Source organism: Wolffia australiana, chromosome 8 (assembly GCF_029677425.1).
Source record: "Wolffia australiana isolate 7733 chromosome 8, ASM2967742v1".
Lineage (NCBI taxonomy): Eukaryota > Viridiplantae > Streptophyta > Magnoliopsida > Alismatales > Araceae > Wolffia > Wolffia australiana.
Window position 1 is genome coordinate 1911969 of NC_135842.1, and position 144179 is coordinate 2056147.

The 144179-nt window shown below is 40.9% G+C and overlaps 6 protein-coding genes, 2 long non-coding RNA genes and 2 pseudogenes across 11 annotated transcripts in view; 7 read left to right on the forward strand and 3 right to left on the reverse strand.

Moving 5' to 3' along the window:
* LOC144706649 (uncharacterized) overlaps nt 1-289 on the reverse strand; it is a 2976-nt gene extending 2687 nt beyond the window's left edge. Inside the window, exon 1 of the long non-coding RNA XR_013582292.1 lies at nt 1-289. This exon is cut by the window's left edge and continues 989 nt beyond it. This is a non-coding gene — a long non-coding RNA (uncharacterized LOC144706649).
* A 49122-nt stretch (nt 290-49411) lies between these two features.
* Nucleotides 49412-51932, forward strand: LOC144706703 (putative protein phosphatase 2C 2). 3 transcript variants are annotated; one of them, XM_078579701.1, is made up of 5 exons: nt 49413-49592; nt 49679-49813; nt 49878-50228; nt 50880-51059; nt 51632-51932. In XM_078579701.1, the coding sequence occupies exons 2-5, from the start codon at nt 49763-49765 to the stop codon at nt 51812-51814; spliced, it is 765 nt and encodes a 254-aa protein (XP_078435827.1). In that variant the 5' UTR covers nt 49413-49592; nt 49679-49762; the 3' UTR covers nt 51815-51932. The 3 variants fall into 3 exon arrangements, with proteins under 3 accessions (XP_078435826.1, XP_078435827.1, XP_078435825.1); XM_078579700.1 differs by having other exon boundaries at nt 49412-49813; nt 50922-51059; XM_078579699.1 differs by having other exon boundaries at nt 49413-49813.
* Nucleotides 51933-62859: 10927 nt separating this feature from the next.
* On the forward strand, nt 62860-63631 carry LOC144707049 (uncharacterized). The gene is made up of 2 exons (XR_013582392.1): nt 62860-62972; nt 63405-63631. It is a non-coding gene; the product is annotated as an uncharacterized LOC144707049 (long non-coding RNA).
* Nucleotides 63632-67333: 3702 nt separating this feature from the next.
* Nucleotides 67334-71110, forward strand: APTX (APRATAXIN-like protein). 2 transcript variants are annotated; one of them, XM_078580309.1, is made up of 5 exons: nt 67346-67489; nt 67638-67765; nt 68650-69345; nt 70468-70638; nt 70711-71110. In XM_078580309.1, exons 1-5 carry the CDS (start codon nt 67459-67461, stop codon nt 71062-71064), a joined length of 1380 nt encoding a protein of 459 aa, XP_078436435.1. In that variant the 5' UTR covers nt 67346-67458; the 3' UTR covers nt 71065-71110. The 2 variants fall into 2 exon arrangements, with proteins under 2 accessions (XP_078436434.1, XP_078436435.1); XM_078580308.1 differs by having other exon boundaries at nt 67334-67489; nt 70468-71110.
* Nucleotides 71060-74356, reverse strand: LOC144707186 (pyruvate decarboxylase 1-like). The gene is made up of 5 exons (XM_078580307.1): nt 73558-74356; nt 73321-73484; nt 72577-73227; nt 71687-71993; nt 71060-71331 (listed from the first exon to the last, which is right to left on the reverse strand). The coding sequence occupies exons 1-5, from the start codon at nt 74077-74079 to the stop codon at nt 71161-71163; spliced, it is 1815 nt and encodes a 604-aa protein (XP_078436433.1). The 5' UTR covers nt 74080-74356; the 3' UTR covers nt 71060-71160.
* A 22318-nt stretch (nt 74357-96674) lies between these two features.
* Nucleotides 96675-97862, forward strand: HS1 (heat stable protein 1). Its single transcript, XM_078579897.1, has 2 exons — nt 96675-96921; nt 97412-97862. Exons 1-2 carry the CDS (start codon nt 96782-96784, stop codon nt 97596-97598), a joined length of 327 nt encoding a protein of 108 aa, XP_078436023.1. The 5' UTR covers nt 96675-96781; the 3' UTR covers nt 97599-97862.
* A 287-nt stretch (nt 97863-98149) lies between these two features.
* On the reverse strand, nt 98150-99272 carry LOC144706830 (transcription factor bHLH140-like protein). Its single transcript, XM_078579896.1, has one exon. It carries the CDS (start codon nt 98816-98818, stop codon nt 98276-98278), a length of 543 nt encoding a protein of 180 aa, XP_078436022.1. The 5' UTR covers nt 98819-99272; the 3' UTR covers nt 98150-98275.
* A 3969-nt stretch (nt 99273-103241) lies between these two features.
* LOC144706751 (PEBP (phosphatidylethanolamine-binding protein) family protein) lies at nt 103242-106483 on the forward strand. The gene is made up of 3 exons (XM_078579765.1): nt 103242-103439; nt 105116-105727; nt 106207-106483. The coding sequence occupies exons 2-3, from the start codon at nt 105284-105286 to the stop codon at nt 106279-106281; spliced, it is 519 nt and encodes a 172-aa protein (XP_078435891.1). The 5' UTR covers nt 103242-103439; nt 105116-105283; the 3' UTR covers nt 106282-106483.
* A 20044-nt stretch (nt 106484-126527) lies between these two features.
* On the forward strand, nt 126528-128089 carry LOC144706529 (expansin-A10-like; annotated as a pseudogene).
* An 8411-nt stretch (nt 128090-136500) lies between these two features.
* Nucleotides 136501-137909, forward strand: LOC144706549 (expansin-A10 pseudogene; annotated as a pseudogene).
* Nucleotides 137910-144179: the final 6270 nt, after the last annotated feature.

Below are 144179 nucleotides of genomic sequence, written 5' to 3' on the forward strand. Positions count from 1 at the left end.
GATTCTGGTACACGAGCCACTTCTCCACAGATGTCTAGGGATTTGATAATGTGAAGATGGACCGATCTACAAGATAGAAGTTGCTCTTCCTTGCAAATAGAAAAATGGGACCCACCGTTGTAGAAACAAACAACGACAATCTTTCTATTCTCCAAAATGCAGTTATCATCTTCCATTAGGGCATACCCCTCTTTATATAAGGGTGGGTGGATTAATGCATCATTAGGGGAATGGTCCAATTGAGAGACCTTCCCCTAATGGGCCAACTTAAAACAAATTACACCATAAAACAAAGACTAGGCCCAAACAGGTGGCCCATTAAATATCCTTACACATAAAGAAATGCATAAATAAAATAAACTGCATAAGTTACCCGATCAATCGTCAAGCGGTGTACTTGAAGGTCGGGTTCTTCGCGTCAGCTCGGGCATCACGTCGCGGTTGCTGGCGAGCTTGAATAGGAGCTTCTAGATGGTCTTCCATTACTTTTGTATGATTTTTACAGGTTGAGAACATGACGAGGTGTAACTTGGTAACCCATGAGCTAACAACTTAACCAAATCAATTGAGATAGATGGATCCGTGATTAATTAATTTAACTATTATACAGTCAAATTATAAGATCAGCCCCAAAAATGATTATTGGGCCATTGAATTCATTAACAAGATGGATACATAGGCTTAGAGGGTAACACACGCGAGGTTTCTGGACGTTGGTGGATATGCCTTAAGTTCAAGAATTTTATTAAATATTCCTAAGCTAGGGAATTTATAAAAATTTCTCCATACAATATAACTGACAAGGGCACCCTTATTTGAGGGGATATAAATAATAATGATAAAGTTTTGTTTTTATTTCCACTGGTTGTTTACCTGTAAATTATCTTGCTTTGTGTAAATATTTTGAGATAAATTTACAACTAGGTGAAGGCCCTAAGTTGTCTATGAAATTAATCATGAAACCTTTTTAAGGGTCTACATAACCTTGTTATGATACATGTCTTATATGTTTTCATTACCAATTCATTTGCCTTACAAAGCTTGCTTTAGTAACCACCATTAGTTTTTTTGTCATATTTTAATACATACGAAACTCTCTTACAATGTGAATGAGTTTGTTCATTCATCAACAAATTCTTTAAATTTATGCAGGATTTAATGGGACCTATGTTATGCATGATATTACAGCATTCAATATCGACAAAATGAACAAAATAAATATGTGTGATTTGCATTGTCTCCATCAAATCTGTGGACAAAAAATCAGGAAATACTTTGCAATAGATGTGACAAGAGACTGTGTCAAGATAGGAAACCCTGATAGTGGTGGTGGCAGAATTATTACAAGCGGTGGTAGAAGCTGGTGGCAACACAATGTTGTAGGCAGTGACGGTGTACAACGTCATGTATGGATCTCCCTTAGAAACTATAAAAAGTGAGAAAACATTTTCCTCTCAGATCTGTATTTTAGTAAAATTTACTATTTACATGTTAATATTTTCTAGTATTATTCATATTTCTAAAAAGGCTATTGGCACAGTTGGTTGAAGGGGTGACCCATGATAAGAGAGGAAACCCAGGTTCCGAATGTTACGAAGCGAGTATTGAAGTTTGGTTCAGTTTTTGTTCTGGTTTGATGTTTAGACCAAAACTTGCACCAACTTTTCGGTAAACTAGTTTTGGTCCATTTTATTTGGTCCATTTTTCAGTAAATAGATCATTGACATCTATTTGGTCCATTTTTACTAAATTTTGGTTAAAAGGGCAAACTGTACCTATTTGTTTGAATGAATGTGGGAAATAAATTTTTTTTAATATAAAGTATATAAATATCATCAGAAATATCCAAATGATGATCTTTAGACTACGGGAGCTGATGAGGTAAACTGTAGGGCATAGTCTTGTCTCTTTGTAACTTCACAAAATCATTAAAAATATTTCAAATCTATGGATGTGTGATGATGTTAGAAATAAAATAGGAGTTTCAAAATGTACCCAAATAACTTGTAAATTTAATCAGAAGGCCAGACCTTGTACGAGGATTTTTCATCAAGAGAGGGGGAGAAGAGATTATTTGAAATCAGGGCTAAATCTGTTTCTATAGGATACAAAAGTGATGGGGCAAGTTTGAGATCTATGAGAGAGTAAAATAAGACAGAATAGCAGCTTCAATTTTGATTTGGCATAGTTAGAACCTTTTCATTCACCTCATATGTCATAAAAGGTAAAATCTATAATTGGATTCCCCCATGAATGCAACTTGAAAAAAATCATAAAAATTATGCTAGATATCTAAAATAAAATTTGAATTTTATTCTTCAGTATTTAAGCTTTATACATTAATTCGGATAGAATATATAAATTAGGTAGACAAGACAATGTTGACCATCACATTTCACTGGCCACATGATGTCTGATCAATTTAAACATTTTAAAAATGACATAGCACATGATTATCAACATGTTATAAAAACTGTGCTACCTAACTCTCTGGTTTTTCCCTGTTGACCAGCGATTTCAACATCACAATTCTTTATATAGATGAAGGTATTCATCAATGCATCTGTGAGGTGTATAAATTGGACCATATGAAGTCGGTTGACTTCATATACATAATTTCTGACATGAATAAACATGTCTTATCTAATGTATAACATTGACTGATATTTGAATAAGTACAATCTACTTTAACATTCATCAAAACATAAACTTTAGCATCTTATTGAAAATTTGAGTTAGCCTTCACGTTTCATTATAAAAAAAGTTTTTTGAAGATCAATTGCAATAAAGTAGGAAATATGCTTGATGTTTGTGGAATTGATTTCATATTTCCGTTCACAAATGCTGAAGTTCATGTTTGCACTTTGATACATGTGTACCTGGCTTCCTACTTAGAAGAAATCCACCAAGAAAAATTAACCACTTGGAGCTTGTGACATTTATTTTGAAAAAAAATGTATATTTTGATGCCTTGGGGATATTACAAGACACTGGGGAATTAATTTTTTAAAAATCTCATTTTTCAAATTTATTTTGAAAAATTATGTCTTCATTGAGGTTTGTAATATATAGATTCAAAGATCTATAAAAAGATATTTATTCTTTATAGGAAGAATTTTCTACAACAATTTATGATGATTTATACTCATAAATCACAGGGATGTCATCTTTTTCAATGGCTTGAGAGCTTCCCATCAAAATCGAAAATGTCACATATGATGGTACAAAGAAACTCAATGTGCATTATACATTCATTATAGCATACATGGCCATTGGGGAAGATCTTGTTATACCATACAAAAGGCACAACCTTGTCATCCCACAAAATTCTTGAGGGTATTAAAGTTTCTATAAATTTTTATCATACTCCATATCATGGTAAGATGTAATGACGAACTGCATTGGGTCAGTAAACTAGAGGACCCAGTGGTCATCTTTAAAAACAATGTTAAAAGGTCTCACCAAAAAGAATTGGGAGTTTTAGAAACTGCAAAAGCATGACTGAACATTTTACTACACACATCAAGGATGATGCTAAAGATAATGTGGAAACTTTAGATGAAATTTTAAAAAAACATTTGATATTGAATAATTTATTGTCATTTCAAAAGAACCCTGTTATACAAATTTCTGGAAATATCTTTTCTTGTGCTCTCATATATTGTATATTACTTTGAGATACTGAATGACAAATTTAAAGAGACGAAGATATTGCAAATGGATAGCTTGGAGAGAGATAATCAAACGCTAAGTAATAAAGTTATTGTAGTGGAAAGTATTTCAAACATTATTAAAAAGACAGAATCGCACAAGCGGGGTACTACAAGAATGAAAGATTAAGAAACAATATGCATTTCAGGTAGATCCAGAGTTTTTGAAACACAAAATAAGGAGATACCTTGTCGCACAACATTAAAATAAGACATTAAAATGGTAACAATAAATTTATTTGAATTAGCAAAATAATTCATATTATCATTTTTATACAAATTCTCACTATGGATAAACATTATGATTCTTAGGCTTTATTATTTTATGTAGATCAAACTATAATTACACATGAAACTGAATCAAAAAGTTATGATAGAATCTGTCTAGAGATATTTTTAATTTTCTATATTTTTTGGTTATTCAAAAAATTCTACATTATTAAATTAAAAACTAAAAAAAATATCTATTCAAAGTGGGTGGCAATGAAAAACTTTTAAAAATTCTATCTCAACTTTTAGTCCCAGTGGTTTTATGTATATTTAATTATGTATATTTTAAAGTTGTATTCTCATTGCCACCCACTTGAACAACAATTTGAAAATATAGCTAAATTAACCAAACCCCGAACTGTTTTTTTCTCACTTGGACTAAAAAGACTTCGGGTTCAGTTCACAAGATATGGTATGTACCCTTAAAAACTGAAATTATATTATTTAGGGTAAGAAAATACAGCAAAATGTATGTAGATCATTTAAATATCATTCAACTTGTTTTTAAAAGATCAAGGTAATAAAACATTGATTTGGATCTTAAGGGCTGGTATCCCCATGAACAAGTCGTGGCTTGGATGAAAAACTCAAAAAGATTCGCAGCGAAAGACTTTAACAGAATCACAACAACATAAAAAAAAACCATGAAATGAATCAGCTCGACATAGATTGCATCCATGATTCATTTGATCCTTGCACGAGTAGTGTGAAACTGCTCATGTATATTAGCCTCAAAAAGTATCCACATGATCCTTAGCACGTTGAATCTCCTCTGCTCCTTGATGAGCTATGTTCACCCTCCATCACTGTCATTACACCATCCTGATCGCATCTAGAATGGAATGGAGCTGTGGGGATAAGGGAGAATAAGGGGAATGGCCCTTAACAATTTTAGGTGTGGGTAAATTTCATTTAGGGTATTCCCCTATTTACTAAGTCGGTATTTCTCATAAAACCCCTCAAACTTAAGTATATCTTCTAACACCAAAACAACGATTTCCTTGTGACTCTCTAGACCCATGTATCATTCTAATTTACAACTCTAGAAGCCCAATAACCTTTATTGTCCTTGTAAATTAATTAAATATATCATCTTATAGATTAATTAATGTTGGATCAATTTAACCTAACCGATAGGTTAAGTCTCCAACCCATGGGGTACCAAGCTACACCTCATGCTGTAGAAGAAACAAAGTAAGTATCATCTCACCCATGGAGCATGTCCATCATCGGTTACCATGTACATAAAGTCCCTCACCAACTTGAGCCTCCAAGGAATATGGTCAATTGTCAAACCCTAGTCGATCATCTGAGTAAGTACTGATGCATTTGGAAATCATTGGAGAACTCTTCTTTGATAGTTCATTGCTTTGGCCAAGGACTTCATCGGATCATCTTCTTTTAGATGTCTCTTCTCATACCAAGAGTTGAAAATATTTTCTTGACCACACAATCATCTTCGCGAAGTTCTAGCTGAACCCTAACTAAAAATGTTTAGAATCCCATGATTAGAGACTCGTCGGTCACAGTAAAAGCACAATCGTCCATCCATAAGACATGCTTAATGTGTAAGGTCTGATGACCACTTACAACCATGACGGGAATCAACATGATTGACAGTTTGCTATGATACCTACTATATATCCGCCATTTCTCCACACTAATGGCTATAAGATTGACCATTCTCATCATATGAATAAGGTTAGATAGTGCTATTGTATCCCGATAGTTTGATGTCCTTCTCAAGTACCATTCAAATAGGAACATTTAGAACACATGCTTAAAGAATAATGATATCCATATTACGATCTCATCGTTATTCACTAATTCTGATAATGTATTCATGGGCTTCATTATAAGCATCACACTTGCACGTTAATGAAGATGTTCTATTAATGAACATAGAATGAGATGCGGAATGTGTGATTGGCTTTACTGTCCACATATATTTCCATCATGTACTTAGATATTGAAATCTGATTAAACCATTATTTTCTTCATGATTTTCGTATCACTGTCATGTCATTTTAGCATTCGTAGTCTGTCTTTATCTTTCAGTAATTTATTTTGTTTAAAAGGGGGGGTCCTTTCCTTATGTAAATGGACCCCCATGTTGGACCCTTTTGTAATGGCCCATCATGCCCCCTATATAAGGGCATGATGGGTGCCCTAGTTTCTCAGCCACATTTTTTTTTCTTGTGAAAGAAGTTTTAGGTTAAGATGTGGTTCATCGAGAAGAAGGAGAAGGAGAGAAAGAAGAAGAAGGAAGAGGGAAAGGAAGACTAAGGGAAGGGAGGTGAAGGAGAGGCTCCACCAGCCTACGTCGATGAACGATGTCATCCCTCTCAATGCCTTACACATGCGCCGCGCGAGTTTCTACCACTTCACTGACACCTACGAGAGCCATCATGTTTGGCATTGCACCATGCCCAATCGTAGGTGCCATTCTCCGGACGCCATGTGGGGTCTTCTGGTACGTGAACCGTGTCACCCCGCCATCCGAGTTCAACAAACCATCATCTGAGATCTGCCTAGTCGGCCCTACGTCGCGGCCCCACAATGATGTGCGACTAGGTATCTCGCCACAGATGCACAAGCCCTAGGCGCCATTGCACCCCGAAGTGACTACAGGATAATTACCCAGCCCTATGCTAGTTGGTTTCTGCCGGGGATCTGTGCTGCGGGTAGAGTTCGCCACCTGAGTAGCCGATCCTGCTGATCCTCCATATCCCGCATCATTGTAACCACGCCACACCCTTGAGGTGCGCCTCGCACCTGCGTGATCCACCTGTCAAGCTAGGCATATGTAGTGGCATTGACGTCTTTGTACCATTTTCCTGGCCATCGTCAGACGTGAACCAAGCCACCGGTCGTGCCCTCCCATCGGTGCAACTGCATCGTGCAACCCCTTTGGAGGCTCACCTCACGGTACCGCTTGTTGTGTGTGCACCAACGCGACAATCATGGTGATTATGTGCCCTGATGCCGAGCACTGCCCTACATCACTGATAACATGAATTTCTAGTGCCTTATATTATTATATTTATATGTCTTTATGCATTAAATTACTCATATTTGCATGTTATCAAGTTTAAAATGATTAAATCTATTTTGAGGACAAAATTCTAAATTTTTTGTATTTTTTGGATTTTTCTAACAGTATATTCTAAAAGAATATAACTTTTGAGATAGAATATGATTTTTCTGGAATTTTTGGATATTAAATTTGGAAAGATATGATTTTTCTGAGTCAAAATATATATTTATACGTATTTTTTGGGCTTCTATTTTATTTAAAATGAAGTTTCAAGTATTTTGGTTTTTTTATGGCATAAGGTGACTTGGCGCGCCGATGTGCCACCAGGTTAGCATCGAGAAAGATATTTTTTTCTTTGTTTTTTGTCCTTTTTTCATGTACATGTGGCATGGAATGCGAAAAGCCATGGAATACGAAAAGCCATGGAATACGAAAAGCCACGGAATACAAAAAGCCACGGAATATGAAAAGCCACGGAATACGAACAGCCACAGAATACAAAAAGCCACATAATACCAAGTGCTTTGACTTCTTAACAGGCACGAAACTGATGACATTAATGAGGAGAGAGAAGGAATTAAAGGCTAGGATTGCTTCAACTTCCAACAGCCATAACTTTTGATCTTCCCCTCCTCTTTCTATCCATACCCTCTTATCTATAAATAGAGGCATGGATCATTGTAAAAATCATCTTGAACTTGCTTCCCACTTTTGTGGGCTGATTGAAAGAGAGTGAGTTTTGAGATCCATCAAGAGTGTTCTTGGTGTCTTGGGTGTGTGGGAAGAGACAAAAGAGAAGACGGGGAGCTTACCGGCACTCGCAAATCGCCGTGATCCTGGCGGAACGTAAGGAGCTAAGGTAAGTGTCTTCGCCTTGCGTTGTTTCTCTCCCAACGTCATCGTTATCATAGTCATAGGTTTTCATCAATGTTTCATTATCACTTCACTTACTTACGTCCCCATTCTCTCATCTCTCCATCCTTGCCATCGTACCACTCCATATCCACTATCCTCGTTCATACTGTCATTCATCATCATATCCATCACAATCACTTACTCTTTTCTTTAAGTTAAGTTAGCTTATAATTACGTATCTTTTATCGATATCACTAGCTCACATCCTCAAATCTTGCTTTCGTCGATCCTCTCGTCCATCATCATTAGTATAAGAAAGTAATTCCTTAATCATCGTTCCCTATGGAGACGATCCGTACTCATCACTAACCAAGTATTTAAAGTACGGTAAAATATATTTTATTGAATAATCTCAATCACCAACGACAAATTTTAACCCTAAAATTGAGATTATCAGTCACTTGGTGTCTTCGCCTTCACTACAGTCACTACTTGTCCAAGTTTTGTGCGACGACCGCAACCTCAATGACGAACGCCATCTGAACTGCCCCAAATGCACCGAGCCTCAATACGGACGTGCACAAAAAGTTTGGCCATTTGCTCGTGCCACTTTGTTGATACAGCCCTCTCATTCTTATCTTCCTTTGCACTGTGCCCCAGCACTGCATCTACACCAGCTGTCGAGTGACGTCGTACTATCTCTGCCCATCTTCACCACACCTGCCTGCACTGGTCACGGCATCAACAAGCTCATTGCACTGACAACAAGCGACACCACTGATGAGGTACATTACTCCCCATGCTCGTCAGTTATATTACCGTCTTTAGTATATTGTTGATTGCACTCCACTGGGCTCGAGTTAGACTAGGTGAGAGTTTAAACATTGAAACTATGAGTCAAGTGAATTCCTAGGTATGGGTCAAGCTCTTCTATTACGTGTGAGAGCCAACGGACTTAGTCTGCTTGACGCAAGAGTCACATTCGTCATTCCGACGATGGTCAAAAGGTCACTATCATTGTCACCGGTCGTCTGCCCCGGAGCTAGGAACTCGGCAAATCCCTACGAGTCAGAGCTGCACGTACACTCTGCCTAGGGCATCGCACTCATGTAGTTACATTTACTTGGGGAATTACCTGTTGGACGACATCACCGACGATGACTGGCATCACCGCTAGCATTGGCCATTGCACCGACGAGTATATTGACAATGGGCGACATCACCGACGATTTACGTCGTTCCCCTTGCTCGTTTGTTATATTACATTTTTCAGTATATTTTTTGCTGTACTCCACCGCGCGCAAGTTAGATTAGGTGAGAGCTTTAACACGGAGAACTAAGCTTTGAGTGAATTCCCATGTACAGTTCTAGCCCGTCTGTTATGTGCATCAATAGAATTGTTTCATTTGATGTCGTAGTTGCCGTGGTCACTCCAAGGAGGGTGAGAAGGTGATAAATCCAAAATGATAGTAATATATATGTGCGATTTCAGCTAATTTATGTACTTCTTTATCTTTATCTGGATATATTATCAACATTTATGTTAAGTTGTGAAACATCATGAAACAAAATCACCTTTTTCTAATTTGGAGTTAATTATTATCATTTGTGGATTAACCCACTTAACTCAATGAGTTAAGTGGAATGAATCTCACTCTCTTCTTAGTTTATGTGGAAGATGCAGGAATTAGGTGAAACTTTCATGAATAAAGGGGATAATTAAATGAAGAGGAAGCTATTTGGACCAGAGGAGCAGGCTCAGCCACAACCCTGGGCCAAGAAAGAAGGCCCAAAGCAAGACAATTGGCTCTAGTCTAAAGGCCCACTAAGGAAGCTCCACTAAGCCCACTATGAGAGGCATGTTGGGCCAAAGAAAGGAGGGCAAGGGGAAGGTCCAGTCATGATTATTTATGAATATTTCAGGGGCTTAAATGATGATTGGAGGACAACCTTGGACGTGGATCCAAGCCAGAGAAGAAGATCCAGCCATTCAATCCACAGAACATCCAAGGGTGGAGACTTAAAGATAGCACCTTTAATGCTAATTAAGGAAAGAAGCCTTGAACGTCCAGGGGGTATTTCAAAGGTCTCAATGCTGATTGGAGGACCATAATGGACGTGGATCATGACCCTGAAAAGAAGATCTGGCCATCCATTGTATTAAAAATCCAATGGCTCTCCTTTGCTCTCTCTCCCTATATAAACCCCTTCACCCTATTGTAAAATTCATCTTGTGATTCAATCCAAAGTAATGTTTGGTGGCCTAAGTGCAATTGAGTCATAGATCCATTCACCTCAGTGAGTGCCAGGCTGAGCAGGAAGCATCCAGGGCTGGAGAAGCTGGTGGAAAGGAGAAGAAGAAGTCCCTTGGACCTTAGCGGGTGTGACAAAGAGGTTACCTTCTTATTTCTCCTTTTTCATTCTTTTCTGTTCGTCTTTTGTTGTTTGATGAGTCTTGGATCACCTAGCCAATATCCAGACGGTTCCAGTGCATCCAACCACGCTCTAAAATTTGTTCTAGAACTCATTCTAGAGTGATTTTAGTACAATCCATTTTTTTCTCTCTCCTCCACCATGGAACCTTCCCCATTTGGCATCCGGACTTAGCCAAATTTTGACTAAGTCCAGAGCGCCAAACTGTTTCATTTCCTATTTTGTTTTAGCTTTCAAATACTCCTAAAAAATACCCAAAAATTATTTTCTGCCTATTAATATTATTATAATATTATAATAATATTTTATTTTTCTTTGTTATATATTTTTATTTAATTAGTTATTTATCTTCATATGTAGTAAACCTACCTCTAAAATTATTAAAAAGTATAAAACTAAAGCACAAAACCCTTGCTCCCTGTGGATCGACCCTTACTCTCCCTACGCTAGTAAGGTTTTTATAAATTTTTGTTGTTTTAATTTGGATAAACCAACGACACTAATTAGTGAAGTTAGCTCATCACTAATTATTTCAGAAGGTTATCGTCAGGGTCACCAACGCCAATTTGACGGAGGCAAATTACATAATTATTTTTAATTGTCATTGTAATTTTAATTTTCCTACAATCAAATAAATTTAATTAAGTATAGAGTTACTCAAGTGTATAGCGTGAGTAAGGTTGTCTACACAAGGACTGACCTTTAGTTGTATATTCAATAGATGAGTTGTTAGTTAATAAAATATAGTACTAATACTAAAGATAATAAGAATAAGAAGAGAGAAGTAATTAATAAGTAGGGGAATATTTGGTGCCGACAACGGAAGCGCCACCACCATCACCCGAAGTCAACACCACTGCTAAGGACACGCCAGCATCAGTCAGGTTTCCACCCATGCACGCCCCTTCACGCGTCCTGACACGTCACCAAAGACAGATCCAGAACTGCCCTCTGGCATGACACGACACCACATCGCTCGTCACGTCGCTCGTCTTTATTTTTATTTTTATTTACTATATTTTCTCTTTCCTCCAAGGCCTATATGTATAGGCCAATGTTCCAAGAAACAGTTAGGCAAGTCATAATTCAGGAACTGAGTTTTTGGTAACTCTTCTTGGAGGACTTTCCCTAGCCTCCCCTTCTCCTCAGATCACCGCCGCCATCGCCGCCCTCGTCACCGCCGCCGGTTACCACCCACCCTCCTTTTGTCTTCCTTTTTTTCTCACTTCCTTCCTTTCTCTCTCCTTTCCCTTTCTCTTTCTTTCCTTCTCTCTCTCCCACCAACACCAGGACACCTAGCGTCGGCCGTCCCTCTCAGGCCACCCCGCTCAGAGTCGCCCGCGCCTAGTGCCCAGCATCGGCCGCCCCACTCAGGGCTGCTAACGCCAGTCGCCCTGCGCCGGCCGCCCCCCTCAGGGCTGCCTGCGCCCAACACCCAACGCCGGCCCCCCGCTCAGGGCCACCCGCGCTTAGCACATGTGCACGCCAACGCTCACCGGTGCCAGCGCACGCCAGCGCCCACCGGCGCCCACGCACGCAAGGGCCCACGCATGTCGCACGCCAGGCCGCCCGCACCTCCGGACACCCTCGAAGCAACTTGTCGTGCTTCTGGACGCCCTCGAAGCTACTTGCCGCGGCGCATACCGTTTAGGTTTTGGGGCGCTGCCCCGAAACTTGCAAGGGGGCTACTCCCCCCTTGACCCCCGCAACCTGACCGCGCAGTTGAATCCGTGACACTCTGTCAAAGCGCACATCAATCGTCCCGCCAACGACGCCCCACGCCCAAGCACTACGGCCACTAAGCAACTAGGCTTAGTCCGGCCATCTCATTGCCGGGGCCGCTCAACGCCCAGAACGTCCAGATATTTTGTCCAGTGGGCCTTACAACGCCCGGATATCCCAGTCTCGTCACGACCTGAATTTCCCGCAACCTCATCATGCATTCCGGTGCCGAGGTATGCCTTAACTCTTTGGTGTTGAGTGTTCTTCGTCCAGTGTATCCGGTGCCGCCGTCAGATTTGATATGAATATCTCTCTTTCCTTAAAATTCTTCCTTTCATGAGATTTCCCACGAACGTGAATTTGTGTATTGGATTTGGTGCTTTGGCATCATCGCGGTAGTTGAAGACAGTACTCCCGCCCTCGACGAGGAACGGGGCTGGACCACCACCATTTCATCGGTTTTAGGTTTTCGAATTCGAACGTGTCAATTTTGCGGTCTGTTTTATCCCTCTACCCAAACCCGTCCTGCATTCTCCACCATCATTGTCATACCCGTCTCCTTAGTCATCTCTCCCCTAGTCGTCCTGCATCTTCCACCCATCGTCGCCATTCCTGCATCAATATTATTTTAATAAGATAACTATATAAGAGAGGATATCAGATATCATATATTATATATTTATTTATTTATTTTATAGGTACTAAGAATAATAACAGTGAAGAGGTTAAATATTATATTTAAGAAGGATAATAATATTGTTAGTGAAAATATAGATAAGAATTTAATAAGACTAAGTAGTTACTAAGAGTAAAGAATAAGAATAAGTAGCTAGCTCTATGTATTCAAATAGAATAGAAGGGTAAAGTAGTATTTTTATGTACTAAGAAGAAAGGTCAAGAGAGAGAATTAAGTAATTATTAACTAAAATATACTACGTAAATAAAAGTAAAGATAAATCTTAAGAAGTACTTATAGTCATATAACAAGTATTCTATGTATAGAATACTCCATAGAATAATTATATTTTATATGTTTTTATATGATTTATATATATTTATATTTTTTAAAGTCAATTTCTATGAGATATAGGGTGATTTAGTTGAACACCTGAAAGGTGTTTGACCAAATTCCCAATAGATGGTCGAAATATGAGATTTATATATTTATTTACTATTATATGTTTTTTATATATATATTTATAGTTAATTCTGAGGACTAATGGGCCGATTTAGTCGAACACCCGAAAGGTGTTTGACCAAATGCCGGTAGAGAGTCAAAGAAGAGAGATATAACTATAGTATTTAATTAATACCAAGTTTTTTGAATGTTTTTATATAGATTTTATAAGAGGAATGGAAGATAAGGGGTATTTTTGTCGAATGACCATGAGGTGTTCAACAGAATGCCTGACAGAAATCGGGTAATAGGATGTATTTATCTTTTTAATTTTAATATTCTAGATAGTGGAACTTAGGTAAATTGAGAAAATAATCATCGAACACGTAAAGTGTTTGTTGAAATGTCACAATGAGATCTCGATACCAAATTCAACAAAAACACGATCGCGGTATTCATTGAATGAGAAATTATGCATCTAGGTTAATATGAAAACATGAAAATTAGCTGAGCAAACACATAAATTAACCTGAATCGCCCTGATTTGAAGATGAGAGTGGTGGTGCCGATTGTCATCGCCGAGCTTTGGTTTAAGGTATCCCTCTTTCTTCTCGTCCGTCCGGGTGCGAATCTAGGCTTCTTCAGAGCTTCTTCGGCTCCTCCCTCGCTGTCCACAATTTCATGTGTTGTCACGATGCTGCAGCTTGCTTCCAAATGTGGAAGGGATCTCCGCTGTTGTAATGGCCTAAGGTTGAAAGATCCACAAATTGGGGGCTCTCAGCCAACTTTTAATGGCTTGAGAGGTACCTCCCAGGCCGTCTGACGGAGGGAGAGAGCCTTGGGGGTCCGCCCAATCCATTGGATGGCCTGACGGTCTCCCCTGATGGCCATCAACCACCATCCGGACGGCCTCATTGACGGCCAGGGATGGCCTTTGACCAAACTGCCCTTGGCTGTTCGATGCGCCTCATTTGGGACTGATGGATGCAATTTAATCGCAGCCATGGACCCCAATTTAGATGGTGTACCCCGTCTATGGCCCGTCAGTGCCCCGTCTGCGAGCTCTATCAGCGTTCTATCCATGTTGCCCTCTCTGATTTGCCCTTGAAGGGTCCCGCAATCTGCATCAGCAATCGCGGCCAATCAGAACCCTGAGAAATATTAAACAAAATATTTAGATAACAAGAGGCTGATCTCGTCATCTGATCTTCCTTGAGAATATCGGACAGCTAAGATCTTGTCCTCTTACTTAAAAAGGCCCAAAATGATACGGGCTTCGGACCGGACAGCTTGAAGCCCGATCATTTTTTCTTTTATCATTTGATCAGATCGTGGCCTGTTGGGCTGCGATCCCTTTTGTTATGCGTCGACCCACCCCACTACGGTTCTAAAAGACTATGGGATCTAAATCCCATATGGAAAATTTGTAAAATCAGATGCACTATATAAATGCCAGTGGAGTATGGATCATGAATTTGAATAACATACCTCTCTACGACGTTGACATTTCTATGGGCTTGTCTGGCCTTGTGCACTCCATGCGGCTGGCTTTGGCTGGCCAGTTGGGCGCGCCGCCCTTGCCAGCCATGGGCACCTCGAGTACCCTACGCGCTCACCTATAGTGGCTAGCTTGGGTGCTAACGCTACTGGACGACTCCTTAGCTGACTCAATACAAACCCTTTTTTTAAGAATTATATATGTTTTATTTTTTTTCTTCATTTCCTTTTTTCTATTTCTTACTTTAATTTATTTCGCAACTCCGTTTTCTTTCCTGCAAAAGCATATATACATACTAAATAGAGCATTAGTAAATTATAAATATTTTCAGTAAGAAATATTTAGATTTGTAGAACATGCATGAAAATGACACAAAAATGTGTTCTTTTACAACTTGCTCTATTTAATGCATGTGATGCAAAATCTTACAAAATTGGATAAAATACACATGAAATCATCCCAAAATGACCTTTAAATATGTATAATTATATGACACATTTTGGGTTTATCAAACATTGTCTCGGTACCCATTGGATGACATCCTAGATGATGTCCGACATCATCTTGGTATCATAGCAGGTTGTGGTCGCCCATAGTTTGTCTCCGTAGCCTAGCATCATATCATCTAAATTTCATCCGTTTTTGAAAACTCCATTTAGGTACCCTCAAGGATATTGGCTATGGTCGTCGAGACGCTATCTAGCAGAAGGATATAATAGGGGGTTCGACCTCCCCACAATGAGTAGACTCATCGACGAATGAGAGAGGCAGCCCTACGCGCCTCTTGGAGCACCATCCTCCGACGCCCGAAGGTGGCACATCACCAACTCCTTTGGAGTCTAGACGGACTGCACCCTTCAATAGGGGTGCCACCAGATTGTCTGCTTCACGTGGACACACTCGCGCCCGCCGTGGATGTGCATGATCCCACCATAGCTCCTCGCGATCACTAGATGCCTCGTCTCCCAGTGACAACAAGGAGAAGGTGAAGACCAGTCATCGCCAACATGGGAAGGATCCCGTGGATGACTCCGCACCCCAGGCTCCCTTTGCACGTGGCCAAGAAGCAGGACGCGGATGAGGGAGATCACACCAGCAGCATCGACCCTAGGAGGACTCGTTCGAAGAGAGAGTAGCTTATCCTTGCACCCTAACTGTCGTTGTTGAACGCATGGAGCAGTTACTCACACGTCCCACGGTACCTCCGGTACTCGTTGCCACATCCATGCGCGTTGCACCAGACCGAGCCCGCGACCCACCTTGGGTCGCCCGGCCCTTAGAGTGCCCACAGAGTCCCTATGACTACGATGACTAAATAAGAGACGATAGGTGACATGACGAGGAGCATCTAGATCGATACTCCAACTGATACCCCGCATGCAATTTGTAGGATGTCTGTGTCTTGGATAGATAGGACCCATGAGACGACTACAATCGTGCGTTTGATTCTGACCTACCATCATGCCAAGAGGACTACGTTCGACCCTATGATCGGTGGTATGATGAACCTGACAAGGTACCTCGATACATGCCGCGCATGATACCCAATCACTACACACAGTATGACAGTCAACCCCCGATGTGGGGATGACCACGATCACTACCGGATCCCACTGCGATGACACGCGAGCACCCATTATGGATGATACCCGGTGCCCGAGCGGCACCCGGATGACTATGAGCATTGACGAGATGAGCATCTCATGAGGATCCAAAAGAGTGTAGGAGCTGACATCGCCATCTTCGAACGGTCAAGGAAGCTAAAGGAGTTCATCGACTATGAGTCGAGCATGAACTCATATTTTCAATGGTATCGCATGCATGACGACGTGTGCGTCGAATATGCAAAGATGAGACTTGGCGGACAGGCCAAGATTTTCTGGGAGAACGAGCAAGTCATGGTAGAGCGACGAGGGTGATCCATCACATCATGGATTGAGATGGCACATAAGCTAAGGAGCAAGTACGTGCCACGACAGTACCAAATGACGTTATTTCTCTCATTGCTCGACCTACGAAAAGGTCAACAGTTTGTGATAGAATATATCAAGGCCTTCAAGGAGTGTCGGATGCGATGCCGGTTTGTGGAGGACCCACGGATCATCATCAGCATGTTTGCCCCCTTCCTTTGGCTGACCCCGCACAACAAGGTGCTTAAGTGCAACCCTACCGAGGTCGTCGAAGCCTATTACATAGTGTAGCACATGGAGCATCCGAGCAAGAAGACATCAATCCACCATCGCTCGACCCACCCCGTCTATGACTGCATAGACCTTGCAGATTGCTAGAGGGCAAGTGAACACCCCAGCCACTTCAGTGGGCTCCGCCCCACCAGCTCGGGCCGTCACTGCCAATACCATGGCACGTAGTACGACCGTGAACCAAGCACAAATCACATGCTACAAGAGCCAAGGGAATGGGCATCGAGCGAGTCACTATCTGTCATCAGTTCTCTTGATCGATGTCGGAGACGCCGACCAGGACCAGTTGGGAGAGATGGAGCAGCTACATGACGATGACTATTATGTGGATGAAGAGTTCTTGAACAAGTACGAAGAACCTTACACCCAAGTTGGGTACATTCAGATCATGGACACTTGTGCGATCTTGGCACCCACTCCACTCCCTATTGGCGGATGAATGGCTAGCATAGCGGTTGACTGCCCCTGCACCATTGGGATGTTACTCCCACACCAAGAGACCCTACAGGTTAACCTTGCGCCTGTCCACTAGAGGACAGATCTGATGGCAGATACGGCTCTCCAGATCTCAATCTTCTACACATGTCAAGATCAACGACAAAGTGTGTAAGTTGATCGTGGATAGTGGAAGATGCATCACTGCCATCTCTAACACGATTGTTGCCCTATTAGGATTGGTGGCCATACCCCATCCGACACCCTATGACATATCGTGGATTGACGCTTCGTCGTTGTTGGTGAAGTGTCAATGCCACGACTCTTTAAAGGTGATCACTAACGACGAGAACGTCCTTTGTGACATCCTTCATATGAACGTAGGAAGCATCATTTTAGACAGTCCTTGGAATTATGACCATGATGTCACCATAGCCGGCAGGATGAACACATGTTTGTTCATGTATCGAGGGCGGAGGATTATATGGTACCCATATACATGGAAGTCGACAAACAAGAGGGCCGCAACCAACCCAGTTGGGTTAGTGGTCATCAGTCGCCCCTTGATCACCCAAGAGTTGGGACACGATATCGATGACACGCCATTATGCCTGGCCGACCGTGCTGCCCGCCCGGCCGCCCGCACAATCCGCTAGGCCACCTGCGCCGCCCGCTCAGCAATCGGCGTCGCTCGCGCCACCTACTCAGCAACTGGCATTGCCCACGCCAGCCGCCCGGCCACTCACGCCGCCTGCCTGGCCGCATGCACCGTTCGCCCAGAGCAAGAACATGTCATTGTGGCAGGCCTCATCCATGAGAGCCTTAGTCCCTGTTCAAATCCCGTACTCTTCATCCCAGAGAACGATGGCATGCGGCGCATGTGTTGCGACCGCAGTACCACCCACGAGATAATGGCCAAGCGCCATTGTTCCATTCTTCGCGTCGATATCACACGTCATGATAATCTCAAATCTAGGGATTTAATTTGTCATTGGTAATTGAGATTATTCAATAAAAATATATTTAATCGTACTTAAGAATACGTAGTTTGTGATGAGTATGGATCGTTCCACACGGAACGATGATTAAGGAATTAATTTCTTATGATAGTGATGATCCACGAGAGGATAGATGAAGATAAATTTTGGGGATATGAGCTAGTGATATCGATTAAAAATATGTAAACAAAAATTACCTCAATGGATGTGTAGAAACCCCAATTTTGATGACCACCTTCTTTTGTAACACAAACACTCAAGAAAAAGATTAGTACACGCTAGTTCAAAAAATAAAAAAACAAATCTCCAATAGATTATTTTAGAATTTCAATCTCTGATAGTTTGTTTCGAGGACAAGTCAGATTATCTCAAAAAGAAAATCACAACAAAAGAAAGATAATTGATAATTTTGGGATTTCCACTATGTGTTTTGATAACTCAAAATTCTGAATTTGAAACAATATTTAACTACAAAATCCAAATTTATCAAGACAATTATGAACAAAAAATTTGTATCTCCAAATATAATTTCAGATACTCACCGTGCCTCCCCGGCAACGGCGCCGTACAATAAAATGTCGTTGATTTGGCGTTTAGACTCATACAATAAAATTTATAAATACCCTTAATCATTAAATATAGAATATAGAGCAAGCAAGGGGTCGAACCACAGGGAGGCAGCAAGCAAGAATTTTAATCCAATTTTTAATGAATTAATTCAAAATTGAATTAATTTTGCAATTAATAAACTTTAATTATACTTAATAATGTTTTTAATTAATCAAAATCAAGTAAAAAAAACTTAATTTTGATTTTAAATATTTCGGTCAAAAAGCTCAAGATAGAATTATTTCAATTATAAGATCAGATGAATTTGGATTATTAATTTCCCAATTATTATAAAATTTTAAGACAAATTTTATGAATTAAAATTGGGAATTTAATAATCAAGAAAAAGATTTTTAAATTGGACATCAAAGATGAATGAATTTTTTAATCAAATTTTTTTTTAGGTTTATCATATATTAAATTAAATTTCCAAACAATAAAAATTGAAATCTAGAGAGAGAAACTGGACAAATTAACCTAGAGAGAAAGTGAAGAAATTGGGGAAAAGGTGAAATCCGACCCTAAATTAAAAATCTAATAATGCAGACATGTTCAAAATTGATGTAGAATTAAAGATTAGAAACCAGATCTCGAATCAGACTCAAAATGCAATGCTAATTTCATTCAAAACAACTTCTAGGGCATGTACATTTCGCCCATGCCAAGGCGTTTTAGAATCTCTCAAGAAGAAGTCTAAAATACAAATCAGAAACTTACAAATTTGAATGCAGAATCAAGAGCTGTCGACTTCCAAAGCAACTCCTGTGTCCTTCCTGGCCAAATCCTTGGGGAGAGCTTCAAAAAGTGATGTTCGCCCTTTTCCATACCTCTATTTAAAGATCCAACGGTAGGGATTGTAGAGGGGGAAAAGACAAAGAGGCCCTCAAAATTTCAGCCCAATCGGACATCTAGATCTCTAGATATCGTCATTTTGCTGCAGATTAATCTAGGTTGTTGGATCGTTTTATATTTTAGAAAAAAATCCATTTTTCTGATTGGTTGCAGTATTCTTTCTCATTTTCTGCCCGCTCGGATCGCGCACTGACGCTTCGTTGTCCGCGTCCAAGGTGTGCAATCATTGGAAATGATTGTTGCGTTTAAATGGCCAGAAATGCTCCACGTCACATTCATCAGCTCCTTTTAAAATAAAAAAAGAGGTGGGTGGTGAGCTTACCAAAAGGTTTAATGCACGCAGCGCTGATTTCCGCGTGCATTTAATGCATGCGGCGAATCGACAGCTGCATGCGTTAAATAACACGGTTGCATTTTCGGTTGCCACGTGCATTTAATGCATGTAGCTTACCAACTCAGATACGAGGTAAATAATCATTTAATAAATGCACGCGGAGATCGATTCTCTGAGTGCATTTATTGCACGAAAAGTAACCAAAAAAACATTAATTCTTACCTTTACCTCGCCGCCCGTGCCACACTGTCTTTAGAGCAATCATTCGCTCATTATGGTATCGCGATTCGCGATGCCATAATGAGCCAATAATGCTCTTTTTTTTCTATCTCTTAATCTTATTTAAATAATATGCATCACTTATTCGCCCGAATTTCAGGCGAATGACGTGGATGCACTTAATATATATATATATATATATATATATATATATATATATATATATATATATATATATATATATATATATATATATATATATATATTAAAAACACTTTCTAAAATGCCACATAAATAATATATGTATTATTTAAATTTGTAAATATCATTTCTTAACTAAATATTGGTCAGAAAATTATATGAAAATATGGAAAAATTCCAGAAAAATTAGGAAAGCCCTTACCAACCTTTAGCCAAGTATTTAAGGCCCCGTAAAAAAATATTTCTTCAATGAAATCAGGTTAAATACCATGTAAAAAATGATAAAAATTAGAAACAATAGTAAAATCAAAGTGTAAATAATTTATCTTCATTTTTAGATGATAACATGCAAATATGGTCATTAAAACACATAAATATAATGTAAAATTCATCAATTAATGCAGTTAATTTGTAAGTTATCAACCACCCACAACTGCTTGCGGTTCTAGCAACATTGGCTGCGGTGTTGGTGGTTGTTGTTGTTCGAGGTGCAGCTGGAGTGTGTGGAGTAATGTCTTCTATGGTATACTCATTACTCTCGACCAAACTGTAGGCTTGGTCCACTGTCGTTGGATTCTGCTCTAGCACTCAAACTCTAATGTCACTCCGTAGACCGTATAAAAAGGTGATTTGGACCTGCTGGCTTTCCACAAATTTACACCTCATACGGAATTCCTCGAACTCCTCTATATAATCACTAACGTTCCGTTTTCCTTGCTTAAGGTCCATCCATTTAAGTAGGAGTCTTATTATATAAAGTTTTGGGACATATTTGTCCTTACGCTTCCATGACATTTCAATCCAAGTGGGAGGGAGTTCTCCATGGCGTCGGGCCACTTCCCTTTCATTTTTCCAAAAAAAATTGGCTTGTCCTCCAAGCCGAGCCTTAGCGTATGACATGCATAGATCAGCGTCCATGCTATACCATTGGAAATAGCTTTCCAACTCGGATTCCCAATCTGTGTAATCTTTAGGGTTTTGTGACCCTTCGTATATGGGAACCTCCATTCGGACTCTTTTTTGTATCATCGCCCTATGTGCCTCTCTTCAGCGATCTCTCTCGTCATCCTCGTAGTGACGACGTGCCAGAATTTGTCACTGTATATCTTGTGTCCCATAATAATCTCTTTGCTCGGGAGCTGAAGCAACAATTTGGACTAGTTGTTGAACATATTCTCTGTATCCTTGGTGTGCTTGGTGCAGGTATAGGAATGGTGGTACTACTTGGGTTGCCGTATGGGCAGTTGGTCTGTAAGTCAGTGGTGGCCCACAAGTGTGTTAATGCATAGATCTAGTAGGTGGATCTGCGTGATATGCCGCGGGTGGCACCGGTTGAGGTTCAGGAGCATAGTATGCTGTTGTGGCCCATATGTTGGCACCAGTACGTACGGTGGTGGAGGTGTCTGGTTTAATGGAGATGCCCCTTATGGGTGAGGCATGGTAGTAACATAAGGTCCTTGGTTAGGGGCGTGACTCATAGCCGGGCCATACGGTCCGAGTACGGTGTTCGGTCCGGTGGCATACAAGGGTCCGTTCAAACCAGTCGGATAACCTTGCGCATAGGGCGCAGTTTGTGTGTTTGATCGTACATAGGGTGGAGGTGCTGCTCCGTATGCATATCCTTGGGTAGCATACCAAGGACTTACCATGTGAGGTTCCATCGGAATGGATCCATCTCCTCGGTGAGAATAATGACCTTCCGGTTGATGGAAGTTCCTATCCGATGGATAGGGGCGTTCCTCTTGGTATCGCAAGGGGCGATACCGATCTGGTGGTGGTGATTTTTGTCGGTGATTCTCCCATTGTTGATGGCATTGATAGCGTTGTTGGCATGCTGGTTGCCTATTCGGTTGATAGGTTGGTGGCTTCTCAGACTGAAGGTGGAGTGGGGCTACTCCTCATTGGAGCCTTACCCGATCGTTGGGGAGCTTCCTCCACCGATGGTGCTTCTAGATGTCCGTTTGATGGCAACCTACGTAGAGGCACTGACACGGAAGAAATATGCTCCTATGACCGAGTGGGTGCAACGGGTCTAGAAAACCCACTAACAGGAGTAGAGACCCGTGGTATGGTGTCCATGGCTACTCGAGGAGGCAATTCTGCCTCAACTTCATGGAAATGATCAGTTTTTGGATCTTCAGGTAGAAGATCCACAACGTCGGGATCGAATATAGGATCCTCCTTGACATATCCATGCTCTACGGTAGACCGTAGCTGGGCCCTTGTTTGAACCATGTTATGGTCAACTATCTCAATTTAGATTCTACGGGTTCTATAAATGCAATGAAATGACATGCTATGAATGGTATGAATTTCAAAATATGATGTGCGTAATGAAAAGAAACTTTATGTCATATATGCGACCGACCGTGCTAATCAAATTAACACGACTGGCTCTGATACCAATATGATGTAACACGGTATGGCCAGGATCGAGCAGCATGTGTTACAACACAAGAGGATGGGCTCGTGCAATGATGTGTGATATCAATGAGATTTAATTGTAAATTCAATGAAAGAATACGCAGCAGTACGGATTAATTCAGAAGATCAATTAAGTTGACGGAGTTTGATTGATCACAATGAGACTCCTCAACGTCCCTTTGGACCAATTAGACGTCTACAAAATGAGGGGTAATACTATTACCCGAAGTCATCCAATCCTTCTTTGACAAGGACTAGTCGTACCGCAAAGAATTTCCCTATCTCTCACAAAATACGGTGGCTAATTCCTATCACATTTGGAGGCAAGGTAACACAAAATCAACAGTACTGGAAGAAATAACCGTAACTGCAAACCAACAGGTAGTGATCAAACCTGATGGGCTAAGGCCCGTCATACTAGGCAGCTTTGGACTGGACTTCACGTGGGATCACGTTGTGGTCAGCGGAAAGTATAACTTCTCGGAATAGGAGCGATTGGCTGCCACAGATGATGTGCATGAGTGTTGGCATGTAATCAGCAGCAATATGATGGGGATCGATGTACGTGAGGCTCAGCGCGAATGTGGTCAGGCGGGTGTGTATCGAGTTGTGGGCGAGCATTTGGGAGGGGCGCACACGCATACCCAATTGGCACAAGCACATGCCGATGCATGTGGGCACGCATGGCAATGGTGAGCGTCAGCGCACGCTTGGGTACGTGAACGGACCGACGAAAATGCACGCGTAGCTCTTGCAAGCGCACGGATAAGCAGGCATGCACAGAGGTGGCCGCGCGCACAGGTGGAGGAGATGAGCAAGGGCGCGCGCTTGGGCACGAGAATGGCTGGTGGAAATGCACGCGCATTTCTTGCAGCTGCACGTGGACAAGTGGGCGCACGCAGAGGCAGTCGCGCGCACAGATGTGGCGAACGGAGGCACACGCCGGTGCACGTGGGTGCGGATGAGTGCGGCCAACAGGCATGCTTGGGTACATGAACAAAACCAGGTAGAGGCATCAGTGGCGGCATTGACGAAGATGCTGATGACCAAGGCAACAGCAACGGTGGCAACAGCTTCAAGAACAACACCCAAAAGGAACTTCTTGGCGATTCTTGAACAATAACAAAATCAAGAAACTGAGATCTTGATGAAGACCTCCGATGAACAATGCGAGAGTGAGGAGACGATGGTTCCTCCACGAGTAGTCTCGATAAGGCAGGAAAACGTGGCTGACGGGCTCCCACGACCTACTCTACTCTAGAAGGAAAATGGTAACTCCAAGGAGTGGCGGGAGCCAAATTGAAGAAATCACATTTCAAATCAACTCCAAATGCCTTCTTGGGCATGCCTTCCTTTATATAGGTTAGGGGTATGCCCAATTGGGCCAAAATGGGAAGGAACCATCTCGTGACGAGCAGCTTTCCCTTAACAACAAGTTTAATGAAATACAACATGGATGGACGAGGCCCAACCACGAAAAGGCCCATCCACAATTTGAAAAGAAATAAACAATCCGATGACCTGTTATTAGGTTGTGTACCGGAATGGCGGGTTGCGGACGTCGACTCGGGCTGCTTGAGGTGGCTGATGGCATCCTTCGGCCTCGGTGACGAGATGGTCCTCCATCAACTTTTCTGATGCAGGAAAACTAGAAGAAGGATGCAAACAACTAATGAGATGGAAAGGATGGCGACAAGTGCTGGGAAGGGATTGCTTTAGGAAGGGTAGGGATAAATAAGACCACAAATCCACACGATCGGTTTTGTAAACTTAAATCCGATGAAATAATGGTGGTGCAGCCCCTTTCCTCATCGAGGGTGGGAGTACTGTCTTTGACCACCGCGACGATGCCTAAGCATCAAATAAAATACTTTCAAATTCACGTTTGCGGGAAAACTCACAAAAGGCCTAATCCACTAGTCGTTGAAATTTCAAGAAATTCAAAGCAAATCCGATGGCGGCGGAAGAATTCTCGTGGAATATTGGACGAAGAACACACGACACCAATGAGTTCAGGGGTACCTCTACACCGGAGTGCGTGTCGAGGCTGCGGGGAATTCTTGGTGTATCGCTGATTAACGAGGGCGCTTGGCGTTCCGGGTGTTGAGCGGTCCTGGCAATGACTTGGTTGGGTTTGGCCGGGTTGCTCGACGATTTGAAGCGCTTGGGCGAGGCAAGTGTGTGGCATGCACAGACGGACAAGCGCATAGCGTGCGCAAACGGACGAGCACGTGGCATGTGACCGTGCGCGTGCGTGAGACTGGCGGGTGCTAGCATGTGCGGGCGCTGGTGGGCGCTAGCGTGCGCAGGCACCGGCGGGTGCTGGTGTGCGCAGAAACAGGCGGGCGCTAGCGTGCGCAGGCACCGGCGGGTGCTGGTGTGCGCAGAAACAGGCGGGCGCTGGTGTGCTCGGGCACCGGCGTGCGCTGGCAGTGTGGGCGCCGACGTGCGTCGTCGTGCACAGGCGCCGCGAGGCGCTGGCGTGCGCTGGCGGTGCGGGTGGCGGGGAGAGAGGTCTCCTCGTCGATGGCGGTGGCGGCTGAGACGAAGATTCAGGAGGGTTAGGGTTGGGGCAAGTCTTCCAAGAAGATAACTCTATTCTTGAAAATAACTTGCCTAAAAGTTTCTTACAGCTTTGGCCTTCATATAGGCCTTGAAGGGAAGACAAAATATGGGAAATGACATAAAAATAAAATGTGGGTGATGTGTAATCATGTCACGTCAAAGGGCAGTTCTGGATCTGTCGTTGACGACGTGTCATGATGCAAGATGTCTCAGGAGGCGTTGGTGGTACGTTTGAGGTCTGGCAGCTATTTGGTTGATGTCGATGACGAGTCTGCATGCTCGGCGTGTCGGATGACGTTGGTGGCACATCAGGTGTCGATGCGTTGTCGTCCGGAGTCGATGCGTTGACATTCGGTGTCGATGCATTGACGTCGTCGCCACCATTCTCTCCCTCTTCACCTTGCCTATCTCCTGCATAACGCTCCAACACCGTGACTCCGTCGCCTGTTGAGCTACGTCGTGCTCACCTCTAGCACGCCTCCACCATCCCGCTAGTACTGGCCATTGGACCGATGAGTATATTGACAATGGGTGATATCACCAACGAGGTACGTTGTTCCCCTTGCTTGTCCATTACATAACCTTTTTCAGTATATTTTTGGCTGCACTCCACCGTGCTCGGGTTAAATTAGGTGAGAGCTTAAACATGGAGACTACGCTTCGAGTGAATTCCCAGGTATGGGTTGAGCCCGTCTGTTACGTGTGAGCATCAATGGAACTGTTCTGTTCAATGTCATAGTCATCATTGTCACTCTGAAGAGGCTCAGAAGGTCACCGTCATCATCATCGATCGTCCATGGTGGAGCTCGGCTTTCGACGAAACCCCATGAGTCAGGGCCTGCATGTACATCTGCCTAGGTTCACTAGATCACTTAGTTTCACTTCCTTAAGGAATTTAGCCATCGGACGACGTCAGTAACGATATCTGGCATCATCTTGGTATCAGAGCATCATCTCGGTACCCATCGGATGATGTCACCGACGACATCCGACATCATCTTGGTATCAGAGCATTGTCTCGGTACCCATCAGACGACGTCCTAGATGAAGTCCAACATCATAAATAGAATTAAGCTAGCTTGAATGGCAGCTTGGTAGTGCAGGGCGATGGGAATATGGGCAAGTGAATTGAGTGGAATGGTGTTTTACCTTCACAGATTGTAGCAAAAATGGGTGTGGATATGTGTTGGCAAGTGGTGGAGTGGGGGTGAGTGATGCAATTTTTATCATCATAGGTGTCAACAAAGATGAAGAGAGATATGTGCCAACAAGCAGCGGCATGAGTGTCAGCATGAGTGATAATGAAAACCTAGGCTATCGATGATGAGAGCGTAGGAAAAAAGATGAAGATTTGAGCTTGAAAAAAAGGAATATGACATTAACCTTGTCTTTGTGTGATCAAAAGGCTGAGTGGTGCTTTCTCTTCATGATTTTTTATCAATACATCAGTCATTTGCTCCTTCAATCTCGTGTAATGCAATAACAACCCAAAGAAGATTTTATTTTGAGAATTTGTATTGTTTGCAATACTTATTGATGTAACACGATGGATGCTAAGATCAAACTGCTCGTGTTACACATAGGGAGGGCGGAGGCAGTCATGTCATGTAGTGGAGATGACTAGTGCAGACGTAATGCAAGTGATGATGCAATGATGAAATCACTGAGAAGTATAAATCTGGTGTCGACGGACACCAATGACCGCTAGATTACGGTAAGTGCAACCTAGGAATGTCACTAGGCTCCCGATGACCCAGACAATGGGTTGAGGGTGGATGGTGCGAGTACAACTATTGCCGCTCATGCGTGCACCATTCAAAGCACCAACCAAGATCGTACCCATAGAAACCTATTCCGACTGACGTATTCCTATCTATCACTAACCTAACTCTGGCAGTGGAGGAAACATTCGGAGATATGGAAGGAAATAATATATTGTTGAGAAGGGATCAATGAGCATACCAGTAGCAGTAGGTGCGGGCGTCGTCTGATTCAGCAGTAGTGGAAGGCAAGCAACATGTAGGCACGATGACCACACAGATGGGAGCGATGGCACATGTAGGCACGACGGCAGGTCGAACGATAGACCCAGCGTTGAGCGCGGCAATGGGCATATCGGCTAGCACAGAATGGTGTGACAACTGCAAGGCACTACAGTAGTAGGGTGCGACAGCGCGATGACGCGGCGATAAGGCGGCAACAGGGCATGGCAGGGTCAAGGCATGGAGGTGTGACGGGCACCACAGTGATGTCAGACGTCGTCTCAGGATGTTGTCCGGTCGACATTGAGTATGATGGCTCAGTGCCGATAAACGTCGCCGGTGTCGTCATATGATGAATCAAAACCCTAAGGGGTCGATGTAGCTACGATGCAATGAATGCCCTACGTGTCGTACGTGCAGGCTCCAACTCGAGGGAGGCGCCAAGCTCCAAGCTTGGACGGGGTCGCTAAGTGACGGCGATGGTAGCCTATCGAGCCTCGTCAAAGCGACGAAGGCGTTTACGGCCGAACGGATTCTATCTGTAGGGCTTGCACGTAACGGACAGTCTCGTCCATACAGATAAGACACTCAGTTTGTCGTAGTTCTCTCAATTAGTCCTCTCTCATCTACCTAGCCTGAGCGCAGTGGAGTCAAGACAAAAATATACTACAAGGGGTAAATAATTGAGCGACAGGAGAGGATGGTGTACCTCGCCGGTGGTGGCTCGTCATGTAGTGTCGTCGACAGTCAGTGGCGAGTAAGAGTGGGTGGAGCGGAGAGTCGTCGGAGAGTTCACGTGTGGAGAGTCTCGATTGGCGTGCGGCACAAGAGTAGTATCGCTAAGTGACGGAGGTCTGGAGACAAGGGATGAAGGCGCGAGAGAAGGCCGGAGTTAGCCCGGTTCAAGTGCCCACCAGACCAGTCGATGCATCCGAACCGAGAAGCGATACGAATGGGCGCAGGCTGGAGGGGCGAGCAAATGACTGACCAGTGTTGCGGCGTCTCACGGCGGCCGTTAAATTGATCGGCGTGGCAATCGTCCTACCGTCGTGGGCAAACATGGCGGATCCCACCCGCAGCATTGTGTCAAGCTTGTAGCATCTAGGGCATCGTAGCAAGAACAGGCAGCGACCTTCCAATTGTTCAGCCGATGAGTGGCACACATTCACTACCGGTGGTCTGGCACGGTAGATCACGTTGCAATACTGCTTCCTCCATGGACAGTTAGGCGAGAGCGGCCGGACTGCCCAGGACAGCGGTCCCTGGGTCCACGAAAAGGCTCAACCGTCTCTCGTGGATGAGAGGATTCATTTTCCCGGTGGGAATCGGCTGGCAACGACCATGTGTTTTGGCGTCAGCGCAAGCGAAAGGATTTCTAGGTGGTGCAGACCAAATGAGCGTAGTTGGTCATGCAGGGCGAAGGTCGGATGGGCGCAGCAAAATGCTGAGGCGTCGCCGCTCAATCGACGTGTAGATCATCATGGAAAGGGTCTGTGATCCTTTCCTGCATGGAGGTCGTTGCACAACAACAAAGTTATCAGCAAGGGTGGGGGTTTAATGTTGCCCGCTGATGGAATAAGGCAGTCGACCCAGGATCCTACAGATCGGTTAGATCTCAGTCTCCAAGGGCGAACCTCCAACGAAGGTGAAGCTGGAAGGTCGGTGACCTCAAGAAGGGGAGGGAGAGAATAGGGTGTTGCTGGCCCCTGCTTCCCTTTCACCGATGCTTCCTTGGTTCAGAGCCCTTCACGTCTTCTCTTCTCATCCTCCTCCCACGACCCCTTCTCCTTTCTTCTGTCGAAGGGGTGAGACCTGCTTCCTTAATGAATATTCAACACGATTCAAGAAAACAAGTCTGAATACCTTTAGGGCGCCCCCTCTTCCCTTATAAAGGAGAGGAAAGGGGCCCCAAATTAGGTCAACCAAAAAGGGAAATGGGCCCATTAGGGGGGGGGGCCTTTTAGAAATGGGCTCCCCATTACAAAATAGAAGGGAAATGAAACATAAAAAGAAACAAGTGAGGAGGTGAAGGCAAAGCCTAGGGGCCCCTCCCTGTGCCGACGACTGTGGACGTACTGAACACAACGCCGACGCGATGAAAACACAATGACGAAAATGGGAAAGACACAAAACATGAGAAATAACAATGAAAAACAAAACAAGATAATCAAGCAGTTTCACCCGACCTTCGACAACAGTGTCAGGTGGCGCAGACGAGATCGTCGCTGACCCTTGATGGTGTACGCTATCACACAGTCAATGAGACTGGATGTTGGGGATGGCCAAGGAGTGGTCGTAGAGGCGGGCGAGGGGCAACCGTGGGTAGGCCTAAGAGGCGGCTGCGGGGGCGGTCGCAGGGCTGTCGAGGAAGGCAACCGAAGGAGCGACCGCATGGGCGGTCTAGGCACGGCTGTGGGGATGGCCACGATGGCATACAAATGGAGGCTGAGGGGCGGCCACAGGGTTGGCTGGGGGCGACCGAGGGAATGGCTGCAAGACGGCTGAGGGGCGACCGAGGGGCTGACCAGGGGTGGTAGAGGGGAACGGTTGTTAGGGTGGCAGCCTCCGAGCAGCGGCCTTAGAGGGACAGCCGCTAAGCGACGACTGAGGGGATGCGGCCTCAGGGCAGCAGCTGTGAGGCGGCGTTCTTAGGACGACCGTGGGAGACGACGGCTGGAACTCCGGCGAAGATGGCGGTAGTGGCGGTTTTCCAATGAAGATGGCAACAATTTTTGACAAACTCTAGGGTTTTTTCTCTCTCCTAACTTTGCAGTGGCCTTTTAATAAATATGAAGAAAACTAAAAAACTAAAAATAGGAAAAAAATCATTAAAAAATCACATTTTTTAATCTTTTCTTCTCCTCTCTTCCGATGGGCAGGCCCCACCTTTTATAGGGGCAAATATGGGCCTCCCCTTAGAAATAAAGGGGAGAAGGCCCAATTAAGAGTAATTAGGGCCTCCTAATAGGAGAGAGAAACTCATTAACATGCCCACTCATGGGCTCACACACACGCAAAACATGTAGGTCCATAAAGCAGTCTAAACATGTGCAATAAAACAAAAAATAGACACATACGCGGCCGACGTACAAGGCCTACTAAACAAAAAAAATAAGGAAAAATAACGTCAAACCTTTGTGGCCCGTTGACTAGGCCGGGTACTTCGACGGCTGGGTCTCGCACGTGAGCCCTTGCTCAACGAAGTGGTTCACCGAGGTCTTTGAAGGTTGATGGTCCCCCATCGTTTATTTTTATGAGCAAGATTCAGAGCCAAACTTTCTCAGGAAAATCTAGAAGACAAAAGGAGAGTAAAAATTTTGCATTATTAAATCAATTGAATTGATAATTCAAATGGTAATTTAATTAGAGAGAATGCATTCATAATTTTAAATCCAAATTACCCAATAAGAATAATGTATCCATTAAGCTGATATTTTTATTTAGAATTATTTGATCGGTTAAATTTGCATCAGTAATTGAGATTATTCAATAACTATATAAACTAGTAGTTAGTAATTTATTAACTAATGATGAGTACAGATCGTCTCCTCAAGGAACAACGATTAAGGATTAAATATTCTTAATATAGTCATTATCGAGATGAGAAGAGATAATTCTTAATCCAAAGTCAAATGATCAGGAAATACTAAACAGGGTAGTGCTATCAAGTCAAGGAGAGTAGATAGTGATAATTCAACATTGAAACGAACGATTGAAAGCGAGAATGAAATAATGATAACACGAGGTGTTACGGGACTAGTGTGGAGAACGAGTGGGATATGATAAATAGTAAGTGAACAGTATGATGATGGGAAGTTGTGGTTTTAAGGACGTAAGGAGGTGGTGTGATACTGAGATGTGATCTTGAAATCGAATTATGCTACTGATGATGTCAAGAAAGAGCAATGTAAGGCAAAGATGCTTACCATATATCCTTACATTCTGCAAGGATCACGGCAATTTACGAGTGTCATTAAGTTCCCCCTCTTCTCGAATGCTTCTTCCCACACATCCAAGTCACCAAGAACACACTTCATGGATCTCAAAAACTCAATATCTTTCAATCAGCCTACATGAGTAGGAATCAAGTTGAAGGATGATTTTCATAGTGATCTAGGTTCTATTTATATATCAAAGGACAAATAGAAGATGAAGCAACCTTGAAAATTTCAGCTCAATTAGACCTGTGGATCGTTAGATATCATGTTTTGAATTTGGAGAAACCTAGCCCTTATCATCATGAGGGCTGAAGATTCCTCTTTTATGTTTTCAGTTGAGCTGTCAAATCATCAAATATTCCCACTGATTTTATTGCCTTGTCTTCTGCATTGATATGTTTCAAAAAATCACCACATGTACATGCAGGAGTAAAAGAAAAAAAACATTATTTGATTAATCGCATTATTGCATGACGTTGCACCGTGTCATGTAATATTCTCTTTTTCTCTTGTAAGGGTCTGACGCAGCATGTGTTTCCATGTGCCACTGCAGCACCTTTTTTGGTTTTTAATCAATTTTAGGGGTACACCTGTGCCAGGTGTACCACCACAATTGTTGACTTTTTTAATCATTTTCTTGTTCAATTCTCGATCGCATATATTGCAATTTAGATTGCTTCTTTTTTTCATTGGTCCACGTCCCCTCCTTTGAAAAAGTGTGTCTACGTGTTAGCTAATGATTGGCACATTATGGCATCGGGATCCATGATGTCATAATTGTGTCTTTTCACAATGATTAGTGCAATCTTTTACGAGACCATTTTGTTGAATGGCGGCATGTGGTGGGCGCAGTTTAAATCCAAAAATGGAGTAATAAATTATTCTAAAATAAATTCTAAGTCATAAAAAATATAATAAGTATATATTGACTAATAAAATTCATATCTCTCTGAATATAATTTCAAAAAATTAGTAAAAATATATTCAGAATCATTAAATTAAGCTCTTTATAGGTAAGATGTTGAAAAATCCTAAATTTTTAATTAAAGCCACAAAATTTTGAATATTAATCTGAAAGTAGATTTAATCCTCTTATGCTTTGTAATACACATTTTTTATTATTTTAATGCATAAAATATGTAACTTTCATATAATTAAACCAATAATTTGTGTGTTCTCACAGTATCAATATGCCCAAGCCAATAGGGTCATAGCTAAGTTTGATTTACATAATTTTCCTCTTCTTTAGAGCGACATCAACATAGATATTATGAAAAATTGAAATGCATGGATATTTTTGGTAATTTAACCTTAAGGAAGTACTCAAATATTTGATATGATATAAAACTAAACTTAACATAGTTTTGAATCCTATATATCAAAATTTGAGTTTTCTGATGTCATTATGCCAGTACCTAAAGTGGCATAGGTATTTTTTCTTCACAGTCACTTCTCTTCTAAGCACAACATCTGCATGGAAATTATAATAAGAAACATCAAATTAATCAACATCTAATTGATACAATGCATCACCTAAACATGATCAATGAATCAATTTATTATAAAAAATAAGAACAAATATAGTTCACAATAGTAAACAACTACCCTTTTTTTCAAAGTCAAACATAAATAATGTTCTTTATTATGATGGAAATATAATGACTATATTAAAATGGTAATAAGAACCATGATGGAAGCTTGAAGCTCATTATCTTCATTATGAGTCCCAACGTCATCTCAATCATACTTTCTCAAACTTCATATACTTCTCAATACCAAAAAATCATTGCACCTTATGCAAAGAAATTCAGTATCCAATAAGCATTTTGAATATTTTATGATTGAAATGTAAGTAAAAGGAAGAATTTACAATGAAAAATAAAGTAATTCTTAGCACATTTTATTCATTTGCCTTAGTATGTGTTTTGATTGATATTCATAGTAGGTTATGCCAATTCAACCCTCTATCAACATGGTTTAATTTTATCAGGCATGTTTATTCAAATCAAAAATTATAGATATGAAGATAACTAACTTCATATGGTTCAGACTATGTAACTTACAAACACATTCCATGCCTACATGTATTTGAATACTTGTGATGTTTGATCATCCACACAATGGACCAAAGCATCAAGTTAGGAAAATATTTGTGTGACATGTAAAATATCTATATTGATCAAACACCATATGGATAGTGAAACATGATGACCAGTATAGACTTAACTATCTATCATACATATTTATATCCAAATTAATGGATTATTTTATAATTATAGATGAATCAAATTAACTATTAATAATATTTTTAAAATGATTTCACATATCCTCCATAATTTTTATGAATATATCATATTTGAACTGATGGAGGAATTGCAATGATTGGTTTTATCTTATATTCTTTACGAAAGTGAGGGGAAATTTTGTAATTATTCCAGTTCAAATTTAGTTATTATGTATTATTTCACTCTTATCATATACACTTAGATGTTTGAAAATTAAAATATCTACCCTTTCAAATCCCATACATGTAGATTTATACCTAATAACAAATCACCTCTTCCTTGTGAAAAAATCACACTCTACAAAGCAAGCGCCAGATCTCGCCTTATAGGTTTGAAGAATTTACAAGGAGGGCAAGGTTCTGACCTACAATTAATGCTGTTAGTAACCTTCTTCAAAAGATCATCATTTGGGAGATTTTTGGCAATAATTTAATTTTTTATTGAAATTCAAGGTTATTGATAACATAAATGAATATCTATATCATCTATATCATACCATTTTATGTAGGCTAGCATAAGTTAAAAGAGGAGAACACGGTGACTAAGGATTCATGCCATCAGCAACCTTGGTCTAAGGATAACATGTTGGAGAGTTTCACTAAATTTTTCTGAATTTTTATTTTTAAAAATATTTCTAAAATTCATATCAATCTATAGCATCAAGAATCATGTTATTTAACACAAGATTGTAAGTTTGCTGGGGAACAATGGAAAACATTATGAAATAATGCAGAAAAGAAAAGAGGCACTATGTTATTTAACACCAAAGGTTCATCAAACAATCCTCTTGTGATAATTTTTTAGGTTCCCTTTAGTCCATGGATAGTTTATTTCTAATTTTTTATGCAGAATTTTGAAACTTATAGGCAAGAGGAGGAAATATTCAGAAGCAACCCGGCCAGATTTTAAAAAACAATCGTGATTTTCACGTCATTAAATAGTGCTGAATTTGATCCTAAGGAGTAAATATGAATCTAGATAGAAAATAAGATATAGATATCAAGAAAAGAAGAAGAGAATCAGGAGATTTGTAAAACCAAGGTACATTGAACCACACTTTTATACTTGCTTGCATGTTCAAAAGTATTTCCTTTACAATTGACTCTTTTATTATTGTATATCCTTTAATATCTATATGTATGAATTTATCTGGATATCTGTGTATTTTTTATTAACAATATATATATATATATATATATATATATATATATATATATTAACCATATATATTTATTTATTTAAAGTATATTTTGGTAGATGAAGTATTTAGGCCTAAATTGTTATAAAACTTTTTGGGAATAGTAAAGGTCCAAGCATCATCATTTTCTGGAAGAGTTGGGGAATTTTGGGGTGAAAGAACTTTATTTTCATATTATTATCTTGGTATCATTGCTACACCTTCTTTCCAAGTGTTATTCGTGGGGGATGTTCACTCAACCTCTGTAAGGGCTTATGATGTAACACGACGATCAGAATTGACACTTCGAGTGATGTCCAGAGGGTAAACTCTAAATGCGATGTTAATGACATGGAATAATGTATATGATTTGAGAAAATAATATCAAGAAGTACGTCAGTCGTCGGATAACCCGAGACGCAGCTCAATTGGACTACACGTGACGGGTTTTTGTCACAGTCAAGCTCCCAATGATCCACATAATCGGCTCGAAGGGATAGACGTGGTGGGGGACATTCTTCGTCCAATAATATCCACACTATCGACGCAAACGACCTAATCCAATACCATTAAGGAAAATATTCTAATATGATGATGGTGGCTAAGTCCTATGTCAAATATTGAAGTTGATTAAGGGAGATAATAATACTGAGAAAAGGGGAGAGGGTAGAACCTGGGTTCGAGGGAAGTCGAAGGCCAAGGAACCTGTGAGTCAAGGTGACCAGAGGCTCGGACTGTCATGTTCACGTCGATGATATTGGTGACATTGTAGTGTTTGTTTGATCTGGCTCCATCCGCTTCATCTCTAGAGGATATTGGTGGCATTGTAGTGTTTGTTTGATCTGGCTCCATCAATGTAATAATTACATTTGATCATTTGGCACTTGGTACAGGTCTATCTTCGATAACTGAATGTGGATTTGAAGTCAACAAAGTAGTTCCAAGAAACCTAGTTAGATTTTTGGGTCGAGCATTTTTGGGTGGAGCATTCTACTCACTTATTGGAATAAATGCAAACTTCATTTTTGGGTCGAGCATTGTAGCAATATACAACATAGGCTTAGTCTTTGAGAGAACCTTATACTATAATAATTTACCCTACATGGAAACATATGTACTTAGGTGACCTTCATTGTTCAAAGCTTAGGGGTACCCTTATTTCACTTTGAAGAGGGTTTTCTAGACCTTCAATTGATGCTTGAAATTTTCTTGATAGAAATCTACAAGCTCTTAAAAGTGTTGATGATGTAACAGACTTGGACTTTGAAATTACCTCAGTTATGTCATGAAAAGCTTGAATTTCAACTTAAAAAGGCTTTAGGATATCCCACTCTTCATCAGTGATGGAAAATTTCATTTTGATGGTGTTGAGATAGTCACTCGGCATCTTCTCTAATAGTCTTGTTTTCTCCCAAGCTGCTTTAATCATATCATATGTTGAGCTCCACCTTGTAGGGACATCTTCAATGAGTAAATTACAGTTTTCCATGCCCAATTTCTCACATATATTTTAGTAGTAGTGAAGTCGTTGCAGTGAAGCTCCAACAGCAATGACTAGTTTTCGAAGTCTATAGAGAATATCTTTGAATGATCTTTGAATGTTTTCTTCAATTTTACTTTCATGTTGCTCAATACCCTCTTCAATTATATTTTTGCCCCTACGTATCAATAAAAAAATTACTGTTATATATTTTAAAAGCATAACTTGCAAAAAATTAATGATATAAAAGTTTTATTACAATTAAATACCTAGTTCTTTCAAGTCTCACGGAACAGAAAAGTTTAAAACATGGGCCATATATGGTGCATGGTATTGCTTGTTGAACTTGGAGCCAATATCCTTCAATAGCCTTTCCAAGGTTGCAACCATTGTAGTATTATTACTAGCATTATCAGTTCTGATGTCAAATACCTATAAAAGGAGGAAAATATTGTTAATTATTTAGTGATTAAGAGGAAAAAACTAATAAAACATCAACTACTCGTGAGTCAAATTGTAATCTTTCAAAACTAAGTGCAATATCTCTGCCAAGTATGATCCCTCATGTGATCCAATTAATTACTATACATTGAGAACTCGTTCACAGAGCTTCCATTCTGCATCAATCCAATGAACTGTCATCCCAAAATAGCTACGTGGTTGGTGGTAATCCAAGTGTCCAGTGTAATTGAGACTTTTTCAACCCGGCTAAGCTCCTTTTTAAATAGTGATTTCTCTTCTTCAAATATTTCATCCGTTGCATGTTGTATTGTCTTGGCACTTGGAAGCTTTGAATAACATTGTGCAAAGTACTCACACATTTTTTGAATTTTTGATGTTCAATTATCGAGAATGGCATATCAGTACTGATTATGAGATCTAATAGTTCTGATTTTGTTTGCTCCAGTGTTCTACCTGTAAATCATGTTGTCATCTGAAAATATTCTGATACAAGTTTCTGACTTGATGAAGGCTTAAGTTGCCTATGAACTATGAGTGAATCTTTTTCGAGTGTGTCCATTGCCTTATTTTGCTGCCTGTCTTATCTTTTTCCACAATCAACTCCTTCGCCTTACAAAGTTTGCATTGATAATCGCCATTACAATTTTTATGTAGTATTTCAAGACAGGTGGAACTTTCTTACGGTGAGAATTCTCATCTTCAGTCATTGGCAAATTAATTTCAATTTTTGCATGATTTGATGGGCCTATGTAATGAAAAATACCACCAACATTCAATATCAATAAAACTAGATAAATAAAAAATATGGGATATACCTTTTCTCCACTCAAATCCATGGACAAAATTTGGTGATACTTTGAAGGATGGACAGCAAGAGGCTGTGACAAGAGATTTAATGATAAGGATGTTGATGGCGACACTATTGTGAGTGCAGAAACTAGTGGAGGCAACACAAAATGCATGCGGGGATGGTAATCGACGACCCATGTAAGATCGTCCCTTAGAAGCCAGAAAGGTGGTAAACTGTTTCCTCTCGGATCTGCAATTTTAAAAAATTTATATTTCTATGATTATATATTTAGTGGCTTACCTTCTTCATAAAAGTGCAATGGTGGAGTTGGTTGGAGGGTATGGTTGCTGAGGTACAGGAGACCAGGGTTCAAATATTGGTTCCAAAAAATATATATATATTTTTGCCTACTTATCTTCGGGTTAGATTTTTTGTCCAGTTTGTGGTCCAAACCAAAACCTGTACCAAACTTTTAGTAAAACCATGAAACCCGAACCGACAGTTTTCCTTTGGTCCAGTTTTAACAAATGTCGGTAAAAAATGGCGAACTTTAGCCATACTTGGTGAAATGTTAAGTGTATTTTTCATTGATATACATTCAAAAAAATTTTGTTATTTTTATTCTTGAAAATATATTTTTTGATATTATGTAAATATATGTGAGTATTTGGAATATTACCTAGATATACAAACTTTGAGCAGATTCTTGTAGACTTTGGGGGTCAACAAAGTGAAGGTTTGGGGGCTGAATAAGAGACTACCCTAACATTTATCTCATCCACTAGATAGATAGAGAATAGTTTGCATGGTTTACTATATTGGAGTGAGTAAAATCTAAAGGACTAAATTCACCCCACCCCCCTCTTAGGTCATACCTTAACCATTTAAACTAACAATCATTATTAGAATTAGAACTCTAACTAGTGTCCAAGAGTAGATCCTATGGCTAGGGAAAGTGACTTTAGGTTTCCTGATTCTAATGTCACAAACTTCTAGTAATCGAAAAAAGGGTAAGAATTTCTCTTTGGGAAAAAGTATCACACTATTTTCTATATTTTGTGATGGATTGGGAGCCAACCTTGATAAGTTTGATAACAAGATGTTATCACACTACTAATCTCCAAGTCCATGAACATTATGTTATGTTGAATGAAACCCTTCAGAGTATAACAATATATCATCTCTCAGTATTTCTAAAGGGATGTGGGATGTTATGTCCCATCCATGAAGGTATATCTAGGGTACATAAAAACAACTTTATCTTATAATCGTTGAGTTCGAGCTTTTCAGGATGAATGAAGGCAAGAATATCAAGAAGATGATGGGTAAATCAGACAAGTTCCTAAACTCGATGAGGGCATTGGGTAATCTTGAATTCTTTTTCATAAGAATGGAACATGAAGGTAAAAGCAATTCAAGTCTCTAAAGATTTGTATGAGAGACCTGCCAATGAGCTTTTGGGTTACTGCTTAGCCATGATATGAAAAAATGGTAACATAGTTGACATCATGAGATCAACCTGGTCCAAGCAAGGTAGCTTTGAAGTTGATGGATATTAAATAGAAGATTGACAAGAATTTTGCCAACAAGGAAGAGAAAATTGCTATACTCTGTCACAATCTATGTTATCTCATCAAGAAGCAAAATACATGGTTGGCTTTTAGAAAAGTGAAGACAATTTTTTATTTTTTATTTGAATGTCCTGAAATCGAGAAGAAATAAGTTCAATGTGACAAAGGGAAGAATGAAGCCCCATATTGGAGAAGGTTTGGAAATCAAAAGAAGTCATTTCAAGTAACATGAACTGAAGGTGATGAAGTGTTGGGTTCTATGGTATTGATTGTGATAAAACTAAATCACTTCATACAGACGAAGTCCATGAATCAATTCATAACAACACTTAGGACCCTACATAATTTGAATTATAATGACACTATCTGGATATTTCAATGCCCTTCTCGAGTATCATTTGAATAGGAATATTCATAACAAGTGCCTAAGGACCCATGCTCTTTGTACTATGCTCTCACCATAATACACCAAGCTGGATCATGCACTCGTGGACTTCATTATAAGCATCATGCATGAAGTATAATGAATGGCTTATAAGGTGATATAAGGAGAAGATATTGAAAGGTAAAGACATAAGTAATAAGTGGGCATAAGTAATCAAATTAAGGTAATTTAATATGATATGCAGTAATAACTAATAATCAGAAGTGTTAGGAAGAACTAAATAAGATAATGGTAATATATCTATGAGAAAGGTATTATTTATGTTATTATTAGGATAAATATTTTGCAGATATAGTAGGTAGAGAATACGCAGGAAAGAAAAATATATGTCATGCTATGATAAAATAAGAGAGTAATATAGATCTTGGAAGATGTAAGAGTATGTGTTTCTTAGATTTTTAATTAAGATGTAAGAGTATTAAGCTTAAGTGTTTAGTAAATATTATATGTTTAGTTGGAGATAAACTTATTGTGGTTATTTAATTTAATTTATATCTATGTTATATGTAGGATAGGACAGATAAATATAGTAATTAGAGAGGCTAATATTTTGGGATTTGGTGAATAGGTGTATTTATTCTCAGTAGAAGATAAGAGAAATTATGGAGAAGAAAGTGAATATGAGTTAGATAAGAGAGATAGATTAATTATGTGAAGTAGATTAAAGATATAGGCTATGAATTTAAGATTAAGAGAGAGGGAGGGAGAGAGCATATTTTGTTTTTTAGAAGATCACAAGAAACTAGGTAGAAAGTGAGAGTAACAAAATATTGTAGGGAATAAAGGACTAGTTGAAAGATAAGTATTTATATTACTATGTGGTTAAGGGGTAGATTATAATCCAATAATTCATTTCTTATGCTTTATATATTTTATAATATTTTAAAATATTTTTTGGAATCAGAAAAAATTTGGTAGAGCTTCAAGATGTTAGAAGAAAGCACTCAAAGAGACCGTTCCCCTCAAGAAGTAGGCCATGTCTACTGCTCTTCTTCTTATTATTATTTATTTCTACCTTTTATTTAAATTTAAATTCATGCCTGCAACATATAAAATAACCAACCCGAAAGAAGAAGTAAAGCCATTAACATTTAACATTGAAACATATTTTTGATTCAGAATTATTTGGCCTGAAAATTATATAAAAATTATAATAAAGAGTGTCATTTTCACAAAATAGCCTAATTAGTTCATTAAATTCCAAATCAAGTCAAAACAATGATAAAATCAATACATAATGTCAGTATACAATAACTGTATGACTTTGCCACTAGACAAAAAACAAATGCAAAATTAGAAATTATTCAACCATTCGCTCATGATGTAACCAATTTAGAAAGTAAAATGCTAGGATAAAGGAAGAACTCAATTTACATTTATCCCTAAGTGTCCCCAAGTGTCCCCCCGTCAAATCTGGAGCTAAGAACAATGCTCGAATAGAAAGAGTGTCTGCCTATGCTTGGGCAAGAATGATGAGCAGCCTTCACTTGTACAGCGGAAGTGTCTTTGGAATGCTTGAGATTTGGGGGGTTTAGGAGAGAGTTACGTCTAGGCCCTTAGTAGAATATCATGACATTTTATTATCATGAGTTGAATTAAGTAGGAGGTCATAGCCATTACATGGTGCACAACACCAATACAAAAATGAGGAGACGAGGTGCAGCTCGTGCCATTGAGTAGTGACGCTCTAGTGCCTTGAGGCCCATAGCCCCAAGTATATAGTTCAAGATTGTCCGAGACAGGGATGATGGACAGGACAGGAATTAGATTGTCCCGTCCTATGTCTCAATTTTTGGAGCTTCATCCTAACCTTCCCATCTAGGGGTTCATCCAATATGAATAAAGTTCATCCGCATCCTGACTCAGCCCAAGTCATCCCGTCTGATTTATACTCATCCTCTCCCTCATTCAAGATGAAAAAAGGGGTCATGAAATAGAGGTTTTCTGGTTTTTCTTCAATCGTATATGATTTGTATGCTCCGTTCTCCATCTCAGACTCTCGGTGTGATGCCCGACAAGCCAATGATTTGAATCGACAATGCCATAAGTTCCCTCTGCAACCTGCGACAAATTGACGATCCCTTTGTAGCGTGAAATGGGCGATTTTCTTTAGCCCATTAACAATTGCATCACATCCATTCTGTAACATAGTAAGTGCGAGAAACCTGATAACATGATAAATGTATGTGTATTTACATATATTGTAGATGTTACATTTTGCGCCATACATTTTACATTTTGGTATTGTTAATGTAGAATTTATCATGTTATCACATGAATTAACTGAATATTTATGCACTTGCCATAAATTCTAATTTTTGCACATTATGGTTATATTTTACTAAACTCATTGACTTCTTTGAAGTCAAGCAATTGTAGTTTCACATGTGCTTAAATTTACAGGAATGAGCAAAGGGTAATTCTTAAAGAGTTGGAGAATTTTTTAGATTTAAGTGTTTCTCAATGAAGTAAAAGGTGTTCTGGACCTTAAAAAATAGAATTCTGAAGGAGATGGGCCACAACCTGGCATGCCCAGTGGGCTCTCAAAATCCTTACAAAGAAAGAAGCTAAATATTACAAGGGGAAGCTCTCAACCGATGGAGAAAAAGAGGCAAAATGGCGAGAAAAGAGAATAGATAATGCCCAAAGGGGTTTTTTAGTAATTTTCCCAATGTATAAACAGACTTTTTCTCCCTCATTTCCCCTCATTCTAGAAGTGCTCTAGCAAGTAGCTGGCCAGCAGGACAAGGCATTTTTCAGAATCCAGGTTGTTCATCCTGCTTAATGTAAGTTTCGAAGTTTTCTCTTAATCCCATCTCTTGCTTGCATTGAAAAATGCCTGATCCTGGAAAAATATAAGGATCCAGACTTTAGAGAAATCATTGAGGGCTCAGTAAACTTGCATTAAGATTTTAGGAACCTAGATTTTCATTTTCCCTATAATTATCCATCCATTTACCCATAAAATCCATAATTTTCTCACTCTAAACCCTCATTTTCCTTACTTTGTCTATACATAATCGATTATTTCTCTCTCTTGACCTTCATCCATATACCTCGTTACTCACATAAAAATTTCATTAAAAAATATTCTTCATTTGCACTTTCAAATTCTACCTTAAACTCCTACACCCTCTCTTCATTTTTTCTCTCTATATACTCATTTTGACATTTTCTCTCTCTAGAATCGGTTATTTCTCTCTCTGAACCTTTATCCATATCCCTAATTCATTAACTTATAATTTCATAAAAAATCATCTTCATTTACACCTTCAAATTCCATCTCAAACTCCCTCTATCCCCTTCTTCACTTTCTCTCTCTATCTCACATTTTCCCACGAATCATCAATCTATTTCTAGTACCTTTGTCATCTGCTTCCACCAATCATCAATCTGTTTTATTTTTTGAAGCTGCTCTTGATTCAGATGTCATCTAATGGACATGTTTACTGACCATATATGCAATGGTTGGTTGTCGCCAATGTTGGAATAAATCGAAATGCCACCAAATTTTTTGTCCTTCCCTTATCGTCTCTTATATGAGGCCTTTGGACCGGACGGTTTTTTTATCCAAGGATGAAAAAACCATCCCATTTTTTCATCGCAGGATGAATTTCTGTCCTGATATTTGTCCAAACTCGCAGACGGGACGATCTTTTCATCCTTGGACAAAAAAATCATCCCGTCCGCATCCCTGCACTATACTCACAGCTGGTGGTGAATGATGGTGAGGACTATCCAATCCTTCTTGGGACTGTCAACCCATATTTTTAGCATCCAAGGCATGTGGTGGACATGAAGTGCCACAACCGATGTGACTACTCAAGAACATGCATGACATGGACCTTCCCATTCTGATGGGATGCATGGATTTTTTATGTATTTAACACCCATCTCTTTTCATTCTTATCCCATGATATACTCTGAAATAGTTATACCTCATGAAACATAGAATAAAGATTAAGAGCATGTCTCAGTATTTATTGGGAAGCTGAGATCTATGTCTTTCTTTTTTATACTGTTTTTACATGATTTGATGCTCTATGTAGCGAGTAAGAACTGCTTGAATTAAGTTCTCTGAAATAGATAGGAATAGGCTGGTGATAGAGGCAAATTATGATGTTAATTTTAGTATCGTGCACACCTACAACCTCAGTGGCCAACTTGTGCAACTCCTACAGCATGTGCGTGCAGCTTGCCTAGATCAATTGCACAAGCATGCAAGTAAGCACGAGCATCATGTGGCCATTGGCTTCAAGGATCAGGTACGGGTGTCACCACCCCTGATGTGTGTGGTGTCCATGTGATGAACTCAGCGTCCTATCCCAAGTCTAAGTATGCGGACACACCCTACACAGTTAGTATTATGGTCTCTGCGTGGGAATGTCGCCTACTTTGGGGCCTTAAACTTAGAATAAGTATTAAACAAGAATCATACCCTAAATTTAATGGAGTAAATTTAAGAGTATACTAGACTACTAAAGGAGAACAAAAGGTTAAAATTAGAATTAGGTTCACTTAGTTATGAGATCACTACGTTGAATGGAGACTTAACACAACATAGGAATTCCTATCAGAATGGAGATGACTGAGGAAAGAAAATATAAAAACATTTGGATAGCTCAAACATCTTCAACATGACGTTGGGATATCATATGTCATGGTTTATTAAGGGTGTAAGGATATGACCCTTAAAGCAAGGGTTAATAGACAGCAACAGCTACACCCTCAAACGAGGTGAAGGAGATGGCACAATCAAATCTGGCTCCAAAGAAGAAGACACCACTATCATTTCTGAGGAGGATAATACATTAAGTGAAGATGAAGGCTTAATCTCAAGAACACTCAATCCCTAGAAAGAAGACCAAGGAGGTTGTATCTCATTCATGAAAAATAATGGACAAGTCATAGATTTTGGTTTGGGAAAATTGAATTAGAGAAAAAAGGGGGACTTTTGGTACTTTTCTGAGGAACCAAAGTCCAAATTTTATCAACATATGTATTTGGAAGGCCTTACATTTGATTTAAATTCCATAAAAAGGAAAGCAATTCATATGAGGAAAATTTATCACTGATTCATTTCCAAACAGATGTGTCTGTATGGACTCCTTGTCAATGTCTTTTTTGTGAGTATTAAATTTTCATGATAAAGACACAAATTTAGACACTCATAATTCATTTTTAAAACACAACCATCCATCCACATTATGTCCTTTGTGTCTCATGTCTGAGGATTACTTACACAATCATGATGTGACTCAGCCTCATTGAAAGATAGGTATAATACAATTTAGGATTTATATATGAAAAAGAAAAGAATTATTTATACATATGCATGTTTAACTGATTTTCTTGGGTACCCTTGGCGTTAAAAGTTTGTGGCCCATACTTATCAAGGAAGTCGAAATGACCATACCTTGTAAGCAGCTTCTTCTTGAGGCCCATGCATGAACTTTCCCTGTCTTGCCTCAGAACAATACATTAAGCTCCTTTGTGCCCAACAGCCTTGAAAATTGATTATTAGTTCTATGATTTTTTGTTTCTAAATCCTCTGAAAAATACTGTCACATTTGATGGGTAATAATACTGTCTTGACTTATAATAAGATAAGTCTGGAAAGCCATAAAATACATGCCAAACATTTATGTTTTTTGTCAAACTAAGAATATGATATAAAAAACATAATTTCCATTAATTATTGATTCATATTTCTCTTTTGTTCATATCACCACGATAAAAGTTTTGATAGTAACCATATTTAAACTCAGGCATATATAAAGATATCACGGTCAGGATCATCATGTTGTGGATGCCACTTATCCTACACCTCTCAAGTCATTTCACAGATTTGGACTAGAGTCAAGCTCAATAGGGACTTCTTTCCCTGCTGACTCTGCCAAGCCCATTTCCTTGGCTGTGGTTTCGCAAAATAGTAGACAGGGACAATGATGTAGAAAACAATATTGATAAATGTTTCATTGTTCTTCATAAAAAAGCAATACATTAATAAAAACACATAATTTTTTAGACTAATTTACATATGCTTTAGATATTCATCATGTTTTAAACCACACAATAATGTAAATTCTAAATAAACAGAAACACTTGTTACATGCCAAATAATGTAAATGACTAACTAGAACTCCATAGTTTTCTGAAGATATGTGAATGATAAAATGTAATTCCTTAATTATTCATAAATCCAAAAAAATAATATATACATATACATATATATATCTGTAAAAAATATGACTAGTAAATAAGTGAATATTCTGATTAAATTAAACAGAATATAAATAAAGATGAGAAGCTTTTTATGATTCTTATCTCAGGTGTAGAATATAAGTTTTCCCTATAGTCTTTTTATAACTAGAAATCCAAACCTTAATTTTGGGTTTCCTATAATTCTAAGAATAATATTGAGAGGTAAGAGTTCAAAAAGGTTCACTTTTTATTTTGTTTCTTTCAAGAGAAAAATTAAGAGACAGAATAACGATGATATATTAAAATGGAAAGTAAATGAGAGGGAAAAATTATATAAACTCGGAAAGAATGAAAAAACTGTGAAGGGGAAGACTATCACGGGGGATAGGCCAGCATAGGTGCAGAATCCTTAAAGATCCAGCCCATTTTGAAGCTTTCCAAGGTGTGTCAAAATAAGGAACCCACGTGCAACCCATGAATGACCAGTTTTAAGAGATTCAAAGACCATGTGCTAGATCCAATATGTTGAAACTTTAAGGTTAATTTGTAATGTTTTAAAATGTATTTTCATTGTTCAGGAAATATGTGCGTGAAATGTGTATAAAGTGAGCTAAAATGCCTATCTTTTAAAAAAACTTGTAAATATCATCAATTTAGCTTGTGTTGCTTATGATCTATTTGAATGCAAGTGGTGGAGAAACTGATTTTCAGAATTCAATCTATAAATGTTTTTTGTTTGACGACCCTCGGAAATTTTACTGTTTTCCAATCATTATTGTGATAACTTACCCTAGATCAGAGGTCAATGAAAGCAAAACATTCTTTTTTTCAAGAGAGAGCGCATATCTGACCCACATATTTGGTGAGGATCTGCAATTGGTTGTAAGTGTTACAATCACCTCCTAATTATCCAGCATCCAGCGTACTATCTATCATTTTACAATTATACTCCACAATGTGAAATACGATTAAGAATGCAAGATATTTGGTTTCTGATTCATTTTTGGGGATTTCTTACATTCATTTGTTCCCAAATCTAGTCTTATTCGTCTTAGAAGTCTAAGCCCAAAATAGTATGATATACCTCCACCTACTAGTTTTTATTTTCATTCAAATGAGCATGAGCTATGATTATCTAAGCATAGCATACTTTATTATAATTGTAAAATGAAATTATGATTTTCCTCAAATTTGGTATTTCAACAGAATTTATGTAATTTTAAACACATAAATAAATAAATTTACAAGTTATAATGTATATTTTTGCATTTATTTAAATATTTCAGTTTTTATTATTTTTGCATGTATTTAAATATTTTAATTTTTATTATTTTTGCATGTATTTAAATATTTTAGTTTTTATTATTTTTGCATTTCTTTAAATAGTTTAGCTTTTATTATTTTGCATTTACTTAAATATTTTAATTTTTATTATTTTTTCTATATATTTAAATATTTTAGTTTTTATTATATTTTTGCATTTTATTTAAATATTTTAGTTTTTCTTTTATTTTTAGAATGATATTATAATTTCCCCCACTTTATGATATTTTTATGGAATATTATGACGTTAAATTTATGGAGAAAATATTTTTAATTTAGAATATATACAAAGTTAAGAATTTCCAACATTTGTTAAGTATCTCCCAGAATAAAATTCAGACTTATTAAATTAGATCTACTCCACAAAGTATCGCGATCCAATTTATGTGGATTCTTACCAATGATTGGTGTCATTTGGCTAATCATTGGCCATTTACAAATGATAACGATGTGTCATTCAACATATTACTTTATACAATTTTTTGCTGTAAGCATTGTGCATCCAATAGAAGAAATGCTTGAATTTTCATAATATACGTACCTACCTCTTTAGATGTGTCCATACATGTGCCGTGATGTAATTTAACAAAGGACAAAAGCACAATCATAGCACCAAAGTATCATTTCTTCTTTATTCTTTTGCCATACACATGGCTGGATGGGATCTGGTACAGTGTTTTAAACATAGAATCTCAACTAATGATTGGTACCTTTTGGGGTTTCCAGGACATGTGTACGTGTCAAATTGAATACATGGACTGTGATGCAGTATCATATGCTTTTCACCAAACAGTTGTGGAATGTGCTAGCATATAAATAGCGCACATTTTAATAAATGGATTTTGATGATTTTTTTTGGGAAAACCAAGGATTCTGTGTCGCATTGGAAAATTCGCAGTTCGGATTGAGGAGGAGAGAATAAACCAATGACCTAGATTGATCTAACTTCAAAACGTGGTATCTAAAAATCTAGAAGGATTTTTGGGCTAAAATTTTAAGGGTAGTACTGTCTTTACCTCTTTACATCCATGCTCTCATATATAGACTCCCCCATCAATGTAAAAAGGCACCCTTCTGGATATGTTCTAATTACAATTACAATTTGCTAAGTGATTTCTCATTCAAAATCTTGTTTTTTTTGGTTCTAGAGTTTGGAGAGGACAGGATTGAAGGAGTGGTGATCTAATCAAGACTCGCGAAGAGAAAGTACCACTAGGCCTGTTGGGAAAATGAAGTCATTTATTTGCCCTTTTTCCTAGGTCATCATTGATGAAGATGATCTAAGTTTTACACCATCAACTCTGCTCTTAACCTTCTTATACATACCTCCATATCCGTTGTCATCAACAACAATAATTTTACATCATTCACCCGCTCATCAACGCATATAAGCCACCCCCACTATTGCATTATATGCTAAAACCACTACATTCCACTCTCTCCATTCTCCATGTTTCCACATCCCTGGTGCTACCAAAGCTTAAGTTAAGGTAATTTTGTTGTAATTTATTATTATTCAACAGAAAATCCAATAAATTTCCTAATTTTTTTTAATAAATTGAATAAATCAGGTTAGTAGGATTAGTATTTTTCTCACCTTACTCAACTCATTTTATATTAATTCTGATAAATCATTTACCGATTTCATTGGCTCGTAAACTCGCGCCTAAAGTTGCTTCTTTGCTATGTTCTCGCTCGTAAACTTTGCGCCTTTGAAACCTTTTTTAATGAACAACTCGTTGTTCAGTACTGCCAACTATTATTGGAGGACGTCGTCTTTTTTAATACTTAGTCCCTGTGGATTCGACCCTTACTCGCTCTATGCTATATAACTCAGAAACCTTAAATGACGAAATCAGTCTTAATTTCTATTTTAATCCTTCTTAGCAAATTGTAAAGAATTTTCCATGATTTTATGAAACTTACAGTAAAATCGGTTTGCGCGTCCGCACATCGGAGCGACCGAAATTGACCCGAAACACGCTGACAATGACGTGGCGGCAGTAGGCCCCACACAAATCTCCCTCCCCAACGCGTCTGTCATCCGCGAGATCTGAACCGTCCATTTCCCTTTCTACGGCCGCGATGCGCAACTTCTCCCCTAAGCAAATAAAAGTCAGACCATGGTTTAACGCGTTATTGATCCTGCGGTGCAACAAGCTTAACCGGAGACGGTCTGAGAGCAGTCTGCCTCGCGGTCGATCTTCGTCGGTTAAGCGGTTCTGCAGGACTAGCATACACCCCCGGTTTCTATATAAAACCGCTTCGGACTGGACGTTGGAATAGAGAATCGCGTTGAGAGAAATGGCATGTACAGTAGCTGCAGGAGGAACTTCCAAAGCGAGCTTCAATTCGATCATGGCGCAAGATCTGTTCATGGCGGAAGCGATCTGCTCTTCCGCTTCGTCTTCTTCTTCGTCTTCTCCATCTTCGCTGAATTTCTGCAAGAACAGAGGTGCAAGTACAGCTAGGGTTTGTCCAAAGCGGAAGAGGCCGCTGCGCATTGCAATTCCTGCCTTACAGCCGCTGGATTTGGAGCAGGAATCAGACGCTGGCGTGGACGCGATCGAATTGGAGTGCCAGAGATTTTCCGCCTTCTGCAAGCGCGGAAGAACTAGGAAGGAGATGGAGGATCGGTGCAAGGCTTCCATTGGTGTCCCTAGAAATCCCCATTTGGTACGTCCTGGCACTCCATTCGGTTCTAGTTTGTCCGTTTAATCTGATTTTTTCCTTGAATTAGGCGTTCTTCGGGGTGTACGACGGGCACGGCGGCGCGGCGGCCGCGGAATTCGCGGCGGAGAACTTGGGCAAACACGTAATGGCGGAGGTGGGGAAGACGACGGAGGAAGAGGAAAGGGGAAGATTTGAGAATGCTGTGGCGACTGGTTATCTGAGGACGGATGACGAGTTCTTGAAGAGTCAAGGAGAAGGCGGAACTTGCTGTGTCACTGCGGTTATCAGCGACGACGATCTCATCGTCTCCAACGCCGGCGATTGTCGCGCTGTAATCTGCAGGAACGGCGAAGCCCAAGCTCTGACCTCCGACCATCGCCCCGCTAGACCAGATGAGCGAGCCAGAATCGAAAGCCTCGTAAGTCCTCCGTTCCGTCCCGTTCCGTTCCTTCCCGTTAATCTTTCCTTGCATGAGAACCCGAGAAAACTTGGTTATTGATTGACTTTTTCTATCTTTTTTTCCGTTCGTTCCCGTCAACCTTGCTTGCATGAGAACCCGAGAAAACTTGGCTTTTGATTTGCTTTTTCTGTCGTTTTTTCCGTTCGTTCCCGTGAACATTACTTGCATGAGAACCCAGAAAACTTGGTTTCTGATTGATTTTTTCTTTCTTTTTTTCCGTTCCTTCCCGTCAACCTTGCTTGCATGAGAACCCAGAGAACGTGGTTTCTGATTGATTTTTCAATCTTTTTTTTCCGTTCCTTCTCGTCATCCTTGCTTGCATGAGAACCCAGAAAACATGGTTTTTGATTGATTTTTCCATCTTTTTTCCGTTCCTTCCCGTCAACCTTGCTTGCATGAGAACCCGAGGAAACTTGGCTTTTGATTGACTTTTTGTATCGTTTTTTCCATTCCTTCCCGTCAACCTTGCTTGCATGAGAACCCAGAAAACTTGGTTTTCGATTGACTTTTTGTATCGTTTTTTCCATTCCTTCCCGTCAACCTTGCTTGCATGAGAACCCAGAGAACTTGGTTTTTGATTGAGTTTTTCTATCTTTTTTCTTGGTTTAGGGAGGTTTTCTCAGTTACTGCGGTGGGACGATGAGGTTGCAGGGATCAGTGGCCGTGTCTAGAGGGATCGGCGACCGCCATGTCAAGCCATGGCTGACCGCAGAGCCCGAGACAACCGTCGTCAAGCTCAGACCCGACTCCGAGTTCTTGATCCTCGCTTCAGACGGCCTCTGGGACAACGTAAGATCCCTTACTCTCGTTCTTCACTCTCGTTTGTTTCTTGTCCGGGATGGATGACGATCCTTACCCATTCCGTTCCCTTCCCTCATCCGCTCTTTCCAGCACTTCTGTCCCGTTCCGTCCGTCATTTGAGGATAAATGTTCCCCACCTGCTCAGATGACGATATTGGGATGGATGCTGTACCAGATATCAGAACTGATATCGTGATATCAGAACTGATATCAGTTTTCGTCTGGGGGTTTGGATGCTGTGCTGGATACCAGAACTGATATCTGGATATCTGCTGTGACCACTATCCTGATAATGGATATTGGTTGCTACAGTGCCGATATCCTTTATCAATATCCATCTCTATATCAGAATTCACCTTAGTCTGGGGGTTCTGTTGATACCAGAACTGATGTCTAGATATCTGCCTTGACTGATATCCGGGTATCAGAAGACGATATAGTATTACTGTTGCTACAGCACTGATATCCGGTACCGGTATCCGTTTTCTTCAGAGTGGTTGAATGCAGATGACGAAAACTAGGGAATATGAGGTTGACTTTGGTGCTTGGTTGGTTTACAGGTCAGCAATCAGGAAGCAGTGGACATGGCTCGGCCTTCCTGCGTTGACTCTGATGGCAAAGTGTCCTTGCTCGGCGCCTGCAAGAACCTTGCTGATCTCGCCGTCTCGCGAGGTTCCAACGATGACGTCAGCGTGATGATTATCAAGCTGAGAGATTTCTACTGCAAAGTCAACAACGCGTAGCAATCTTGTAGATCTCTGGAAATTTTCATTCATTGACCTTTTGTACAGTTTGATTTGACTCTGACTATATAGTTGGAAAATAAGGCCACAAAAGAAGATACTACGAAATTTTCGTCTATATTCTTGTGGATATCTAGCTCTCACAAAGTCCATCTCATCTTGGCCGCAATGACGTTGAAAGAAGTGGAGGCGAAATTGGATGAGAAAGAAGTTGAGTTGGGCGAGATCAAGGCCGAACAAAAGAGGATTGCAGAGAAAGTGAAGTTGATCCGGGAAGAGGCAAAGGAAAACGGCGAATTGTTGAGGCAAGTGTTGCGAACCCTCGCAACACTGAATCAAGGAAGTACGTCTGGTGAACGAGGACCAGAGGAGTTTCCAAGAAGTTAACAGAAAAACAAGAACCGGGGATTGGGGGAATCAGAGGCGAGGCACGAAATACGCCCTGAGAGTCGGAACAAGGAACAAATACGACAAATTCGGAGTAAGATGGAGGCTCCAAAACTCCGAGGTGATGATGTTGAAGGCTGGGTGCGAGGCATGGAGAGGTTCTTTCAGGTCCAAGAAGTACAATCGAAAGATTGGATTGATGTAGCAATGGCTAATCTGGAAGGCGAAGCTCTGTAGTGGTACCTTTGGACCACTGATAGGTATACCTTTACCGGGTGGAATGACTTTAAGATCCAAATTGCGAGACGATTTGATGAAATATTAGCAGATAATATCAAACACCAATTTATGGATATCAAAGAGACAGGGACAGTGAAGGAATACCGTAAAGAATTTGAACGGTTATCTGTTTACCTGCCTCCTATGCCAGAAGATATCATGTACGATATATTCTTGAAGGGACTAAAGACAGAGATACAGACCGAGATGGATATTGAAGAATTCGTGGGGCTGAGAAGGCTTATGGATTTAGCACTAAAGACAGAAAAGCGACTCAACGCCCTTTGGCAAGCATGGGAAAGTCATAGTCAAAAAGGGGGAAGACCACCAAGTATTGGATCATGTTACCAAGGAAACTACATTCATTCTGTTTCGTCACAAGGAGCAAGAGGAGAGTGCCATAACCAGAACAAGGTCAAAGTATGAGAAAGATGTCAAGAGACGCCTGCGTACAGAAGGAAAATTATGTTAACGGGGGAGGAGTTCCAAAAACGTCGAGAGAAAGGCCGCTGTTATAATTGCAATGACAAATTTGGCCCAGGTCATCGATGCAAGAAGACACTACAAATCTTGATTGTAAATGACGAGGAGCGGGATAGAATTGACCCAGACATGGCTGAAATAATGGAGGTAGAAGAAAACGACATTCCACCGGAGGCAATCCCCAGAGATCCACCTTGGGGACAAGGTAGTAGTCGATGAGGGGGGAAATGATACGGTCCCTATAAGGATGTATGAAAGAAGAAAGAGAAGAGGACAGAAAGATAGTGGGCCAGCTGGCGCTGAGCTGGCAAAATAACTGCCGAATTCTTGATTGTTAGTTTAGGAAGACAATAAAAGAAGGTATAAATAAAGGTGACCGGAAGGAGAAGGGGCACAGAGGCTTTGTGTTTTCTAGGAGCTGGCTATTCTTGAGGAGAAAGGGCTGCATTTGGCGTGAGTCTCTTCAGGGGTCGTGGCTGCAGAGAAGAACGAAGACGAAGTTGGGTGTTCATATACAACACAGGCTAGGAGCGTGGTTCCAATCTGTAAGTACCATTTATCAACAATTTATTTATCTTCCGATACGGAAGTGTATCACAATGCTTTCAGACCCAAGTTGATTGTATAATGATTTTGATATTATTTAAGAAGTCTGGGATATTGTGCAGAAATGATTCTCCAAGCTTGAAGATGAATCCAAAATTGCCAACTTGGTGGGTAATCCATGTGTCTTCTCCAAGAGCAGAGGCTGGCATTGGAGTATGCCAATGAGCTTGAAGCACTTTGGAAATATATACGGAGTGATTGGGATTATTGATACTTGAAAGGGCCAAGTTCTGTATTTGTGGCAGTTTTGATATGAGCCTATACCCCCAAGGGTATCTTTGACATTTTAGTCTATAGGGGTACTAAGGTAATTTGATGTTTAGGATAGATTGGTTCCTTTCTATACAAATAAATATGGTCATCCCTTTATGAGGGCTACATTGATTAAGGCAAGATCAGCCTCATGGCTTGCTATCTCAATCTTTTGTGTCTTAGTCCCCTCCCCTTGACTGTCCAGCGATCCCCTATACCTCTGATCATCTCACCTGATCTTCAGCTGGCTCCACTATGAGAAAGGAAATTTTGGGCATTAATCTTAATGTTGTCACAAATTTAATTTTCCATGATCAAATAAGATTTGTAATTATCTAATATCCTTGAAATATGTATTGTGGTGAGTTAGGTCATCTCCGCTCAGACTGGCCTTTAGAGATAGATCTAAAGCTAGAGTTAGGGTTAAGAAGAAGAAAGTGATAGTAAGGTTAATAAGGGGATTAGTTATATAGTAGAATAAAATAATGTATAAGGTGATAATAAAGAAGATAGCGAAAAGGTGGAAGATAGTTAATATGTGGAAATAAGTCATTAGAGTAAAGTAGAAATACAAATGATGTACAATAATAAGTAATAATAGGTAGTGTTCGGGAGAACTAAATAAAGAAGAATTAATATATCTATAAGAAAAGGTGGTATTTATATTTTTATTGGGATTAATATTCTTATCCATATTAGCAATATTAAGTAGGTCAGAGAATGATTTATTTATATTATCATAATGAAGGGAGAGAATAAGATAGCTAGTGGAAATTTTATTTTTAGACTCTTATTAAGATATAAGAGTATTAAGATAAATATATTATTCAGGATACTATGTTTAGTCGAAGATATGCTTAGTATGATAATTTAATTTAAGTGATATTTAGGTTCTATGTAGGATATGATAGATAGATATAGTAATGAGGGATATTAAGATTTAGAAGTTAGTAAATGGGTCTATTTAATTTTAGTGGAAGATAAGAGAAGGCCAACCAAAACATAAACACTATCCCTTCCTTTTAATTCAATCTATCATAACCACTACTTACATTCCATAAAATAGTGGATGACAAATAGGAAGGTGAATAGATGGTAACTGGGGGAGATGGTATTAATAAATGTGGTTTATACGGGTTTATGTATTTAGTACACAGTTGTGGTATTTTTTATATTAAGTGAAAATAAAATAAGGTAAAATTAGAAAAAAATTTAAGTACCCTGTAGATGTTTGATGACATGCCTCAAAGAGGTTTCCCTAAATTTCACTTGAAATCCAATTCTGGCTTTGAATTGAATTCAATTCAAGAATTTATGAATGGAAACAACTAGAAAACTTATCGAGATTAAGCCCATGGAATATTGAACTCACCTTGAATTGGACGACCGAGGTTAGAGGTGCCAATCGACGGCTGGGATTAAGTCAAAGTCATGGACCCTTTCTTTCCCTTTCAGTGTAACCTCCCCCCCTCGTGAGCATATGGCGTTCTAGTTGATCCATCGTCCAGCCCCATTTCTCCTATGAGCAGCTGCCAATCAATTAGAACCCTACAAGAGAGAAAATAAAAATAAAATTTAGATATAAATCAGACTGTCTGATTTTCCTTAAGAAGATCTGATGACCGAGATCAAAATATCACTTTTAGGTCGGCCCATTATGATTCCTGGTCAATTGCTACGTAAATGTCAAGTAGGATTGTATATCATTTCCCTCCATTATGTGTGCTAGCCACACTACCTCCATATTGTGCCTCTTAAGTGGGCCTCAATGGGCTCGCTTCATTGTGCCTTGTGCTGATTGTCCTGCCTTGCATTGCTGCTTCTCTCATTCTGGTGCTCATCGACGACTAGGTGGCTTGAGCGCTACTACATCTAGCTGGCTTGGCTATCGGTGTTTTAGCTTAAAACCCTATTTATCGTCTTCTCTCCTTTTTTATTTATGTAAATTTAAATTATGCTCTGAAAATTATTGAACTCCAAACTGGAAAGAAGAATTAAACTAAAAAAAAATCATGTTCCACCCAATTAAAATTCAGAATGTTAAACCATATTTTGAATTATAAATTATTGGGCTTCCAAATTATGTATAAATCATAATAAAAGGTGTAGTTTTAATGATATGGTCCAATTAATGAATGAGATGCAAATTCATCTTAAAATGAGGATAATACCAACATAATTATGCAAAAATAGCCTTAAAATATGTAGGATTACATGCATCAATTTGGATTTGTCACACTCCAATCCAACCCTTACCCCTGTATATCAGTTTTCTTCTAGTCTATATGATCCCTGCCCCATAATCATCAACCCCTCACTACATGATCAAGTGGCTCGTTCCTGGTTGATCCCTAGATCCTCTGATTAACCGCTCTGATCTTTCCCTTTCTACTCTTTGACTTGGGAACATCCACCTATATCTCCTCTATTCCCCATCCCAATACAAACCTACATTGATGTTTCATATCAAGTTCATGTTCAATTGTTCAACCATGTGTATAAATTAACCTTTGAAAGCATATTTCAAACTCTGAAATTAAGAAGGTCATTTGGGCCTCACCTCTGATGGATAGCCTAAGTTTTGTGAAGTCTCAATGTGGGATTCCAACCCATTCCAAGTCATCCCATGTTCTTGGTCAACAAAAGTAGAATTCTCATGGATAGAAGAAAAGCTACTTAGGCAAATGTAAGGATTATCAAGATTTTTGTGTTCATTGCAAAAAGCCAAGTCACACCATAGAAACTTATTGGATGCTACATGAAAAACCCCCCATCACTTATCAAGGGGAATAGTGTAACTCAAGTTCATGTTTAGGAACCTGAGGATGAACAATCCTTAGAAGCAAAATGGAAACCAAGTGATATCATACATAATGAAAGAGGATCTTCAATAATTTTAGAGCCTCATAAAAAATCAATCAGACATTATGGAGTGATAAACCCTAATTAAGGCATGTGATTTTTAAAGTCATTTTGGGACCATTTTATGTGCATCACCTTCCTCTTTAAATGAATTTTAATCTCATGCATTAAACAAAGCATTTGATAAAACAATGCATTTTAATGTAACTACTTACATATTTTACAAGTCCAAGTGGTCCTTAGACCTGAGACGCCAAAGATGTCTTGTAGACAGACGGTTGTATTTTGACTATGGCCAACGAGTCTCAAGTCATGGGATTCTAAACGGTCTTAATTCAGGTGCATCAAGAAGTTCACGAAGATGATTGAGTGGTCCAGATGGGATCGTCCACCCTCGGTATAAGAGGTGACAACTCAAGGAAGATGATGTGATGAAGTCTTTGGCCAAGGCAGTGAAATATCAGAGAAGAGTTCTCCAATGACTTTCAAATGCATCAATACTAACTCGGATGACTTATTAGGGTTTGACAGTTGACCATACCCTAAGTCGTCCAAGGAGCGTTGATAACCAATAAAAGGGGTAAAATTTATACAATTTTAACCCTTGTCATTGTCAATTTTAGCTTATACAATAAAATTTATAAAACCTCACTTAAGATGCACAATGATGAGTGGAGGTATCGTCCAAGGGAGGCTAGTAAGCAGTTCAATTCGATGATTTTTTTAATAATTAGGACTAACTTGATCTGCAATGAAGATCAAGTTAGCCTAATTAGAAAGGGAATTTACAGAGGGAGGTAGAAGAGATGAGAAGAGTAGAAGAATTTAGGAAACTCTAAGTTGAATTAATTGATCCAAATGAGGGATAAAGGAATTCACTTTAGAGGGATTTAAGAAGAATTTTTTGGTTTGGTTTGTTTGTGTAGATTTGATAATTCAGAACTGACTACAATATTAGATACTAAATAAAAAAACAAAGTTTTGATACCCTAGAATTCAAAGTTTTTTAGAGTTTTTTTTGGGCATGCAGTTTAATACCTAGTTAAATCTCTCAATTTCTCCTCTCAATCCTAATCAGGGATTGTACATGCCGCTCAAGCCAAGCGATTTAGAATTTCAGACCAGAATCAAGAAGAACAATCAAGAAATTGAACTGATTTCATTCAAAATGCACCAACATTCAAATACAAAGAAGGGAAATGTACCAAACAGGTTAATCCAGGCTGGGGCTCCTCTCTGTCTTGCAGCTGTGAAAGAGAACCATCAAGAATGACCCCCTCCTCTCGAAATTCGGCTTTTATACTTAGGTAAAATGGCAAAAAATACCATTTTACCCCTAATGAGTAATTAAATTTTATCTATCAATGCAGGCTTTATCTGAATAATCCAACCATACAGATAGAAGGAGGCGATCAAGACGAGCAAATCCATAAAAAAATCATCTCACTCGGAGTTCTGGAACGAAAGTTATGAATAAATGAATTTAAACCAATATTGGCCATTGGATTAAATCATTTATTTAATTTTTTCTTCTTCTAACCGCTCGCTGAGGTGTCGTATTTTCATTGGCGACGACGTTTCTACTTCTTCAGGCGGGTGCCTTCTCGTTCCGCCACGTACCCCTTGGCAAAAAATAAAAATAGACAAAAGAAAGGTAAAAGAAATCAGGAGTATAAATATAACACGCACGTGGTGCATGCCTTTCTCGCCGCGCCGGCGAATCAGCAAGCGCCACGCCACCGCCCGTGCGTGTGCGTTGTACGTGCCGCGCGGGCGGTGAACTTACCGCCCGGCGCCGACCCCTCCTCAAGCGCCCTCGGATTCTCATCCGACGGCCATGATGACGCCACGTCGACGCACGAAAAACTCTTTGGGCTTTTTGCGGTGAAACCCCTTTTAAAACACGCAATTACGGATGGACGCCGCCCAAAAAGTATTTGTGTATATGCCCTTGTGCATTCTCTCTCCTCCTGTTTTTTTCCTAGAACATTAAAACAAATAATAAATTATTTGCAATAAAACCCTAGAATATTTTAAATCATATCTTTACGCCTGCAACCACGACCGAGAGCTGTTTTGGGGGTATCTTTACGCCTCCAAAGTTCAAAAATAATCTTAATACTCATTTTTTCCTTGTAAATATACTTTTTTTCTTAGAAAAAATGCATTTCCTCTTCAAATAAATCTCAAAAAAATCCTAAAAAATCGTAAAAATCCTAGAAAATTCACTGATTCATCCCTGTACTGATAAATCTCAAAATCAAATCTTAAACTTGCCATTTTCGTTCAAAAGTAATTATTTCAAGCTCAAATAAATCCCTTAAAATTCATAGAATTAACAAAAAATTAGGGAAAAATTAGAAATCACTTGAAAACAGTTTTTTTCATGTAAATGGATAACAGCCAATTTTTAGCTCTTTAAATGCATGAAATTGTGCTAATAGAATGAAATTAATACCAAATTTAGGGTGTTATCAAGCGTCAAGTGGATGAGGGATTATATGTACACGTTAAGGGATGATGAACAGGTTCCATGAGGGAGTCGATACACACCCCTTTGTATCTTCTAGAATACAAGGCGTAGCTTGGCACCCCACGTGTTGGAGACTCGACCTATCGGTTGTATTAAATCAATCCGACATTAATGAATATGTATGATGATATAGTTAATTAATTTGGAAGGCCAATAAAGGTTATTGGCCCACTGGAGTCGTTTACTAGACTGATACATGGGCCTAGATGGTCACACGCAAATGGTCTTTTGGGCGTCAGAAGAATTACTTGAGTTTTGGGGGGTTTTATGAAAAATACCCACTTAGTATAAATAGGGGAAGGCCCTGAACAAAATTCACCCATGCCAGAATTGTTCAGGGGCCTTCCCCTTCTTTTCCCCTCTCACCTCACACCCTCTCCATGCCCGATGCGATCGGGATGACGTAACGACGATGGTGGAGGTAGAAGGGGGCTTGTCGAGAGGAGGAGGAGATCCGACGTGTCAAAGACTGCATGGATACATCTAGAGGCTGCACATTTGAGCAGCTCAACTCATCTCGCTCTGGGATCCAATATACAACGGATGCGATCAATGCACAGGTTTTTTGTTCAATGGTTTTATCGATGCCGTTTCAATTCCGTTCAAGTCTTCTGCTGCAGAATGTTTTGATTTGTTCATCCATATCAAGGCCTCTAGAACCCAACATCATCTTCACACAATGAGTAGTCCTTCTAAACAGTGTCCCTCATATCTTTGACACTGTCAAAGCCCATACATTGTTGTCTTAAATCAGGTGTCATGGAATCTAACAGACAAGTTATTTATCAAAATCTACCCATTTATTGATATGATTTATCAGAATCTGAGGGCAGAGAATTATTAACGTGATAAACTTTCCCGCAAGGTCAGAAGATGACTCACATGTATTTAGTCCATTGACATAGATTGTGCTATATAAATATGCTATGGGGCACAGTGATGGGTAGATGAGTGTACCATATCTCCCCTAGATGAAGTTGTCCACCACCAGGACCAACATTTATCGCAATTGTTACCTCTTCTTTGGCTATATATGTTAAGGTGAGATGTAAGCTTAAGATGAATATATAATTCTAGATGCTAGAGATGAGTAATCTGGAAGTTCGCACTTGAGATAACTAAGACGAGGAGTAAACTAGAACTTCAAACTTGAGAATTACTCGACAACCATTACCATATAGATGATTGTTGATAAACCAGAATTTTGGTTAAATAAGTCATTTAAAGCTCTGATTTATGCAACAATATTTATAAAATTTTCCTTACTTAGAATAGGGTAAGTAAGGGTCGAATCCTCAAGGAGCAAGTAATGAAAGAGTAAATTGTAATTCAAATATATTTTGAAATAACTTTTTTTTGGTGATTTTTATATTTTTACATTTTTAACTATTTTTTAAAGAGAAAATTTAATACTTTATTATGATTTTTACGAATTTTTCTAGGGCAAGAAAAACTTAAAGATAAATAGAACCTTAGGCCGCATTTCCCGCGGTGAAATTGTGTCAGAAATGAGTAGTGGACGAAAATCACGGTAACTTTTGCTACATGAGGAATTTTTTAGTGTTGTTTGGTTCGTTGGAAAGCTTGAAGACTAGTCTATCCTCTGGAATATTTATCTGGACAAAATGGTGAGAAAATTCAAATCAAACCTTCAGGAGATCACACAAACCTTGTTATCACGTCCCCCAAGCGTCAAGTGGTGCTCTTTCTACAGGAATCTTGATCACCCTTGAACTCTCTCCCATACTCTTGTAGAAAAAGAATGGATCAAAGAAATATGATGCACTGGGCCTCCAACAACAAGTTGGGAGCAGAAATCTAAGATGAGATACAAAGAGAGGGGAAAAGAGAATAAATAGAAGTGGCCTAACTCTCCTAGCCTTTGGATTTCATTCCAAGGGATTGGAGGGCTAGGATTTCTTGATTTCCAGCCTGGACCCACATGCCCTCCTTCTCAGATTTGAAAATAGGCCATTCAAATTCAAATTGTGGGTTAGTTCCACAATTCTTGCCTTTAGTTGACCCGATCTTTAAGGAGGTTTGAATGGACTTCTAGAATGGACTTCTTGTGTATTGGGCCTCCTCTCATTATCCATTTGATTTCTAATTTCCTCCCATTTGTATCTCAATTTCACCATTATATTTACTTAAGTCCTGTTTATCAAATAAAACTCCAAGAAGATGTGAGAAATCCACTTTACTCTAAAGAGTTAAGTGGGGTTAGTCTTAAAAATCAATAAAATATGTAAAAATATAACTTAGGAAAATAAATCATAAATCTATCATTTTATCCTTAATGGCGAGCAATTCTAGTGCAAATCTAAAGATATTTGGTAAAAATTAAGTATAAAAGTATAATTTTACCGATCTAATTTGACATCATCAATTGTGTATAGCTAAGATTATGTCATTGTATAAATGAGTGTCTTCGTACAAATGTCAATGCCAATGCTGCTCATCAGATGTTGATCTGCTAGTTAGTAGCTAAGAGACATGTTTCTTCTCATATAAGAGATTGAAAGAGTTCATGTCTAATAGATGAACGTCATCATTGAGTAGATAAGAGACATTCTTGGTGGTGGTGATTCTGATTCTGGATAGTTGCTTGAGGGGACATTGGTCCAAACGCATGGTGTGTGATAGCTTGTGGAGCAGATTGAGTTAAGCTGTCAAGGACAAGAGAGTCATCAGTTAAGGAGTCATTGATGTTGTTGAGGAGCTTCTTCTCGTCATGCCTCAACTGAATCCCTCAGTCAAGTTATTGGTTAGTTGATATATGTAGCAAAAAATGGTGGTACCTCCATCGAACTATCTATTAGTCGATAGATGCAACATGAGACGTCATGGTAGCTCCATGAATCTATCTGTTAGCTGATAGATGCAAACATGAGAGACTTTTGAAGTTGATAAGAAAAATTCGCTTGTGGTTGCATACAAGAATACCTGGTCGCATATAGTTGGTGCACCTCTCAAGAACCTAGTTGAAGCTTCTTACAAGCTTCGATCCCATGCCAGAATCACATCATCAAATAGATTGTAGAGAGATGTTAAGGAAGACCAAGCCTTATTAGGGCACTGATAATAATAATAAAGGGAAAGTTTCATTCTACTCCATTTGAGTGATGCTTATATACAAAGACGAGAATACAACAGGTTACTTGGCATATCGTGACTGAAAAGCGATACATCATAAGACTTAGTATGTCATTTCTGTCAATCATCCATCGCAAAGTCTGCAGTTTTGTAAATCACCTATGCCCCATGATTGGACAGAATAAAGTGGGACGGGATGGGAGCCATGAAAGCCATTGTTCATTTTGCCATTCCGCGGTCATGACGGATGACTAATAACAGTTAAGTGGGACAGGCGACAGATCATCATCCATCCACAAACCTTACATACACCTCTGGATGTCAGCATTTTTAAAAAGTGGAGACTGCTCATCACCCTCATTTTATCTTTCTCTGGGGAACTTTTATATATCCTCCTAACCACTGATATCTTTTCCCATATTCACTCTTCTAAGAACACCGATTCAAGGTTATATTCTTTACATTTTAATATAAATGTTGAGGAAATGAATTAATACTTTATATTTGCAAGGAAATCTTAACGGGCCGGGTTTTCAGCATTACCCATTTAGAAAAATCTATTTATTGGATCAGATCCGCCACATTGTGCTGTCCAAAGCTGCAGTTTTAGGGTTTGCAATTTTCAAATCACTACGGCGCGTTGTTTTACAAGGCAGATCCATGGTTTGATCTGGTCTCGGAACTCTTGTTTCGTGACAATGTCTTATGATTATCGTTTTGATTACCCTTTCCGAATTTCTTCTTCGTTCTGTCTTTCTTTTCGCAGTCAATTTGGAGTTTATTATCTGTATATTTTGTTCGTTTAGGTGTTCTTACGACTTCTCCAGCAATGTGCTGAAAAAATCCCTATCCTTTCCATGCTCGCTGCTGGCTTTCTGCTTTATTCGCCCTTGATTACAAGAACATTGCTCATAATCTGTCGTAACCCTTATGTGTTGTTTTCGTAGATTCATTGTCATGGGTTTTCCTACAGTTTAGAAAATATACCTAGATGCTCTATTGTTTTGCGTTTATTAACTCTATGTTTTCTGATTTCATTCACTGCAGGTTTGTGTCATTTTCTCTGTTTTCAATTTATTTTTGTCATGATTTCAGAGTTTTCAAAGGTGGAATCTGTCCCGAATGAGGATCAATTTCTAGCTATGGGTCAAGGCCCAAATGAAGCTAATGTCATAGTTACTCTGATGGGGTTTTGCAATCATCTTTTTTCTGATTATCTCTTCGTCTAAGGTATATTTACATCTGGCTCATGAAATGCACGGAAATCCATGAATGACATTTAAAATTTTTCTGTTGCAATTAAGTGGAATTTTAGTATATCATCAGCAGTGGCGTAAACACCGCCTCTCCTTTCAAGTGTTAGTTTTTGCTCTGCGTAGGTTTGCTATGAAAGTAAGAAAAGATATTCAGTTCGCATAAGTTGAGACTTGCTGAGGACTTTTTTTGACCAAGGTATGTTATGTGATTTTTTGAGTTTATTGAGTCTAATAGTGCCAAGAAATCCCTCATTTAATCTTCCCATCCCAAAGTAGCATTAGCCTTCTGAAAATCAAATCAAAACCACTTTAAGAAATATATGGGTCTATTTGTTGAGTACCTCTACAGTATGTTAATTGGTCCAACAGTTACAATCTAGTTCAATGAAATATTTAGTAGTAACTCCGCAATGTCTAAAGAAATATATGGTGAGCATTCTGCAAGTCGTTTGTTTGTCGAGATACTAGGATTCAATACTAAAAATCTCAAAAATGTGCGATCGATGGTATTATTCTACAACCCTATGTTGATGGGAAAGTGACTATAACTGGTAATGAATCAATTTATTTAGAAGTATATCAACCAAAAAGCTCACTAATTAATCTCCCTATTGATCAGCAATTTCTGGTATGATAATCTATACAATGTCGTTTAGTAAGCAATGTAATTGTACCGTTGAAATTTGAAATAACACCGTCCTTAAAATATATACCATGATCGATTATTTGAGAAAAAGCCTATTATTTCGACTGTCTCATCTATATGATCCGTTTATACTAGTAAGAAAACGTCTGTCAAGATTTCCATACTTCTAACAGACGAAAATTGTAGCTATGTTTTCTGATAAATATATTATTTAAATCAAATTGTAGCTATGTTAAAATTCAATTTTAATGCAAAAATGGGCTTCACGCCAACTTTCTAAAGGATTCAATTCAAAACATGCATAATTTGATTTTACTCAGAGCTTCTATTGATTACAAGGTTCTGCAAGAAGTGGATTTAGCACTACAATTCACAGGTTGAGAACTTCCAATATAGATATTCAGAAGGCCACCTCCTCAATGGTGAACAGATCTCCATCTAGACAGAACATCCATTTTTGTACCATCAGCCATTGGACAGCTATGGTATCAGGCTGTGCCTCTTCACCCTAGTGATTAAAGCCATCTCCCCAATGGTGGTTTGCAGTTCATCTCGCATAATATCATGAGACTCTAATAATCATAGTTTCCTCGGGGACAAACCTATTACTCTCACTTGAGAACTGTAGGGGAAAAGCCCTCACTGCTTCACTCGCATCTAATCTATTATTATATTCATATTTATGATCAATGTTCTCATAACAACCTAAAATGTAAAATTTGGATAAAACAATCTATTTTCCCCCCTCAATGGGCAAAAAAGGTAATGGGTCCTCATATGGAGGTGCAACTTTAGGAGTAAAAAGGGTCCCAGTTGTTATTGGGATTCAATAAGCGACCGATGTTCATTATTTTTGCAGAAATAATGATGAAACCAAGAAGCTAGTCAATGAATGTTATTGAGTAAAAGATCCCAAGGAGTAAATGTAGAATACACAGGGAAACCCTAACAGGAGTAAATGTAGAGGAAATATATTATGATATTCTTGTATCATTTGATTCCAACAGATTGACCAATAACCAATGGGAAAACTAAAAAGTCATGGCTTCCCAGCTCATTTTGACTTTGAAAGATGTAATTCTCTATATTGAACATGTCTATCGGATGCAATTCACTCCAGTGTTTATGACTTTATCCTACAGTTTGGTTACATCATGGTGAAGAATTCTTTAAATAGATGACTTTGAAGTGGAAGAGAAAAAGGTAAACAGTAAAGTAAATAAAGTAATAAAATAAATCCCAAATCTAACCAGTCACTGATGCACTACTTTTATAATGAATCCATTGTAGATAAAACCAAGTCAAAACTTTCAAAGAAAATAAATCAATCAAGTGATCAAGATGGTTAATCTCGAATGATATTACCTGCCAAGTACCACATTTGTAAAATGGTGTAATCTCTTTACTTTTTAATTTTGAGCACTGGGATAAAAAGTATACATACTTTTATTTCTTTTCTCTATGTACATAAATCCCAAAGGGAAAGGTTACAAAGTACACTTACTTAATACGTGCCTTTTGCTCATTGTGCTTTTATTTCTTTGACTTTGGAACCTGATTATCCTTAGTTATTTTATTACATGGCTTAATGTTTAATTGAGTCATAGTCATCAGTTTTTATATATTAAAAAAAAATATGAAAAAAGAATGACCAGAAGAATTAAAGCCATGATTACTTATGCTTCTTTTCTATGGCTAAATATATAAACAACAAAATTTTCACCATTTTCAGGGTAGAGAATATATCTTAGATGAATTGTATCTGGCATAAATTATATATATTCAAAGAATATTATACAGTTCAATAATTAAATTTAAATCGAGAGAGAAACTGTATGTAGAATTCAAGAAATGATACTAGTGTAAATTGAGAGAGATATTGTAACTGAAACAAAAAGAGTAACTATAAATATCATAATGTAGGATCTTAAAGTGGTCAGAAATTAATGAAGCATAGGTCGTAAAAAAAATTAAGCTTCAATTTTAAGTAATACTTGTAATTAAAACATTGTTATGTCAGAATATAAACTATATATAATTTTTTGAATTCATGTGTACTGTGACAACTAAGAGTTGATATCCTACCAAAAAATGAGCACACTTATGATACATAGAACCCATCAAAAGTTTTATGTGGTCTCCAGTAAATGCCAAATTCTCAAGTTTATTATTATTGCACAAGGAGGCATTTTAATTTGGCTAACATGAAGTGGGCATTTGAAATTGAGGCCAAGTTTTATCTTTAATTATGATGACGAGGGGGCATGATGTCTCGCATTTGCGCTGTAGCAGACTCCAAGGGGGACAAGAACCAACTTCTGACAACCAAGGACTCCCCACCGACCTGCCGAGGTCTCACTATTATATCTCTTTACCTTGTATCATGGGAGTGGGTTATAGTTCCAGATCGTCCGGGACGTGGACAATAGACAGTACGGGAGACGAAGATCATCCCGTCCGACGTCCGAAATCAGTGCAGGGATGCAGACGGGACGGTTTTTTCGTCCAAGTGGACAAAAACCATCCCACCCGTTCGTCGTGGGACGAATTCCCATCCCGTTTTTCGTCCAACCTCCTGGACGGTACAATTTTTTCAGGGTGGGACGAAAACACCGTCCCGCCCGTGTCCTTGCGCTAGTATAGTTCTGTATCGTCCAGGACGTGGATGATGGACGGGACGGGATGCGACAAAGATCCTCCCGTCCGACGTCCAGAATCAGTGCAGGGACGCGGGTAGGACGGTTTTTTTCATCCGAGACCTCTGTACAGGACCTATTTTTCGTCCAAGTGGACGAAAACTGTCCCGTCCATCCGTCTCGGGATGAATTTCTGTCCTGGTTTTCGTCCAACCTCGCGGACGGGACAATTTTTCAGTCATGGGACGAAAAAACCATCCCGTCCGCGTCCCTGCACTGTAGGCGTGGGTTAAGTGTGAATTTGGGATATCTATGCTCATTCCACGGTTTTGCAAACTATTGCAAACACTACAGCTTCATTTGTAAACCCCCGCGTGGCATCCAGGGACGGCTGGATCGGTCTACAAGCATGACCCTTGGGTTGGTCGTACCTGGCAGTGTATTTTTACCCAAAAAGAAAAAAACCCTTTTTTTTCTTTATTTTGAGCTATTTTGGAGGGAGCGAAATCCAGTTCATGCTGTTTTTGCCCATCAAATGGGCTTAAACCCTCTATAAATTCTCCCCCGTCCCGCGAAAATGGTGTTTGGAATTTGGGTCTTTAATCTCTCGGATGGAAGCCGAGCCGGAACTCAAGGAGAGAGGTTTGCACTTTGCACCGACGACGATTCTCTCGATTTTTCATCTTTGCTACCACGAAATCTGCAAATTAGCTCTTTGGGTTTTTCTGTGTTAATCGATTGTTTGTGATCTTAATCGTTTTCCCGTTTGCTTGATCGTTCATGTATGCAGATGACGGCGATGGAGAGACGGGGAAGGCTTTAGTGGTCGTTCTTGTCGGTGCGCCTGGAAGCGGGAAGAGCACGTTCTGTGAAGACGTCATGGGGGCCAGCGCGCGTTCCTGGACGCGGATCTGCCAGGTTAATGTGTTCTTGCAGATAAACGGAGATTTTGACATATTTATTCATTGATTTTCCAATTCAGCTTGATTTTACCGGGATATACTCGCTCACGCCATGGAAGTCTGTTTAATCCAGGGTTCTTATTTTTTAACAATTTGAAATTGGTTCTAGAATTGAAGTTTGGTTCATCCCTACGTACAATTTGAGTTCATATTCTAACTGCCACCATCCTACTTCGTTGCCACCATCCTTTCCGGTTCGTCTTGGTTGCAGGGTTCGGCATCAATGATGGTGATGACAAATTTCATCCTTATCTTATCTTCATGATCATCCATCGGTTGATGAAAAATCATTATCATCATCGTCATCATCCCTAGTAGTGTCCCTAATATAGATTTGGGTGCGAGGATGATGACGAATTCTGCATCATCCAGCAATCCCAGATTGGCGTGGACAATGATCATGACGAGTTTACAGTGATGATTCAGCGTTTTCATTTGATTTCCAAGAGCCATCATCTGCCTCGTCGTCCATCCTTTGACGATGGGTCATTTGACGATAAATGGAAATCATCATCGTCGTCATCATCGTCATCATCATCGTCGTCATCCATTCCCAAACATGGAGGACGATGATGCTGATGAGATTTGGGGATGATAATATGGTTAACAATCAGTCAGCAATGATATGTGATGTAGCAACATCCCTCGTTATCACCATTACACCGATTAATTTGAGGCCCACTGAAAATTTTGCTAGCATTTTTTCAATGTTGATAATCTGTCACCATTGATCATCCTTTTGGTATCCAAACCATCCAATTATTTTCCAAAACTTTAATATTTCCATCAATTTTCATATATTCGTTAGTCAAAAGTCTCACCTACATAATACCCTTGCAGGATAGCATCGCCAATGGCAAGCCCGGCACAAAATCCCAGTGCATCAAGTCAGCCACCGAGGCGCTGAAGCAGGGGAAGAGCATATTCATAGACCGTTGCAACATCGACAGAAGTCAACGGGCTGACTTTATGGGTCTTGCCGGTCAACGGTCAGAGGTCCACGCTGTAGTTCTGAATCTCCCGGCCCGTGTCTGCATCTCCAGATCTGTCAAGAGAAGCGGGCACGAGGGCAACCTCCAAGGCGGGAGAGCGGCGGCGGTGGTCAACAAGATGCTCCAGAATCTCGAGCCGCCCCAAATTGACGAGGGGTTTTCGAGAATCACTTTTTGCCCAACAGAGCCAGAAGTCAACGCCTTGGTCAACGCCTATAGCTCACTTGGGCCCGCTGACTCGCTCCCCCACGGCTGCTTCGGCAAGAAGAACCCGGATTCGAAGGTCCAGCTGGGCATTGCCAGATTCCTCAAGAAGGCCGAGAAGAACCCCCATGAAAAGAATCTCCAGGAGTCATCATCTTCGATACCCACCGGCAATTCCCCATTTGGGGAATCGGAGAGGAAGAAGCACAAGGGAGACGAGAAACACAGGGCCCCGTGGGCTGAGGCCCTGCACCGCCTTGCCATGGAGCCCGATAAGGACCCGCACGTCTTATTGGAAGTAACCGATGATTTTATCGTCCTGCCTGATCTCTATCCCAAGGTCACTACTCATCCTAACCATCGTCAGCATCATCGCCACACACATTGTTATCATCGTCGCGATCATTATCATAGTCACCATTGTCGGCATCACCATCATCATCAGCACTAGGGTCATCATTATTGTCATCGTCAGCATCACTGTCATCATCGCCATCAATATCATAGCCATTCTCATCATTGTTATCATCATCATCATTGCCATGGTCATCATCATGATTAATATCATAGCCATTCTCAGCATCACTGTCGTTATCACCATCTTCACCATCATCATCATCACCATGGTCATCATCACGATTAATATCATAGGCATTCTCAGCATCACTGTCATCATCACCGTCTTCACCATCATCGTCATCACATCATCACCATGGTCATCATCACGATTAATATCATAGGCATTCTCAGCATCACTGTCATCATCACCGTCTTCACCATCATCATCATCACATCATCGCCCTGGTCATCATCACAATTAATAGCATAGCCATTCTCAGCATCACTGTCGTTATCACCATCTTCATCATTATCATCATTATCATCATCGCGATGGTCATCATCACAATGAATAGCATAGCCATTCTCAGCATCACTGTCGTTATCAGCATCTTCACCATCATCATCATCATCATCATTGCCATGGTCATCATGATCATATCGCCATGGTAATCATCACTATCATCATCATCATAGGGATTGTTAGCATCACTGTCATCATCACCATTTCATCATCATCATCATCATCGTTGTCATTGCCATCATGATCATCATCACCACCATCATCATTTTTAGGGATTGTTAGCGTCACTTTCACCATCACCATCATCATCATCATCATCATCATCATCATCATCGTCATCATCGCCATGGTCATTGTCACATCATCACCATTATCATTATCACCACCACTATCAATCCCAATCATCTTCGCCATATCACTGTCATCATCACCACCACCACCACCACTACCACCACCATCATCATCATCATCATCATCATCATCACTGCCGTCATGATCATCATGATCTCTGGCTACACCGGTCACCACCACCACCACCACCACCATCATCATCATCGTCATATATAATCCTTAATGATCAGGACGATGGGTATGTGGCAGGCAAAGAAGCATGTGCTGGTGGTGTCGAGGGAGGAGAATTTGGACAGCCTGGCCGACGTCGAGAGGAAGCACCAGCCTCTGCTGAGGAAGCTGCATGAAGCTGCCATGAGATGGACCTCCAAGTTTCTAGAAAAGGACCCCTCGTTGACTTTTCGCCTGGGCTACCACTCCGTAGGTTTCCCCCACCCAGTTGACTTTTTTAAATTCCCGCGGTCAACCCTCAATGCAATTCACACTGGGCAGGTGCCCTCCATGCGCCAACTCCACCTCCACGTGATCAGCCAAGACTTGGACTCGGAGCACATGAAGAACAAGAAGCACTGGAACTCCTTCACCACCGCCTTCTTCCGGGACTCCGTGGACGTTATCGCGGAGGTCGAACGCGAGGGTGGTGTCGCCAGCGCGGCCGCGGAGCGTCTCCTGGTGGCGGAGCTGCGGTGCCACCGCTGCCGCAGCGCGCAACCCAGTTTGCCTAAGCTCAAGGCGCACGCGTCGCGCTGCCGTGCCGCCTTCCCCGGCCACCTCCTCCAGGGCGGCCGCCTTGTGACGGCCGCGCCCCCCTCAGATGGAGACGGAACGAAACTGCAGACTCTGTGACGAAGGAGAGTCATTGATTCGTGGGATTTTGAAAGCCAATTCTCCAGACTGAAGAAAACACAAGAGAAGGAAAAGAGGGGGGGGGGGGGGGGTTGTTTATTGAGGGTTGGGGGGGGGGCTGTTGGCGGCGCAGACGCGGGAGCCCCACTCGAGCAGCTCTTTGCTGGTGTCGTCCTTGTGCACGATAATTTCTATGAAGCAGAGGCAATCCTCCTTCGGCCCCGTCGCCGTCTCGATCGCCTCCCTCAGCTCCTCCTCGTAGCGCACCTGCAAACCCAACCAGGCTCCACCTCATTAGAAAGAGAGATAGGATTATGGGAGAGAAATGGGATATATATATAGAGAGAGATAGGATGATGGGGAGAGCTGATATATATATATATAGAGAGAGAGATAGGATGATGGGGAGTATTTTATATATATATATATGTATATATATGTATAGAGAGAGAGAGAGAGAGAGAGAGAGAGAGAGAGAGAGAGAGAGATTGGATGATGGCAGAGATGGTGTAGAGAGGGAGATAGGATGATGGGGGAGAGATGATGTAGAGAGAGAGAGAGATGGGATGACGGGGAGAGATGATGTAGAGAGAAAGATGGATGGATGGAAGGAAATGGTTACCTTGGTGGTCCAGCATTTGCCGTAGCCGTTGTGGATGGCGTCGACGAGGGCGGTGTAGTTCCAGTTCTTGATGACGTTGTAGGGCCCGTCGTGGATCTCGACCTCGATGGTGTACCCGCCGTTGTTGATGAGGAAGATGATCGGGTTCTGCCCCGCCCGCAGCATCGTCGACACGTCCTGCGCCGTCACCTGGAAGCTCCCGTCTCCGATGAACGATATCACGCGCTTGTTCTTCGCCGCCTGCGCGTATCCCAGCGTCGCCCCCACCGACCATCCGATCGACCCGTACTGCATCTGAAACTCGTACCTGTTCCACATACGATTATCATCATGATCATGAATGATGAAGAATCTCTGCTGCTCTTGTTGTTGTTGTTGTTGATGATGAAGAAGAAGAAGAAGAACGTTGTTGTTCTTGATGATCATAATGATAATGATGAAGAACGTTGTTCTTAATGATGATGATGAAGGCTGCTGATAACCGAAAAGAAGAACGCTGTCGTTGTTGATGATGATGATCTCTGTTAAAAGACCTAGAAGGTTTTGATGATGAAGATGAGGATGAAAAGGAGGCGGAGGAGATGACGATGAAGAAGATGAAGACGATGGTATGAAGAATAACGTTGTTTTTCTTGATGATCATGATGATATTGATGAAGAACGTTGTTCTTCGTGATGTTGATGATGATGAAGGCCGCTGATGACCAAGAAGAAGAACGTTGTCGTTGATGATGATGATGACTGTTAAAAGACCCAGAAGAAGAAGGTACTGACGATGATGATGAAAAAGGAGGCGGAAAAGACGACGACGATGATGAAGACGATGGAATGATGATGAATAAAAAGAGGAAGATGATGATGAAACCAAGAAAGGAGCTTTTGTGACTTACCCGCAGCCGGCAGGGAGCTTGAGCTTCTGGCAGTTAAACCAAGAATCTCCCGTCTCAGCAATGACAGCGGTATCTCCGCTGATCATCTCCTGAACATACTTGAACAGGACATTGACCCGGAGAGGCTCCTCCGGCTTGCACCCCGTCGGAACTCCTCCGGGGACAAAAATCCGCTGATAATTCTCAAACGCGGTGGTGTTCTTATGAAGCCTCTTCCCCAAAGCGTGCAAGAAATCCTTCATTAGCACGCACCCAAACGCCGGCCCGTTGGCAATCACCACGCGATCGGGCTGAACAATGATGGCCTTCTCCTTCTTGAGCAAGAGCGAGTATCCCACCGAGCTGTAGTCGTTGAAGATCGGCCCGGCGAAGAGGTAGGCGTCGGCAGATTCGATGATCTCCGCGCAGAAGGCGGTGCTCACGGCGCCCCAGTAAGTGCCGATGAAGCGGGGAAGATGTTCAGGGACGAGGCCCTTCGCCGACGGCATCACCGCCACGGCGTAGCCGCAGGCGTTGGCGAGCTCGGCGAAGGCGTCGCCGGCCTTGGCCACCCTCAGCTTCGGCCCCCCCACCAGCACAGGCTTCACCGCCTTGTTCAAGAGCTCCACCGTCGCCTGCACCGCCGCCTCCAGCCCCGCCGGATTGCTCAACCTGAATTCAAATCCCATCCACGATCAGATCAAACCGCAAACGCAACTCCAAATTCGAATCCAGGACGAAGATTTCGGGACTGGGGGAGCTCACTTGGGGGAGAGGGAGAAGGGGACGGGCTCCCGGGCGAAGGTGGGGTGAGGAACCGCGGCGAGATTGCAGCTGACGCTAATGTACACCGGCTTGCTCTCTTTGAGCGCAGTGGAGATCGCGGTATCGATCTGCTCGTGGGCGTCGTCCAGATTGTTCACCACAGCCTGGATCAGATCACGAGAATCCGATCAAAAACCGCGGCTCAGGGGCGATGATCTCGGAGAAAGTTCGAATTACCTGGTAACAAGTGACGGTCTGGAAGCAGCGGAGCTCCTGGCTGAAGTCCGGGAGGCCGATCGTGTGGTGGAGGATGCGGTTGGTGCCGTAGTCGTTGGTGTTGGGGCCGCCGACGATGCAGATCACGGGGAGGTTCTCGCTGTAGGCGCCGGCGATGGCGTTGAGGATGCTCAATCCGCCGACGGTGAAGGTGACGACGCAGGCTCCGACGCCGCGAGATCGGGCGTAGCCGTCGGCGGCATAGCCGGCGTTGAGCTCGTTGCAGCAGCCGATGTTCTTCAGCGCTGGCTCGGCGATCAGGTGATCGAGCAGCGTGAGATTGAAGTCGCCGGGGACGGTGAAGATGTCGGTCACGCCGATCTGCACCAGCCGGCGCGCGATGTGCCGACCTAGGGTTGCCTCCGCAGGAGACGCCGGCGACGACGACGCAGGGCTAATGGCGTAGCAGTTGCTCGCCGGCAGCGATCCGACCTCCAGCACCGGCGGCTTCGGTCCTTCCAGCACTCCGATGTGCGTATCCATGGCTTCGAGCTCGGCAAAATCAAGAACTCGATCGAAATCAAGAACAAAATCAAGATCGAGAACACGATAGAAATCAAGATCAAGTGCAGAATCAAGATCCGGAACACGATCGAGAAAAAGATCAGTAAGAAGAACAAGAAGGAGGTCGAGATCAAGAACAAGATCGAGAAGAAGGTCAAGATCAAGATCAAGATCAAGAACAAGAATTGGAAGAAGAAGAAGAAGAAAGAAGAAGAAGATCTGAGCTTGCAGTTTGTTGGACGCCTGTCGTCGTCGATATGGTAAGCTAAAGAGTGTGAGGATATCGCTATTTAAAGGGGATACTTTTTACGTAACAGTTGAACCCTGATTTTTTATTTATTTTGTTTCTCTCCCTACTTAGTAGGAGGGCTTTGGGACAGAATAGGAATTACAAATTTTGGGGGGTTAAAAGTGCAAGAAACCGCTGTCAAAACCACGGCGGTTTTCCAGGGTGGCCGCCGTAGGCTCTGGAGACCGTCCGCTGGTTATAGAGGAGGAAGCTTCACAAGAAGCACGGAGAAATCGGACGGCCCGGATTGGCCACGTGACCGAATCTTGATCGTCCAATGCAATCAAAATGTCAAATCCTGTGGGCGAGTCAACTCTGGAAGGCCGCCACGTGTGCGGTTTAAACCGGTTTTGCGGCGGCCCGCCTTGATGACGTCATGGTGTAATCTAGGGTCGCCATTGTATCAATCTGGACCGTTGGATTGTCTGATCTGATATCGGTTGATTATGACTGAGAGAGCCCAGCTCACTACATGTCGTCATTAGTTGTACACATGTTCAGGTGATATGCGACAAGACTTTAAGTGTTTGGCTTTATCATTGGTTGTATCAAAGTTTTAGGAATATTCCAAAGCATCAGATTAAACCACGCATGTATTTTTTGAAGGGGACCTAGTTTATTAAATGTAGACCAATATTGATCTTTTTGGCCCTGGACTGTTAAATTATTGGATCCTTGGTGGGCCCACTTTCGAGAACGAAGCGTCCAGATCATTTGATGTAGGCATTTCACTTTCGAAAACGACATTCTTGTCCAATTTCTACTCCAATTGGGGGTTAGTCTCTAAACAAATCTTAAATTTACTTCAATTCAATGTGCATTCTTGCCCTGCGGGTGAACTCTCCCTCCTCTGCCCCACCCGCAACCCACAACTCAAATTTAAAATTAAGCAAGTATGGAATCCTGCGACCGTAGAATCACTTTACCGGGGCAATGCAAGCCCATAATGACCACATAATCACTTTGTTGGCTTGTTTTTACACCACCGTAAAGCATGTCTGGAATCCCAAGATTAGGGACTCATAAGCCATAGTCAAAATGTAACAGTCTATTCAAACGATATCTTTAGTGTTTCAAGTCTAAAGTATTATTTACACTACCATTACATTAATCTACTTGGTGACAGTTGGGTATAATGCCATCCATGGATTCAGCACAATTAACACACATGGTTATGAGATCAACTATAATCAACAGATGAGTTGGATCACACAGTACAATTTTATTAAGATATTTAAACGTCCTTGAATAACCTATGAATTGAAGTATTGAGATTACATGTTTACAGATAATTGATCACTTTATTTTGTTATCATGATACTTCACTCATCATTGCATATATTGGACTTTATTATAACTAGTGAAAGTGCATAATGATGAATATAAGCATTGGCGTATAGGTCAAATATAATACTAAATGTGAGAGGTCAAGATTGATGGCCCAAAGAGAGCAAGAGTGAATCCATGATGATCCGACCAACTAGTATCTCTGCCATTTTCTAGTAACGGGCACAATAGCCTCGGGAAATCTGTGATTAAGTCCTTAACGCCAATGAAACAATCCAGTACTGATTTATTCTTGAATGCTTCGACTCATATTATTTGGGATTCTTATAATGATCATTCTTGACCTAGCACTGCTGAGTTAAAAGGACTTTAATATATCAAATATATAATGATTATTCTTGGTGCAAAGATTAATCCCTGAACCATGGAAATCTCAAGTATGGTTTGTGATATATTTTATTTCAGATATCTTTGAGATGTGAACTGTGACATCATAAATTCAGATCACATAATGACTAGTGATGACAAACTAACTATTAGATTACTATAATGAATTTCATATGTTAAATGTAATAGAATATTCCCTTTTGTGATATCAAGATAAAAATGATTAAATATATTTTTAGAATGATAGTATGATTTTTTGGTACTTTATGGAATTTTACGACATCATCTTCGTAATGCGAATAGTTTTTAAGACTGAATGTAGGTGTCTTACATTTTATGACATCACATTTTTCAACTTTATTTTTAAAAAAATTCAGAATGTCATTTTACGATTTTTATGAATTTGAATTTTTTGGAATCAGTTTAGGGGCTTTATGAATGTTTATACAATTTTTTGGATACCATCACATGATGCTATCTGATTTATCAACTTATGAACAATCATCAAGAGCCTCCAGTGATAAGATGTGCCACTCATTGTAAAAGTGTAATTATGTCATTACGAATCATGATGTCGTAATGGGCCAATCACAATTCACACTCATTTTTTTCGCATATAGGGACACATAGTGGCACTATAAAAATGTTAATTTATTAGCAGCTAAGGCAATGCCATCTGAGAACAAGTGATGACGTTACGCAACTTAAGGATTTAAATTGTACTAATTACGAAATGAAAGAGAGGTTACAAATCAAATGAAAAATAAATCATAATTTTAATTACTTTAGACATGGTCTCGATGGCCCAAAAAATGCGTACATGTGCAAAATTGGAACATCATCAGTGGAAAATGAGTTATCTTTGGAGAATGCATTATGTCGTCAGTTTAAAATTTAGAAAAAAAAAACTCTAATCTTTGACAAATCTGAGGATTCATTCACGCACCGGCAAACTTACATATGGACCGATGAGGAGCGAAAAATCCAATGGGCTTATAATGATCCAAATTCAAATTCTGATGTATGACAATGCATAATGATTTTCTTGCTAAAATTTTAAGGGTACCTTACTATCCATCCAGATGCTCTGATTTGTAACTAGAACCATTTTTGTCTTGAATCATATTGGAAATTCTTCCGCATTGATAAAAGTTATTGTGAGATCCATCAAGCTTTTTTGTGCATGTCAGCAGTTAAAGTTTTAAGGCGTCTTGACCCACCAGTTATTTGTGTTCTTATGGGCCTCTTACTTTCATTTATTTGTCAAATCCCATCCATTAATTCATCCAAAGGAGCACCATGATGCACTCCTATGTTGACATCACTATGAAAAAACTTAGTTCCCAAAAAAAGCACGAATATACGTACAGTAGACCATTAGGAAAATAAAAAAATGTATTCCTTGAAAACAAATGATATTAGAATTAAATACCCAAATTAAGAAATAAAAACATATGAATTATTTATTTAAACAAAATTATAGAAAACTAAAGATGTAAATACATGGTACTAAAAATATTCAAAATTTTAATAATATGCTTATTCAAAACAGTATTTTTTTTGGAAAATAGTATAATCTCGATAAAAATATCTAGAATCTCATAATTTTACTCATTAGAATCTCATAACTAGAATCATTTAAATAAATAAAACAACGATAAAAATAATGACTAGTTATGACACAATATAAAAATACCCAAGAAATTCAATAATTTTTTCCTGTATTTATCAGTTTAACTTAAATAAAAAGTTTATATTTCAAAAAATTCAATATTTAAAATAGACTATTTTAGTTATTTATTTTTAATGAATATAAATATTAAATAATATCATTAATTTAACATTTTATAAATACTAGCTTCGTACATCATAAATTTAAGGGGTTATATCACGGTGTGGCCCGAACTTTTTCGAAAATTCGAGTTACAGCCCTTACTTTTTTTTTTTACCGCGACACAGCCCGAAGTCCCATTTGGTCCGCAGCCTGTGACGTGGAGTCTACGTGGCTGCCAGGTGGAGTTTCGGCGGAGTCCACCTAGGCGGAATCCACGTGGCAGCCACGTGGATTCCACGTCACAGCGCGATTTGAAGAAAGAAAGATTTTAGCCCGCCCAATGTGAGTCACCCGGGAGAGAGCTGAGAAAGGCGACGAAGGAGAAGGAGACGGTGGAGAAGGAGGAAGAAAGGGCGCGAGGGAGAAGGGGCTTCTTCTTGGCTACAGGAATCGTTGCGAGCTTCTTCCTGGCTATGGGAGTTCCACGAGGTAGGGTTTCTCTATTCCATTCATGTAACTTTCTCTATCTCTCTCTAGATTTCATGGTTTACTGCTTTTTTAGCTACGTGTGGGTTGCTTTCTCTCTCTCTCTAGATGGACATACATTACTGCTTCTCAAAATACTGATGATCTTCTATCTTTATCTTGAAGCCCATATTTTATTGCTCTCTCTTCGATTCATGTAACTTTCTATGTCTCCCACTAGATTTCATGGTTTACCGCATTCTTTAGCTACATGTGGGTTTCTTTCTCTCTCTCTCTCTCCAGATGGACATGCATTACTGCTTCTCAAAATACCGACGATATTCTCTCTTTCTCTTGAAGCCCATATGTAACTTTCTCTGTCAATTTTAAGATCTTGTTCAATGACTTTTTAAAGTTCTTCTCTCTGTCCCTCTCTTAAATAAAGATTACCCAGGGCAGCTATTAATTTTTAGCATTCTGTTTAGTAACATTTGGAAAATTGTGCAGTCTCTCTCCCTTTAATGAAGACTACCTTGGGCTGTTTGGTTGTCTCTATGTAAAACTTTCAAACTCCATTCTTGCAGCTTTCTCTCATATTTCACATCTTGTTTAGTGACAGTTGAAAATTTTACGATCTCTTTCTCTCTTAAAGGAAGATTTCCTTGAGCTGTTCTTTTGATTAACAAGACATTGGGAAATTGCAGTCTCTCTCTTAAATGAAGAATCGTTTGGGCTGTTGTTTTTTGTCTCCGTGTAAAACTTGCATACTACAGTTGTGTAAATTTCTCTATCAGTTTTGACATCTTGTTCAATGACATTTGGATAATTTTAGTCTCTCTCTCTCTTCATCGAAGATTATTTATGACTTTATTTTTGCCTTCATGTAGAACTTTCACACTCCACTCATGTAACTTTCTCTATCAGTTTAAACATCTCATACAATGGCATTTCAAAATTTCAGTTCCTCTCTGCCATAAATGATGTTTACGGAGAGCTGCATTTTTTGACTCGGTGTAAAAGTTAACTTTCTCTCTCTTCTTTTCATCTTACCATGTTTATTTTTTAAATTTGTGTCGTTCTCTCTCTTGCATTCGTATAAGTTATCTCTCCCGCATTTCCTTTCTCTCGCTTGGGATAAATGTTTTGAGTTCACTCGTGCAATTCTCTCTTATTATGTGTATCATTATTCTCTCTCTCTCTCTCTTTATATCTCTTGGATGAATAAGATTATTTTCATGACAAAGATGTTGGTGTTTCTCTATTGATCACGGAGGATATGGTGTTTCTTTCTCATACTTATTGGTGAGAACAAGAAGTGTGATCCCTATTTAATTTATTTTGAATTTGTTTTGCTTTATGTTATGAAAAATATGAAGAGTTGTCCTCTTCTCATCATAGTCATCTATTTTTTGCGCTTTTAGGCGTTCTTCTCTTCTTCGACAGTGGACGCTTGGATTCAAGTAATGTAAGATTTTATTATCTCTATTTTTCCTGCACGTCTTATAATTTTAATTTTTAATTATTTCCAATGTTATTTGAGGTATATTTGTACATCGCGATACTAACCCTCTTTGCGTTGATGATTCAAATTATTTTTAAAATTGGTAATGTACTTTTTTTGGCGTTGAACTCTCTGTAGAGTTATAAATATGTCTGTGGGTTGTATAATCTTTTTATAAAACCTGCATGACGAAAATTTATGGTGTTAACGCATGTTCTATTACTATTTACCATCCGTCACTTAACAGGGCCGATGACGAGTGCAAGGTGTTCGGTTCTGAGTATAATAGCGATGATGACTTAGAATATGATATCTGTAAGGAAGTTGAGGAAAGTGACGTGTATTTAAGTGCACCAGACGAATATTCCAGTGAGGAATGGAATGACGAGTTGGTAGATCATAGCGAGTATGACGATTCAGAGGATGATATGTTAACCCCCGATGGTACCGATGACGATGATGAAAATCGAAGGTACAGATACAGGGGCAATATGTATGATCCGAGATGCCCCACTGAGAGTTTTATATTTCAAGTGGGCATGAAGTTTGACTCGGCGTCGCAATTTAGGGCAGCTGTGAAGGACCACGCTATTTGGAACGGATTCAACATCACTTTTCCGAGGTCTGGTGACCGGAAAGTGGAGGTCGTCTGCAAGGGAAATTGTCCGTGGAGGATATATGCTAGTTTGGATGCTAGGAGAGAGGCGTTTGTTGTGAAAATGCTTAATGATACTCATATGTGCAGCAGGACGCCGAGGAATAGCCAAGATGATTATCACTGGGTTGCGAAACACTTCTTGGAGAAAATTCGACTGAATTTGGATATGAAGGTGACAGATATGATGCGGGAAATAAATGATATGTTAGGAATCACTGTTTCAAAACAAACATGTTATAGAGCCAGAGCCGAGGCACGCACGAAGCTTCTAGGAACATTGGACGACCATTACCACATGCTTCCCGCATTTGTTGCCGAGTTAAAGAGGGTAAATAGGCGTGGTACTTTTGAGCTGGTTCTCGATAGAGCGACCCCAGATTCCTTGGTTAGGTTTAAGAGGCTCTACATATGTTTCGATTCGATAGCAAGAGGGTTCCTTGAAGGCTGTAGATGAGTCATTGGAATGGACGGATGTTTTTTGAAGACCGAATTGAAAGGCCAACTATTGAGTGCTGTCGGCAAGGACGGGAATAATTAAATGTTCCCCATCGCCTGGGCGGTAGTTGAAGGTGAAAATCAATATTCGTGGACGTGGTTTATTCAGCTACTAATGAATGATCTAGGAATGGTGGACGGAAATGGCTGGACGATTATTAGCGATCAGCAGAAGGTACTTAATTTATTTCTTTGGACTCTTATCGCTTACTGTCAAACACGTGTAGTACATTAATAGATGTGTACCGTCTAACATTGTGCAGGGACTAGAGAACGCAGTGTCCTCCTTATTGCCCAATGCGGAGCATAGGAATTGTGCTCGGCATATCTACGCGAATTGGAAGAAGAAAGGACATTCCACGGCATTTTTGAAGAACTTATTCTGGAAAGCTGCGAAGGCCACCACGCACGAAGATTTCCAACGGCTGATGAGGGAGATGAGCAGTGTGAACCCACAAGCCGCGCAAGACTTCCAAGATATAGGTATAAAGAAGTTTTGCAGGGCGTACATTAATGAGGACAGAAGGTGTGAGGTGATCGACAACAACATTTGCGAGTGCTTCAATAACTACATCATGCAGGCCAGGTCTAAGCCAATCATCGACATGCTGGAGGAAGTCAGAGGTGCAGTAATGCAGATGGTAGCAAAAAAAAGGGAGTTGTTTTCAAATAGAACTGATACGTTATGCCCTCGGATATGGGAGGTTGTCGAAGAGAACAAGAAGAAGTCCAGGAGATGCACTCTTAGGCATGCAGGGAAGTATCAATTCGAGGTCACAGACTTGGGCAGCAGGTTTGTGGTCGATGTACTTCACAGAATATGTAGTTGCGGATATTGGGAGTTAAGGGGCATTCCATGCCCCAATGCTATATGTTGCATTCATTGGGTCAAGGAGGACCCCGTCATTTTTGTCAGTGAATGGTTCAAGAGAGACATATACCAACTAGCTTACACTTATGGTATCCCGCCAATGAATGGCAAAAACCTATGGAGTGAAGTTGATGGGAGCTATGTATTCCCTCCTCTTGTGAGGAGACAACCTGGAAGGCCCAAGCTGAAGAGGAGGATTGACGTCGCTGAGAAAGAACCCACGGTACATAGATTGTCGAGGAGAGGCCTGCACATGACGTGCTCCCTCTGCCACCAAGTTGGGCATAATCGGAAGACATGTACCCAACAAAAAATGGAAGCTGGAGGCCAAGTACAGTTTCAATTTTATGTCTAACTTTGTTTACATGTGTCATCATTTTTTTTCGAACGTTAACCAATTAACTTGTTTCACTAATCATGCAGGGATCTCAGGAAGCAACATATCTGCCAATTGTCGAAGACCATTGCCGGTGAAGTTGCAATTCGGCTACGAAACACAACGCGCTCAAGCTTATTAATCGCTCGCCCTAAACAAACATTTGTAGAACATGATTCAGTTCTCGGTTGATGATACGAACTTTGTTATCCAATTCCAAAGAATTCTCGTTCATGTTCGCCGTTCTGAATCGCCGTTGATTAATCCATGCATTTCGGTACTTATTCGTCCTTCCTGTTCGCCCTTCTTCTTCGTCGTGGCCCATGTTTTCACAGTAAAACAAAAGGTTCTTACGAACTAAATCGGCTAGTGTCATGCCTACTTATAGTACGTATTCTCCAATAAACCAAGAAATTGTCTTCCAATAAAACATATTTCATTATGTTCCTCGCGACCTCAAAATTGAGTCACAGAACAGAATATAATTCACAAGTCTGCGAAAATGATATGTCCTCATTCACAATTCGATACAAGTGATCCATCATGCTTGCGAGATGTCGGCAAAATTGATATGGCCTCATTGAACGCCAAGCAGTCCACCTCCGGGCCACCTCCGGTCCGTGCTGGGTCAACCTCCAGGCATGGTCGAGCTGCATGCTCCCCGTCATTAGCTCTCTGATAAGCTGATAAGCTGCATGCTCCCCGTCATTTCAATGCCTCCTTCACCGTCCCCTGCTCTCACCCAGCAAGAACATATTTTAAATTCAAATTGCCAATCAAGAATAATGTTTAACTTTATTGAAATGCTGTTTATTAATAATAAACGCATGGTGCAATATAGTTGTTCGTCTCACCTGCAACAGAATGCAGCCCGGCTGTGGGGAACTCAGTCTCCTACGTTGGAGTTTTTTATCTGTGGGGAACACAGAATCCAACCAACTCACTTGCTTTTCTTGCCTGAAAATTTCGGTATCAACCGAGATAGGAAATTTGAAATATGTTTTTCAATAAATTCTCAAACGACATAGGTGCATATCTAAAAGCGTTAAATGAAAGAGAATAAAATAAAGGCAGGTTCACATCTGTAGGAGGAAAAATAATGTTCAACTGTAATGCGCCTTGGCCAGATCCTGGGGCTGTAAAATTTCAAAAGCAGAACTAAGTTATCGTTCATCGACCAGCTCAGAAATCTGCGACTGGAGAAAATCCTTAGTGACACTGCTCAAATAAAGATGAGATTTCAGATTCTCAATCAGATGTACATCATCAATCGTCTGGGAAAGGCAGGATAAGTTATTCTGAGGTGTTTCTCCTTTTTTGATTGATTCTGCTTTCTTTTGGAGGGCTTGGCGTTCCTCAAGGTAATTTCTAGCAACAACATCTTCAAAGGTGCTCGACAAACCATGGGAGATTTATGATCTTTCTTTTGCCTATATTGCTGCAACTGAATAGAAATGAGGATAAAAAATGAGAAAAATAGCATGAAATATCCGTAAAGAGCAAGAAACTGATGCTTGGAACAATGAAAAAGCAACATGAAAGGGAATTGGGGCAAGAAAAACCTTCTTCCGTCCGGCGGCTAATAGATCCGTCGTGTTCTTCTTTCTTTCCATTAGATCTTGTAGCATAGGCCAAGAGGGAACCGGGGGGTCAACGATTCAATCCTCACAAGAATCTGCTCTGCAAAGAGACCCACCAATTAAAGAAGCAAGAAATTGAATCCTGAAGCAGCCTAAATCCATGACGACCGCAAGAGAAAAGGCACAGATCTACCAAGAGAAAAGGCGACGCGGAAAGAAGGCGTCAAACCTAGGACGAATCAAACTAAGAAGCAAAACAGTCAAAGATGAATCTGTTCATCAACAAATCCATCCGCCGGATAACTGTACTGCTTAAAATAAATCTTGATTCAAATCACGAGAAACCAAATTTCCAACAGAATTTGACAAAAAAAGCATATGAAAACAAATTCGCTGCATCTGGAGAATTGATTTCTTGGCAAATTGAAGACAATGCTCCGATCCGCGGGAATTCTTCTTCCCCCCTTCTCCTTCATGCGAGAGTTCTACAGAGAGAGAGATTGAAATTTGAGATCCAATCAGTCCGCAGTCTACCATCACTCGTGGATCAAAGCAAAAAAGAATCGGCGAGGAAGAAGAATTGAAGATCAAATTTCAATGAACCCTAGAACAGCAAGCGCAAATGAACGAATGGGTATGGAAGAGCATGAATTTAGCTCGCCCATCTCCTCTTTATCCCAAGGCACCTCCGTGGCCCGAGAGCAGGCGTTGATGACGGTGTTGTAGGTGAGGACCGTCGGCGTGACAGAGTAGGGCGGCCGCTTCAGCCGATCGAGGAGGGCGAGGGCGAGGGCGTGCTCGCAACGATTTCGGCGCCGATGGCATTGATCAGCGCGGAAGCCCCTTCTCCCTCGTGCCCTTTCTTCCTCCTTCTCCACCGTCTCCTTCTCCTTCGTCGCCTTTCTCAGCTCTCTCCCGGGTGACTCACATTGGGCGGGCTAAAATATTTCTTTCTTCAAATCACGCTGTGACGTGGAATCCACGTGGCTACCACGTGGATTCCGCCTAGGTGGACTCCGCCGGAACTCCACCTGGCAGCCACGTAGACTCCACGTCACAGGCTGCGGACCCAATGGGACTTCGGGCTGTGTCGCGGTAAAAAAAAAGTAAGGGCTGTAACTCAAATTTTCGAAAAAGTTCGGGCCACACCGTGATATAACCCCTAAATTTAATGTCTTGAATTCAATTAGAAGTAAACATAGAATTAATAAACATTTAATAAAAAGGGTAATTTATGACATATTTAAGAAATTCATCATGAATTAATAAAATCAATTAAAATTTATATTTCACTTTACCAACCTTTTTAAAGTTAGAAGTGCAAAAGGGGAATTATCTTAATATTATGAACATACAAAAAACAACATTGTAAACAACACTACTAACCTAATAAAATAATCATACAAATTAGTTATTCGCATTACAAAGTCAATGCTTCTAACTCACTTTTAAATTGAATTAAATGATATGGAAAAGTGGTGTTCCTCTCAACCATAGTAATATAGCCTTAACATGGTACAATTTATAACTTTATGAGATTTCTAGGTGCTTAAATCTTAATATGGTATTATAGTGAGAATTGATCTTATTATGATTGTGACGCCTTGATGTTCATCTCTATTGCCACATACACACTTAGCCAATCACCTATGTCTTGCATGCTTGCCATTTTGTCCCATTACATTTTACCTTGTACCAATCTATTCTATCCCATTCCATTTTTATCAGTTCAATCTCCAACTCCGCGACTGTACATCTTGTAACCTTACTGTGTGCCAAACCCAACATATCAATCAATGCATGTTTCCATTGACCACATCTCAATAACCTAGTTTTGTGAGATGATATCTCTTTATAACCCTTTCAAGTGTCATCTCCAAAGACCTTCTGTATGAACCTTATCTCCCTGGTTAGTATCATCCATGCAGCACCTCCTCTCCCTTGTTCTAGAGATCTAAATATGGATGAACATGAGGATTCTACGCAGTGGAAGACACATAACGACATCAATAGAACATTGAATCAAAGCACCTCTACACGGATCGCAACCATAGTTTCTTGGATCCCGAAGTGAGACGAGTTGATCTGCTCATGTGTGCAGCCTCTAGAGGTATCTACCCAGTCCTCGACATGTCGAATCTCCTCCTTAACATTGACAAACTCCGTTCACCCTCCATCATCATAGTTACATCATCACAATCACATTGAGAGTGGAGAGGAGGTGTGGAAGAAGGGAGAAGAAGGGGAAGGCCCCTGAAAAATTCTGGCCTTGGTGAATTTTTTTCAAGGCCTTTCCCTTCTCATACTAAGTGGGTATTTTTCATATTAACCTCCAAAACTTAAGTTATATCTTACGATTTCCAAAAGATCATTTGCACATGACTCTCTATGCCCATGTATTAGTCTAGTTAATGACGCGAGTAGCCCAATTACCTTTATTGACATTCCAAATTAATCTACTAAATCATCATATAAATTAATCAATGTCAGATCAATTTGTTGAGTTTCCAACATACGCGGTGCAAAGCTATACCTCGTGCCTTAGAAGATATAAATGAGTGTGTATCGACTCACTCACGGAACATGTTCATCAACAGTTATTGTGTACGTAATAGTCCCTCGTCCACTTGACACCCATTGGATGACTTAGGGTATGGTCAACTGTCAAACCCTAATCGATCATCCATGTTAGTACAGATGCATTCAGAAATCATCAAAGAACTCTTCTCCAATATTTCACTACCTTGGCCAAGGACTTCATCGTATCGTCTTCCTTGAGTTGCCACCTCTTATTCCAAGGGTGAATGATCCCATCTTAACCATTCAATCATCTTTGTAAACCTTTTGATGTACCCAAACTAAGACTATTTATAACCCCATGATAAGAGACGCGTAGGTCATAGTCAAAGTACAACTATCCGTCCACAATACATCTTTGGTGTCTCAGGTCTAAGGACCACTTACACAATCGTTACGCCAATCAGCCTGATTGACAGTTTGATATAATACCATTCAAGGATTTATACAGATTAATTCAAAGAACTCCTTCCACTAAAGAGCACCCACTATCTATCCTTAGTGTCTCCACACTAATGGCTACGTGAACGACCATACTCATCATATGACTAAGGCTAGATAATGTTATTCTATATGGGTACTCTGATGTCCTTCTTGAGTATCCTTCAAGTAGGAATGTTTAGAACACATGCTTAAAGACTATTGATCTCCATATCACGATCACCTCATAATTCACTAAGTCCAATCATGTATTCATGAACTTCATTATAAGCATCACAAATGCACTACAATGACTATGGTCTATTCATAAACATGGAAAAAGATATAGAATGTGTGATTGTCTTGTCGGTCACATATATGTCCATTACTTTCTTGAACCTCTAAGAGTATCCACTTCTCACTTTCACCTCATCCCACAACTTTAAATAATCTCCTCATGCATGCCATCTACACAACAAAGGGTTGCAGTATCTGTCATCATCAATTTGTTGCATGTAGTGCCTGAAGCTTGCCTATTATGATAGTCAACTTATTCATCACAATGCTTTATTGTGTGCACCACTTATGTTTCCTACATATGTGCCTATTGCGGCATGACAACCGCTAGAGAAAATTCATGCTTATGTTTCATCCATGCAATGTACATCCATCAAGCAAAACAAGTGCTTGCTTTCAGCAACTAGCAGCTCCTTTCTTATGGCGAAGTCACATTCCTAAAAAAATTATATTTATGCATTCAATCATACATCATTTAATAATATTTTGACATCATTATGTTGATATTATGATCATTTTAATGTGAATTTATATTTCATGCATTAATTTCCATCAAGATTGAATGTCCATATAGGACAATTGGGCAAGGATTGTAGGCCTATTTAAAGACATGAAATGTATATATTCTAGTTGATCTAATATATCATTTTGTTCTGGCAACTTTTGTGGCTTTCATGATTTTCCATTGATGTGGGGCTATCCTCTTAGATGGCGGGACTACTCTTGTCATCCTACCTTCACATATGTTCTTCCTCATTCTTGATTCCGCTTTTGCCGCATTAAAAAACTATAGCTTATAGCGAGCGTGTTATTTTTTAGATTAAATTTTTTTTGGCACTCACCCAAAACACTAGCAATTCTACTTATGGCCTAAGCTAGCATTGTTTTATTTATGGGGTTTGAACTCGAAACATTGGCTCTAATACCATGTGCAAACATGACAAAGAAAGGATCTCGATGAAGGCGGGGCAGAAAACAGGAAATGCCACCTTTAAAAAGAGCACTATGAATGTGAAATAGGGAATGGTCGTCCGATATCCATCCGATATCCAGTATCGGACATTCGATATCTAGAAAAAATCAGGATGGTGTCTGATACCAGATATCGTATACTGAACTGATATCGACAGCCATGTGTAAAATGGATATGGGGACGCATATCAAATAGGTAAAGACGAGGCGGATATCAGAGACTGGATGTTGGCTTTTGATACCCGGATATCGAAACTGGTATCCGGATATCGATATCCGGTATCAAGAGAAATAATCAATAATGAACATAATTTTAGATGTTTCACGTTAACAACACCCAAATATTTTACTGATTTAATACCTCATTTCATATATACGCTTCAAAATTTTTGTTTTCTTCCATATGCGATAATAGGATTCGTAGTTTAAACTCCAAGTCCTATTATCCCACATGGAAGAAAACAAAAATTATGAAACGTATATATTAAACAAGGTAATAATTAACTTAAAATTTCTCTTCTTTCCTCCAAAACATATTCTCCCATATGGAAGAAAACAAAAATTTTGAATTGTATATACTAAATGAGCTGATAATATATATGAAAATTTCGCTCCAAACCATTGCACGATGACAGCTAGACATGGTCGTTCGGTTTGCTCTGTGCGAATCTGTGCAAATTGTGCATTCTGTTTGGTTATCCGAACAGAACAAAATGCAATTTGCACATAACTTCGCACAGACCCCTGTGCGGTTCATTTTGTGCGAATTGCACAAATTATTTTTAAAGTTTAAAAAAAAAACAAAGTCGATTCTTCCCTCTCTCTGTCAGACTCTCTGTCTCTCGGTCTCTCACTCTCTCTTTGGCTCGTCCTCGATCGCCTGTAGGTGATACCCTAATCCCATATCTCTTCATCTTTGTAGTCTCAACTTACAGTTCGTAGGGTTTCCGTCTGCACTCGGCAGACTCGCTGCTCTGCAGCCAGATTCGGCTGATGAGCATAGGAAGCAGAGTTTTTTCTGATTGCTAAGTTTTTGGTAAGTTTTCTTTTTATTTCAGTTTGTGTTGATTTTGCTTGCTTTGATCTATCTCCCTTTCTCTACTTTGATTTCCCTCTCTCTCTCTGTCCTTGTTAATTTTTGGTTGCATTGATCATTGCTTGGAAACAAATCTTTTTTTGAGAAGGATATTCTGTCACAAAAAATTTCTGGAAGTATTTTAGTGTTGTTTTGAAGTGATTCATGAAGAAAATTTGCCCGCGGTTAATTGTTTCTGTGATCTCTAAATTCCTTGATCAGTTGTTACGACGATTGTACTGTTCCGAAGCCATTCTCGAAGATAATTTCCTCGCGGTTAACTGTTTTCCTGATTCCTGAAGTAGTTGATCAGTCTTTGCGATGATTTTCAGTGTTCCAAAGTGTTTGCCTGCGGTTTATGGTTCTTTTGATCGCCGCTGCAATCGAACAGCTCTTGCCAGGATTTTAGTGGGTCGAAGCAATTCTCGACGATAAATTTCCCACAGTTAACTGTTCTCCTGATCTCTGAAGTAATCACTCAGTTATTGCGTTGGTTTTAACGATCCAGAAAATATTGTACAGTCCGCTACTATGGTTCTCGAAGTATTTGCCCGTGGTTTGCATTTCGTCTGATCTCTGAAAGTGATTGATCAGTTCTAGCAACGATTTGAGGCTGGCGCCAGCCCGTTCCACGCGGTTTTGCAACTGGAATAGTGAACTGCGTTTCTCCAAATACATGCCATGGATGTGTTTGCCGTGTTCCAAATGTCCGTCCGCATAATACACAAGATTTGGCTTCGCGACAACTGTGATAAATGCAAAACTGGTAAATTCGCATGAATCGTTGCAGCAAATCGCAGAAACCTTCACCAATTGTCCATTGGTCATCAAATTTCCAAAACTTAACGTGAAAGTCGAGGTGATCACATGGTCCGCTATTTATAAATTCATTTCACGGCCATCAATTCAGGTTAGGTGAGAGAGACAAGTTTGATCTAATAGACGATTCAGAATTGATGGACTCTAGATCAAGATCCACTTTACGCTTGATCTATTGATCGGCTCCGTCAGATCGACCTTCTGATTGTCGGATCGCTCGACGCCGGCGATCAACGGCGTTCCAATCCAATCATGACAGATCTGTTCGTAGAACTAGTCAATCCGTTCTTGATGGTACTACGAGATTCTTGAAATAACTCACGTCTTCGTTGGCGTATGTTGATTATCTTGAAATGATAGTCGAAAAGGATAAAAGAATAAAAACTTTGATTCAAGGTCAAAATTCTAGAAAATTATCAAAGCACACAATTTTTCATTTAAGTCATTTTAAATGAAATTAATTCTTAAAAATCTATAAAATCCATTAATTCCCTTCTTTTAATACCGAATGAATTCAATAAAATCAACAAATGAATTCAAATGAATTACCAAATGAATTCACTAAAATCCCTTATTCTAATGAAATTACCAAATGAATTCAGTAAAATCATCTAAATTTTTTTCGTAATTTCTCGAGTTTTTGTTTAAACTACATCCTCAATTATATAACATCTCAGAAAGTAAGACAAAAGCCCCCAAAAATTTATTTTACATTTTACTCAGTTTGTTTTTGTACAAACCTCAAGATAATTCTGAAATTGAAGTCTTCTCTCCTTATAGATTGCCCTATATACTACAGATTATAATATTTTTCTTAACTCTAAGCTAAAACAATGACATAAACCCCTGACATATCGGGTACCATTAAACTATAAGTGCCATTATCACTGGATTCAATGACTGTTAGATTCGTACTGGTAGATTTTCTACTGAAGATGGTGTGTTGTGAATTAGTAAAATATATTATAAATTAGAATATTTTTAGTATAATATACATTGGTAGATGCATAAAAATTTTGTGCAATTTTGTACAAATTTTGAACAATTTTGTGCAATTTTGACTCCATGTGCAAATTTTGTTCGGTTTGTGCATATTGTTCTAATTGTGCGAATAGTTTTAATTGTGCAAATTTTTCTAGTTGCGTGAAATGTTCTATATGTGCAAATTGTTCTAATTGTGGGAATTGTTCGAATTGTGCAAATTTGTGCGAATTGTTCGAACATCTGTTCTAATTTTCGCACAAAAAGGGAACAAAACAACGAACAGACCCCTGTGCGGTTCTTTTGTGAATTTTTTTGTTCGTTTTAAATGAATAGAACAGAACAATCATGTCTAATGACAACTTAAACATATATATGTATTTTTATAACCATTCCATGTTGGATATCGAAAACTGATATCCAACTCCGATATCCAATATCGTCATCCTTCTCAAAAGATGGAGGTGGATGATGGCATCGAGATGGATAACAATATCAGATATCAGTAATGTAGCAACCGATATCCGGATATCGGTATAAACAGATATTGGAAATGCAATTTCTGATATCCGATTCACCATCTGTCTCGATACTGTAATCCGATGTCAGTATCGGGAAGGGCGAACACTAATGGGAAACCATAAGATAAGTGAGAACATAATTACTAATTTTATTGTATTACATGCCTTTATATAAGCCCAAACATATTTTCCAAATAGAAATATCTATGTAGGATAAATATGACATTGATATGAAAGTTAGGGTTATGGACAGGAAGACCTAGTGGACCTTATATGATCCTCATAGTTTCTAACATTGTAGGGATGATAAGTGGATTAAAACTTTTGATTCATCCAATTTAATGGACGGTGGCAGCCCTTTTTCTTTAAGGATGTGATGGAAATATATTTGGCCTGCAAGTCAATCACATATCACATAGCTCCTTTAAAATTCATTAATGAAGTATATTCATTATTATACTTGTGTGATGCTTATGATGAAGTTCATGAATACCTTATCCAACTTAGTAAATAATGATGAGATCATACTATGGAGATCATTAGTCCTTAATCAGGTTTTTAAAATATTCTTATGGGAAAGATACTTGGTTGTGACACTGGAGTATCATCATAGAATAGCATTATCTAGTCATGTATTATCATCTTGTAGTCATTAACGTGGATACACTAATAGATGTTGGTTCTCTTTAGAGGAAAGAATTCACAAAATCAATCTATATGTAATAAGGTTGATTTGACATTGTAGCTTTGTAACTTTTACTTAGACCTGAGACATCAAAGATGAGTTGTGGATAAACAGTTGTATTTTTACCATAAACTACAAGTTCTTATTCATGGAATTCTAAATCATTTCCCCCAGATGAAATAATAAGTTCATAAAGTTGATTGAGCAGTCAAGATGGGATGTTCATCCTAAGTATAAGATGATACAACTCAAGGAAGACAATGGGATCAAGTACGTGGCTAAAGTGGTGGAATAACATAGAAGAGTTCTAACGAGGATGATCACATGGAGTTTGATATTCAACCATACCCTACGCCACCTTTGGAGAGTTAAGCAGAGGAGAGACTATACTTACACAGTAACCAACAAAAATAAGGTTCCATGAGAGGGTAACTACACTTCTTTGTATCTTCAAGGACATGACATGTAGCTTGGCACACCACTGATAACACCCTAAATTTGGTATTTATTTCAAGCAATCAGCACAATTTAATGCATTTAAAGAGTTTAGAATGTATTTACATGTAATTAATGTTTCCAAATGATTTCCGATTTTTCCCCAATTTTTTGTTAATTCTATAAATTTTTTCGGATTTATTTAAGCTTGCAATAATTATTTTTAAATGAAAACGGCAGGTCTAAAATTTAATTTTGAGGTTAATTAGTGTGGGGATGAATTAGTAAATTTTCTAGAATTTTCTAGAAATTTCTAGTATTTTTATAATTTTATTTGATTTTTTGGGATTTATTTGAGGAAGAAATGAATTTTTAAAGAGCCAAAGGATATATTTGTAAGTCGAAAACAAGTTTTAAAGTAATTTGTGAACTTCCAAGGGCTTTTCATAAATTCGTGTTGCAATTATACCCCTAAAAACAACTCTCGATCGTTTCGGAAGGGGCATATATCCAATTATGAAAAAATTTCAGGGATTTAACTGAAAATTGCGTTGGTATTTTTGTGATTTCAGGAAAAATTTGGAGGAGAGAGAGTGCGGAAGGGCACGAACACAAATACTTTTGGGCAGCGTCCAACGAAAATTTCACATTTTAAAAAGGGCTTTTATGCAAAATATCCAGGCGATTTTTTCGGGCGTCGACATGGCAACATCTCAGCCGTTGGATGAGAATCCAACAGTGCTTGATGATGGACGCCATCGGGAGGTAAGTTCACTGCCCGCGTGGTGCATATAATGCACGCTCACGGGCAGTGATGTGGCGTTTTGCAATTCGTTAGCTCTGGGAAAAAACGCACACTTGAGGGCGTTTCAAAATGTACAACGTCCGTTTCCTTTGATTTTTTTCTTTGTTTTTATTTTCGCCAGGGGGTACGTGGCGCAACAAGAACAAATCCGCCACTTGAAGTTCAAAAATTGTCAGCCAATGAGAAGACGACACATCATTGCATGTTTTAAAAGAAAACAAATAAATAAATGGATTTAAATCCAATGGTTAAAATTGGTTTAAATTCATTTATTCATAACTTTTGATCCTGAAGTCCAATTGAGATGATTGTTTTATGGATTTTCTTTTCTTGAATCCTCTTTCTATATGTATGGTTAGATCATTCAGATCAAGCATACATTGATAGATAAAAATTAATTACGAAATGGGGGTAAAATGGTCATTTTCACCATGTAACCTAAATATAAAAGATGAATTTTGAGAGGAGGAGCTCATTTTGGATGGAGCTCTATCACAGTTGCAAGACAGAGAGGAGCTCCAGCTTGGATCAACCTATTTGGTACTTTTTTTATTCTTTGTATTTTAACGTTTAGTGTATGTTGGATGATGCTTTAGTTAAATTTCTTCTTCGTTCTTCTTGATCTTGGTCTGAACTTCTAAATCGCTAGGCTTGAGCAATTTATACAATCCCTTACTGATACTGAGAGGAGAGATTGAGATATTTACCTAGCGATTCCAAGTGAAAATTAAAAAAACTAAAAAAAAAACTTCAACTTTTTTAGGAGATTAAGTTTCCCTTTTATTATCTAATACTGTAGTTATTTCTGAATTGTCAAACCTACAAAACCAACCAAACCAAATCAAAATTTACCTCTCAACCTCTCTAATTGATTATTTTGATCCTTTAGATTGGATCAAATAATTCAATTTAGAGCCCATATTTCTTCTATTCCTCTCATCTCTTCTACCCCCCTTTCTAAATTCATCATCTAATTATGGTGGTTTGATCTTTATTGAAGATCAAAGTAACTCTAATTAGGCCCAAATTACTCAAGCAGATCATCAATTGGAGTCCTTACTAGCTTCCCTTGGATGATACATTTTCTTATCACTGTCCATCTTAAGTTAAGGTTTTATAAATTTTATTGTATAAGCCAAAATTGACAACGACAAGGGGTTAAATTCTTGCAAAATTTACGCCTATTTTTGGATTATCACCCACCAATTGAAAACTCAACCTATCAATTGGGTGAAAACTTTACATAATGAATATATCTGTACGACGATATAGATAATTATTTTAGAATATTAATAAAGGCTATTTGGCAAATAAAGTCAGTTACTTGACTAATATATCAGCTTATAGGGTCACATGGAAATAATATTTTTTACAAGAAAAGATATGCTTAAAGTTTATAGGTTTTGATACCAATTATTGATAAGTATAAGTAGGAGAAATTCCTAGATTAAATAAACCTAAGCCTGAACTGTTCTTGTGCACATCCTTCTTCTCCCTTCTGCCTTTGGCTCCGCTCCACTTCCGATGGGACCAAAAACTATGACAATGATGAGGGATTGATAACAGGGATTCTCAAGATGAAGGAGTGTATTCGACATGCCGGTGATCATGTGGATATGACTATAGATTGGAAACTTGAATAGCTCAACAAGTCTCACTCGAGGAACTAAGAAATCCCAAATCTAATCCACACGAAGGTGATTCAAACATAGAATTAAAGAGAGCCATTATGATTCCATTTCAGGTATTCCATGACATGAATCATTTAAGTTTTACTTCAATGAGGGCCCTAGAAACTAATATGATGGGCATATTTTATATCAACAACACAATATAAATCAAGTAGCTCATAAATCAATTGTTTGGATGGGTTGAACATTTATAAATATCCAGCAAGCATGCAGTTAAATCATGATGGAAATGGCAAAAAAGAAGATAATACTAGTAACATTAAACCACACAATGGAGCTGCCATGCAATGCAGGAAGTATGCTGCAGGGGTATAGGAAAGCCTACGAAACATGCAAACTAGGGTATGCATGCATTGCATATGCCCACACACTATTGCCATGCAGCATGCGACATGGGTAAGAGTGGCCATAATTAATACGTGGGCGTCACGCATAATGCATGCAATGCTTGACAGGTCGACGAGCAGGGCACACACAATATAAAAGCTGTGTGGGAAACTTGTAGGTGAGCCATAGGCAGTACACATGTGACATGCATCCGATGCAAAATGAAGAATGCCAAAATTCATATCTTACCTAAAATATCCTTTCACCATAGATTGGTTGTTATAAAACATTTGGAGGAAAGAAAAAATAAACAGTCCTCAAGAGGCAGGAAAGAATTTGAGAAAAAGAAGTAAAACCTCAAAAATAGAATAAGTCTCTATCCTTCTTTCTTGCATGGTGGGATCACATCTGCAGGTGCTTCCACCAATAGGAGAAGGTTGCATTTTATGGAGCAATGGCATGTTCCCCCACCAAGTACCCGTATCGATTTCTGGGACAAAAATTGAAACAAGTCATGATAATGGATACCAACAATTCACCAAAAGCTATAAACTAGTATGTGCCATCTCTTAGAAATGGTCTGATCATGATTGTTTGGCAGTTGTGCAGTTGTTATGCGGTGGGATTTGAATATTTGAAATACCCTTTGCCCAACCCCTAGAGAATACGTCCTGTCCTAAGCACAAGGCCACAGATGGAGCGAATGGGTGGTTTTGATCAGTTATATAATAAAAATTAAGAAAAATATGCACATGAGTAATGTGTATAAGTAAGTACTTTGAGGTCGTGAGTTTAAAACCTGTGTTATAAATATTTTTTGACATTAAATTTAGTAAATTAAGGTCATCATCGAGTACTTCCACACGAGCATCTGCACGGACTAGGGTCGTGTGTTGGGGGCGGTTTGGGGCCTCAGACAGTTCAGATTTATGCCCCACATTGGCCCCGGTAGGAAATTCACACACTTGGGGATAATTTATGAACTACACTAATGACTTGCGTGGATGGCGTTTCAACTGAGATTTTATGTCATAGTATGCTTGACTGTCAGTCGCTACTACCAGATCTGAGCCTGTCTCATTGAAGATTTTTTGAAGGAGGCCCAGTTTCCAGAAATGGGCCATATGATCAAACTGGGCTGTGCCTATGAAATTATTGCACCTCATACAGGCCCACTTAAGAGATGGTAGTTGGCCAGAGCTGGGTCTATCTTATTGATACTTGCTCGTTTTAAAGATGATCACGTTTGGCCTTGTCCATTTAATTATTAGACCCCTTGCCATGCCACTTGCTAGAAGGTAAACGCATAGATCTGGGTCTCTCTTAAGAGCCGGACAGATCTCTTAGATTGGATCTGGGAAGAGAAGTTGCAGGGAAGCTGAGGAAGAGAACGATGGCTGAGGAGAAAGTTGTGGTGAAGCACGTTCTCCTGGCAAAATTCAAAGACGATGTATCTCCCAAGACGATCGAGGAGCTGATTCGCGGATACGCTAATCTTGTCTCTCTGATCGAGCCGATGAAAGCGTTCCAATGGTTAGCAGATTCAATTCTTGCTTGATTTTTGCTCATACCGGGGGATTCTTTTCTCAGAATCTTGTCAATTTTTGTTTGATTCAATTCGCGACTCTTGTCCTTTGAGACGAGCGTATCTCGCCAATCTTTTCCTTTACACGCATCAGTTCTCTGGTGATTAAAATATGCATTTACTCCAGAGATTGTATAAGCAACGCGTGAAATAATCATTCCATGCTTTTATTGCAAGGCCATTCCTCGAGGTTATCGGAATTCCATTCGGTCTAATTTGAACAGAAAACAACATAATATACATTCGAGAAATCATCTTGTAAAAGTACGTGAATATTTCAAATTTCCATCATCTGCTGCCATGAATAGACCGGGCTTCCAGATTTTCAGCTGCTCTACAAAGATTCGCTTCAATGATATCATACGGCAGAGCAAGAAAATCTTAGAGCAGTGACTCCCTTTGATCAGTTAATTAAAAAAAAAACTTGCGCAAGTGTAGGGGGACCGACGTGAGCACAGAGAACCTTCACCAGGGTTTCACCCACATCTTCGAGTCTACCTTCGAGAGTGTGGAAGGCGTTGCTGAGTACGTCGCCCACCCCGCCCACGTCGACTTCGCCGGTATATTCCTCTCCGCCCTCGACAAGGTCATCGTCTTCGACTACAAGCCCTCTTCTCTCCCTTAACTCTCTCTGTACTGTGATCTCCTGACCCTTAAACTCTCATCAAAGAACTTTCTCTCCATCTCTCTCTCTCTCTCTCTCTCTACTGTACTCCTGAACCAGGAACTCTCATAAAGGAGTTCTATCTCTCCCTCTCTCGAGTGTTGTTTCCTGACTCTCAAGCTTCCTCGAAAACACTCTCAATGTATCTCTCTCCCTCTACTGTGGTCTCCATGCATTGTAATTTGTATTGAAAGAACTATTTCATGAAGGAGAAGTTTATCCAAATGAGTCTGGGGGAAGAGGAAAGAAAACAAGTACTGATAAATCATAATTTCTGTGCGTTTTTAAATTATTCTACAATATTTCATATAGACAGTGTTAGAATATACCTGCAAATCATATAGACAGGGGTCAATGGTAGTAATTTAGTATTCCACTGCAAAACTTCATGATAGTGTTTTAATTCTATTGCTTTTCGATGATGATTGACTATTTTCGTCCTTGCTTTGACCTCTCCTTCCAAAACAAGTAATAGAGTGGAAAAGACAGGGTTTGACGAATTGACAAGTATGTAAGAAAACAAACGTGGTCTAAGCTGACAACAAACTATACTTTGCCCGACAGAGTATTTGGTCTAAACTACAACCACACAAAACATGGCCACGGTTCTCTCCCACGAACACAGGATCAAGTTTCTATCAGAGACTGTAACTGTTCAAGGAAGCAGGCCAGGACAGAAGATAGTCATCCTCCGTGAACGTGCACCCCGGCCGGCTAGTCAAAGGAGGAAGATGACTGAGAGCAGAAGAGTTAAACCCGAACTGCGGCTCGCCCATCTCCGGTGCAGCGAGAAGACTCTCCCCGCCGTTGAACATCCCGTCCTGCTCGCCGGTAAAATACACCGCGGGCGGAGCGCCGCCGAGCGGCGCGGCGGAGGCGACGGCGGTCTGGTGCAGGATAATCTGCGTCTGCAGGAACTTCACGTAGTGTATAGCTTCTTCGAGCATGGACACCGTGTCCATCTTGCTGCCGCCGGGCACGAGACTTTGAAGGATTTTGAACCGGTGGCTTATACGGTGGCGCCGCTCCCTCGCCGCCACGCTCTGCGGGTCCGTAGAGAGCTTCACGGCGGAGGTACGCTTCTTCGGCTTCCCTCTCAAGCTCGCCGAAGAGTCTACATCTCCCTCTCCAGAGTAGTGGATGTAATCCTCGGAGAGTTGTCGATATCCGTAGCTCGCCATTGATGGAGTCGAAGATTAGCTTAAACTAATGTGCCGTGGGAGGAAATTGTGTGTAAGCTGGCCCTTCTTATAGAGAGGGAAAGAGTAGAGATTTAGAGAGAGGGGGGCACGTGCGGCCTCGCCTGCCCTAAAACCTAAGAGATTGATTGATCTTTTTCCTCTCAAGTCTTATTAGGCGATAGAATTCCGTACCCTAGCCATGAATGAGGGCGGAGATAGATATGTAGAGAGAGAGAGAGGGGAATGAAGAGGATGCAAGCGGTTCTGAGATGTCATAGCAAAGTACAGAATAAGGACAGAGACAGAAATAGATGAGAGAGTGGTCAAGAAAAGCACTGCATCGGTCGCTTTGACATGGCCCTTAGCTTTCTGTAGGAGCAGTAACCTGCTCTACCAGATATCACCTCGACCCGTGTAGCTCTCTCCTATCTCTCTCTTCTCTCTCTGTTTATCCCTGACGCTTGAATGAAAAGACCAGTCTGAGCCGATCGTTTATCTGGTGCGTCGATCCAGGCAACCGAGTTTATTTCTTGAGTTTACCCAAATCGGGATATTAGTGCCAGAATAGACAGGTAGAGAGAGAGAGTGAGAGAAAGATAGAAAGAGAGAGAACGTGAGAGCGAGAGAGAAAAGGAGATTGAGAGAGTGAGAGAAAAGGAGATTGAGAGAGTGAGAGAAAAAGAAGAGAGTACGAGAGAGAGTGAGGAAAGAGTGAGAAAAGAGAGTGAGAGAGCGAGAGTGAGAGAGAGCGAGAGTGAGAGAGAGCGAGAGTGAGAGTGAGAGAGAGAGCGAGTGAGAGAGAGAGAGAGAGAGTGAGAAAAGAGAGTGAGAGAGAGAGAGAGAGTGAGAAAAGAGAGTGAGAGAGAGAGCGAGAGAGAGAGTGAGAAAAGAGAGTGAGAGAGAAACTGAGAGGGAGAGAGAGAGAGAGAGAGTGAGAGAGAAGGTAAGAGAGAGGGAGAGCGTTAGAGGTCAATCGAGACTGGACAGACCGCTGTGTAAAAGAGTGCATCTTGATGCTCACTGCTTTGCCTCCGAGTTTCGAAATTTCACAAGTTATGGAAACTTACGAGGTTGAAGTTTCATGGGGAATCCCGTTTGGGCATAATTAGGGTTTGGGCAAGACGACGACTAGGGTTCCAGCGACTACTGGATGGCAGCTAGAGTTCTGGAAGGATGACATCATCTGGCCATAGACGAGCTCAGGTTCCAGCGTAGCTTCACGGAAACGAGAGTCACGGAACCGCCGAGGAGTACGAAAGCTTCGCCGTTACACAGTCAACCTACGAAGCCTCTCCTCTTCGGCTCACAGCCTATCAGGACTTGACGATTCGAGACGGAATGTGATAAAACAAATTCCCAGATCTTACATCAAGTTATCGATCTGAAATATCGAAAGTCTCGAATGTTTTTTAATTTCGACTTTTAAGAAGTTTTCTTCGACGGGTTCATCTGTTGCCCCCTTCCTGAATTTACGGCCTGCAAACTCCGATAGCGTGTTCTCTACTTCGGATTTGGTCTTCTGTTATTCATCTCTTCGACTGTAGCAGTTTCTCTGACCTTCTTTCTCGGTCTATCTTTCTACAGATATCTCTCCCTTCCGCTGGTATCTTTCTGTCCGATCTATCTATAGCTAAATCCTGTCATCTTATGCACTACTTGCAACTCTCCTCTATCTACGTCCATTTCGTTTGTCTTTCGTAAAATTTCCTCTTTGTAGATAAATCGTAGTTCATCGTTCTCGACGTCAAGCGAAGTGTTCATCTTCCCATTCTCTACCTCTATCTGACTGTACTGCAACCGTCATCTCTCTGTCTCTCTTTCTTCCTGTACTTTGCATAGTTTTTATTGGGTGAGATGAACAGTTAGATCTGGAGACAGCTAAACTACAAGTCTACAAGCAGTGGCTGTTGACGGCGAAAGAGATTTCTCGTTTGACAAAAATTATCTATTACTGATGCAAGTGCGAAGTTTTCTGATGGAAGTAAAGAGCAGGTAGAAGTATAGGAAAACTGGTGGGGGGGAGACCGAGAGAGATTTAAACGTCACCTCGTTAAAAAGTTCCTCGAACCGAAGGACCTCGAAAGAGAGGAAGAGATAATGAGAGAGAGAGAAAGAAAGATTATGAGAGAGAGATGTGGTTGTAGAAGTGCGAGAGAGATCAACTCTCCCTAAACCAATGAAAATGTAGTATTATGGAGAGACACAGAGAGATATCAAGTCTACGTGAACTCACGAAAATTTAAGCATCAAGAGAGAGAGAGAGAGGTATCAACTGTTAGAACCCATGAACAGATTGATATCACTTCTCTCTCGCGCCGTCTCTTATTTCAGGCGAGAGAGAGATAGATAGATAGAAAGATAAACGGTAGATAGTTAGATAGATAGATAAATAGATGACAGATAGATTGATAGTTGGAGACAGATGGATAAACAGATGATAGATAGATAGATAAACAGATGATAGACAGATTGATAGTTGGAGACAGATGGATAAACAGATGATAGATAAATGGGTAGACACATAGATAAAGAGATGATACGTAGATAGGTACGTAGATAGATAAAGAGATGATATATACGTAGATATATAGATGGATAGATAAATAGATGATATATACGTAGATAGATAGATTGATAAATAAAGAGATGATACATTGATAGATAAACATATGCGTGGACAGATAGATAAATGGTAGATAGATAGATAAAGAGATGATAGATACGTAGATAGATAGTTGGATAGATAAAGAGATGATAGATAGATAAACATATACATAGACAGACAGATAGATAGATAGATAGATAGGCAAAGAGATAATAAATACATAGATAGATGGATCAATAAAGAAATGAAAGATACATAAAGAGATGATAGATACATAGAGCAATATATGATAGATAGATAGAAAGATAGATGAAGAGACGATAGATGCATAGATAAATAGATAGATAAATCGATGATATATATATCAAGATATGATAGATAGATAAATAGATAAATAGATAGATAAAGAGACGATAGATACATAGATAGATAGCGAGATTATAGATAGACAGATAGATAGCGAGATGATAGATAGATAGATAGATAGATAGATAGATAGATAGATGGATAGATAGATAGATGCATGGAGAGAGACGTACGTAGATAGACAGAGATATATATAATATTTATAGAGAGAGAAGTCGATGCTACTTGATCGAGGCGAGAGATAAGGAGAGGAATAGAGTCGTCAAGCTGCCAAGCGACTCACACGTGTGGGTGGGAGGAACAAACGGACATGGACGGGCCACCGTCGCTCAGGTGGTGGCGCCGCCCTTCCTCGGCAATTATTGGAAGCTGATCCGCCGCCCTGTCACATTTGCCAAGACATTAGCCTTCAAACATATTTCTCCTCTGTCCCCCTCTTTAACCCTTTACTTGCAGAAACCCTGCACACACAGTATAGATTCTCTCCTCGCCCATTTCTCTGTCACACCTCATCAAGCACTAAGCAGATCTCGCGGATCCCTTCCTTTTTCTCGGACGGCGCCCTACTAAGCTACTAAAATATTTCTTCTAACAGTGTCCGGCTGCCTTAAACTCGCTGTTCTCGCTATTCTCTTCGTTTCATGTTCCATTTTTCTGTCGGAGATGGGATAAGAGGAACTCTCTTTCGTTCACTTAACAAAACCAGAAGAATAACAAGCGATTTGCCATGATAAGGACAGTAATCACCATTCAAATTAAGAGCATTGTGATAGACAGATGGGGGACTGGTACAGCGCAGCTCGCAATATTTCATCATTGTATATTAATGAAAGTGATTATAATCGATAATACACTTTCAAAGATTTGGCACGTGATTATCTAGTAGTTTTTCGGGCTTTGAAAAGACAGAAAATCCACTCGATTCAATTGGTTGAAATAATTTTTGCTGTTCTTAGCTATAATAACATATAAATGTGAGATCATAAATGCACGAGAAAAGGGTATGTATAGTGCACTCTCGAAGTTTTGCACTAATGATAATCAAACGGCTTTTCTTTTTAAGAGAGGAAAGCAGCTTGATGTAAATTAGTTGAAAGCATTTTACTTTTCTTTGCTATAAAAACAATTTGATTCTCATACACGCTTTGCGTTTATGAGCATCAAATTGTTTTTTTAATTTTTATTTTTAAAGATTAGACTCGCTTGATGTGAGTGCACGAGAAAAGGGTAACAAAAAGTTTATGGAGAATCAATAAAAAGCGCAGGCAATAGCTCATAGTTTGTTCATACGAATTAAAGACGAAGCAACACAATCGACAATACCAAATGAAGTAAATGATGAAACAACAAGCAAGTACCGTTTCAGGCGACCGTAAACGAAAGTTTCTTTGATATTTGACGTAATTTGACGGTCTTCTTTTGGCCACGGCGGCTCCCCGGTAATCTCGGCGGTCAAATCAAGAGTCGTTTCCAAAGGGGAGTACACGTGCCACGGACGCGGCAGGTGGCGCTCTCCGTGTCACACCTTCACTCTCCGGGCCTATTCAGCGGCGTGGTTTGACGAAGACAACTCGACGCTTCTCCGGTCATGGCGGAGAATCGCCCGCCGCCTTGGGCACCCAGAAAAGACGCCGATTTTAGAAGCCCGAGGTCAATTTACGCGATATTCAATAGCTCTTTAGTCGGTGATCGTGTTGACCTCTGTCAAATTTGGGGTGAAGCAATGATCACTAATGCGAAAAACGAGATCATCTGGATCTTGTTTCTCTATTTCTCCTTCGTCGTCTTCTTCTTCTTCGATCTCTATGTTTCTCTACCATTTTTATGTCTATCTTTTTCTCTATCTCTCTCTCTTGCTCTCTCTCCTTCTGTGTACCTCTATCTTTCTTTCTTTTTTTGACTCTCTTTTCCCCCTTACTATCTATGTCTACTTCTTTATTTCGCTCTCGTTATCTATGTCTTCGCCTGCTTCTATCTTTCTCTCTTTTTCTCTCTCTCATTATCTTTGTGCATGTCTCCTATTCTATGTCAACCTCTATCTTTCTGTCTTATTATCTATGTCTATATCTCATTTCTATCTATCTCCTCTTTTTTTACTGTCTGCCTCTATCCTCGTCTCTTTTTCGATGCCTATCTCTATCTCTCTCTCTTTTCTGTATATCTCTTTCTCTCTCTCTTTCTCTATGTCCAAGTCTTATTCTCTCGTACCTCTTTTTCTATGTCCACCTCTATTTGTTTCTCTCCTTCCGATGTCTATCTCCATCGTTTCCTATGTCGACCTCTATCTTTCTCTTTATTTCTCTGTCCATCTCTATCTTTCTCTTTCTTTTTCTGTTTAACTTTTTCTCGGTGTCTTTCTCGTGTACTTTATAAAGCTGAGGCCGTAGGTGCATTGTTTCTGTTAAAAAGTCTTCCATTCTAAGCCGTATATTCAATGCTACTAATTCTGTCTCTAAACCAAAGAAAAGCTCGATGCTGTCCTTGATAAGCCATATATTTAAGGAATTCGATGAATGCTATCCCCATCTACTTATTGTTCATTATAAGTATTCATCCACCTGTATAGTGTTTTTGTCATTTTGTACAAATATTCCCTTTTCATATTGTAGCTCATCAAAACTGTCCCTCGATTAGGCATTTATGCAAGGAATTCGTCGAATTTTTTCCTTAGCAAAATATTTGTTCATTCGAAAGTATCCATTCTACTACCTTATGCATTTATTAATTTGGTGTCGCAATATGATTGTTTCGGAGAAGCCATCTACGAAGAAAAAAGTCTTTATCTTACTTTATCTAAATATATGTACATTCCAATTATACCTTCTTTCTAAGGTATGATGAAATGTGGTACAACTTATGAAGTTGTCCTGGGAAGCCATTTATCAAAAAAATACGTATCATTGTCTTCCTATCCGTATAATATACACGTTCTTTCCAAATATCCATCAATCTATGTTTACATTAATGTCTATCCATTTCTTTTCGAAAAGCCAGCACATGAAACCTAGACGTCCAATTCTCTCCACGTACATATCTTTTTAATATCTATATATTTTCCACCCCGTGGTGTCTCGCATGACCTCAAATTATCAAATGAATACGGCTAATATTTTTTTCATTCCATGACTTCATCAGCATCGTTTCGCTCATTAAATTGTCCATGATAAACCGCATATGAAAAGGAATACGCGTCCTACTCCCCCTATGAACATATTCGTTCATTCCATGAATCGATCTACCGTTCTGCGCTAATTCTATATTCAATATATTCGCGGAAGCGATCTTCGTCCATACTGACACTTGAATACTTGTTTTCTTTCTAAAAGATGGCATCTATAAAACGAATGCATGAAGAGCTTATATAAATCCGCTACAATCCGATCAAAACTTTGCATGACCCTCTTGCGACAAGTGTAAAAGCTTCATCCTCCTGGCATCGCCACGTAGCACCGGCGAGAGAAGAACAATCAAGTATAAAGAAAACAACTTCATCGATGAAACAAAACCATCACCCATCTTTCTACCGTGAGATGGACACGTTCAGGCTAGTCTCGCCGGCGTTCCACGACGGGCAACGGATCCCTCGCAAGTACACCGGCGAACTGCACGACCTGTCGCCGCCGCTGGAGTTCTACGGCGTGCCGGGCGGCGCGGCGAGCCTGGCTCTGGTCGTGGAAGACGTGGACGCGCCCACGCCGGAGAGCCGGCTCGTGCCGTGGACCCACTGGGTCGTCGTCAACATCGCGCCAGCGGCTAAGGGCTTTGCCGAGGGCTTTTCCGGAAGGACCGAGCATGGCGACAGAGACCACGACGGCGCTGTTGAAGGCCTCAACGACTGGAAACAGCCCGGCTGGCGTGGCCCCAAGGCCCCCACCTCCGGCCACCGCTACCGCTTTCGTCTCTTCGCCCTTGATTGCGTTCTTCATCTCGGACACAAGGTAATGAACTGAGATGTTTACGGTTCGTCGCGCTAAGGATATCGACCTTTGTTGATGATTTACAATTTTAGATGATGGACGTTTGACGTTGGTTTTCGCTTAATTTTGATTTCGACATCGACGGCAACGATGACGGTATTATCTTCGTCTGGGATTCCTAGTTTAGGAGTCGGCACGTTATCTGACTTTTTAACGTGGTGGATATCGATCCTCGCTGACGAATTTTGGATAAGTTAACAGTTGAGTTGAGGGGCCTTCATTGGCGTTAACATTTCTCATAGTCAACCTTTTTTTAAGGTAAATTTGGATTAGAAATCAACAACAGCGTCAAAGGCATTAACCCCACTATCCTGATGATGATAGCGAGTATTTTTTTTATCATGGGACGTTTGATGATGATGGTCTTGTTGATGTTTTCATCGTCATCTGGACATTTCGACCCTAAATTACCCTAACCCTAGCGTTATTCTACTGGGCAGGTGACCAAGGACAAGCTGCTCGATGCCATTGACGGGCATGTGATTGCAGAGGCAGACCTCACGGGTATCTTCTGAGCCGAGCTAGATAATCAGCTTTTAAACTTGTACACATTGCACATATGCATGGAGATAACTGGATCTCTGTAGAATTCTCCGTTCAACCAAGCTTTAGTTTGGGTTATCCAATCCTTTCAGTACACGTCTTCGATTACTAAATGATCCTCATTTAACTGCTTGCACTGCAAAGAGAAGTGATGGATAAAGCAGTTCCTCTCTTTCTCTAATCTCCCTCTGAGTCTCTCTTGTCTCCTCTGTTCTCCGTGTAATCAACGAGGAGAGAGTTTTTTTTCCAACAGGTGGTATCAGAGTTTATTTTTTCTGATGCATACCAAAGTTTATATGCGGAAACTTATACGAGGAAGAGTTGTTAAGGTAGTGGAGGCATTCAAAGCTCATGGACTCGTCTCTCTCGGTGTCGTTTACATCCTATCAAAGGTATCAAAGGTCAATTATGCATTGTGGACCTATCAGATTGAGGTTCTTCTAGGATCTCGTAAGCTACTAGATCCTCTTGAAGGAGAGGGTACATCGAATGGGAGTCCATCTGGATTAGGAACTTTTATCGTAGATCATGCAAAGAAGACACAAGTTAGATAGAAATTTGAAAACTTTAAGATGAGTAACAAAGAAATGGTGACAAACTTTGTAGGTAAAGTCTCCGGCATTGTCCCCCAGTTATAATGCTTGGCAAAAATGTTGTTTTAGACAGTTATAATCCTCGTAAGCTATTCAGGGGTACTCTTATGTGCCATGCCAGAGGAATATGCCCCACCTAAGCTCCTTGAATTTTATCCAATGGCTATGTAATGACTCCATCAAGCCTGTGGCTCCTTCTATGGGTCAGGGACTTTAAAGGCCAGGTAGGCAGCTTGAAGAACAAGACACAGGAAGCTGTAATGTGTTCTCCTTTAGTGATGGTGAACCATAATTCCCCTTTTAACCGTACTGTGCATCATCTACCATGGAAAATCTGATTACGCGGAGCTAGTTAACAAGGTCAACATCCAACAATCTCCAACTTAACATATGCTACTGTAGCGGATGCTTATCCAAATTCAGGGATCATAACTGCACATATCACATGTTCATACACGTTCAATGTATGTCTCAACTATGCACCCAATACTTACGTAAGACATTAAATAGTAATATGCAAGATATTTAATTTTCATTCCAACAATTTGTTAAAAAATAATTATGATTCATATAGAATTGATCAGAGATGCAAAGTGATGTGAATACATCATTATCTTAAGTTAGAACTCTCACTCGTACTCATACTCAAGACATTAATAAGCGGATCAGATAGCATTGAAACAATCCCTATGTGCTCAATAGAAATTGATCCATCTTTCCTCTCTCCTTTAGTAACCAAGAACTTTTCATCCATGTCATACAATAATTTGAAGAACCATACCACAACTTCATTGTCAAATCTAAGCATGATTTTGAAGTTATGTTCTCTTGTACATAAGCACCCAATCCTTTGTTCCTCACAGAGTGCATAGAACCTTCTAAGCAGATTGCAATGCATTAGTTTAGGCTCACTTTGGAATCTTCCAAGATGCCATGTGATGAAAGCAAGGTCAAGTTGTATATGGATTTGACATAGTTGAGAGACCTAACAACTGTAACACATGCTTTTTCCTTCACAAAAGTCCTCTCATCAGAATGAAGGTATTCTAGTTTTCATAATTTGTCGTGCTTGATGGTAGTGGTCTTGCTTGGTGATGTAATGTTCATATCAGCAGTGATCGTTCGACACGTATTACACCACAGATGACGACTAATGTAATGACTTTGTCTAGATGATATTGTTCGAATTTTAGAAAGTAATGGCAAATACAACGAATTAACTAACAATTTATGAAGATCAGCTAAATTGGCAAAGTTTGATCGGACAATTGACTTCCCAACGTTCCTTTGGACCAAATCTGACGTGTAAGTTGAGGAGTAGTTGCATTACTCGTCGGCGTCCAATTTTCCACGTAAGTGAATAATGTTGTACCACAAGAAGTTTTATCCTATTCTCTCACTAGATTGTATTTAACGGGTCAATAATGGATCCTAACTCTCATAGGCACAGACGTAAATAGACAAATACTGAAAGGAAATGTTGATCTGCGACGAGGAAGGGAGCGATAGCACTTGTTGGGAGTGACCCCCGTCGTTCTTCGTAGTAAAGGCTGATCGACTAATTTGTCCAGAGATAATACGTCAACATGCTGGAGGTTGGAGCAAAGATGCTGGTTTGGCAAGGTGCTGGGTGATCCACCTGCCCACTTGCAGCGGTCGCACGGCGTGTGGGCAGCGTGCGCGTACGCTGGGTAGCAGTCGTGGGCGGGCGTAGCGCTGAGCGGCGGGCACTTGCGCGCTCGTGTGCAAGGGAGGCGCGCAATAGAGGGCACCCACGATGTCAGCGGGCGCGCGCGTGTGCTCTCGGCGCGGCGGTGCAAGAGTGTTGTCGCCGGCCTTAGCCTCTCGCACTCGACTTCCACGATAGCGGGTCTGGGAGTCGTAGCTCCTTAGATAGGGACTTCTTGATTTCGTGGAAACAATATTTTCCCAGAATGACGGGGAGGCTCGTCTTGATTGTTCAGTGGCAAGAAACCCAAGAAAAGGGAGTTCTGGCACCCTGAGCGAGAAGGGGTCCTCCAAGAATCGCGAGTAGGCGAGCGGTGGAGATGACAGCAGGGCTGAACAACGGCCTGCGTCGGAGATGACGGTCAGTGTCGATCTGGACTCTGATTTCCCCAGAGAGCTTCTTGTACAATTCTGGCGACGTGGATGATTCAAGAACTGATGGTTCTTGGCGATGTTGTAGGCTCCCAAAGGTGACAAGGTCTGGCAATGGCAACGTTCCATGGACACAGCGATGTGGAAAGGCCACGTTCTTGCACGATCTGGCTATGGCTATCTGTAAACTATCTACAGATAGAAAAGAACTAAGAACAAAGAAACTCGATAACACTTTGAGTCAATTTCCCAATCTGTCCTATCCTCTTGGGCATGCCCAATTGGGCGCAACTGGAGGGAACCATCTCGAGACGAGCGGTTCTCTCAAAAAGGCGAAAACAAATGTTTGAAAATGGACGAGGCCAAAACACGACAGGCCCAGTCTAGAGTCTGGCCAAGATATTACAACAATAATAAAAAGAAATAAATGAAAACAGATGCGACTTCATCTTCACGCGGAGTACTTGAACGACTCGACGCGAGCGTCGTCTCGTGCAGCTCAGTGAGGTTGCTGGCATCGTTCCATCTTGATGGCGAGATGGTCCCCCATCATCCTCTCAGGGTGGGAGGAACTCGACTCCGACGAGATGATGCTGACAATGTCTTCGATTGGTTGCACTAGCTCCGGTCGAATCCTCTGCAGCTTGGCTTCCGTGATCCAAGTGTCGTCTGATGTCCGCGTCTCGGCCGCCCCGCAGTTGCCCTTGACTGCCCCGCAGCTGTCCTCAGCTCCCCTGAGAGACCCTCGACTGCCCACGGCCGTCCTGCGGCCGACCCTTGCCACCCTTAGTCGTCCCCGACCACTACAGCAACCCCTAGCCGCTGGATCAGCCCGTAGATGTTGGAGCTTTATAGCCGCCCTTGGCCGCCGCAACAGCTCGCAGTCGTCGCAGCCACTACAGCCTGTGGCCGTCGCAGCCCTGGCAGCCACCATAGGACACTGCAGCCGCCATAGCATTCCTATTGGTCGGCGCAACCCAAGTGACCACCTCAACTGCCACTGGCCAACAACTGCGTCGTAGCTTGCCGGCCATCTGGATCTATGCTAGCTGTGATCACTACCACCAAACTCGTCGCCGTCGCGCCCATCGCCTCCTTGTCTGCCGCTGTTGCACTTGCTGCCTTTGTACTTGTGATGGCGCAGCGCCAGCAGCAGCACCAGAAACGTCTTCGGAGACGTCATTATCGTCCCCGGCAGCTCCGGCAGCTATCCCGGATACGTCTTTGGAGACATCACCGTTGCCCCCGACACAGGCAGTCGTACGTGTCCAACCCGCTCGGCAAGCCAAGGCGACGGTACGCGCCCCCGGATTCAAATATTCCAGGTAATGGACACCTTATCGTCATCGTTACGTTCCGTTTTGTTCGTTGTTTTAGTCTTGGTTTTGTCGTCGTTTTCTGAAGCGTAAGGTCGCGTGTAAGAAGGGAGGTTCATCCTATAAGGATCTCCCCTCCCCCCTGCTATCGCTCCTTTTGGTTTCCCCTGGTCATTTTTTTGGCTTCCTAGAAGTCATAGGTTCATCTGCTTTTGTTTTATCATTTTGTTTGTTTTTTGGGTTTAATGGGCCAACCCCACCTTCCCCTATATAAGGGAAGCAAGGTTGCCCTAAACGATCGGACTATGCATCATTGAATTTGAAGAGAAAAGTTATGTTGTTTCACCGTGAGAATTAGGGTTGCGACAACCCCAGGAAGAAGAGAAGGCAACGTGCAGAAGAAGAAGGTAGGAAGGAGCAGCCCTGCTGCTGTCGCCCAAGCAGCCGTCGGCCCCGCCCCTTCTCCTGCCGCGTTCTGCCCTGCCCAAGTGCAAGAACCCACCGTGGGGGCGATGAAGACGGTCACCACCTCCGCCGGTCTAGGCTCCCGTTGCGCTCTACGCAGCGCCCGCGCCGCCAGCGCGTGGGCGCCGCTCCTGCGTGGAGCCGCTGCGCCGGTCCACGGTGTCCGCCCTCACGCGACCAGCCAATGTCCACGGCGCCGCCAACCCCCCGCGCGCGGAAGCTTCCCGCGCGGTGCAATGGTTCGCGGCCTGTCCGCCGCCGGCGCTGACTCCCGCGTGACCCGGACGCCCAAAACGAGCCCGCGCGCTGACCCGCCTACGGGTCCCATCTGGTCACACCCCGACAGCGTGGTCTGTCCCATACCCTCCTCACACGCGAGTTGCCGACCGTTCTGCCACTGACTCGCACCGACACGCGAGCTTGCACCGCCGTGGGTGCCTTTGCCTGCCGTGGCCTGCCCCGCTGAGAGCCACGTCCCCGCACCCTGCGGGCACTCTCTTGCCGCCCTCCTGGAGTCGACCGTTGTCCCTCCCGCCTAAGTAACCCCCAAAAGCTCCTAGCATCACCGCGACTGGATTGGGCGCCAAAGCGTTACCGCAGCCACCGCGGGCTTACACCCTGCGGTGCACCGTTGCCTGCGCCCACCGCCAACCCAGCGCGCTTGGCGCGCCGTACCTGTGCGTGTGGGTTGCCTGCTGCTGCGCACGCGCCCTGCCGCGTTCGCGCCCACCGCACGTCCCTGCGCTGGCCGCGCTAGAGCATGGTGCCCGCCACTGAACCACCGCTCCCGACGCCTTGCTGATCGCGCAAGCTGCACCGTGCCCTCGCGCGACGCCACCTTCACCTGCTGCGCCTACCGACGACGACTCTGTCTGGTCCACCAACCCGGCGCCTCCAACCACGTACTACTTTGACACTGGGGTGTACCTGCCGAGCCCCACCGAGACGACGGCGGACGTCCGCGAAACAACCACGAGGTACGCCGTTCCACCCCGTCTCTTATTTCCTGCAGTATATCTCTCGGTTGCCTCCACCGCGCTCGGGTTAGACGTAGGTGAGGGTGACATGCCGAGTGAAAACTACAGACTGTTGAGCATCTTACCCGGTTTGAGTACGAGTCGGCTCGCTCGTCACGTGCGAGCTATACCCGGTAGGGTACTTCCCGTTCGGCCGCGTAGCGACCTCGTCCGCCCGGACGAGGGTCAGGAGGTCTACTTAGTCATCGCCGGGCGACCCCGTCGACACCCGGACGTCGGCTACCTCATTGCTTGTCGGCAACTATACGTACCAGATCCCCACCCGTACATCTCATCGTAGGTCATCCCCGTAGGAGACCCGTGCCGGATGCCTACCCTTGAGTAAACGTCGTGCACCGACACTTACGACACCGAGTAGGACCCCTCGGTGACAGCCGGACTTCATCCACGACGTCGTCCTGCATCAACTTGTTCCCCATGCCGACGTGTTAGCTGCCACCGTGCCTCGCCACCGCACCTCCTGTCACTGCCGCGCCGTTGCACCGCCACAACCTGCTCTCGCTGTACCATTGTCGTGCCCATTGTTGTGCCCATTGCTGTGTCTATTGTTATGCCGTTGAAGCATCTACTCGCGCCTGCACACCTAGTCACATTGTTGCGTCTACCTATCCTGTCATTGGGCCTACTTACGGTTCGCCGTCCACCACTGTTAAAACATACATACTCCCACCTGGTGCTATTGGTACGCTCATCTCCCTCTCGGCGTTATATTATTTCTTTCAATGCCTTCGAATGTTTCTCCACTGCCGGGGATAGGTTAGTGATAGATAGGAATATGTCAGTGGGAATAGGTTTTTATCGGTACGATGTTGGTTGTCACTTCGAACGGTGCTCGCATGAGCGGCAATAGTTGTACTCGCACCATCCACCCTCAACCCGTCTTTCGGGTCATTAGGAGCCTAGTGGCATTTCAAGGTCACACTTACCGTAGCCTAGTAGTCGTTGGCGTTTGTCAATGCCGGCCTTATACTTGTCATTGATTTCATTATTGCATCATCATCACTTGCATTGCGTCCACATTAGTTGTTTCCAATGCATGACATGATTGTCCTCACCCTCCCTGCGGTGTAACATGAGCTATTGGATCTCGGCGCCCGTCGTGTTACATCAAATTGGAATCAGAGCTGATCGTGCTAACCTCCCTGCTTAGCATTGTCAGTCCAAAAAAAATAATATTTATCTCATCTTTGCACGTCTTGCACACATTCATATTTTTGAAATCCATAGCGTGTGCATTCATGCATATACTTGTCATCTCATCATTTACGAGTCCCCTACCCTTTACGTAGTATTTGGCATTGATGATGGTTCAGAGACATAGTAGTGTTCGAGGACACTACCCCTTGGCTTTGGGATGGGAGAATGATGCCTTCATTTACTATCTTCCTTTAGAAGATCAGGTTTACAATCATCGTTTAGGCACTTACCCTGATGATGATGGTCTAGACACCCATCCGGAGGATAGGGAATCATATTTCTGTGATTAGAACACACCTCAGAGATGGCGACAGCCACACTGACGACCATTCCAGCGCTATCGGTCACCCAAGCCGATTACCGCCACTACTTGTGGATTAAGCTGGACAGGTGGGAAAATATTTTTGCCAACATCTCCACAGCCCAGACGCCTTCTACCATAGCCGAATGGCCGTTATCAACATCAAGATGATCATTATCCCCAGCAGGGCGATCATTACCAGGAATGGGAGGCTTTGTACTCGGCGTTCTCCTCTTCACGACGGTTCTCCTGTAGAGCACCACCCAAGGCGGCTGGCAGAACGCCCATGCCACCTTCTACCACGACGGTGATGCCTCCGGCACAATGGGTACGTCTTTCCCCTCTCCTTAGAGAGATGGATAGATCGCTAGATTTGGCGAGAGATCGAGTCTTTCTCTCTCTTACCGTCGGTAACCAGAAAGATATTGGTAGGTAAATAGAGAGAGATAAAAGATGGGTAGCTAGACGGAGAGAGATTGATATTCACTTAACACTACGAGTGAGAGAATAACAAAGACATAAATGGGGAGAAAGAGGACATAAGAGAAGAGTCTCCTGCCTCACTACTCCAGAATTCCGCGAGCCAAACAGAGTTGTAGAGTGGTACAGAGAGATCTAGATATAGATAATTGTACGGAGAGAGATATATAGAGATTTGTAAAGAGAGATCGAGAAGACTCCCACCTCTGACTAGCAAGCCCTATCTCGTAACTGGGACAAGAACTAGCAAAGCAACGCCAACCTCGGTAGTCAAAGCCTCTCCTTCAAGGTCACCACTAGCGACAGGAGGACAGTTTTCAGCTACGATGTTGCCCCGCGAGGCTGGTCCTTTGGCCAGTCCTTCGAGGGCAACCAGTTCTAGCCGCCTCGAGCAGCAGCGCCATGTCTGGCGTCCGTACGCATACCCGGAAACTGGTTATACTGATTTGTATTATTCATGGAGTGGGCGCCCTCGGCTGTCCCTATTGCCATTGGCAGGGCCCAAGTTGAAGGGGTGATCTTTAGTGCTAGAAGAAAAGGAAAGAAAGTCTTTGTAGTATATATATATATATATATATATATATATAGAATAAAGAAAATCCCTCAAAGCTTAATGTGCTTCTATAGACAATTGTCAAGCGGTCAAATCCCGAGCTATGACAATTGCTCAAATCTGGCACGTCACGGCGTCTGTGCTTGGAGTAGAGCACTGAGCAGCCTTGATCTCTTGCAGCATAAATCTTTTGCAATAGCATAAGATTGCATAGAAGGGGTTAGAGGAGAGTGTGGGGATGCAGAACCGTAGAGGAATAGGGTCATTGCATTGATATCATAAGAGGTTATATCATAGTCAAGATCATAACATAGGGGAAGACAATAGATGATACAAAGTAATGAGGCGCGGCACATCACGCTAGGGTAGTGTCGCCTCTCTACCTCGAGGCCCTCTGCTTCGTGTGTGCACGCCCGCTAGCTCTGTCGCTACACATGTGCCCCCAGGCTGGGCGCTGCGTGCCCACGGGCCTGGCGATCACACACGCCACCCTGCCTTGACAATCACACACGCCACCAGCACCAGCGCTGACACCTATTGCGCGTAGATTGCGCGACGCTACCGCATTTGGTGCCTTAAGCCAAGCGAGGTGCCCTCGGCACTACCCCCAGGGGCGCCGCACCCCCATGCCGCCTCGGCGCTCACTGTGTGCCACTGCCTTAGTCTCGTGGCAAGATGTCTCCCCCCCCGCGCCCCGCACCCGTGTGTGGTGCTTGACATGCGCGCGAAGCATTGTTACCCGCGTGTGGCGCTTGGTGCTAGCGCGCAACGCTTGGCGCCTAGCTCACACCTGTCGGCCCGCGCGCCTCACATGCACGGACTTCACCTGATCCGTCGTGCCTAAGCGCGAGTGGGCACTCGCGCTGTCCTCAAAGAATCACCACTACGAGGGTGATGGCCTGAAAGATCAGGTTGGGCATCACCGCACTTAGTGCATCATGGCACTAAATAGGACTCAGTCGTTGCAGATCGTGAGTCTCACGCGAACACGACCTCCCAATAAGCACGCAGGCCACCAGGTAGGGAATGCCGCCTAGTTAGGGGCCTAACAACAGTGCATAGTATGCATAGGAGAAAAGAAACCCATTGAAAAACACATCACTGGAGACAGAGCCACTAAAAACTCTCAACATCCAAATGGCCTACTTTCATGTATTTTTACGTGTCTAATCTCACTGAAATGAAAATAAATCCACATTATGAAGCCTTTAATTAATATATTACACTTGGATCAATTTTAATTTTTTTGTATTTTAGAATATTTTAATAAAGGTTTAAGATTAGTTTCATGAATAAAATAACTTTACAAGTCAGAAAATATTCCAATTTATTTAGCGGTATATTATTTTTGGAGTGATACTTCGATTTTTTGGATTTTCTGGAACTTTATAAAACTTTGAAATTTGAAATTCGTAAAGAAAACAACTTTACAAGCCAGAAAATATCATTTTGAACTTATTAAAGTATTTTCGATGATTTCTTTTAACCTTCTCCACTCCTAGGCGGGGATGCCGCTCTGTCAATCCACTACACAGCTTGGGGGAGAGAGATTATCTGATGGCTCAAATTTCTCTATATTTATTTGAATATTTGAGTTTCGGCTTTAAATATTGAGGCACTCTTTGATTATTGTATAAAAGAATCTCCTCATTCTTGTATAAAAGGCACTCTTTGATTCTGCTATTTGTTATGGCTAGCAAACTGATTTCCTCATTCAAAATGTTGGTTGGGTCCATCTTGTACTCCAAGAGTGAAGGATTGAAGGAGTGACATTCAGATCAAAGTACATGAAGAAATATCACCGCTCAACGCATTAGTCATGTGACGAAGATGTTAGAGTGATCCTAGTCTTTTTCTAACTCAAATGTTCATCCTTTTAGTTAGTTTTTTAGGTGTCCATATCCTAGGTATCACTATCACACATGCGACCTCCACTTCCATTGCTCATGGCCATTAATCGGCCTCCATCTACATCGCTCTAGCGACAATGAGATTGTCATCATTAAACTTAAAATGTTGAATAATTTTTCTAATACTTTTAGGGTTATTTTTAATTAAGTTTCTCTATTTTTATTTAATAAATTTAGGTTTCACTATTTTTATCAATTAAGTTAAACAATTTCTTTTGATGATTGCTATAATAAATACTAAAACAATAAAATATGGAAATTAAAATTAAAATTAAAATTCTTTACTTACTCTACGACGATTTGACCCTTACTCGCCCAATGCTTGTAAGAAAACTTATATAAATTGTTAAACAATCAAAGCCTTAAATGGTATTTTCAACCCTAATTTGTACTTCATCATGCACAAAGAGAGAAGAGTGAATATTGAATGGTGCTGGAAAGTAGATTTGCATGGTTCTATCTACCTTGTGGCTTAATTTGATTTTCATCTTCATTTAAATTTTAACAAAACCTTGATACTCAAAGTGCATTCTATAACATTCAATAAACATCATATAATTGTCCCTCTCGGTCTATATACTAGCATAGTTAATGACTCTCTAAGCTCGATAATTTATTATCGCCCAACAGATATATCTAATATATGAATAAATTAATTAATTATTATTTGTCAATTAATTTTCCCCATTAATATGTCTAGGCTGCACATGTGCGGTATCAAGTTATATTGTGTGTGACGCAAGGTTCACGGAGTTTAATCAATCCTTTACTGGAACCGATTTCTCAAAAGTTATTATGTATTTAGAAGTCATCAAATATGGTACAATCTTACAATGCCTCACATCATAGTCAACGATCAACCCTAATCATCATTATAGTTGAGAATTATGAAACTTGAAATCATCTAATAGTTCTATCTCTTATGCTTCTGATGGAGATATACATGGTGTGCAAGCCAATCACATACTCCATATCTCATTCAACATTCAACGCATATGTGATGTGTATAATAAAACTCATAACTATACGAAACAACTGAGGGAATCCTGTTAATATCATAATACACAGACCACTAGTATTTTAATATGCATTCTAAATATTCATATTCAGAGGATAGTTATAATAGTCATGAAAAATATTATGATATAATAATATTTTTTACTCTTAACTGATGTGATGAGTATGATGGATCAGATGACCATAAGTGTGGAGACAGTAAGGACAGATGATATGTAATCTTTAGGGAAAATAAATAATTACCCAAATGTGGTAAAATAAATTTATCGATATCATTTCTAGAATGATTTTATACCACATTTCAATCATGCTGATTCAGGTCACGGTTTTTTAAGCGGTCCTTCTACTCGAGACATCAAAGACACATTTCAGATGGATAATTTTACATTCATAAACATGAAATTTCAGACAATCCTAACGCGGCTAATGAAAGAAGTTCATGAAGATGATTGAGTGGTGATTATGGGACTTTGTGCCCTGATTATACGAGGAGAATACTCAGGAAATATGATGCATTATAGTCTTTGTCTAGGAAAGTGGAATATCCGAGAAAATATCTTTGATGATTTCTGAATACATTAGTACTAAACTCAGATGACTGATAGGGTTTGATACTTGATCTATCAACATCAATACTAAGTCATCCGATCAGCCCCAATGACAAAAAGGTTGCACGAGTGAGTTAATACATATTCTTTTTATATTGTAGAGCACGGGGTGTAGCTTGACCTACGGGTTAAATGAATATTTAATCAGTAATTTAGTATGATGATATATAATACATATAATTTATTAAGCTGCTGGAATAACTAAGAATGCTGAGATATCAGCCTAGATGGTGACATGCTAAAGGGTTTTCGTAAATTACAATATTTGCCTATAGTATAGGGAGTTTTTATGAAAATTCCTACTAATTAAAAAATGGGGTCATTAAATTCATCTTTATTCTAAATAGTGGAACACTTGAAATATAATCTGATGTAACACGACTGCCGGGATCAAATGGCTTGTGTTACAACACAATGGCAGGATATGATTCCACTCTAGGAATGCAAAATGACAATTAGGTGAAGCAAGTAAACCAATGAGAAGACAATCAGCAGTGCTAATTTGTCGCAAGACCAGTTAAAGACACGGAGTTTTACTAATCAAACTCAGACTTCTCGACGTCCCTTTGGACCTGACAGACGTCTAAGCAGTGAGGGGCAGTTTAATGCCCATAGGTGTCCACGTCCTCTGCCGTTAATGTCTAACGGTATCACAAGAAATTTCCTATCTTTCTACACGGTGGCTAATCCTTTCTCAGCTTTCAGTGTTAGGTAGAGGAACACGTAATCAACAGCACTGAAAGAAATAACTTGACTACGAGTGTAGGGAGACCCAAAGTCCAGTATGGGTTAATACCCGAAGTCTGTGGCGATTTAGTCCGAGTAGAATACACGTGGCCGAGGCGCGAGTGGAAACCAGCATGAGGGCAATCAGGGCGTGGTTGCATTAAGAAAGCGAGTTGGGGCGCGCAGGCTCCGGCGCGCGTACAGGTTGTAAGCACGCGCGGGGAGCAGGTACGCTCGATGCGGACACACGCTGGGTGCGGAGGTCTCGTTGGGCGCGGGCGCGCACTGGCGCGTGGGCGGCGATGGCGCGCTGGCGCGGGGTGGGCACGGGCGTGCGCTGGCGAGGGGTTGGCGCGGGTGCGCGGACACGTGTAGGGGGCGCGCAGACGCGCGCAAGGCGGCACACTGGTGTGCGCAGAGTTTGTGCGGGCATGCACGACGCTGAGGCGCGGATCGGACGGGACACATGGGCGCAATCACACGGCGTGGATGCGCAGGGCTTGATGGAGGCGTCCGCGGCAGTCGTGGAAGGATGCGGCGCGACCAGAGGCGATGATTTTGGATCACCACCGGCGATGTTGACGGCATCGACGGTTGGGTTCCAAGAAAATGGGTTTCTTGGCGGTTGAAGTCCAAGAATCAGATTTCTTGGGGCGATCAGCAACGAACAAGGCTGGCGACTGGCTGAAAAGCGATCAAGCAGGAAGGGCACCAGTGCGATACGTTCTTGCAGGATGGCGAGCAGCACGGGGGGTCGATATTGGAACTACTTCAAGAAGACGCGACGCAATGAAGAGGATATCGGACGGTGGTGAGGGGGCGACGAACCCTTTTTCCCACGGAGCGTTCTCGACGTGGGCGAAGAAACTCTGTGACGAGCAACTCCCATGATTTACTCTAGGAAAGCGATAAAGAGTAACTCCCAAAGGGGAGGAGGCAGGAGCCAATTGAGAAAGAACTCTCAAATTTCAATCAACTGCAAAAGCTTCCTTAGCCATGCCATCCCTTTATGTAGGGGAGAGGATGCATAAGTGGGCTGAGATGGGGGAACCGTCGCGTGACGAGGATTCTCCACAACGTATATCAAACATAATGAAACTAACGAAAAGGATTCGCCACAACGTATATCAAACACAGAGCATGCCGCCGAGTTTGAATCCCTTACTGAGGATGTTGAATTTTTCAAAAAAGGGGCCAGTCTTCTTGCCAAACCTCTACTAAGGTCTGTTTGAGCCTATATTCCTGCTTTGGGATGGTGAGCAATTTTTTCCCATTACTCCTCGACAAGACAATAACCATAGACTAGAGAATGTTTCTGTCTACCACCATTATATGTGTATGAGAGTTATGACATCAACCATATAACTAAAATACTAACTGACATGGTGTCTACATAACAACTCATTATTACCTCCTTGCCATACCCACCAGTAGACAAGTCCATAATTGTACCCTATAAAATTTTCTGCATTAAATTTATGGATGTGTATGCGAGCTACGGTGTCAACCATATTTTTAGAACAAAAAATTGAAACCGCATAGAACTCACATCAATTATTATATTTTTGCAGTACTCACCAGAAGATTCATAAAATCAAGGCAATATCAATATTCCATAAAATTTTATCCAGAAAACACGTGTTTGTGACTTATGGAGTCAACAATAAAATTACAGCCCACAAATTGAAACCATGGAGAACCCACATCTTTTTATTTTCACCCCGCAATATCCACCTCCAGATTTTACACAATTAAGCCAATAACTGAATTCTATAAATTTTTCTGCATAAAAGTATAAATGTGTATGTGGGATTATCCACATAATTACAGAAAGAAGATTGAAATCTTGGATAACTCATATGTCGTTATTAGATCCTTACAATATCCACCGCAAAAGATTTCAGAGAATCAAGCCAATAAATACATTCCATCACAATTTATGTATCAAACTTATGGGTGGGCGTCTGAGTAATGAGGTCAACCATAGCATTAACACAAAATTTGGACGCGTGGAGAACCGATGTCTCAGCATCTTCTCCTTGCAGTATCCAACATAAGATTTCACACGGGGCCTACATTGATGGCCCCGTTGGGTAGGGCCTGTTGCAGTAAAGTTATTGCTAGACTGACGGTACAAGCTCGGTGTTTTCCGTGGGGCCTACTATAGTTTCGTCGTACCCGCTATTTTCCCCATAGTTTTCCTCTCTTTTCGTCTAAAATACAATCGCCTGAAAACTCACTTTCATCCAGATGTCTCTCTCTCTCTCTCTCTCTCTCTCTCTCTCTCTCTCTCTCCTTTTAGTTCTCTCCGTTCGCAATACAATAGCATGAAAGTTACCTTTCTATCTCTCTCTTGTCCTATATCTCTCTCTTTCTTTTACTCTTTCTCCGTCTGCAATACAACATGATTAAAATTTTAAAATCCCTTTTCACATCCATCTCTCCTGTCCGCTCTCTCTTCTCTTTTCCACAGCCCTTCCCTTTTAGACTGATTACGCAAGGCATGTCGTTATAAAGGTTGGTTCAATAAGTAAAGGGTTCGTCATGTTTATTATGAATCCAGGGAAGGAGTTTTGTTTATGATGATGGAGAGGCTGGTGGGAAGAATGTTCTTGGTTGCAACACGGGACGGTCTCGCTTAAATTTCTACAGGTCAAGTACCGGGTGCTTTGAAACAAGACCGCCTTTCTCTTTCTGTCTCTACCCTCTTTTCTCTCTATACCCTCTTATATCTTCTGATGATTTGCTCACTTTCTCTCCACGCCAACACCGACATTTTGTCTCAACCCTGTCGTTTCTCTCTCTTACATCAGACTTCTCACTGTCGTGACTATTTTGTCCACCATGTGTTTCCATCTATCTCTCTCTCCGTATCAATATCACGTTCTTTGGCAAATGGCAAACCGATATCTTTTGCTTTCTCTACCTTCCCTGATTTTTCCTTGTCTATCTCGCTTCGACCGACGTATCTATCTCTCTATCTTCCTCTTCCTCTTCCTCTCACTGTCTCTCTCTCTCCCTCTCTCTAACTATGAACCTATCTATCTATTTATCTATCTATTTTTCTTTCTCTTTCTCTCTCTCTCTATTTATGTATTTCTGTATCTATCTAATGTCTCTCTCTCCATTCTCCGGTGTCTATTTGTCGTGACTATTGATCCATCTATATCTCTCTCTGTCTCTCCTCGTTGAATTTTCTTTCCTAGATTATAGCATATCCATTTATCTACAACACCGCTACTCCATATCGTTTCCTAGGAGCTACCTCCTGACTATTGGCATTCTCTGAATTTGGAATCTGATCATTTATCGGAGAAATATCAAAGGTCTCGACCTATTTCTCTAAAAGTAAATGGTTTTGATGATACCATCGAACTGGAAGTTATCAACGCTGTCTAATGCAATGCACCAAGTCTAGCCGTACGATCCGGATCTTCAACCATCACTTTCTCTCTAGGACTACGTCTCTTTTTTTGTCACGAAGGAGAGACTCACTTTGGATATCTATGCAGATAGAGTAACATGCGAGCTGGAATTTTGCTCCCTGATTTGGACATGGAGATTAGTTTTGTGGACTAAAGAAAAGGGAGATAGAGAGAGGAGAAGAAGGAGATAGAAGGGAGAGAAAGCGAGGGGGAGAGAGATAGAGGAGGGGAGAGGGAGAGAGAGAGAGGAAAACAAGGCTACAGAAGGGGAGAGAAAGGGAGGGGGATAGAGATAGAGGGGGGGAGAGGGGGAGGGAGTGAGGAAGAGAAGGAGAGAGAGGGGGCAGAGGAGAGAGGGAGAGGGGGGGGGAGAGATGGTGAGCGGGAGAGTGGAGAGAGAGGGAGACGGGGAGAGAGAGAGAGCGAGTGCGGGGAGAGAGAGAGAGGGAGAGAGAGAGAGAGAGAGAGAGAGAGAGAGAGAGAGAGAGAGAGAGAGAGAGAGAGAGAGAGAGAACACACGTAAGCTATCAATGCATAGAAGCATGGGACAGACGCACCTTTAACCGGTAGAAAAAAACAACACAAGTTTGGAAAACTGGCAGTGCATTGCCTTATTAATGCCCACTCCAAATCTCTGCACTATCCTTTTGGGCAACCAGAAGCAAATCAAGTCTGATCAAGTCAGCCATCTCAAGAAACCCATTAAACCATCTCAAAGATTATCCCTTATACATCACGAGATATGGATGAAAGGAGGAGAAGAAGACGAAGCAGGGCTGAACATTTCAGCTCAATCTGAGTTGTAGATCAAACGTTATGGCTGTTTGAAGTTCAGCCAATCCTACGCCTTGATTCTTTCCTTCTCCTCCCCAGCGTCCTCATCGTGCACTTCCGTTAAGAAGTCAAAGCGCTTGAAATTCTGTGCATTTTGTATTCCGTGAATGCGCTTTTTGGAGTCCAATGTACCTAAAAATGATAAACAGAAAGAGTGAAATAATAAATAAAAAAAGAAAGAAAGACTCTTTCTCGAGGATGACCTGGCGGCACGTCAGTGCGCGCCGCAAAACCCTCTTTCTCATTTTTTTCTTTCTTTTGTTTAAAATAAGTGGACACGAGCGCACCACATCGCTCGTGCCATTTCAAAGAAAAAAAGAAATAAAAAGTATGTTTTGTCCCTTTGTGCCTTGGTCCACATGTCATCTAATGCAAAAAATGTGTGGTCCCAAAAAAACCTGTCAGTCATAAGTGCAATCATCGGTTCGCAAATTGCGAAGCAATGATTGGCTGGGTAATGATTGGCTGATGCCTATCGTTAACTTAGCTAATGAGTGGCTGGCCCCAATCTTCTGCAAGGACTAGGATTTGTCGCCTTCTGAAAGTTCTAGAAAAAATCATATTCTGTCTCAAAAATTATATTCTTTGAAAATCGCTCGTAAGAAAATTTCCACGAAAGACACAAAAATGTAGAAAAGTCAGGAATTCATTCTAAAAATAGATGAAATCATTTTTTAGCTTGATTACACGCAAATATGAGTGATCCAATGCAAATAGACATCTAAATATAATCATATTAGCATACTTAATATGAAAGTTATTAGAGGGGCCTATCTCCTATTATTGTTTGGTGGCGTCAGTTTTTTAGTGGGCCCACGCGATAAAATCTCGATGGTTCAAAAAGAATCCGGCGACTTAAATGCAATCGGTAGAGGCATCTTTTGAGGCGCTAAGTGCACCGCCCGTGGTCTGCATACAAAGATGCACGCACATGAGATGACGTTGCAACACCAGATAGGTTGCCTCCGGTAAAAGCGCACAGGTAAGTGCAAATTGATACGTATTTTATTTATTTTTTATTTCCTCGGGGCACACGGCGCAGCGAGACAGAACCGGCCAAAATGCAGTTAAAATTTTCCAGCCCATCAGGAAGCGACACAACATTGCGTGTAATTCAAAATTTAATTAAAAAATGATATATTGATCCAATGGCTAAGATAGGTCAATATTTATTTATTAATTGCTCTTAATCCTGGAGTAGTTTTGAGTTCACAATTTATGGGTTTGCTCATATTGGCCTCTTCTCTCTATCTCTATGTTTGGATCATTCAGATCAAGGCTAGATCGAGCGAAAGAATCATTACTTGTTGGGAGTAAAACGGCAGTGTTTACCATTTAACCTAAATACAAAGATAGAAATTCAAATGGATGAGGTCATTATGGAAGGGGCTGTTTCACATGTGCAAGACAGATAAGAGAACCAGCCCAGATCAACTATATTTGCTTCTTTGTATTTATTTTTTAAATTTTTCGTGTAATTTAGATTATTTTCTAATGAATCTCTTGATTGGTGTTCTTAATATTAGCATGATACTCGAAATCGCTTGGCTTGAGCTGCATGCACAAGTCCTTACACTGAAGTACCAAATAGGATTGATTGTTGAATTGAAATAACTATTCCACTTGCACATTTAAAAACAAAGAAATCATCAAAGAAAAAAAAGAATTTGACTCCTGGGAAAGATTAGGGTAAGTTAATGAGAAGTGGCAAGTTAGTTTGGATAACCAGTTCCCCCCAAAACAAATTGACATTGAATTGACATTGAAGTGACTACTTTGATCCCTTTTATTGGATCTAAGAAGTCAATTTAGAGATCCTTACCTCTTCTATTCTTCCCGTCTCCTCTACCCTCCTTTCCAAATTCTTCGTCTAATTATAGTGATTTGATCTTCATTGAAGATTAAATTAGCCCTAATTAGGGTCAAATTATTCGTTTTAGGTCACTAATTGAATTACCCTAGTAGCTTCCCTTGGACGGTACCTACTCTTACCTTTATACGTCTTAAGTTAGGGTTTTATAAATTGTATTGCATAAGCTGAAATCAACAACGATAAGGGTTTAGAATTGGATAATTCACCCCTCATTTTTGTCTTCTCACCCAATCGCTGGCACACTAAGCGCATAGAGAGGCCCGCACACTAGGGACGCATAGAGGCCCAACAACAGGCACACAAAGGTCTTGTTGAGAAGTTTGCGTGGGCATGCGAGAGATGATGGATAGGCTGGTGGGAAGAATGTTCCTGGTTGCAACAGGGGACGGTCTCGCTTAAATTTCTACAGGTTAAGTACCAGGTGCTTTGAAACAAGAGCGCATTTCTCTTTCCGTCTCTACCCTCTTTTCACTCTATCTCTTTCTCTCACCGATACCCTCTTATCTCTACTGATCATTTGCTCACTCTCCCTCTAGACCAACACCGACATTTTGTCTCAACCCTGTCGTTTTCTCTCTCTTACATCAGACTCCTCCCTGTCGTGACTATTTTGTCCACCATGTGTTTCAATCTATCTCTCTATCTCTCCGTATCAATATCACGTTCTCTGGCAAGTGACAAACAGATATCTTTTGCTCTCTCTACCTTCCCTGATCTTTCCTTGTCTATCTCGCCTCGACCCACGTATCTATCTCTTTATCTTCCTCTTCCTCTCACTGTTTCTCTCTCTCTCCCTCTCTCTAACTATCAACCTATCCATCTATATTTCTTTCTCTTTCTCTCTCTCTATTTATCTATTTCTGTATCGATCTATATGTCTCTCTCTCTCCATCCTCCGGTATCTATTTGTCGTGACTATTAATCCTTCTATATCTCTTTCTATCTTTCCTCGTCGAATTTTCTTTCCTAGATTATAGCTTATCCATTTATCTACAACACCGCTGCTCCATATCGTTTCCTAGGAGCTACTTCCTGACTATTGGTATTCTCTGAATTTGGAATCTGATCATTTATTGGAGAAATATCAAAGGTCTCGACCTATTTCTCTAAAAGTAAATGGTTTTGATAATACCATCGAACTGGAAGTTATCAACTCTGTCTAATGCAATGCACCAAGTCTAGCCGTACGATCCGGATCTTCAACCGTCACTTTCTCTCGGACTACGTCTCTTTTTTTGTCACGAAGGAGAGACTCACTTTGGATATCTATACAGATAGAGTAACATGCGAGCTGGAATATTTGCTCCCTGATTTGGACATGGAGATTAGTTTTGTGGATTAAAGAAAGGGGATAGAGAGAGAGAGGAAAAGAAGGAGATAGAAGGGAGAGAAAGGTAGGGGGAGGGAGATAGAGGGGGGGAGAGGGGAAGAGAGAGAGAGAGGAAAAGGAGACAGAAGGGGAGAGATAGAAGGGGGAGAGGGGAGAGAGAGAGGGAAGAGAAGGAGAGAGGGGGGCAGAGGAGAGAGGGAGAGATGGTGAGAGGGAGTGAGGAGAGAGAGAGAAAACCGCTTCAACGCTGGTCTCCGGCGGCGGTCCACATCGGCAACAAGCCAGCCCATGTTCCTGGTGGGCCCAACCAAGAAAGACAATCTTATGATCTCCCAACTAGAGAAAACCGCTAAAGTATTTGCATAGGACCCACCGCCCAGGCTCCCTTCTCCCTTTATAAAAACAACCGACCTCCCCTCCACAGCCCATCATCAACTTCTCTCTTCAGCTCTTTATCTCTCTACAGCTCTTTATCTCTCTACAGCTCTTCTTCTCTCTACAGCTCTTCTTCTCTCTTACAGCTCTACATCTCGCTCTCTAACTCAGGAAAGAAGAAGGCAGAAACAAGCCAGGTTTTCTCTCTACACATCCAGCCATGGCACCAGCGGCGGGCTTCGTACTCGGCGTTCTCCTCTTCGCGACGGTTCTCCGGTCGAGCGCCGCCCAGGGCGGCTGGCAGAACGCCCACGCCACCTTCTACGGCGGCGGCGACGCCTCCGGCACAATGGGTACGTATTTCCCTCTCCTTGGAGAGATAGATAACGAGATGCGCATGAGAAGAGAGATGGACAGATCGCCAGTTTCTGTGAGGGATCGATCCTTTTCTCTCTCTCAGCTTCGGTTGCCAGAGACAGATAGGCAAGTAAATAAAGAGATGATAAAAAATTGGGTAGCTAGATGGAGAGACATCGGTACCCAATAAACATAACGAGGAGTGACTGAGTGGCAGAGAGGAAGAGAGATAGATGGACGGAGAGAAAAACAAAGAGAAGAGATGAATCTCCGCATCGCTTCTCTAGAAAATCGCGACCCAAAAGAGTTCTCGAGTTTTAGAGTTCTAGAAAAGTAAATAAATGTAGAGAACTGTAACGAGAGATAGCGAGCTGTACAGAGTTGTAAAAGAGATAGAGGAGAGCAATGGAGGGACGTAGAGAAATATAAAGGAGAGAGTACTAGAGACTGATATATGTAGAGAGTTGTAGAGGGAGAGATAGGTGCAGAGATTTGTAAAGAGAGAGTGAGGGGTGTAAAGACAGAGATAGACACAGAGGAAAACTGAACTAAAAATTGGATAATGATGCAGGTGGGGCATGCGGATACGGAAACCTATACAGCCAGGGTTATGGGACGAACACGGCGGCGCTAAGCACGGCGCTGTTCAACAACAGGCTGAGCTGCGGATCCTGCTACACGATCAAGTGCGCCGGCGACCCAAAATGGTGCTTACCCGGAACCATCACCGTCACGGCCACCAACTTCTGCCCGCCCAACCCTTCCATCCCCAGCGACAACGGCGGCTGGTGCAACCCCGCGCGAGCACTTCGACTTAGCCCAGCCCGCCTTCCTCAAAATCGCCCAGTACCGCGCCGGCATCGTCCCCGTCGCCTACCAGCGCGTCCCCTGCGTGAAGTCCGGCGGAATCCGCTTCACCGTCAACGGCCACAGCTTCTTCAACCTCGTTCTCGTCACCAACGTCGGAGGCGCTGGCGACGTCGTCGCCGTTGCCTTGAAGACTCCCACCTCCGACTGGCAGGCCCTCTCGCAACTGGGGCCAGAACTGGCAAAGCAACGCCAACCTCGGTAGCCAGAGCCTCTCCTTCAAGGTCACCACCAGCGACGGAAGGACGGTCGTCAGCTACGACGTCGCCCCTCGCGGCTGGTCCTTTGGCCAGACCTTCGAGGGCAACCAGTTCTAGCCGGTTCGGGCTGCGGCGCCACGTCTGGAGCCCGCCTGCATACACTTTAAACTGTTTTACCGATTTGTATTATTCATGGAATGGGTGCCCTCGGCTGGCCCTGCCGCCATTGGCAGGGCCCAAGCTGAAGGTGATCTTTAGTGGTAGAAGAAAGTGAAAGAAAAGAAATTGCGTCAGCAGAAAACATCGTATCTATTGAATAAACAAATGTCCTTCCAAATTTAAATGCCCTTCTATCGACAATTCAAAGTATGCAGAAGACCAAGGAAACCTAGTGGAAAACATATAATTAGACATAGAATGGGAAAAAACCCTCAAAACCTAAACGGCCTACTCTCATGTAATTTACGTGTTTAATATCACTCAAATAAAAATAAATCATGGTTGTGAAGGGTTTAAATAATCTATTACACCCCTAGGACGAAGTGTAATTTTGTTTTTTGTATTTGATGGCATTTTATTAATTTTTTTCTGACATTAATTTTATAATTTTAAATGCTAAAAAACAGAAATTACCTGCTCCGGCGATCACTGGGGGCGACTGCGGCGGTGGCGTTGGTAGAGTGGCGGCAGAGCAGAGACGCGGCGGTGGTGAAGCGACGTTGGAGCATCAACACAACGGTGGCAGAGCGGTGGTGGGATTATATATTCTTTTAATCAATGAATATAATTTTATTGTTTTTTTTTCGGTTTTTATATGGCGGGTTCGACCTTGTTCGATCCAGTTTCGGACCAGTTCAAACTGGTTGACCTCTTTTGGACTTACCAAAAATCAAGTAAGTGCTCACTGTTGATACCTCCGTGCCCGGTGGGTGCAGCTGTGGCGAGCGCGCGTGACCGGCGGGCAAGTGTGCTCGCTAGCGAAACCGTGCTGACGTGCCGTGCAAACCCATGGACAAGGACAGCGAAGATAGAAATAATTTGAGTTTGAAAGGTTCAAAAGTGAAAATTTTAATGAAAAGTTTCTAGGGACGAAGTGGAGAGAGCAGCAGAGTCTAGAGAGCAATAGAGATGGATTTAGAGAGAGAACGAAACGGTTTTAGGGAGAGAAAAGGTCCAAATGAGGAGATAGAGAGATAAAATGAAGAAGAGGGTAGAAGGAGTTTGAGATGGAATTTGAAAGTGCAAATGAAGGAGATTTTTCTATGAAATTGGGGAGGATGAACTTGGCCTATGGATGAAGTCTAGGTACAGAAAGGGTGGATTCTAGAGAGAAAGTATGGAAAAATGAGTGTTTAGAGTGAGAAAGTGTTGTTTTAAAGGGACGATGGATAGATAATCATGGGAAAATGTAGACCTAAGTTCTTAAAAACCTCAGTGGAAGTTTACTGAGCCCTCAATGCTTCCTCTCAAGTCTGAGTCCTTAGATTTTTCCAGGATAAGGCATTTCTCAATGCATTCAATAGATGTGGCTAAGAGAAAACTTCAATAACCTCACATTAAGCATGTAGAACAACCTGGATTCTGAAATATGCCTTATCTTGCTAGCCAGCCACTTGCTAGAGCACCTCCAGAACGAGGGGAAATGAAGGAGAAAACAGCATATTTATACATTGGAACAAATACTAAAATACCACTTTGGGCATGTTCTATGCTCTTTTCTTGCCTTTTGCCTCTTTTTATCCATTGATTTAGAGCTTCCCGTAGTAATCTTTAGCTTCTTTCTTTGTAAGTCTTTTGAAGCCCAATGGGCATGCCAGGTTGTGGCCCGTTTCCTCAGACCTCTCTTTTGTAGGCCCACAGCACCTTTTGCACCTTTCTTGCCCCTATTGAGAATTACTCAACTCTCAAAAAATTTCCAACTCTTTAAGAATTACCATCTTCTCATTCATACAAATTCTGCACATGTGAAACTATAGAATACGCATCAGCAATACAATTTATTGACTTCAAAGAAGTCAAGGAGTTTAGTAAAAAATAACCATAATGTGCAAAAATTAGAATTTACAGCTATTGCACAAATATTTAGTTCATTCAAGTGATAAAATGATAAGTTAATAATACCAAAAATCCTAAACGTATGGAAATATACACGGGTTTATCATGTTATTAGCATGCAAGAGCGGTGACATCTCGATATAATTTTTTAAATATCTTATGCAGCGCACATATATTATATAGTTATAATCCTTTCAAATAACCCTTGTGAGACTAATGCGTAATCCTTTTTTTCCTAGAACATGTGGTGCGATCTGGACATTCCGTCTAGATCGTATGGTGAGAAAGGCCACCCGCTATTTCTCCCTCATCCAATTACTTTTTCTGTGCAATATGGCTGCCTAAGGACGCTTTGAGTCAGATTGTACAGCAGAGGATCACCCGCCCAACATTTTCACCCTACTCATTTTTGATTGCCCATATGGCTCAATTTGGGCAGTTCTGTCCATATTGAATTGCTGAGAGAATATTGACATATGATATATGTGCATAGTGAGATCCATAGGCACATGTCCATCCTCCCAGTAGCTTTGGAGTATGGAGTTTGGCGGGCTGTTATCCCCTCTAAAACTTGTCATTGATTTCTTAAAGAGATCATATCTGTGCTTGCCAAACCTTTTTGGTGTAATAATTAGACCTTAATCACCTTTGCTCTCTCTATATTTCTACCTCGACTTGTCCTCAATTTACTCGTAATTATCAGATCTTAGACTTGTTGCAAAGCTAGTCCAGTTTCTTCCTAAATACATGATTCATATATCTCAGCCAACCTCATTTATTCATCTAATTTTCTGAATTACCTCAGAATGTTTGACATTGTTATGCCCCATTCCTTGTGGATTCGAACTCCACACGCCACTACACTTTGTTTTTAAGCATAAGTTCAGAGCGTTCTACTTGATTTTACTCACGTGTAATTTTGTGTTTTCAATTAACATAAAAGACGCTTGCCACTACACTTTATGCTATTTAAACTGTGCTTCTAGCTTTGTTTTTAAGTTTTTCAGCCCTTGAGTCAGAGCGTTTGGTGTGCTTGTGGGGTGCTTCTGATTGATGGTCCGACAACAATAATAGACACATGTGATAAAGTGATTTTTAGTACTAAAAATATACACATTTTAGAATTACTTTATTATTTTTATATCTATTTTTCTATAAATTTCCTTCCATATATTTGTTCTTAAAAATCTTCAACATGACCATTTGTTCTCCCTAAAATCCTAAATAGTGCTTTAAGACTAGAGTTTATCTCATGTCGAAAAATGTTTTGGAATTATTAGTCCAGTAAACTTTAAGTGAAAAACAAGAAGAACAAAAAAAAAGTATTCTAGCGGCTAGTTGAATTAAGAAACACGCCAGTAGTCCAGCGAGTCACCAGCCAGCGAGTTCATGACACTGACTTTAGCCAGTAGCCATCGAGCACGGCCACACAAGGAGCCCACTGAAAACACCCTAAATTTGGTGTTTAATTCAATTTACTAGCATAAGTTTCTTCATCTAAAGAGTTTAAAATAGACTTGTTATCATATATTTACATGTTAATTATTATTCCAAGTGAATTCTGATTTTATTCTAATTTCATGTTTATTTAAGAATTTTATGGAACTTATTTAAGCTTGGAATAACTCTGCTTAAATGGAAATGCAGGTTTAAAAAATAATTTTAATGTCAATTGACGTTGGATGAATTACTGAACATTCTAGATTTTTCTAGAATTTTATTGAATTTGTGTGGAATTGTTTCGAGGAAGAAATGAATTTTTAAGTAGAAAAGGATATAATCATAAGCAATTTGGGAGTTTAAAGTAATTTCTAAAGTGAGAGGGACTCTTTTAAATTGTGGTTACAAATTGCGCTTAAAAAGCTACTTTTCATGCGGTTGAATAAAAATAATTGCGGGGTCTTGTCGAATTAATCTCAATTTTTCTATGGTTTTTCTTAGGGAAATATGGAGGAGAGAGAAACATATGGTGATAATCTCAAACTTAGGGGTGTTAATTCATCGTTGGTAATTGAGATTATTCAATAAAAGTTATATTTAATGGTGCTTACTTAAGAATATTTAGTTAGTGATGAGTATGGACCGTGTCCCCATGGAACACTGATTAAGGAATTAAGTTCTTATTATAGCGATGATCCATGGGAAAAGAGATGAAAAGGAAAGTAGAGTATGTGAGCAAGGGATCTCGAGTAAAAGGATATAAGTTATATGCTCATTTATTTAGTAAAGAAAAGAGTAAGCGAACATGAATTATGCGAAGCGGCATGGGCATGAGTTAGGTAATCTGGAGGACACGATGGTGGGCAGTGTGTGAAGGATGGTAGTGAAATAAAGTAAAATGGACAGGATAGGGAGGCAGTGCGAGGATACAAGAAAGTAAAATGTAAGTGAAAAGAATACGATAAAGCCTAATTACGCTAACTATGATATCGGAAAATAAACAACGTAAGTAAGACGCTTACCTTAGATCCTTACGTTTTTCCAGGATCAGGGCAATTTATGAGGGCTAGTAAGCTCACCCTCTTCTCCAATGCTTCTGCCCACACACCCAGGACACCAAGAACACACTTGATGGATCTCAAAACTCACTATCTTTCAATCAGCCCACACAGGTAGAAAGCAAGTTCAAGATGAATTTTACAGTGATCCAGGCCTCTATTTATACATCACGAGATATGGATGAAAGGAGGAGAAGAAGACGAAGCAGGGCTGAACATTTCAGCTCAATCTGAGTTGTAGATCAAACGTTATGGCTGTTTGAAGCAGGGCTGAACATTTCAGCCAATCCTAGGCCTTGATTCTTTCTTTCTCCTCCCCAGCTTCCTCATCGTGCACTTCCGTTAAGAAGTCAAAGCGCTTGAAATTCTGTGCATTTGTATTCCGTGAATGCGCTTTTTGGAGTCCAATGTACCAAAAAATGATAAACAGAAAGAGTGAAATAATAAATAAAAAAAGAAAGAAAGACTCTTTCTCGAGTATGACCTGGCGGCACGTCAGTGCGCGCCGCAAAACCCTCTTTCTCATTTTTTTTTTCTTTTGTTTAAAATAAGTGGACACGAGCGCACCACATCGCTCGTGCCATTTCAAAGAAAAAAAGAAATAAAAAGTATGTTTTGTCCCTTTGTGCCTTGGTCCACATGTCATCTAATGCAAAAAATGTGTGGTCCCAAAAAAACCTGTCAGTCATAAGTGCAATCATCGGTTCGCAAATTGCGAAGCAATGATTGGCTGGGTAATGATTGGCTGATGCCTATCGTTAACTTAGCTAATGAGTGGCTGGCCCCAATCTTCTGCAAGGACTAGGATTTGTCGCCTTCTGAAAGTTCTAGAAAAAATCATATTCTGTCTCAAAAATTATATTCTTTGAAAATCGCTCGTAAGAAAATTTCCACGAAAGACACAAAAATGTAGAAAAGTCAGGAATTCATTCTAAAAATAGATGAAATCATTTTTTAGCTTGATTACACGCAAATATGAGTGATCCAATGCAAATAGACATCTAAATATAATCATATTAGCATACTTAATATGAAAGTTATTAGAGGGGCCTATCTCCTATTATTGTTTGGTGGCGTCAGTTTTTTAGTGGGCCCACGCGATAAAATCTCGATGGTTCAAAAAGAATCCGGCGACTTAAATGCAATCGGTAGAGGCATCTTTTGAGGCGCTAAGTGCACCGCCCGTGGTCTGCATACAAAGATGCACACACATGAGATGACGTTGCAACACCAGATAGGTTGCCTCCGGTAAAAGCGCACAGGTAAGTGCAAATTGATACGTATTTTATTTATTTTTTATTTCCTCGGGGCACACGGCGCAGCGAGACAGAACCGGCCAAAATGCAGTTAAAATTTTCCAGCCCATCAGGAAGCGACACAACATTGCGTGTAATTCAAAATTTAATTAAAAAATGATATATTGATCCAATGGCTAAGATAGGTCAATATTTATTTATTAATTGCTCTTAATCCTGGAGTAGTTTTGAGTTCACAATTTATGGGTTTGCTCATATTGGCCTCTTCTCTCTATCTCTATGTTTGGATCATTCAGATCAAGGCTAGATCGAGCGAAAGAATCATTACTTGTTGGGAGTAAAACGGCAGTGTTTACCATTTAACCTAAATACAAAGATAGAAATTCAAATGGATGAGGTCATTATGGAAGGGGCTGTTTCACATGTGCAAGACAGATAAGAGAACCAGCCCAGATCAACTATATTTGCTTCTTTGTATTTATTTTTTAAATTTTTTCGTGTAATTTAGATTATTTTCTAATGAATCTCTTGATTGGTGTTCTTAATATTAGCATGATACTCGAAATCGCTTGGCTTGAGCTGCATGCACAAGTCCTTACACTGAAGTACCAAATAGGATTGATTGTTGAATTGAAATAACTATTCCACTTGCACATTTAAAAACAAAGAAATCATCAAAGAAAAAAAAGAATTTGACTCCTGGGAAAGATTAGGGTAAGTTAATGAGAAGTGGCAAGTTAGTTTGGATAACCAGTTCCCCCCAAAACAAATTGACATTGAATTGACATTGAAGTGACTACTTTGATCCCTTTTATTGGATCTAAGAAGTCAATTTAGAGATCCTTACCTCTTCTATTCTTCCCGTCTCCTCTACCCTCCTTTCCAAATTCTTCGTCTAATTATAGTGATTTGATCTTCATTGAAGATTAAATTAGCCCTAATTAGGGTCAAATTATTCATTTTAGATCACTAATTGAATTACCCTACTAGCTTCCCTTGGACGATACCTACTCTTACCTTTATACGTCTTAAGTTAGGGTTTTATAAATTGTATTGCATAAGCTGAAATCAACAACGATAAGGGTTTAGAATTGGATAATTCACCCCTTATTTTTGTCTTCTCACCCAATCGCTGGCACACTAAGCGCATAGAGAGGCCCGCACACTAGGGACGCATAGAGGCCCAACAACAGGCACACAAAGGTCTTGTTGAGAAGTTTGCGTGGGCATGCGAGAGATGATGGATAGGCTGGTGGGAAGAATGTTCCTGGTTGCAACAGGGGACGGTCTCGCTTAAATTTCTACAGGTTAAGTACCAGGTGCTTTGAAACAAGAGCGCATTTCTCTTTCCGTCTCTACCCTCTTTTCACTCTATCTCTTTCTCTCACCGATACCCTCTTATCTCTACTGATCATTTGCTCACTCTCCCTCTAGACCAACACCGACATTTTGTCTCAACCCTGTCGTTTTCTCTCTCTTACATCAGACTCCTCCCTGTCGTGACTATTTTGTCCACCATGTGTTTCAATCTATCTCTCTATCTCTCCGTATCAATATCACGTTCTCTGGCAAGTGACAAACAGATATCTTTTGCTCTCTCTACCTTCCCTGATCTTTCCTTGTCTATCTCGCCTCGACCCACGTATCTATCTCTTTATCTTCCTCTTCCTCTCACTGTTTCTCTCTCTCTCCTCTCTCTAACTATCAACCTATCCATCTATATTTCTTTCTCTTTCTCTCTCTCTATTTATCTATTTCTGTATCGATCTATATGTCTCTCTCTCTCCATCCTCCGGTATCTATTTGTCGTGACTATTAATCCTTCTATATCTCTTTCTATCTTTCCTCGTCGAATTTTCTTTCCTAGATTATAGCTTATCCATTTATCTACAACACCGCTGCTCCATATCGTTTCCTAGGAGCTACTTCCTGACTATTGGTATTCTCTGAATTTGGAATCTGATCATTTATTGGAGAAATATCAAAGGTCTCGACCTATTTCTCTAAAAGTAAATGGTTTTGATAATACCATCGAACTGGAAGTTATCAACTCTGTCTAATGCAATGCACCAAGTCTAGCCGTACGATCCGGATCTTCAACCGTCACTTTCTCTCTCGGACTACGTCTCTTTTTTTGTCACGAAGGAGAGACTCACTTTGGATATCTATACAGATAGAGTAACATGCGAGCTGGAATATTTGCTCCCTGATTTGGACATGGAGATTAGTTTTGTGGATTAAAGAAAGGGGATAGAGAGAGAGAGGAAAAGAAGGAGATAGAAGGGAGAGAAAGGTAGGGGGAGGGAGATAGAGGGGGGGAGAGGGGAAGAGAGAGAGAGAGGAAAAGGAGACAGAAGGGGAGAGAGATAGAAGGGGGGAGGGGAGAGAGAGGGGAAGAGAAGGAGAGAGAGGGGCAGAGGAGAGAGGAGAGATGGTGAGAGGGAGTGAGGAGAGAGAGACAAAACCGCTTCAACGCTGGTCTCCCGCGGCGGTCCACATCGGCAACAAGCCAGCCCATGTTCCTGGTGGGCCCAACCAAGAAAGACAATCTTATGATCTCCCAACTAGAAAACCGCTAAAGTATTTGCATAGGACCCACCGCCCAGGCTCCTTCTCCTTTATAAAACAACCGACCTCCCCTCCACAGCCCATCATCAACTTCTCTCTTCAGCTCTTTATCTCTCTACAGCTCTTTATCTCTCTACAGCTCTTCTTCTCTCTACAGCTCTTCTTCTCTCTTACAGCTCTACATCTCGCTCTCTAACTCAGGAAAGAAGAAGGCAGAAACAAGCCAGGTTTTCTCTCTACACATCCAGCCATGGCACCAGCGGCGGGCTTCGTACTCGGCGTTCTCCTCTTCGCGACGGTTCTCCGGCCGAGCGCCGCCCAGGGCGGCTGGCAGAACGCCCACGCCACCTTCTACGGCGGCGGCGACGCCTCCGGCACAATGGGTACGTATTTCCCCTCTCCTTGGAGAGATAGATAACGAGATGCGCATGAGAAGAGAGATGGACAGATCGCCAGTTTCTGTGAGGGATCGATCCTTTTCTCTCTCTCAGCTTCGGTTGCCAGAGACAGATAGGCAAGTAAATAAAGAGATGATAAAAAATTGGGTAGCTAGATGGAGAGACATCGGTACCCAATAAACATAACGAGGGAGTGACTGAGTGGCAGAGAGGAAGAGAGATAGATGGACGGAGAGAAAAACAAAGAGAAGAGATGAATCTCCACATCGCTTCTCTAGAAAATCATGACCCAAAAAGAGTTCTCGAGTTTTAGAGTTCTAGAAAAGTAAATAAATGTAGAGAACTGTAACGAGAGATAGCGAGCTGTACAGAGTTGTAAAAGAGATAGAGGGAGAGCAATGGAGGGACGTAGAGAAATATAAAGGGAGAGAGTACTAGAGACTGATATATGTAGAGAGTTGTAGAGGAGAGATAGGTGCAGAGATTTGTAAAGAGAGAGTGAGGGTGTAAAGACAGAGATAGACACAGAGGAAGAAAACTGAACTAAAAATTGGATAATGATGCAGGTGGGGCATGCTGATACGGAAACCTATACAGCCAGGGTTATGGGACGAACACGGCGGCGCTAAGCACGGCGCTGTTCAACAACGGGCTGAGCTGCGGATCCTGCTACACGATCAAGTGCGCCGGCGACCCAAAATGGTGCTTACCCGGAACCATCACCGTCACGGCCACCAACTTCTGCCCGCCCAACCTTCCATCCCCAGCGACAACGGCGGCTGGTGCAACCCCGCGCGAGCACTTCGACTTAGCCCAGCCCGCCTTCCTCAAAATCGCCCAGTACCGCGCCGGCATCGTCCCCGTCGCCTACCAGCGCGTCCCCTGCGTGAAGTCCGGCGGAATCCGCTTCACCGTCAACGGCCACAGCTTCTTCAACCTCGTTCTCGTCACCAACGTCGGAGGCGCTGGCGACGTCGTCGCCGTTGCCTTGAAGACTCCCACCTCCGACTGGCAGGCCCTCTCGCAACTGGGGCCAGAACTGGCAAAGCAACGCCAACCTCGGTAGCCAGAGCCTCTCCTTCAAGGTCACCACCAGCGACGGAAGGACGGTCGTCAGCTACGACGTCGCCCCTCGCGGCTGGTCCTTTGGCCAGACCTTCGAGGGCAACCAGTTCTAGCCGGTTCGGGCTGCGGCGCCACGTCTGGAGCCCGCCTGCATACACTTTAAACTGTTTTACCGATTTGTATTATTCATGGAATGGGTGCCTCGGCTGGCCCTGCCGCCATTGGCAGGGCCCAAGCTGAAGGGGTGATCTTTAGTGGTAGAAGAAAGTGAAAGAAAAGAAATTGCGTCAGCAGAAAACATCGTATCTATTGAATAAACAAATGTCCTTCCAAATTTAAATGCCCTTCTATCGACAATTCAAAGTATGCAGAAGACCAAGGAAACCTAGTGGAAAACATATAATTAGACATAGAATGGGAAAAAACCCTCAAAACCTAAACGGCCTACTCTCATGTAATTTACGTGTTTAATATCACTCAAATAAAAATAAATCATGGTTGTGAAGGGTTTAAATAATCTATTACACCCCTAGGACGAAGTGTAATTTTGTTTTTTGTATTTGATGGCATTTTATTAATTTTTTTCTGACATTAATTTTATAATTTTAAATGCTAAAAAACAGAAATTACCTGCTCCGGCGATCACTGGGGGCGACTGCGGCGGTGGCGTTGGTAGAGTGGCGGCAGAGCAGAGACGCGGCGGTGGTGAAGCGACGTTGGAGCATCAACACAACGGTGGCAGAGCGGTGGTGGGATTATATATTCTTTTAATCAATGAATATAATTTTATTGTTTTTTTTTCGGTTTTTATATGGCGGGTTCGACCTTGTTCGATCCAGTTTCGGACCAGTTCAAACTGGTTGACCTCTTTTGGACTTACCAAAAATCAAGTAAGTGCTCACTGTTGATACCTCCGTGCCCGGTGGGTGCAGCTGTGGCGAGCGCGCGTGACCGGCGGGCAAGTGTGCTCGCTAGCGCACGCGTGCTGCCGTGCAGTGCACACCAATGGACAAGGACAGCGAAGATAGAAATAATTTGAGTTTGAAAGGTTCAAAAGTGAAAATTTTAATGAAAAGTTTCTAGGGACGAAGTGGAGAGAGCAGCAGAGTCTAGAGAGCAATAGAGATGGATTTAGAGAGAACGAAACGGTTTTAGGGAGAGAAAAGGTCCAAATGAGGAGATAGAGAGATAAAATGAAGAAGAGGGTAGAAGGAGTTTGAGATGGAATTTGAAAGTGCAAATGAAGGAGATTTTTCTATGAAATTGGGGAGGATGAACTTGGCCTATGGATGAAGTCTAGGTACAGAAAGGGTGGATTCTAGAGAGAGAAAGTATGGAAAAATGAGTGTTTAGAGTGAGAAAGTGTTGTTTTAAAGGGACGATGGATAGATAATCATGGGAAAATGTAGACCTAAGTTCTTAAAAACCTCAGTGGAAGTTTACTGAGCCCTCAATGCTTCCTCTCAAGTCTGAGTCCTTAGATTTTTCCAGGATAAGGCATTTCTCAATGCATTCAATAGATGTGGCTAAGAGAAAACTTCAATAACCTTACATTAAGCATGTAGAACAACCTGGATTCTGAAATATGCCTTATCTTGCAAGCCAGCCACTTGCTAGAGCACCTCCAGAACGAGAAATGAAGGAGAAAACAGCATATTTATACATTGGAACAAATACTAAAATACCACTTTGGGCATGTTCTATGCTCTTTTCTTGCCCTTTTGCCTCTTTTTATCCATTGATTTAGAGCTTCCGTAGTAATCTTTAGCTTCTTTCTTTGTAAGTCTTTTGAAGCCCAATGGGCATGCCAGGTTGTGGCCCGTTTCCTCAGACCTCTCTTTTGTAGGCCCACAGCACCTTTTGCACCTTTCTTGCCCCTATTGAGAATTACTCAACTCTCAAAAAATTTCCAACTCTTTAAGAATTACCATCTTCTCATTCATACAAATTCTGCACATGTGAAACTATAGAATACGCATCAGCAATACAATTTATTGACTTCAAAGAAGTCAAGGAGTTTAGTAAAAAATAACCATAATGTGCAAAAATTAGAATTTACAGCTATTGCACAAATATTTAGTTCATTCAAGTGATAAAATGATAAGTTAATAATACCAAAAATCCTAAACGTATGGAAATATACACGGGTTTATCATGTTATTAGCATGCAAGAGCGGTGACATCTCGATATAATTTTTAAATATCTTATGCAGCACATATATTATATAGTTATAATCCTTTCAAATAACCCTTGTGAGACTAATGCGTAATCCTTTTTCCTAGAACATGTGGTGCGATCTGGACATTCCGTCTAGATCGTATGGTGAGAAAGGCCACCGCTATTTCTCCCTCATCCAATTACTTTTTCTGTGCAATATGGCTGCCTAAGGGCGCTTTGAGTCAGATTGTACAGCAGAGGATCACCCACCCAACATTTTCACCCTACTCATTTTGATTGCCCATATGGCTCAATTTGGGCAGTTCTGTCCATATTGAATTGCTGAGAGAATATTGACATATGATATATGTGCATAGTGAGATCCATAGGCACATGTCCATCCTCCCAGTAGCTTTGGAGTATGGAGTTTGGCGGGCTGTTATCCTCTAAAACTTGTCATTGATTTCTTAAAGAGATCATATCTGTGCTTGCCAAACCTTTTGGTGTAATAATTAGACCTTAATCACCTTTGCTCTCTCTATATTTCTACCTACGACTTGTCCTCAATTTACTCGTAATTATCAGATCTTAGACTTGTTGCAAAGCTAGTCCAGTTTCTTCCTAAATACATGATTCATATATCTCAGCCAACCTCATTTATTCATCTAATTTTCTGAATTACCTCAGAATGTTTGACATTGTTATGCCCCATTCCTTGTGGATTCGAACTCCACACGCCACTACACTTTGTTTTTAAGCATAAGTTCAGAGCGTTCTACTTGATTTTACTCACGTGTAATTTTGTGTTTTCAATTAACATAAAAGACGCTTGCCACTACACTTTATGCTATTTAAACTGTGCTTCTAGCTTTGTTTTTAAGTTTTTCAGCCCTTGAGTCAGAGCGTTTGGTGTGCTTGTGGGGTGCTTCTGATTGATGGTCCGACAACAATAATAGACACATGTGATAAAGTGATTTTTAGTACTAAAAATATACACATTTTAGAATTACTTTATTATTTTTATATCTATTTTTCTATAAATTTCCTTCCATATATTTGTTCTTAAAATCTTCAACATGACCATTTGTTCTCCCTAAAATCCTAAATAGTGCTTTAAGACTAGAGTTTATCTCATGTCGAAAAATGTTTTGGAATTATTAGTCCAGTAAACTTTAAGTGAAAAACAAGAAGAACAAAAAAAAAGTATTCTAGCGGCTAGTTGAATTAAGAAACACGCCAGTAGTCCAGCGAGTCACCAGCCAGCGAGTTCATGACACTGACTTTAGCCAGTAGCCATCGAGCACGGCCACACAAGGAGCCCACTGAAAACACCCTAAATTTGGTGTTTAATTCAATTTACTAGCATAAGTTTCTTCATCTAAAGAGTTTAAAATAGACTTGTTATCATATATTTACATGTTAATTATTATTCCAAGTGAATTCTGATTTTATTCTAATTTCATGTTTATTTAAGAATTTTATGGAACTTATTTAAGCTTGGAATAACTCTGCTTAAATGGAAATGCAGGTTTAAAAAATAATTTTAATGTCAATTGACGTTGGATGAATTACTGAACATTCTAGATTTTTCTAGAATTTTATTGAATTTGTGTGGAATTGTTTCGAGGAAGAAATGAATTTTTAAGTAGAAAAGGATATAATCATAAGCAATTTGGGAGTTTAAAGTAATTTCTAAAGTGAGAGGGACTCTTTTTAAATTGTGGTTACAAATTCGCGCTTAAAAAAGCTCGCACTCGCGCGGTTGAATAAAAATAATTGCGGGGTCTTGTCGAATTAATCTCAATTTTTCTATGGTTTTTCTTAGGGAAATATGGAGGGAAGAGAAACATAAGGTGATAATCTCAAACTTAGGGTGTTAATTCATCGTTGGTAATTGAGATTATTCAATAAAAGTTATATTTAATGGTGCTTACTTAAGAATATTTAGTTAGTGATGAGTATGGACCGTGTCCCCATGGAACACTGATTAAGGAATTAAGTTCTTATTATAGCGATGATCCATGGGAAAAGAGATGAAAAGGAAAGTAGAGTATGTGAGCAAGGGATCTCGAGTAAAAGGATATAAGTTATATGCTCATTTATTTAGTAAAGAAAAGAGTAAGCGAACATGAATTATGCGAAGCGGCATGGGCATGAGTTAGGTAATCTGGAGGACACGATGGTGGACGAGTGTGTGAAGGATGGTAGTGAAATAAAGTAAAATGGACAGGATAGGGAGGCGAGTGCGAGGATACAAGAAAGTAAAATGTAAGTGAAAAGAATACGATAAAGCCTAATTACGCTAACTATGATATCGGAAAATAAACAACGTAAGGCGAAGACGCTTACCTTAGATCCTTACGTTTTCCAGGATCAGGGCAATTTATGAGGGCTAGTAAGCTCACCCTCTTCTCCAATGCTTCTGCCCACACACCCAGGACACCAAGAACACACTTGATGGATCTCAAAACTCACTATCTTTCAATCAGCCCACACAGGTAGAAAGCAAGTTCAAGATGAATTTTACAGTGATCCAGGCCTCTATTTATACATCACGAGATATGGATGAAAGGAGGAGAAGAAGCAGGGCTGAACATTTCAGCTCAATCTGAGTTGTAGATCAAACGTTATGGCTGTTTGAAGCAGGGCTGAACATTTCAGCCAATCCTAGGCCTTGATTCTTTCTTTCTCCTCCCCAGCTTCCTCATCGTGCACTTCCGTTAAGAAGTCAAAGCGCTTGAAATTCTGTGCATTTTGTATTCCGTGAATGCGCTTTTTGGAGTCCAATGTACCTAAAAATGATAAACAGAAAGAGTGAAATAATAAATAAAAAAAGAAAGAAAGACTCTTTCTCGAGTATGACCTGGCGGCACGTCAGTGCGCGCCGCAAAACCCTCTTTCTCATTTTTTTCTTTCTTTTGTTTAAAATAAGTGGACACGAGCGCACCACATCGCTCGTGCCATTTCAAAGAAAAAAAGAAATAAAAAGTATGTTTTGTCCCTTTGTGCCTTGGTCCACATGTCATCTAATGCAAAAAATGTGTGGTCCCAAAAAAACCTGTCAGTCATAAGTGCAATCATCGGTTCGCAAATTGCGAAGCAATGATTGGCTGGGTAATGATTGGCTGATGCCTATCGTTAACTTAGCTAATGAGTGGCTGGCCCCAATCTTCTGCAAGGACTAGGATTTGTCGCCTTCTGAAAGTTCTAGAAAAAATCATATTCTGTCTCAAAAATTATATTCTTTGAAAATCGCTCGTAAGAAAATTTCCACGAAAGACACAAAAATGTAGAAAAGTCAGGAATTCATTCTAAAAATAGATGAAATCATTTTTTAGCTTGATTACACGCAAATATGAGTGATCCAATGCAAATAGACATCTAAATATAATCATATTAGCATACTTAATATGAAAGTTATTAGAGGGGCCTATCTCCTATTATTGTTTGGTGGCGTCAGTTTTTTAGTGGGCCCACGCGATAAAATCTCGATGGTTCAAAAAGAATCCGGCGACTTAAATGCAATCGGTAGAGGCATCTTTTGAGGCGCTAAGTGCACCGCCCGTGGTCTGCATACAAAGATGCACGCACATGAGATGACGTTGCAACACCAGATAGGTTGCCTCCGGTAAAAGCGCACAGGTAAGTGCAAATTGATACGTATTTTATTTATTTTTATTTCCTCGGGCACACGGCGCGAGACAGAACCGGCCAAGATGCAGTTAAAATTTTCCATCCCATCAGGAAGCGACACAACATTGCGTGTAATTCAAAATTTAATTAAAAAATGATATATTGATCCAATGGCTATGCTATGTCAATATTTATTTTTTAATTTCTCTTAATCCTGGAGTAGTTTTGAGTTCACAATTTATGGGTTTGCTCATATTGGCCTCTTCTCTCTATCTCTATGTTTGGATCATTCAGATCAAGGCTAGATCGGCGAAAGAATCATTACTTGTTGGGAGTAAAGCGGCAGTGTTTACCATTTAACCTAAATACAAAGATAGAAATTCAAATGGATGAGGTCATTATGGAAGGGGCTGTTTCACATGTGCAAGACAGATAAGAGAACCAGCCCAGATCAACTATATTTGCTTCTTTGTATTTATTTTTAAATTTTTCGTGTAATTTAGATTATTTTCTAATGAATCTCTTGATTGGTGTTCTTAATATTAGCATGATACTCGAAATCGCTTGGCTTGAGCTGCATGCACAAGTCCTTACACTGAAGTACCAAATAGGATTGATTGTTGAATTGAAATAACTATTCCACTTGCACATTTAAAAACAAAGAAATCATCAAAG

Excerpts from the sequence above, each read along its gene's own strand:
- LOC144706703 (XM_078579699.1), top strand. The coding sequence starts at position 49,442 with ATGGCATGTACAGTAGCTGCAGGAGGAACTTCCAAAGCGAGCTTCAAT. Across the intron at positions 49,814-49,877 it reads TCCCTAGAAATCCCCATTTG|GCGTTCTTCGGGGTGTACGA; the intron begins GTACGTCCTGGC and ends TCCTTGAATTAG. Across the intron at positions 51,060-51,631 it reads CAGACGGCCTCTGGGACAAC|GTCAGCAATCAGGAAGCAGT; the intron begins GTAAGATCCCTT and ends GTTGGTTTACAG.
- APTX (XM_078580308.1), top strand. The coding sequence starts at position 67,459 with ATGGAAGCCGAGCCGGAACTCAAGGAGAGAG. Across the intron at positions 67,766-68,649 it reads CCTGGACGCGGATCTGCCAG|GATAGCATCGCCAATGGCAA; the intron begins GTTAATGTGTTC and ends ATACCCTTGCAG. Across the intron at positions 69,346-70,467 it reads TGCCTGATCTCTATCCCAAG|GCAAAGAAGCATGTGCTGGT; the intron begins GTCACTACTCAT and ends GGTATGTGGCAG.
- LOC144707186 (XM_078580307.1), bottom strand. The coding sequence starts at position 74,079 with ATGGATACGCACATCGGAGTGCTGGAAGGACCGAAGCCGCCGGTGCTG. Across the intron at positions 73,485-73,557 it reads AGACCGTCACTTGTTACCAG|GCTGTGGTGAACAATCTGGA; the intron begins GTAATTCGAACT and ends GATCTGATCCAG. Across the intron at positions 71,332-71,686 it reads GCAAATGCTGGACCACCAAG|GTGCGCTACGAGGAGGAGCT; the intron begins GTAACCATTTCC and ends TTGGGTTTGCAG.
- HS1 (XM_078579897.1), top strand. The coding sequence starts at position 96,782 with ATGGCTGAGGAGAAAGTTGTGGTGAAGCACGTTCTCCTGGCAAAATTC. Across the intron at positions 96,922-97,411 it reads CCGATGAAAGCGTTCCAATG|GGGGACCGACGTGAGCACAG; the intron begins GTTAGCAGATTC and ends GCGCAAGTGTAG.
- LOC144706830 (XM_078579896.1), bottom strand. The coding sequence starts at position 98,818 with ATGGCGAGCTACGGATATCGACAACTCTCCGAGGATTACATCCACTAC.
- LOC144706751 (XM_078579765.1), top strand. The coding sequence starts at position 105,284 with ATGAAACAAAACCATCACCCATCTTTCTACCGTGAGATGGACACGTTC. Across the intron at positions 105,728-106,206 it reads TTCTTCATCTCGGACACAAG|GTGACCAAGGACAAGCTGCT; the intron begins GTAATGAACTGA and ends TCTACTGGGCAG.